This window comes from Bidens hawaiensis, unplaced genomic scaffold (genome assembly GCF_021521415.1).
Source record: "Bidens hawaiensis isolate Kalapana, Puna unplaced genomic scaffold, B.hawaiensis_p1.1 tig00039114_1, whole genome shotgun sequence".
NCBI lineage: Eukaryota > Viridiplantae > Streptophyta > Magnoliopsida > Asterales > Asteraceae > Bidens > Bidens hawaiensis.
The window spans coordinates 32,086-161,849 of NW_027496883.1; the positions used below are offsets into that span (position 1 = coordinate 32,086).

General features: G+C 39.6%; 3 protein-coding genes and 2 pseudogenes across 5 annotated transcripts; 2 read left to right on the forward strand and 3 right to left on the reverse strand.

Moving 5' to 3' along the window:
• Nucleotides 1-4,801: 4,801 nt before the first annotated feature.
• Nucleotides 4,802-11,513, reverse strand: LOC143590981 (biotin carboxylase 2, chloroplastic-like). Its single transcript, XM_077071317.1, has 16 exons — nucleotides 11,452-11,513; nucleotides 8,955-9,280; nucleotides 8,695-8,836; nucleotides 7,735-7,833; nucleotides 7,586-7,642; nucleotides 7,233-7,304; nucleotides 7,013-7,102; nucleotides 6,748-6,807; nucleotides 6,345-6,530; nucleotides 6,165-6,257; nucleotides 5,993-6,074; nucleotides 5,814-5,920; nucleotides 5,597-5,672; nucleotides 5,429-5,475; nucleotides 5,270-5,332; nucleotides 4,802-5,061 (listed from the first exon to the last, which is right to left on the reverse strand). Exons 1-16 carry the CDS (start codon nucleotides 11,500-11,502, stop codon nucleotides 5,005-5,007), a joined length of 1,608 nt encoding a protein of 535 aa, XP_076927432.1. The 5' UTR covers nucleotides 11,503-11,513; the 3' UTR covers nucleotides 4,802-5,004.
• Nucleotides 11,514-57,822: 46,309 nt separating this feature from the next.
• LOC143590982 (aspartate aminotransferase, mitochondrial-like) lies at nucleotides 57,823-72,707 on the forward strand. Its single transcript, XM_077071318.1, has 10 exons — nucleotides 57,823-58,010; nucleotides 68,779-68,864; nucleotides 70,108-70,314; nucleotides 70,423-70,528; nucleotides 70,621-70,725; nucleotides 70,798-70,970; nucleotides 71,058-71,217; nucleotides 71,874-71,969; nucleotides 72,057-72,151; nucleotides 72,237-72,707. Exons 1-10 carry the CDS (start codon nucleotides 57,831-57,833, stop codon nucleotides 72,307-72,309), a joined length of 1,281 nt encoding a protein of 426 aa, XP_076927433.1. The 5' UTR covers nucleotides 57,823-57,830; the 3' UTR covers nucleotides 72,310-72,707.
• A 381-nt stretch (nucleotides 72,708-73,088) lies between these two features.
• Nucleotides 73,089-77,361, reverse strand: LOC143590983 (putative sugar phosphate/phosphate translocator At1g06470; annotated as a pseudogene). The gene is made up of 12 exons (XR_013145588.1): nucleotides 77,221-77,361; nucleotides 76,514-77,135; nucleotides 75,725-75,893; nucleotides 75,448-75,533; nucleotides 75,319-75,368; nucleotides 75,139-75,206; nucleotides 74,845-74,945; nucleotides 74,402-74,414; nucleotides 74,114-74,298; nucleotides 73,950-74,036; nucleotides 73,318-73,412; nucleotides 73,089-73,205 (listed from the first exon to the last, which is right to left on the reverse strand). The product of XR_013145588.1 is annotated as a putative sugar phosphate/phosphate translocator At1g06470 (transcript).
• Nucleotides 77,362-92,758: 15,397 nt separating this feature from the next.
• Nucleotides 92,759-94,123, forward strand: LOC143590987 (transcription repressor OFP17-like). Its single transcript, XM_077071321.1, has 2 exons — nucleotides 92,759-93,214; nucleotides 93,869-94,123. The coding sequence occupies exons 1-2, from the start codon at nucleotides 92,911-92,913 to the stop codon at nucleotides 94,117-94,119; spliced, it is 555 nt and encodes a 184-aa protein (XP_076927436.1). The 5' UTR covers nucleotides 92,759-92,910; the 3' UTR covers nucleotides 94,120-94,123.
• A 701-nt stretch (nucleotides 94,124-94,824) lies between these two features.
• LOC143590988 (heat stress transcription factor A-4c-like) lies at nucleotides 94,825-96,900 on the reverse strand (annotated as a pseudogene). The gene is made up of 2 exons (XR_013145589.1): nucleotides 96,576-96,900; nucleotides 94,825-95,826 (listed from the first exon to the last, which is right to left on the reverse strand). The product of XR_013145589.1 is annotated as a heat stress transcription factor A-4c-like (transcript).
• Between the last annotated feature and the right edge of the window lie 32,864 nt (nucleotides 96,901-129,764).

Consider the following 129,764-nt stretch of genomic DNA (forward strand, 5'->3'; position numbering starts at 1 on the left):
ATCGTTATCGCATATTCGTAACTCAAAAATACAAACATTAAAGAATGCTTAGACACGATTACATGAACAACTTGCTGTTTCTTACTCATTATTTGCCTCCATGTTTGCTGTTTCTTTAACTAATTTTCTTCGCTACCCGATCCCGAGCTATTCCTTAGGTAATCGTCGTACGCGGCTTCTTCATCGGTCATTGGTTGAGTGTGTCCTTCATTGACCTCGTCTTCATACAAGCCCGCCTCATACTCCATTTCCCCCTCGAGTGAGCGTTGATGTTGTGCCCTATCTAAAGAGTCCAAGTAATCCTTGTAGCAAATCGACATCTCTATAGCTGGTGGAGTGAGTCGAGTCCTCCTAATCGATATAACCCTGCCAGAAACAGAAAAAGCAGACTCCGAAGCTACCGTGGAAGCTTGGACCGTTAGTAAATCTTTGGCCATGGCGGCGAGGATCGGAAACTCATCCTCCTTACCTCTCCACCAAGCCAGCAAATCAAGACTTCTTAATTCATCCGGAGTCATGTGTTTCACAAAGTTGGTACCACCATACCTTCCAAGTTCACTGCTTGGGGTGTTTACCTTTTGACGTTTATCGGCGTCTTCCCAAATCATGTAGTACATCCCCATTTCAAGGTCGGTTTGGGATTGGGATTGGGCAACAGCTCTTAACGAGTCATGAATTTGGGAAGACGACCCGTATTTTGTAAGGTAAACATCATACATGTTTGACAAGGTGGTGTTGAAAGCATTCTTTAAAGTTTGGCTATAATAGGGGTTTTGATCGTCGTTTAACTCTAGCTCATCACAAATTTTTTCTATTAAAGCTTCAACACCACCAACATTGATGCAAGGGTTTAACGCAGCAGCACATGTCAAAACAGCGGGTAGTTCTTGAAAATATTTTCTAAATTTTTCTTTCATTTTTACACCCATATCAAAATAAGGTGCACCCCTACAATGAAGTTCACTCAACTTTGTGCACATGACAGCAATTTTTGGTAAAGCAATGGGGCTTGTTGGATAGTAAACCCCGGATAAACTAGTTGTGCAAGATTTAAAAATTTGAAGGACCTCCGTAACGATCTCAATCAATAACCAGTTTCTAGGATCGTACGGTGCACATTTACCCCTACTTGACAAAATTTGATGAAACGCAATTAATGATTCTTTTTGTTGGATGGCTTTCTCAAACATATCACAAGTCGAGTTCCATCTTGTTGGACAATCTCAATTTGGCCCCAACCATTGACAATTAGCTTCTACACAAAATTTTTTGTATCTTGAAAATGTTTTATTGTTGCTAAAAACATCTCGTAACATTCTTTTAAAATTGTTTCTTTGCGTTTCGATCACGTTTAACCCATCTTGCACGGCCAAGTTGATAATATGTGCAATGCATCGGCTATGAAAAAACGCTCCATCACAAATAGGTTTATACTTTAATTTTAAATGGCCAACCGCGGCCGTATTATTGGACGCGTTATCAAACGAAATTGAAAAGATTTTATGTTCAATCTTGTATTGTCGAATGACTTTATCCAAGAGTTTAAAAATATTTCTACCCGTGTGCGGGTAATCAAACAATTGAAACGCAACGGTTCGTTTCATCATTTGCCACGACTCGGGGTCAATCCAATGAGCCGTCACACAAATGTATGAGTCGGGCGAACCATGAGGTACCGACCACACATCCGTTGTTAAGTTTACACCAGTTTGTAAGTTTGAAAAGTATGAAATTAGTTCGGATTTAGCGTTTTTCCATGCTTTAAGACAATCTCTTCTAAGGGTCGAACGACTTACGTGTTGGTAGCGTGGTTGAACATACTTTTGCATCATCTCCGTGAATTGAGGGTTGTCGAAGTGGTTGAAAGGAAGTGTTTGTTGAATCACAAAGTTTGAAAACTTTTGACGTACCGCTCCTTGATTCGTCATCTCCGGCTGCGAACTACTTCCCGATTCGTCCTTCAAGGCCTTGCAAAAGGGCCTTTGTACATGCGCTTTTAAAGTGGAGTTTGCATCTTTGCCATAAAACTTCAAACAATGTTTGCATCGAGCTTTTTGGCTACCGTTAGACATTTCGCATAGGTCGAAATGTTGCCAAACATCATGGTTTCGTTTCGTGGGGATGACCCGAACGACCGTTTCTCCCGTGTTCGAGGCACCCATGTTGACGGATGAAGCAGCACTTTGGGAGGCCATGATAATCGACTACGAAATAAGAGCGTATGGAGTGGTAATGTGGTATAATTGAGCGTGAGATAACAAAATAATCGCGTATGAAATAAACGTTTAGAGCGTTTGGAGTTGTATAATCGAGTGTGATCTAACCAATACCCAACCTAAACTATATATAGATGTTTGTGGGGGTAAAATGGTAAAAAAAAAAAAAACGGTCAAAAAAAAAACGGCCATATAGCCGTTATACAACGGTCAAAAACCGGTTTTTAACCGGTTATGGAGAAACCGGTTAACCGGTTTTTCCACAACGGTCAAAAACCGGTTTTTTTATAAACCGGTTAACCGGTTTTTCCATAACCGGTTATTAAAAAAAACCGGTTTTTTCATTAACCGGTTTTGGATCTAAAACTTGTAACCGAAATACGAACCGGCGGTTTGTAAACCGGTCAAACCGGTTTTTAAAAAACCGGTTTTCGTAAAAACCGGTTTTCCGGTTTAAACCGGCAAACCGGTTCCCCAACCGGTTTTTTTGACCATCTCTACTTCACAATATTATTTTAGGTGTTCTCTCTTTTCATAATGATAGTCTTTTGGTTTGTTCAAATTCCATTTGATATGACCACTTGCATATTTTTGCTTTTTGTTGGCTATGATACAAAAGTTTTCATGTTATCCAATGGTCACATTAACTCCTAATCCTGTGAAAGAAATGCACCAAGTAAAAATTTAACTTTACATGAAAACATTTCAAATTAACTTTCTATTAATATAACTCAAATTGGGCACCGAGGGCGGACCTATGTTAAGGGTATGGGGGCGGCTGCCCACCTTAAAATTTTTTTTAGTTTTATTTGTATGTGAAAATCCCGATCGCCCCTCCTTAAAATTAGTGTCAAGTTCCGATGTCACCCTTAATAAAATAATTTCTGGGTCCGCCACTGTTGGACACAACTAATAAATAACATATCAAAAGGCTTAAACATCTTCAAAGTTGGTGAACTTATATTGAAGTGTTTATAACATCCTAATTTGTTTCCTATAAAATAATTTATATTATTTTTTTTATATTTGTTACACTTACACACTAATCATTTAAAATAAAAAAGATAGACAAAACAGTATAGACCGGTCAATTCAAACCAAATGATTCTTACAACACACAAATATTACAAGTTTTGCCCTCATTTTTGGCCATTCTTCTCAAAACCCTAAAATCCAACTAATGAACCCTCAAAACCGAAAAAAGTCAACCGACTTGGTTTGTTTAAAATACACTACGATTGTCTATTTGGGGCGAACTATAGAAGGACCGTTAAAAACTAGAATTTTATTTGTTATATTTACATTCGACGTTCAAATGACACTATATAAAAATACAAGACTAGAACGAGTTCGGTTTGAAGTTGAAAGGCATAAGTGTACATATATTAAAAGATGGAGGATGGAAATGGGCAAGAGGTGATAGAATCACCAATCAGCTTCCAATTGAGTAGGCCCACGGACGTATCACGTGGTGCATGGTTTCTTTGTGGGCTGTGGGGATTGTGTATATAAATAAATAAATAAATATGACTCAAATGACAATATGACATGAATCACATGATAGTGTGTTATGAATATAAAAATAAGAGTGGTTTCTCAAATGCAATTTTTTAATTACAAATTACGAATGTTTTTATATGGTATATTGATTTTAAATAATTTCGAATATGTTTTATTGGCAAAATAGCAGTTTTAATTTTACACTTAGCTCGTGACACTATCAACTAACAATGTATATGTTTCTAACGGTCTGCAACTGATGGATGACTAACTATGTTAGTCTGTTTCTGATATCGCACGAAGTTAGTCATTCGTTACTCGTGAACCGTTAGAAACAAATATGCATTTAGTTGGGACTGTCACCAACCAAGTGTAAAGTTATTTGCCGATTAGGCATAGTTGAAATTATTTAAAACCAATATCAACACCGTATTTGAAATTTAGTTGTAGTTGATATTATAATATATAATATTAAGAAAAAACAAAAAGAAATTGTCTAGAAAGGTTTGTAGGGGAATGAATAATATGTTGGAACAAATCAGAGTGTGACACAAGTATATTCATCTTATGATGATCTGAAGTCTTCGGTTTCGCCATCGGGTTCCTCTGGTAGAGCTGCAACACCACCGCAGATAGGTCGATATTGAGGATCAGGTAAGAAAATCGGTTTGGTGAAACCGAACTGATTTTGTAAAATGGGTTTGATCCGGTAAGAATGGGAGCACCCCTTGTACATTCTGGTACTTTGAAACCGAGAAGAACTGGACAAAATTCAGATGGGTTGCTTGGTTTCATCTTCTTACGCTCCGAATACAACTATAGAAAGAAAATGATGACATATTTTAAACGCTACAAATGGAGCTACACTTGTTATGTCAGGCGAGTGCAACAGATGATCAAATGAGTTGACGAGAAGATATATTAAGTAGGGAATTCGACCAAATTAGTCGCAGGATTATCAAAGATGATCAGGCTCCTACTATATCATTATGCTATGGAACACATATAGAAATGACAAAACACTATAAAACACGAAACACGGACAAAACCAAATCTTGTGTATGTGTGTGGCCAGAATGCATAGCGAAAGACAATCATCTAAAGTTACAAAATACAGCTTACGAATTAATAATCAAGATTCAGCATATAATGAATACATCGTTCATGTAACTCTCAAAAGGATGTCACAGCCTGATAGATAGCTATCTCAAGACATTTCGGGAAGACTTGAGAAACAAAAAAAAAGGTACATTTTGTTGAATACAGGAAAAAGAAGGCCGAACACACTTTAAGCTACAGACTTTGCAATTTCTTTAGCATCGTCCGGTGTAATCGACTTATGTGGCTGCAAGAAAATAATCACCGAAAAATATATCAATTTAAATTGCGGCCAATTTTATATTGTATCCTTCTAAAGTTCATAAATTATATATGTCATGTGCTTATGCGGTTCTCAACATAATATTAGTTCTTAAATAAACGTGCCCATGTGTGTGTATATGATTTTACGAAATAGTAAAGGTGTCACATTTGTTGGTATTTTAGCTCCTTACCTCGGCTAATTCTTCCTCGTGCTTTGGAATGAAAGCAGTGTCAACTTTTCCATTTTTGAAATCCTGAAACGAAACAATAAATTAAAAAAGAAAATTTTAATGCAGAACAAAAGTGATAATATTAGAAAAAGAAACAAAAAAAAAAGGAAAGCTGCCTACTTCGATGTCGAGAATTAGCTTGTGGTACTCGATTGTCGTTGGAACACCTGAAAGAGTAAAATAACAAAATAATGAAAACAAATATTTTTTCATAAAACCAGAAAATGGATAGCATGGAGAATGAATCATGATTGAAATATAATATATGAAGTGAAGATGTTATTTTACCTGTGATGATAGTATCATCGAGGGCTCTTTTCATGCGTTCAATTGCCTTTTCTCGTGTTGGAGCCCATACAATAAGCTAAAAACCATGATCAATAAGCTACGGGTCTATTAGAAGTATTTTCTTGAAAAATTTAAACTATATTAGTATACTTCAATCTACAACCATTTATTTTTAGAAACACATAAACATTAACGAACTCGAGAGAATATTACAAACCTTTCCAAGTAGAGAATCATAGCTAGGTGGAACAACATAATCGGTATATACGTGGCTATCCATTCTCACAAACGGACCTCCAGATGGCAAGTAGGATGTTATTCTCCCTGAAATTCATAAACAAAAGTAATCAAGAGGTAATATATTAAATGGTTCAATACAAAAGCCATGAGACATACCTGGTCCAGGTCTGAAATTTTTGAAAGCATCTTCCGCGTTAATACGGCATTCAATCGAGTGTCCTCTGAGCACGATCTCATCCTGTGATACACAACACAATAAACTAAAATTAAAAACAATATTATTTTAAATTTTTAATACCGAAAAAATCTGAAGCAAACAATTATGTACCTGTGTGTAACGGAGTTTCTCACCCATAGCCACACGGATCTGCTCCTCTATCAAGTCAACCGATGATATCATCTCCGTCACAGGATGCTCAACCTTTATTATGAAAAAAGAAAAGAAATTGTCACAAGACTCGCTACACTTGTAATAATGAAATGAAATCTATAGTTAGTTTGAACCAACCTGGATTCTAGTGTTCATTTCCATGAAGTAAAAATCACCTCTTTCATCCAAAAGAAACTCTATAGTACCGACACCAATGTAGCCGATTGATGCTGCTGCAGCAACCGCGGCATCACCCATAGCTTTTCTCAGTTCTGGGGTTAATGCTGGTGAGGGTGCTTCTTCTAGAAGCTTCTGGTTCCTTCTCTGTGCAATCACGCAGATTTAACGTTCAAAGTTCATATAGGTCACTGTTTGTAACTTTCATTGACTATAATGGAAAGATAAAGAAATGAAATGAACATGACAGAATCAGCAAGGTAATATTTTAGTAGGAATGAAATGAGTTAAAATGTGACCTTTTAGTATATAAAGGTATAATTTATACCTACTATATGTATTATGATTATTAAAGCATATCTACCTGAATGCTGCAGTCACGCTCCCCAAAGTGAACAACATTTCCATATTTGTCTGCAAGAACCTGAACAAAAAGTACCATGCAGTTAGAAATAAACAGATTGGTAAATGAACACCAAAAATACCTTTCTTACATGATAATGGACTAATGGTAAATATAATATTAAAAGCTATGCTTGCCCCCACTGTATTTCTACTCTTGGCAATACATATGCTTTTGTTGTTATAGTTCATTAATAATTCAGCTTCTATGACAAAAAAAGAGTTACCTGGAACTCAATGTGCCTTGGATTTATAATGCATTTCTCCAAATACACACCATCATTTCCAAATGCAGCTGCAGCCTCACTTTGAGCTTGCTATAATAAAAAAATATATTAAATCTTTGAGAAACAAATATAGAGAAACCATTTTGAAGATGAATAGGATAATTGAAATAAAATTACAAGTAATATATATTAAAGTTGGTTGTGGGATATTATTTCATACCTGCAACAACTTTACAAACTCGCCACGTTCTTTTGCAAGGCGCATTCCACGACCTCCACCACCTGCTGTAGCCTTCAGAGCATAAAAAATATATTAGCGTAAGCTTTCAATTAAAATAAGTTGCATTCAGTCAGCGTTTTCCCTTTTCTTTGTGATTGATATTGAGGGTAGAATTGAAATTTTTGGAGGGAAAGGGGTCATGATATGATCCACTAGCTTATTATGTTACACCAGAATAGTAAATATGTATATAAAGAAGCGTATCCAGTAAAAAATATCTCAATGTGAAAAGGTTATTACGTTGCATCATAATGGTATAATGCATTCTATATGCAATTGTTTTAACAGCTTACCTTAATCATCACAGGGAAGCCAATCTCATCAGCAAGCCTGATGCCTTCTTCAGTGCTCTAATGAGACAGTGAAAATATGTCACTAAAAAGACTAATTTTTAAAATCAAAAGATTTAACATGAAAATGCCATGTAAATGAACTGAAATACCTTTAACAGACCATCACTTCCTGGTACAGTTGGAACACCAGCATTCTTCATGGTTTCTCTTGCAGTTGCTTTGTCCCCCATAACGCGAATGCTGTCAGGCTGCAACAAGAATGCATTAAGCAATCTAAATATATTGCAAGATTAGGATATTTGGCATATGTAAGTGTGACTATAAACATCTAGTTGATTAAAGACAATATACAAAAGACTAATAGGGATGAATTTAAATGGATAGGAAAGTTATCATATGGGATTATGTGCCCATTTTTTACTTGCTTAATTTGTCCATGTATTGAGTAGAAGAATGATCATTTATCATCGTTTATAAGTTTCAATGCCTGTAGGCCAGTAAACGAAACAAACGTACAGTGAATAGGAACAGTTTGGGGGGGGGGGGAGTTCGTTCATTTAATAAATGAACAAACATGAACAAAAAAATGTGTTCATTAAGTTAATCAAACGAACATGAACACATGTCTAGGTCATTCATTAATGTTCATGACCATTCGTTCATTTAAATTTGTTTATGTTTGATCGTATACGTTCATTTGTGTTTGTTAGTTTACGTTTGCTTAAGTTCATTCATTTACGTTCGTTAATATACTTATTCAAATTTTTGGCCCATTACCACTTAGTATAGTTTTAATAACCTTTTAAGCCCAACACATCGTTCTTCACATTACTTTTAACTAGTTATAGCTCATTTATGTTTGTTCATATACATTCGTGAACCATTCGTTTATATACGTTCGTGAACAGTTCATGATGTTAACGAGTGAACATAAATGAACACAAACATGTCCATTTTCTTAACTAACGAAGTCACGAACATGAACAAGAAAACCCAGTTCATGTTCAATCGTTTGTTCGGTTAAGTTAACTGAACGAACACGAACATGCTCTGTTCATGTTCGTTCGATTAGTTTAAAAGCCTGCCAACCAAAATACAAAATTACTTACATTTGGCCCAATGAAGTTGATTCCATGCTCTCTGCACATCTCAACAAAAACAGCATTCTCAGCAAGAAAACCATAACCAGGATGCAACATCGTACAACCACGACTGATAGCAGCAGAGAGCACATTGGGTATCAACAAGTACCTGATAATAAAAAAAGGGACACCTTATTATACCATGAATCCAACAAATAATTAGGCTATGAAATTAAATAAAATTCCAAAGTTACAGCAATTTATGTGATGAAGATAGATCAACTTACGATTGATTACTAGGAGCTTCCCCTATGCAAACTGATTCATCAGCCAGTTTCACATGAAGTGCATCCTTATCTATGGTAGAGTATACTGCAACACAGGGGATTCCTAGCTCATGAGCAGTTCGAATCACTCGCACTACAATTTCCCCTCTGTTTGCCACCAGAATCTTTTCTGCACGGCAAGTGACACCAAGTGCTCCCTCACGTTTCGCTGATCTATGAGCCTTATGGGAAGCCTGAAATCTTCCCTTAGGATAGCTCAACTTATTTCCCACCAAAAAGTTACATTGGGAACTCTTGAGTCCACTAGACCTCCTGATGAATAGACCCTATAATTTTAAGATTACATGTGAAAAGTTCTAGTCAAGGAAGCATATTCATGAAAAACTCAGCTTGTACAAGTACAAAGGCAACATTCAAAAATAAACATGATAAGACAGTTAAGCCGATAATAACATTTTGTACAAACACTTCAAACAAGATTTTGAAACAAGGTTTATTTACTGAATGTTAACTTAATTTGTTTTAAGTTGATTGTTCACCAACTCATAACTTTTAAAACTACAATTAGTTAAGAGGGGAGAGAAAAAGAGTCAAGTCTCTGCAATAATATATTCACAGCATAATCTCATGCATCTAATAATTACACTCTATTTATACTAGTCTTCTAAGGTCTTCTCAACTTTTTTTTCTTAATAAATGCATTTCAATTATCTCAGGCCATTCAGTTTTCAACATTCCATTTCAACTCACCTTCAAAATAGGATTCAATCATATGAATTATTGCAGAAGAATATAAACTGTTCATGAATGGAGCCAAGGTTTTCAGTTATCAAACATAGCTAACTAAGTAATTGCTGTTCAAAACGAGTTTATTTGTAAATTTCACACATAGAACAGTTAATTTTCCAATAAGACTTATCTGGAGACAACTGCATACAGTCAAAATGAGATTAAAATCTCAACCTACACTACTACACCTCTAACAAAAACTTCTCTACATCTATCAAGTTTCCTGAATGAGAGAACCACTCACAGATATCTAAAAAGAAAACATATTTCCTATAGCATCTAGAAATGAACAAATTACAGTCCACATATATAAATCATCAACCAACTAACAAAATAAACACTTGCATCAACCATCAACCTTATTGACTTACACAATCACACGCACAATTAAGAAACATCACACATTAAATCCACCAAAACACGAACAAAACTACAAATACAGTTCTAGACTTAACCTAATGTTCCAGTATACAAATTCATAACTACTGTACATCTTTCAAGTTTCCTGAATGAGAGAAACACTTGCATATGTCTAACCAATAAACATATTCCCTATATCATCTAGAAATGAACAAATTACACTCCAAAGAACAAATCATCAAACAACTAACACCAAACACTTGCATCAACCATCAGCCTTATTAATTTACACACACAGTTACGAAACAGCACACGTTTAATCCACCAAAACAAGATCTATTAGACAGAATACGAACATACTCGAATACGTATAGACTCCAGGACTTATAACTATGATACCTATATACACTCTCGTAACTCATATTTTAATATACAACACGATACACATCAAATTGAAACACAGTTCTAAACCTAACCTAATGCTCCAGTACACAAATCCACATCTACTGTAATTCAATTTTGCATACATATAGCTGACGAATTGATGCACAAGAAAAGAAAAAAAAACCTTAAACGAGCATACCGGAGGAGATGTGATTGATTAGCGTATAGGTATACGTAAACAAATTACAATCCAAATAAGAAATTATCAAACTACTAACACAAAACACACCATCAGCCTCATTGACTTTCACAATTACTAAACATCACAAATTAATCCACCTAAACATGATTAAAACGACAAAAACTGCTCTACACTCAACCAAATGTTCTATTGTTCCAATACACAAATCCACACCTACTGTAATCCAATTCCACATACATATATGATACACCTAACAAATTAACGTAAAATTACAAAAATAGCCTCGAACCATACCGGAGGAGATGTGAATCACTGATTTACACACTTACACGCACAATTACCGAACATCACAAATAAATCCACCAAAACACAAATAAAACTACATATACGAATATACGATTCAACACTTAACCTAATGTTCTATAGTTCCAGTACACAAATCCACACCTACTGTAATCCAATTCCACATACATACATATATGATATCATATACCTAACAAATGAATGTAAAATTACAAAAATAGCCTCGAACCATACCGGAAGAGATGTGGATCACTGATTTACACACTTACACGCACAATTAATGAACATCACAAATTAATCGAATAAAACTGCACATACTGTACTACACTTAACCTAATAATGTTCTATAATCTATAGTTCCAGTACATAAATTCACACCTACTGTAATCCAATTCCAATACATATAGTCATATACCTAACAAACTAATGTAAAATTACGAAAATAGCCTCGAATCATACCGGAGGAGAGGTGACAGGTTTACTGCAGAATGTGACGGCGGCGGAATCCATATCGTAATTGAAGAGGTATGCACCCGCCTTAACATCGAGCGGGGCGGGTCAACCCACAAGATATAGACAAGAGGCTTGAAATCAGGATGTCATGAAGACACAAAGCCAAAACCTATGCGCATGGCGCATATCACATATGCTCACGCGTATCACATATTCTCACGCATCATATATGCTCACGCATATCACATCTGCGCGTGGCGCATATCACATATGCTCACGCATCATATATGCTCACGCATATCACATCTGCGCGTGGCGTATCTGCGCGTGGCGCATATCACATATGCTCACGCATATTACATATGCTCACGCATATCACATCTGCGCATGAAACATCTGCGCGTGAGAATAAAGAGAAGACCTCGCGCATCCCCAGGATAGGCGCATATCACACAGGCACATAATCAACCACGTCCTTATCCAAATCAGGATAAGGACAACCATGATTGTGCTCATTAGACAACCTTCCAGAAGGTATCCTTTAAGGAATAAAGAATATGCCGATGTTGACAGCTGCCAATGAAGGGTGGACAACTCAGCAAAACCCATGTGCTACCACGTGATTGCACATGGGTCAGGTGAAATACCTTGGTCAGAGAATAATCAATGAAAAAGCACCAGGTGTCCTAAGGACACGTGGCGCGAAGCAATAGGAGGAGGCCAAAAAGGCCCTAATTGGGTCTGAGCCCAATCATTGGAAACCCTAACACTATAAATACCACACCACCTCCACAAGGAGAGGTAAGCAAGAAAATATATTCTAAGTCCTTACTCACTTTCAGATTCTTATCATCTTCTCCTACAATATCTTATTCTCACACCGGAGGGTTACCCCAAAGAGGACCCCTCTGTCCCTTTCTGAGGGGTAAGTTCACGGTGCTGCTCATTTTGTAGGTGGAAGAACTCATATTCCGGAAAACCATCGGTGATATAGCACACTCATACCCGAGGAAAGTTGATCGTCTACTAGTAAGTCGATCCACGTTTCTTCATTGGCGCCATCACCTGTTACAACGGCAACAAAACCACTATCTCATCAGTTCTCTCTGAAAATCTTCACCATGGTTTCCGGTGTTCGAAACAGCGATCAAGTTCTGGAGGATAATGAGCTTGAGGATGTTAATGAGGGACAGCAGTTTCTGAGGGCGCCGCGTGATACTGCGCGCACCACCAGTAACCATCCCTTCATCACAACACCTCATAGCCAGACTGAAACTCCTCCAGACGATCTCACGTTCCAAAACCTGACTGGTGCAAAACAAAAAGGACCAATGGGTCCGGAAGTTGAAACCAATGACCCTAAAGAATGGCTCATAAACGAACAACGGCGTTTAATGGACAAATACAATGAGCTGGTCAAACACAAAAAGTTAGCCGACTTAACACAAAGGCTCGCATTTGATAAACAAACCATTCAGGGAACAACAAAAAGGGCGCGCGCGCCGGAAGATGGTCACTCTGTTCACACCGAACATGCTGATTTTAGTGATGAGGAAGAAGTGCACAGCATGAGGAAGACGCGAGATACTCATGCAGGAGGGTCACAGCTCCGCGCGCACATGAACATAGCGCCTGGAACCAAAGCCGATCTGGATCTATACACACCTTACAACCCACAAGCGAGAGGGCAAGTGGACGTAACCACACCATATAGGCCAGCCATCTTGGTGAAGCATTCAAAATTCACTGAGCGCATCGCGAAGGCTCCCATTCAACACAAAACCAAGATGCCAAATGGTCTAGGCAAGTACGATGGTACAACAGATCCAGATGATTTCTTACAAGGTTTTTACAACACTGGAAACCTAGAAAGCTGGACGATGCCAACATGGTGTCACATGTTTGCTCGCTGCCTCACGGGCGCAGCGCGTGTCTGGTTCGAAAGCTTGCCAACTGGACAAATTGATGGGTTCGAAGAGCTATTGGAGAAGTTCCAGGCTCACTTTGTACAGCAGCGCAGACACACGCGCGACCCCGATGACATCATGCACTGCGTGCGCAGGAATGATGAAACCATTGAAGACTACATAACTCGTTTCAATCAGGAATCTCTTGCAATTGGATTTATCACTGAACAACTCTTGCGCGTGGCCTTTATACAAGGTGCGCGCAGTGATCAACTCCGCAGAGCTCTCGTGAGCAGAGATGGCATGCCAACCACTTGGGCTAAGCTTATGGAAGCATCGCGAGTCTTCACGCGAAATGAAAAACAAATTGCCCAAGACAGAGCAAGAGATAGAGGGCATCAAACAGAAGCACCACGCAACAATGAAGAGAGGGGCAAACAAAACTCCGTATGGTCCAGGTTGCAACAAACCAGTTATTCTCCCGCAGAAAAGCAAGCGCAACAAAGTTCACCCCAGCCCCAAAAAGACATTCGTAATCGCGGAGAAGGTGACAAGAGGGAAGGCGGCAGAGAGCCTAACAGACCTCTACCAAGAATATGGACTCCCCTCACCAAAACGCCTTCGCAAGTGTTAAGCACAGAGAATGTCCAGTTTAAAAGCCCCAAGCCATTACTCCATAAGGGACCACCAAACAGTGGCAAGTATTGTGAGTTTCACAAGTCCACAGGGCACAACATCGATGCATGCCACCATTTGAAGGATGCGATTGAAAGAGATGTGAAATCAGGCAAGTTGGCTCACCTGGTGAAAAACCCAAGACCAGAGAATGAACAACCAGACGGAGCCTCAGCCAGCAAAAAATTCAAAAGAATCTGTGTAGCTGAGGGAGGAAGGCAAGGGCAAAGTTCGAGGAAGAGAAGCGCGCAAGTCCAAGGGGATTGGCGCGAGCAACAAGTAATCTTCCCAAGAATCAGAGGAGGCCCGTCTATCAGCAGTCCTCTAGTCATCACTGCACATATCGCTCATTATGAGGTGTCAAAAGTCCTGGTGGACACCGGCAGTGAATCAGACATCATGTATGAGCAATGTTTCAGGAAGTTGGATCCAGCAGACCAAGCAAGGCTCGAAATTGTGAATGCACCAATCTCGGGTGTCTCAAACGAAATCATTCACCCCCTAGGTCAGATACAATTCGAACTAACTATGGGGGATGAGAAACACAAGCGAGCTGAAATTGTCAACTTCTTGGTCTTGCCCACCACTTCATGCCATAATATGATCTTGGGTAGAGGAACGATTGCCCAATTCAACGCCATACCGTCACCAGCGCACGGCGCGTTGGGGTTCCCAACACCAACAGGAGTAACATTTGTATACCGAGATCATTTGTGCGCAGTAACAAGTATACCGCGAGAAGGGAGAATGAAGCTTCCAATGGCAAACAACGCGCCAGAGGAATGGATTCTCAACCCAAAATTCCCAGAACAAACAATCACAATTGGAGCTACGATATCAGACGACACAAGGTTGAGAATGAAAAGATTGCTCACAACGTATATATCGGTCTTCGCGTGGCAATATTCTGATATGACTGGGGTTCCGCGAGACCTGACGCAGCATTCTCTCAACACATTCAAATCTGTAGAGCCAATTGCTCAAAAGAAAAGAGTCATGGGGGATGAGAAGGCAAAGGCCATGAATGAGCAAGTAGAAGATCTACTGCGCGCAAATATCATCCGCCCAATACGATACCAAACATGGGTAGCCATCCTGTGATGGTAAAGAAGAGCAATGGGTCATGGAGAATGTGCATTGATTTCAAGGACCTCAACAAAGCGTGTCCAAAAGATTGTTACCCCCTCCCAAACATTGACGCGAAGGTGGACTCTGTGGCGCCATTTAAGCTCAAATGTTTCCTGGATGCCTATAAGGGCTATCACCAAATTCAAATGGCACCACAAGATGAGGACAAGACTGCCTTCAGAACTGACAAGGGTGTTTTCTGTTACACAAAAATGCCCTTTGGTTTGAAGAATGCAGGAGCCACTTACCAAAGACTCATGGATGCGGTTTTCAACGAGCAAATTGGAAGAAACTTAGAAGTCTACGTGGATGATTTGGTGATTAAAAGCAGGGAGGAAAAACAAATGCTCAAAGACATCGAAGAAACCCTTTGACGCCTAAAGGAAGTAAACATGAAGCTCAACCCGAGCAAATGCACATTCGGCGTAGAAGAAGGGAAATTTCTCGGTGTAATGGTCACCAAGGATGGTTTCAAGGTGAACCCAGAGAAGGTGGAGGCTATCCTTGACATGCCCTCACCATCCACCATGAAGGAAGTTCAAAAGTTGAATGGTAGATTGGTATCAATTAACAGGTTCCTAGCGAACCATGCAAGCAAATCTACCCCATTCGTTAACACATTGAGAAATTGCTTAAAGAAAAGCCAATTCAAGTGGACGCCTGAGGCCGAGCAAGCTTTCAGTGAGATAAAAGAATGTCTGATAAATCTGCCTGCGCTCACAGCTCCACTACCTGGTGAAACTCTAACGTTGTACCTGTCAGCAGGAGAGCGCGCCATTGGCGCAGTGTTGTTGGTGGATCGCAAGGGAATCCAAACACCAATCTATTATGTAAGTCGGGTGCTGACAGATCCTGAGACGCGCTACACCATCATAGAAAAGTTAGTTTTATCACTAACACATGCGTCGCGCAAGCTTCATAGATATTTCAAAGGTCATCCCATTGAAGTCCTGACTGATTACAACATCCAGCAAGTCTTGCGACGTCCCGCGCTCTCAGGAAGGCTGACAAAATGGGCGCTGGAATTAGGGGAGCACACGATCACCTACAAACCTCGTCCAGCAATCAAGGGACAAGTCTTAGCTGATTTCATTGCAGAAATCCCTGAAGGAAAAGTCGAAGAGGCTCAGCGCGAAGTAGACCCTCCGCAAGCCAATAATGAAGAAAATGTTTGGAGATTATTCACCGATGGAGCTTCAAACAACGAAGGGTCCGGCGCAGGCCTCAAACTGGTGGATCCAGAAAGTCATGAGTATACTTACGCAATCAGGTTGGATTTCAAGAGCACCAACAATGAAGCTGAGTATGAAGCCCTGCTGGCTGGTCTGCGCATCGCGCACAAGTTCGGAGTTAAAAAGCTAGAGGCTCATGTCGATTCATACTTGGTAGCAGCACATGTCAATGGCCTTTATGATGCCAAGGAGAACACTATGCCTCTGTATTTAGAGCAGGCGAAGAAACTCACCGAGCAATTTGACTTCTTCAGAATCATACATATTCCGCGCAGTGAAAACAAGTCTGCCGACGCGCTGAGCAAGATGGCATCAACCAGCTTCGATCACTTTGGCAAAGATGTCAGGGTGGAAGTAATGAGCAACCCGTCGGTGGGAGCGAAGTCTGTCCTTGTAATTCATACAACACCTTCATCATGGATAACTCCATTAATGGAATTCTTGAAGGAGGGAAAGGTACCGGACGATCGCGCACAGGCGAGGAAGATAAGACACAAGTCGCAGAACTACGAACTGCTTGATGGTACGTTATATCGACGCTCTTATCTTGGACCGCTCATGAAATGCCTGGATGCTGAGGAAGCAAGCTATGTGATCAGAGAGATACACGAAGGAATCTGTGGAATACATGCTGGCCCGCGCATGGTGGTTGTCAAGGCAATGAACGCAGGTTACTATTGGCCAGGCATGTACTTGGACGCGTTAAAAGAGATCCAAAAATGCAAAGCGTGTCAGAGCTATGCGCCAAACACCATGCGGCCAAAGAACAACTTGATTCCGGTGACCTCCGCATGGCCTTTCCACAAATGGGCAATCGATATTGTGGGTCCCTTACCACAAGCGAAAGGGCGAGTAAAGTTTTTGGTAGTGGCAGTAGACTATTTCACAAAATGGGTTGAAGCCAAGCCACTAGCAAAAATCACAGCCGAGGCAATGAAGCAATTTATTTGGAGCCACATCATATGCCGTTTTGGCCTGCCAATGGAAATTGTGAGCGACAATGGCAAACAATTCACTGACAAGAAGATATCCAGTTGGCTCAAAGAATTGCGCATCAGCCAGGTCTTCAGTTCAGTATACCACCCTCAAGGGAATGGCCAAGTGGAGCGCGCGAACCAAAGCTTGCTGAATGGGCTGAAGAAAAGGTTGGAGGGAGAATCCCATGCATGGGTCGAGGAGCTACCTAATGTCCTGTGGGCGCACAGGACATTAAGCAAAACCAGCAATGGCGAATCCCCGTTCAGCCTAACCTATGGAACGGAGGCTATGATTCCAGCAGAGATTGGATGCCCATCCTATAGATTGCTCATGATGAGTAAAAAAGACAACGAGCAAGAAAGGAGGCTGGATCTCAACGTACTTGAAGGGCGCAGAGAGGCGGCTATCATCAGTGAAGCCAAATACAAGAAAAAACTAGAAAAATATTATAATCAGCGCGTGAAAGAATGCCACTTCAAGAAGAATGATTTTGTCCTTCGGAACAATGAAGCTAGTCGCGCAATACCCCCGGGAAAGATGTCTCCCAACTGGGAGGGACCTTATCAAGTCTCGGAAGAATTGGGAAAAGGCGCATACGCTTTAAAAGATTTGAATGGAAAGAAGATCCCGCGCACATGGAACGCAGCACAGCTTAGAAAATGTTTCATGTAAAAGTTGTCAAGTTTGTAATCAAGGCCCTTTAAGCCATTATGAATAATGATGCGCGCTATTTTCTCTTAATGTGTGTTCTATTACCTTTTGCATACATGTTTCACACTTCCCTTTATTAATTTTGAGCAATATGACAACATTGTATTGACATCAAACTAAAAATAAAACGAAGTAAAACATACATGCGCGAGCTTCAAGCTCAAACGCGTTAACGAGTTTTAACTCTAAAACGTCAGGGCCTTAGCCCAATAATATGAGCCTTAGCTCAGGGTCTTAGCCCAATAATACGAGCCTTAGCTCAAATTACTCACAACATCCATCCTACATGCTGCGCAGCTAAACCATAAAAATACCTAAGCACAGCTAAGGCAAAGCACATGCCAAAACATAGTTGTTAAGGTCTCAGGTCGAGGTCACGCATGGGATTGTAATGGATATCAGAGTAACACATACTGACACGTAAAGGCTAAAAAACATTCATAATTCCCTATAATAAATGCGCGATAACGTTGCGCAAAAGAGGAATAATGAAATGCCAAGGCACGTGTCAGCATATTCAGAATATTGCAAAATAACTTGAAATATGACAAGGATTAAGTAAAATAATTTCCTTACAACCTTGTTCAAGTTTCAATGTGCAAGCATATCTTATATTCAACAAGCAAACACATGCAATATAAAGAGATGAATTGGGAATGCGCAAGATGCGAATAAGGGAAAAACAAAATTTCATTCCAAAACATAGAAGTTTACAAATTTACAAAATGATGAGATAAAAACTACAAACAAAAAAAAATATGAAGGGCTTTTCAAGTCTCTATATCAACATCAGCCTCTTCATCGCCCTCATCATTACCTCCTCCCTCAGCATCTGGCGCAGCCCGCTCCTCGTCATCTCCAAACTTACCATAATCAAGCTGTTCGTCTTGAATGGAGTCGTCTTCTATCACGATAGTGTCAGGAGTAGGTCTTTTGGCCACGCCAGAGCCGCTAGCAGAGGCAGCATTGCCCGCGCCATCATCGCTGCCACCAGTCCCCTCGCATTCGTCAAGTAATTTCTTTAGCACGCCAAGATCGGGCTGGTCAGCAAGCGCGGCTATCTGCAAGTCACAAGGAAAAGTATGAGTACAAAAGATTAGGAAAATAAGCCAAGGTAAACTCATTAAGGTTAAAATACCTGCTCAAGGATGGGAATTGGAGTATTCAAGTACTTCTCCCCCACCTCGGCCATGTCAGCGCAGACAACGTCGAGCTGATAAGGGTAGTCGGATGGATTCTTCTTCAGCATGCCATATTCATAGCCATCCTTAAACCCTTCAGCTCGACCCACCAAGCGCGACGCAGCATTGCAATCCATCACAAGGGTCTGAAACTCGTCTGAGTATTTCATCGCATAAGCGCAACGAGTCACACCCTGTGAAACTAGCCATTGGCGATCCTGCGCGAGGGAAGAAACAGACGTCTCAAGAGCAGGAATCTGAGAGTTTAACAACTCAACAGTTTCCTTGGTTTGTTTTAGCTCTTCTCTGTCGGACGCTGCTGCCGCCAAGGCTTCATTCATTTCCGCTCGCGCAGCATCGAGCTCTTCTCTGTTAGACGCTGCTGCCGCCAAGGCTTCATCCTTTTCTGCTCGCGCAGCTTCGAGCTCTTTCTTCAGGCGCGCAACCTCACTTTCTAATAAAGATTTGTCAGTGTTAGCCTGCACAAGAGTTTGATCACGCGCCTCTGCCTCCAACTCCAAGTCACGCGCTCGACGCACGTACCTGGCCGCATCCGCTTCTGCCACCTGCAGCTTCTCCCGCGCAGCCTGCAGCTCATGCCCGCGCTTCACAAAGGCAGCGTTGGCACTTGCTCGGTTCTCGCTAAGTTCTGCTTGGAGTTTCTCAGCTCTCTCTCGAGCGTCAGAAAGATTCCAAGCAGAAATCTTAGCCTCTTGCTTGGCCTCCGCAAGGGCATCACGCACTTTTATATAATCATTGCGAAGCTCTTGGGAGGCAGCAAAGAACGCAGACCCAGCAAAAAGGTGGTCGTTGAGCAAGTCCACGCGAGCGCGGTCCTCCTGAAACCTCCTTTCAGCCGGAGGCACAGAGTGAGCCCAGAAGTCTTCACACACGCCCATGGATTGAAACGAGCTATCTTCAGTAATATTCCAGCTCGGGCGGTATATGTGATCGGCTTCCTGCAAACACAAAGCAACGCAAAAGCAACGTTTTAGTCATCTAAACACTAATCTGGAAGTCCGCACAGCGGAGCAAAACAAACTTATACCTGCGGAGAGCCGGCAGAAAAGTCAGCGCCAGCCCCACGAGAAGAAGGCTGCGCCACGAAATCTCGTGGCGCTACAGGGCTTGCGCGGCCGCCATCGGAATCTTCAAAATTGACCTCCTCATCATCCTCTGTAACAGGTCTTTTCTCCTGCGACTTGGAAAAATCAAAAACAGTCTCGCGAGGAGGGCTGCGCGCAGGAGGAGGTGAGGGAGGTCTTGACGCCGTTAGATCTGCGCGTAAAATAGTCTCCTGCTCCTTAGTAATCCCAATGAGAGGAGATTCAGTGCTTGTTGGAGCAGGAGCAGAACTAACGGCGCCGGCGCCAGCAGTGCCACCAGCAGCTTGTGTGCCAGCTATAATTCCTACGAAAAAACCAAGGAGAAATGATTCATGACTTGATTTAAAGGAAAAAATCAGAAAATCAAAGCGCAATAAATACCTTGGCGCACCGCCGTTCGCGAATTGAGCATCGCCATGAAGTCCATTTTCCCCCTTTTCGAGGGTAAAACAGGGGACTTCAAAGCAACCTTCGGCGCAGCCTCGGTACCTGGCCGCGCCTGAGGTTGAGCCACCAAAGTCGCCGGCTCTACAAACATTTGAGTGAGCAAAGCTTCATTAATAACTCTATCGGAATCACGCTCATAAAACCACAAAATATAAACAAAGTATACCTGTTGGAGAAGATGAAACAGCAGGCGCAGCGCCGCTTCCCTTGTCCGCCGCGCGAAGAGATGAGGTGGCAGCACCATACCTCGTGTGGACGGGAGGATTGCCCACACCTCGAGGCAAAGAAGACGAGGAAAACTTGGAGGTAAATCCCTTGGTTTTCTCAAGTCCCTTCGCTTGGGTAGGAGGATCCTGGGCAACAGGGGCATCATTTTTCTTCTGTTTTTTACTGGCCCCTGCGCCAGTTTTGCCCTTAGCTTTGCGCTTGAGTTGTGGCACCTCAGCTTCTTCCTTCACCTCTTCTTCCGCAAGCTCCAACTCATAATTCTCGAGCGCATCTACAATACGTGCAACAGAAATGTTAACCAAATTTGGTATTCTAAAGGCCTAAGCATAAGTACAAAGGCTTACCAGGCGCATCGCTGTCAAAACAAAATTCTAAATCGACAGGGATGAACATATCATCGAAGCGATCGGGGAAAGCAACTTCCCTAGCGCTCAGCGCGACAGAGCCGCCCTCCATATGCTCGTCATAGGCGGCATGGACGTATTCCTTGCTTACTGCATAAAACAAGACAAATGATATCAGCAAAGCGAATTATATTCGCGCAGAAATAATGCAATGAGCTAATAACTCACCTAAGCCATCAACTTGGACGACAGGCTCAGTCGCGCTGTCGGTCCACCTCTTGCTCATACCAACCCCCACCAGCGCCTCCTCGCAAATATTCTTGGCGGGGGATGGTTCAGCAGTTAACTTGTTAACCCATGTGCCCGTTGGGTTCTTAAGAACATTCTCATCCGCGGGCGCAGAAGTGATCGCGCGCATGGTCATGCGGATGGAAATCACACCAGCCTTAATATAAAAAATTTTTTCAGACCAGTCATGAAGGCTTTTGAAGGAAACAGTGCAGCACTTAACCTTCTGACTGCGCGGTATGAATGAGAACCAAGAATCTTGGATTTTTGGCTTGTAAAAATATTGAAAGCGCCGAGGGGTGGGCTCCTCGCGCTGAGCTTTGCACATGAACTCAAAATGAGTCATGCGCACTAGTCCACAAGGATGGACTTGGGATATGTGAATCCCATAAAACTGAAGGAGCGCACCCATGAACCTTGTATCGGAAGACGAAGGTTACAGTGAGTGAAAAAGTGAGAGTATAAAGAGATGTAGCCGGTGGGAGGATCTGCCGCCGTTTTCCCGGCCGCCGGGAGCAGACAGCCGTACTCAGGGAGAAAACCCTGAGAGGCGACGAGATTGTCGAAATCAGACTGTTTCAATTTACAGGGAATCTCATCCCATCTCTTCACTGTTTTGTTCTTCCCCACCTCCTCCGACGAGGCCTCGGCAGCCCGTTTACCCTTGCCGGTCTTCTTCAAAGTGGACATAACTAATGATTTTACACGGAGTTTGCTGGGGCAAATTGTGGTGTCTGGGTTATCAGAAATACAATTGTGAATCAAACAGCGGTTACTTTAAGCACGGAAATCTGGAAGCAAAAGACAAAGGTTCTTAATCGGAATGAAAATTGAAGGAGAAAGAGCTCTGAAATAACAATGAAGATGAAGAAAAAACCACTCAAAAGGCTTGCTTTTATAGGCCCAGGAGAGAGAAAGAAACAGATCAGAGTTACGCTCAAGCGCCCCCACTCGCAGGTGCAGGCCAACATGAGCGCGACACGTGTTCCTGACACTGTATGAAGAGACATGAAAGGTCACTGTAGCACCTCGAGCACACGAAAAGTCTGACACATAACGTCTCCATCTCTGACGCATGTCAGCACCAACCAACCACGTACATGGACGATTCATTTCAACCAAAAGGATAGAATTTCGCGCAACGCACATATGAGAAATAAAAAAGAAAAGACAAACCCTATTAAAAGAGCAAACTATTAAGTCTAATATCTATCTTACCTCGCTCGCGCGAGACAAGACACACATTAGACTGGGGGGGCTTGAAGAGGTATGCACCCGCCTTAACATCGAGCGGGGCGGGTCAACCCACAAGATATAGACAAGAGGCTTGAAATCAGGATGTCATGAAGACACAAAGCCAAAACCTATATGCATGGCGCATATCACATATGCTCACGCGTATCACATATGCTCACGCATCATATATGCTCACGCATATCACATCTGCGCGTGGCGCATATCACATATGCTCACGCATCATATATGCTCACGCATATCACATCTGCGCGTGGCGCATCTGCGCGTGGCGCATATCACATATGCTCACGTATATTACATATGCTTGCGTATATCACATCTGCGCATGAAACATCTGCGCGTGAGAATAAAGAGAAGACCTCGCGCATCCCCAGGATAGGCGCATATCACACAGGCACATAATCAACCACGTCCTTATCCAAATCAGGATAAGGACAACCATGATTGTGCTCATCAGACAACCTTCCAGAAGGTATCCTTTAAGGAATAAAGAATATGCCGATGTTGACAGCTGCCAATGAAGGGTGGACAACTCAGCAAAACCCATGTGCTACCACGTGATTGCACATGGGTCAGGTGAAATACCTTGGTCAGAGAATAATCAATGAAAAAGCACCAGGTGTCCTAAGAACACGTGGCACGAAGCAATAGGAGGAGGCCAAAAAGGCCCTAATTGGGTCTGAGCCCAATCATTGGAAACCCTAACACTATAAATACCACACCACCTCCACAAGGAGAGGTAAGCAAGAAAATATATTCTAAGTCCTTACTCACTTTCAGATTCTTATCATCTTCTCCTACAATATCTTATTCTCACACCGGAGGGTTACCCCAAAGAGGACCCCCCTGTCCCTTTCTGAGGGGTAAGTTCACGGTGCTGCTCATTTTGCAGGTGGAAGAACTCATATTCCGGAAAACCATCGGTGATATAGCACACTCATACCCGAGGAAAGTTGATCGTCTACTAGTAAGTCGATCCACGTTTCTTCAGTAATCAAAACCTGCGAAAATTAGACACGAAATCAACACCGTGAAGTAGCGATCGAGTTAAATGCATATATATAATAATATAATTATAAAGTAATAAGATCCGAACGGTTAGGGCGTAAATTAGGATCAAATTCAGGACGGAATGAAGAGTGTTACTTATTGGAAGGTGAACTTACTCGAGATTAATGGAGTTAGGCGGAGCAGTTGAGCTAGAGATAGAAAGAGAGAGTGAAGGTAATAAATTATACAAGTAGTAGTGGCGATGAAATCTATGGAGTTTGTAGATTGAATTCTCCGCCCAAATGAGGTGTTTATTATTATTATTATTATTATTATTGTTATTTTGTTTTGAATTAGCTTATTAAAGCTTAAGGTGGTACTTACGCATCAGTAAACGAAACGAACGTTCAGTGAATTATTCAACGGTAAGTTCGTTTTTGTTTAATTAATAAATTAATGAATATAAACAACAAATTTATGTTTCGTTCGTTCATTTATATTCATGAATGTTCGTTTATTTATGTCCATGTATGTCTGTTTATTTATGCCTGCTTACATATTAATAGAAAATAATTAAATATTATTCTTGAAGAAATGGATTTATATTTATTCAGTTAATTGTGTTCATTTATTTTTGATTGTGTTCATTTACACTGGATCCAAAAAAATTTTCTAGTGTGTTCACTGTTTTTAGATGCTCCAATTTTATAGAACTATACATAAAAAGTTTGGGGCCGATTCGATGGTTCTGGTCGGGTAAGCCTTATCACAAAATAAAAGTACGATATAATAATAAAAAAAATACATTGTCATTAGAAATTAAAAATACTTAAAAACAAGGCTCGTGTTTTTAGAATGACAATGAGTCGGGTTAGGGATGAGATTAGGTATTCCCAACCCATACCTATTATTGAAGTCTATCACATACCCCATGCAAAACTCATCTGGTAATTGTCATGTATACACGTGGGTTTCGGGTTTACCCATTATTAAAAATGTCGTTGGGTATGCCCGACCCAAAACCCATAGGGTATCTAACTATGTATCAAGTTTTGACAAATTATAACTAGTTTGTTTTTCACTAAACTAGTATATCAAGATCCTTGTTTGATGAACAAACTTCCTCTTCAGTATAATGCTTAAGCTTCAACATAGTACCTCATATACATTCAAATCCAAGTTTTATGTGAAACATATTATGATACAAAGATAAATAACATATTTTCTAAAAAAGAATAGATAGCTTTAGCGGCTTTAATACTTACCTAGGCATAGAGATGTGAAGTTAAGATGTACATGAAAACATAAAAATACATGAAACCTATTAAAGTTCCAATCTGCACAGCGGCACAAGTTGACGGAACGTTGTAGATATGTGTGGTAAAAAAGGGAAGAAATAAACAAACATAAATGAAAACGAGCATGTTTCCTTTTAAATAAACGAACGCAAACACAAAATGTGTGTTTAATTAAGTGTTCATATTTGTGTTTGTTTAAAGTTAAACGAACGAACACGAACATGCCCTTGTTCATGTTTGTTCGATTCGTTTACAGGCCTAGTAGTACTCTAATGGGTGAGCGAACCTTAACTATTAACCAAAGTAAATGATAACTAAACTGTTATTGAATCGAATTAACCAGTAATCGAGAGTAACTAACGGTTATGGTTAAGGTTATTTGATTTACCAAATAGATGGTTATGGTTATGGTTATGGTTATGGTTATGGTTACGGTTACGGTTAAGGACTACCCATAACCAAAACAAAAGAATAAAGGCATACTTATGTCGAAATGAATATATGTTTATATGTATGTGTGTGTCAGTGTCGCAACGAAAAATGCTAAGAATTTGTATAGATGTATATATTAAAATCATTCAATTCTCGTTGGGATGTCACCAATTTTATTTTATTTTTTTGTGTTCATTTAGCTCAAATTTTGTTTAAAATCCGTTTGGTTATTTAACTAAAAGTTACGGAAATCAAACCACAGCCGATTAATCGAAATCAAAGTTTGTTTATGATTATGATTAAGAGTAATAACCGAACCAAACTGTAATTTGCACACACGTTAGCCAATGCAATATTACCATTTGCCAACTGTTCGTGTTACTCAAATATTTGTTTGTAATTTGTAACCACTTATTTAAATCTCTCTCCTCATCGAGGTAATCTCAAATAATTACGCATCAACATTTTACAATATCTTATACCTTGAAACATAAATCAAGTGTTAGCAAATTAAAAGTTCTGGTCCGACATTGTCTTTGTGTTATTAAATTTATGATGATGATATTTTGAATTTGACATAATTCTAATATCAAATTACGTTTATGGTGTATTAACAAACATAATACTATTACATTTCCTCATTAATGTCATTAACAATTAACATTCTTGTTATATTTCGTATGAGATTTTTATTTCATCCGCCATACCTTTTTTATATTATATTATTATGTATGTGATTTTTATTCAACGGTTGTAGTATGACATATTAAAATACGATTTTTACATTTATAAATTAAAGAGTATTAAACTGTACAAGAAAATTATAAACTAAAACCAATATAATTAAAATTTGAAAATCAAGAGAAAAGGTGTCTCTCATATTATTTATTTAGACCAATTGGTATAGACGTATGGTTGATTGTGTGGAATGAACTTGTGGATTTTCACGACGTGAAATGCCATGCCCCAGTCGTGTGGAGTTTAGTCGTTGAATTATCCATTTTGTGTTGGTGAGCGTGGAGAAGGAAAAATCTGAAAAAAGCTATATTTTTATATTTTAATCTTTATTAATTAAGTTCCTTAACTGATTTTCCAATAGTAACTTGTACTTGTTAATTTAAAAAAAAAATTTGATTACACATTGTTTTTTTTAATCTATTTTAATGAACATTAAGATATGCATCTTACTAAAACGAAGTTGGTTTCAAATGCAATATTATTTGTTTCATAAACGCTTAAACGTTTATTGAAGTTACATTTTTTTTAACAATTCAATAATTTTATTGGTCATGTATACGGCTTTAAACAATTCCATAATCTTTTGGTCTCATATACAACTTTAAATGGCTCGAATTGTAGTGTTTTATCTTAATTTTTCAAAGTGCTAAAAAATAAAATTGTTGTTTTTTATTTATAAATAAAATTGACGTAGCAGCTTACACAATTGTAAAGAGTGAACTCACGCTCTTATATATATGGTTTCTTTATGTGAAAATAATGTGAAAACTGAGTAACGCCCCACTCCACCTCCGCCTTAAACATCATTACACCGTATAACGCCCCACTTCACCTCCACCTCCGCCTTAAACATCATTACACCGTATGTAGGAGGTGCCAATAGGGCAAGACTGTCATTATGTTGGTTGGCTTGAGGGCTTGGTTGTGGGCCCATGGTCGTTTCTTAATCAATCAAATTATTTTCACACTTTTTATTAAAAAAATATAGAATAAGTGTATTGTTAGTTAAAGCATTACATATTTTTACGAAAATAGTAGTGAAAGCCTTCATACCTATCGACAGTAACGTAACAATACATTTTTTTACTTTTTAATTAAACCGTTACACATATTCTAACTTCTAAGACTGAGGGGTGTGGGGGCTTCAACGGGGGCGCTAGAGCCAGTGGCGGACCCAGGATTTTTTGTCAATGGGGTCCCAATTTTTTCGGTTTACAAAATTTTTCGGGTCAGTCGTTATTCGGGTCGGGTCGATGCGAGGAACATAATAAAACACGGAACTATGGTGTCATTGGAAACGAGTAAGTAGAAAGAATCTAAATTACAAACTAGATGAAACATACACTTTTAATTCATACCCGAAAAACATGATCGTAATCTATATATATGGTCTTACATAATTGACCAAAACATGAAAAAATAACTCTAACACAAATAAATGATTAATTATAATATACATACACAAGGTAAATAATAAAAGAATATGCAAAATCCATGTTAACATTATATATGTTGCATGGTGATGATGACTATATGAGAGAAACTAACAAAAAGCACAAATACCCTAACTGAATAACTAAGACTAGGATATTAAAAAAACAACAAAAAAGGAGTATGATGGGGCTTGAACCTACAACCTCTCACAAGTAAAACAAGGAACTTTCCACTGTACCAGTTCAATCTTAATAGTATGGGTTCCAAGTATTAAATTTTATGGGGTCCTTACAAAATTTAATATACCGTCTCTAAGTAATTTTTAAAAAACATCGGTGTCCCGGGACCCCGATTGGACCTATGTGGGTCCGCCCCTGGCTAGAGCCCCTCCGCTCACGCCCCCAGGCGCTAACACCACTCCACCAGGGGCGCTAGAGGGCAAATAGAGGCAGGTGTGAGCTTGGTAGCGGGAGAAGAGAGAGAGGAAGTCACCTTGTTTTTAGCAAAAAGAGTCGTTGGCTCGTATTAAATTAAAAAAATATATTTTCTTAAACTTTTAATATATACCTTTATAAAATATACTCCATTTCACAATTATACACCTTTTCTTCTAAAATCCTCTCAAAATTAACAAAAAAAAATGTCGTGGTTCTCATCTGATTTCGACTCCTCCGAAGAGGATGATTTGCTTCTTCAAGTAGGGGGAGTTTTGACCGCAACCGTGGTGGATCTTTTGCAAAATCAAGCCCAGCAACCTCGAGTCCCAAGAGTTAGAGCACCACCTCGTGATCGTGATCGATCGGGTGCTAACGATACTTTGATTATGCATTATTTTAGCCCTCAACCGGTATACGAGGAGTTGGATTTTCGAACTCGTTTCCGAATGAGCAGACAATTGTTCATGCGTATAGCAAATGATTTAGAGGCACGGTATCCCTTTTTTCAACAAAGGGAGGATGCTAGGGGTCTCCCCGGTTTTACCTCTCTTAAAAAATGCACGACTGCTATCCGTCAATTAGCGTACGGAATTTCGTTGGACGCTTTGGATGAGTATTTACAGATGTCGAAAAGGGTTGCACGTGAATCCCTTCATTTTTTCTGCCAAGGTAAAAAACATTAATTTTAGTTTTTATTAAATATTTATTACATTTTTTAATATATATTATATGTTTATAGATTATTTTAATGCCTATAACTATAGATATATATATATACTTATATCGTATTTATATACGTAGGAGTCATATCGATTTACTCTCGGAGATATCTGCGTAAACCTACAATGTATGACATCCAACGCATATATGAGGTGCACGCAGAAAAACATGGTTTTCCTGGGATGCTAGGTAGCCTCGATTGTACGCATGTTGGATGGGCTATGTGTCCAACGGCCTGGCGAGGCCAGTTCCACCGTGGTGATCATGAAGGGCCGACACTTATACTTGAGGCGGCGGTGTCACAGGATCTTTGGTTTTGGCATGCTTTTTTTTGGTGTTGCTGGGTCAAATAACGACCTTAATGTTATCGATCAGTCACATTTGATCAACGACCTTATCGACGGGGTTGAACCACCTCAAGCTTTTGTTGCAAATGGAGAACTCTTCAAGTACGGGTACTATCTGGTCGATGGTATTTACAACGAATGGGCTTTGTTAGTGAAAGCTTTTACAGATCCAATCGCCGATAAACGGAAGTATTTTACGAAGAAGCAAGAGTCTGCTAGAAAAGATATTGAAAGAGCTTTTGGAGTTCTGAAAAAACAATATTATGTGCTAGCGAACCCGATACGTTATTGGACTCGGGAGAGGATAATGGACGTCGTCTACACGCGTCTGATCCTACACAACATGACGTTAGAAGACGAGGGCAAAGCTATCTGCCAAAACTACCAAGGTGACATTCCGCCACAACCGTCCACAATCAGTGATCAACAAAGACTTCATAACATAGCAAATATCAAGAGCCGTGAGACACACGGGAATCTTCGACATGAGTTGGTTGAATATTTGTGGGCGAGGCGACCCGATGATCTTGTATTAGATTAGTGTTATTATTAAGTATTATTGTTTGTTTAATTTTTAGTATGTTTTTTTTTGTAATTTGAATTTTAGATATTAATGTGTTTTTTTTATTAATGTGTGTTTTTTTTAATATTTTATGTGTTTTTTTAATAATATGTTATTTGAATATATTTATAAAAAAAATTTCGCTGGAGCCCCTCCACGCTAGGGGCCAGGGGCTCCACCAGGAGCTCCAACACCCCCTTATCCAGTTTTTCTCTCCACCAGGAGCCCCCACTAAAGCCCCCACACCCCTTAGTCTAAGTGACACTTCCACGATGTGAAACCAGATCCATGGTCTTTATTGGGTTAAAAAACTTGTTAAGCACCAAGAAGTGGATAATTAATGCCACCTTAATTGCTACATACATCATCTCTTTGCTTTAATTTACCATTATACCCATCCTCCATCTTTCTATTTTGCTATATATATACCACCACCCAAATAATAACCCTTCCTCCTCACCATTTGAAAGTTGCACAAACAAAAATGGTGACAAGCAAAACTCTAAAAACTTGTTTTCTTTTTTGGGTATTTACTGCCAATTTATCAGCCACTTCTTCAAGCTTACAAGTTGGTAAATAATTGGAACTTAAAAATTATGAATTTTGTAAAATTTGTGTTTTTATTATAGAATCATGGATGAGATTGCTAATGTGCTGGTACCGAATTTCAAGAAAATTAGGTACCAAGTATAATGGTACAGTATGGGTACCGGTACTCAGTACCAAATGTTCATCTCTATATGATATATATGGTATTAGTATCGAATAGATATTGGTACCGAATTACAAGAAAGAAAAATAGGTACCGAATACCGTACCAAATATGTCAGTGTAGTGGTACAATATGGCTACCGATATCAATACTCGGTACCAAATGCTCGTCCTTAATAGAATTTAATGTACCCATTTGTTGACTCTTGATTTGTGGGGTTTGTTTGCAGTTTCTTGCCAAAATTCACAAATTGATAATGCAAGTGATCCACCCATCACCATAGGTAAAAGTTTATAAATTTTAGTGATTAATTTTTTTTGTGAAAATTGATGCATCATTTTCTGGATTATGTTTTTTAACAGTTTGTTTGCAGATTGTCAACAAAATTCACCCCCAGATCATGCAAATGAACCACCAGCTGGTAAAAGTCTATAAATTTTGACTGATGAGTCATTGAGTTGCTGAATTTTAGTAGATGATTTTGACTATTAACTTTAAGTTTATAAAATATATTTTGACTTTTTGTTTATATAAAAATATCAACTGACTTTAATTTAATAAATTAAAAAATTCCAATCAACCAAAGGCTACATGTGGCAGTGTGTTGCACGACGATGCAAGTTAAATATTTTTTAAACTCGCTTTGACTTATGGTATACCATAATCCTATTAATTATCGATACCCGAATTTCAGCTTTGAAGCTGAATTTTAACTGTTAATAATTAGTTTGACGATCCAAAAGTTCGCACGCAAGACCCCTCCACGGAAGAAAACCAATAAGGGAAAACCTCCTGACTACTAGACCAGAGGCATGATGGTTAATAAAACTAAAATGCTAAGTTTTTATATTTTTATAGTTATATTACTTTTTAAGTTAAAGGTAACAATAAATTTAGTATATTTTTTTACTATTTTTTAAGTTTACCAAAGCTCTTTAAATTAAGTGTGTTTACTTAAACTTTCATCTTTTAACTTATTTAACAAATCAATTTAATAATAAAGGTTTATATTTATATTTGTTAATGTTAATTTATTTTATTTTGTTTAATTGCTATGTTATTACGATATCAAATGATGCATAAAATTGCATACTTCAGAATATTTATAATTCTTTGTAACTTCAAAATATTTAAAGTCCACCATCAATTAATGCAATTAATTCATCAGTTCATCCGCAGAATGAATCTTGTGATTTTATTTTTTAGGAATTTTGTATTGATTTATGATTTACAATGGTTTATGTGTAGGTTCATACCAAAATCCACCTCCAATTCAGACAAATCCACCGTCAAGCGGTGTCACGTCACCAATCCACCGACACTGGCATCACCACCACTATCATCATGCACAAAAACCACCTACTAATTGTGATTTACCACCCAGTAGCGCTATCACAACCCCACTGCGCCACCTCCAAGCAGTGGTGGAGGTGATGGTAGCAATGCTCCTAGTGGCGCTCCTTCTCCTTCAGTGGGTGACAACCCTTCACCGCCATGCAGTGGTTGTCCTTGTAGACACCCACCGATCTCGGGTCCTGTTGGACCCGTTATAGCACCCTCCCCAAATGAACAACACATCCTTCCTTGGCACCACCCTCTGGGTGTCATTACTACCCTCCACCTTCCACCACCGTCCCACCCTCAACCGCTCCCTCGACTAGCCCGTCGTTGCAAACCAAGCCCCACACCCAACAACCAAAAACCCCGGCTATCACCGACGATAATTCTCCACCGCCTCCATCTTTCCCAAATATACCTTTCATTCATGGTGGCACATGCAAGTAAGTAAATAACTAAATTTAAATATCTAATAACGTTCTCATGAGTCTGTCTTCATCTATATAATTTAACTGAGAAATTCATTTTCTATAAACCTTTGTTTATTTTTGAAAAACCCTTATACATTCGATTTTCCATATTACTTACAAACACTTATTTTATTAATTTTTTATCGGTTTTATACACTCACATGAAAAAATTCACATTCCATTATCTAAAATAAATTTATCTTAAATTATATAGAAAATTTTAACAAAAGCGTTTAATTTACCCTAGCATCTCATATTCTAAAATAGATGTGTTTTACATAAGTTAAGCTTCTTAACTATTTAAAAAGGTACATAATTAAATCTCTACAAATTGTTGAGAGTGTATGAAAAAGAGAAAAATAATAATATAAGCTTATGTGCGTATGACAAAGATAGAGATAGAGAATAAGATGCGAGGGGTTTTTTAAAATTAAACAAATTTTAAAGAAAAATATGTTTTTTATTAAATTTTACAGATAGAGGTAGAAAATGAGTTGTGAATGCTCTAATATATATATTGATGAATAGTGTGCCTTTAAATATAGAGGATCAGTATTGTTTTTATCAAATATTTCTTTATTATAAATTAAAGTCGTAGGTTGTTCTAGAGCATTCACATTCCATTTTCTAAAATCAATTTATCTCTAAGTTATTTATAAATTTTTAACAAAACACCTAGTTTAGCTTTACATCTCATTCTTTGAAATAGAGATATGTTTTTTTTCCTCTGGTTAGTTATTTGCTAATCGGGTGTGTATTTTACACTAAGTTTGCCTTTCGAGAACATAAATAAATATATAAACTCTACACATCTTGTTAATACAAGATACAACTTTATAATGTAATACAGTTTCTGGAAGAGACACCCAAACTTGGTGTCGAGTGTACTTAGGTGGTGGCATACCGCAATTGATCTAGCCATAGGACGACACAAACATACTCAAGGAATAAACATGAACTTTGAAGAAGCGCTTTCAAACACAAGAACCGATGGCATCGGTGCACTTTACCGTGAAGGAGCAACCGCTTTGCTAAACTCCATGGTGAACAGGAACTTTCCGTTCACAACGCGTCATGTTCGTGATAGTTTTTTGGCCGCACTTTCCTCGAACAAGGCGGCAACAGCTCAAGCGGAGATTTTCAAGCTAGCCAACGAAGGTCGCCTCAAGCCAAGAGTCTAGTTGATTGTAACTATCGCATTTTGCTTAATTATAATGAAGTTCATCGTCTTTTTTGTTTACATAAAATATCAAAAGTTTGTTTACATGTAAAAATTAAATGATCACTAACTAAGATAAAAAAAATAGGTAAAAAAAATATTTAATAAAATTACATAGAAAAAGAAAATGATCATGAGAAGGTGCCAAAACTTTGAATCTCTGAATTGTAATTTTCCTAAATTATAGTAAAACTAGTGTTTTTTCCGGCGCGTTGCTCCGAGCAGGTCGGTAAAACTTGGGCGGTCGTAAAACCCAAGCATTGTCGGTTTCAAGTATTGAGGTGTGACTTCGGTCGGTTTCGTTTGCTTGCTATATTGTACCGAAACTAAAACAAAAAAATTATAAAAACTAAGGTGGACCAATGGAGTCACGTCGATTGGTAAAACTCGAGCATTGGTATTATAAAAACTAAGGTGGACCAATGGAGTCACGTCGATTGGTAAAACTCGAGCATTGGTAAAACCCGACATTCGGTACGGTACTGGAAATAAAACAAAAAAATGTCTTGTACCAATAAGATGTCGCAAGGTGACCCAACGGGTACTTGCGATGCCAAGTCTCTTATTTATATTAATATATTTAAACAAAAAACACAAATACAATAATTTAAACAAAACCACTTAAAAGAAAAAAAAAAGGATATGAAATTTTGCCTCACGAGACTTGAACTTGCATTCAAAGTTTCTTCTAACTTCCCAAACACTAACAAAATTAGCAACAGCCAACTCATCAAGGTATCACAATTGTTTATACATCAAAATAATTTACATAAATACAGTAGATATAGTATTCAAAAAATTAATTTGTGACACCAAAGTTCTTAATTATACTATATAGATAATATGTCCATCATTTTTCATATCAATATATAAACATTGATGCTTTGTTACAAGTTTTGAAGTATGATTAAGGAACAAGTTCATGAAAATGTAAATTTATCTTATACCTTATTCATATACGAGGTTACACTTGATTGTTGTACCTTTATTCATATATGAAGTGTTAAGTAATTCAAGTGATTCATTAAGTGGTAAAGTAGTTAAAAACATGTCATGACTAGTGAAGAAACACTAAGTGAACCCACGGGCAGATTATAGATAATTTGGGGGTTAAGTAATGTTTCCCAAGAGGATGAGGTCCAGCAGAGAAGGTTGTTCTTCAGGGGACCTGCAAAACAGACACCGTAAGCTCGTCACTGAGAAGGGGGGGTTCCTCCTTGTGACCACCCTCCGGCGTGAGAATCAGACTAGATTGCTCTGAATATAAGTGTATATTAAGAGATTGCTAGATAAGATTGAGATATCAGATGATGTCCTTACCATTCCAAGGTGTTGGAGTATTTATAGCCGAAGGTAGGTTTCCCAGAAGGTACAGCCGGCTGAATAGTATTCATGTTCTACCAACAGTGGACTACGCACAGGCCATGCTGGTTGGTGGATAGGCTACGGCCAACAGTAAAGGTCGGCTGTATACTGTTCCTTTACTGCCGGCTACGCACTGTTCCACCAACTGTAGGCTGCGCACGTCCCATCGTAAGGGTTGGTGAGTAGGCAGCGGCTAATAGTGACAAACAGTACTAGAGGGTGCTCCTCCTCGTATTGTTGTCGGTGAGCTGTCACCCTGTGATTGGTTCATGGGCTGCTCTGGTCAAATTGTCTGTTCCGCCCATACCTTAGTAGGTATAGTACGAAAGACCTTCCAGAAGCATACGGACTGGCTCATTTAGGCGGGAGTATTCTCGCCTTGCTCATTCCTTCATGTGACTACTGAAGTGGCTAATGCCTTGTGCGTGTAGCCTTGCTGTTAGTGCGGGTAGCCTTCCCTGATGGCTTGTATCCGCAGCTGCGGGAACAGGCGGGGTACTTCACCATTGGGAGGCTTTCCCTGCGGGTACAGCTGGCGTACTGCGCGTAAGGTTCTTTGAGCATGGTGGGTCCTGCTGGAGCAGTTGGTCATTGCGCAGACGTCCCTGTTCAAGGTGAGTCTTGCGGGTCCAACTGGGCTCTGCTGGGACCTACCTCTTCAAGTCCCCCCAGTCCAATGTTCTTCTCATGAATTATTAATAAGTGAGGTGAGCTTTTGGACTTAGCAAGGGGTTTTTGAAAAGGGTTTAGTTTTTAGGTTTTCCGTGGTGATTCTTCCCGCGGTTTTCCTGATGTCACGCAGAAATTCCCGACTTTTCTGCTTGATCTTTGGGTGTGAAGCGGGTAGGTTTGTAACCTCCTCGTACGTCAGGAGCGTTGAGTCCCACTTGTGTGGATTCTCCGTGGGGTTTTGGTAGTTTTCAACATACTGATCAATTATGCTAAAACCACCAATCCCATCATGAAGTTTCGAACAATATAGTTCTCGACGTTCCCGTAATGCGGGGATGTTATTCCCGTTTCCGCCAGCATGGCCCAGAAGATCCTTCTTGGTTTGAATTCCCTGCAGAGTGCTAAGTATGTGAAGGGTTTTGCCTTGACACTGTACCCGCACTTGTCTTACGGTTACTTTACTTCCAAGGTATTCCTGGCGTCAATTCCTTGCAGGTGCTAAGTATGTGAAGGGTTTTGCCTTAACACTGTACCCGCACCCGTCTTATGGTTACTTGGTTGCCGAGGAATTCTTGGCTTCAATTCCTTGCAGGTGCTAAGTATGTGAAGGGTTTTGCCTTAACACTGTACCCGCACCTGTCTTACAGTTACTTGGTTGCCAAGGTAAGGGGTATTTTCCCGCTTACTTTTGAATCTTTTTGAATTTTGAATTTTGAAATTCGAAGGGTTGGTGGAAGGATAAGAACAGTCCAAACCTCTGAAACGTCGTGCGACGGTTTCTTCTGACTGTATCAGGACGTGCAGGAAGTTATGGTGACGTGACAGTACATGGTCATTCCAGACGCCTTTTCAGGCGCGTGGGCGCGATTTTTCGGGCGCGTGGCCGCGAAATTAATGGTATGCGTCCTGTCAACAGCTGTTGCCAGCTTGCTTTTTGCCACGTGTCATAGTTTCATTGCACCTTCGTTTTCTCTCTCTTCCGCATTAATTTCATCGCATTAATTGCGATTAGTATATAAAGGGGGAGAGGGTTCTTTGTAATCCACACTTTCACTCTTCTCTTCATCTTCTTTGCGATTTCCGGCGAATACTCACCTTTTCAGGCAAGCATTCTCCCGAAATCGTTTTCTTCTTCTTTTACAAGATGTCTCGTGATCTCGAATCTACAGCTGATGACAAGAGTACTGCTGGCGAGTGCCAGTGTGCTCTGCCTGGCGATCTGTATCGGTACGTCGTCAGGAAGTTCATGCTCAAGTCTCTCGAGCCTGAGTTTCCTGAACCCCATCAGACGGTGTACGATGCCCCCAGAGGCAAGATCGGGGTTTATGCTGCATTCTTTGTTTATGGGAATCTTAGGTTCCCATTGACGAAGTTTGTTTACCGTGTCCTTGAGAGGCACGGTGTTCATTTGACCGAGTTGCACCCCATGGCGATCGCCAAGATTCGCCACTTCGAGTGGGTGTGCCGGATTTTTGGCATTGAGCCCTATGTTGACCGCCTGATGACCTTCTACACTTGGAGGTGCATCCAGGGGTGGTACACGTTGATAACCCGGATAAAGGGTTTGAAGATTTGCGCAACCGAGCGCAGTCTTCGCGCGTGGAAGCGGGAGTTCTTCTACATCTCCGCTCGCGCCATCCCCCTTGCCATGAAATTCAAGAACGGGCAAGCCCTTCCTAGCCTTCACGCCTCCAACTACGAGGAGGCGGAATGGTTTTCGAAGATTTCCCGGGTCCAATCTCCGGTTTACCGGTTTGCGGAGTCCGGGATGGTGATGCTGGGGATGAGCCGGGTGTGGAAGGAGGCCGATGCGCGAGAGATTCCGATCGTCCTCGAATACGGTTCGAACTCTGTTCCTTACGGTATGCTTTGTTTCCTTTTGTTGATTTAGAATCTCTTCTAACTTTTTTCCTGTTTATTTCAGAGGGGAACGACTTGCAGTCGCTCTTGAACCCGCGGGAGGCTGACGGTCCCGCTCGGATGGGTACTCGCGCTCTAGACGAGAACGAGTTGCCCATCCTAGAACAAACGGCGGATCGGTTCGTGGAGGTCTATCCGCTAGGCCATGAGATCCTTAGCGCCCGTCGGCCAGGTAAGGCGCTATTCGACCCTCGACCCCTCAATGTTGAAACCTCTGCTGGAATTCCTCTAATCGTATGTTCTGATGAGGAATCCGCAGATGGTCCTCCGTTGGTGCGGAAGAAGAAGGCTGCCGGCGGGAAGGGGAAGGAGAAGGTGGCCTCCACTGCCGATCCAGCGCCTCGGTCTGACTCGGAGACCGAGAGCGAAGAGGTGGCGGGGAATCCTGGTGGTGATAAGATCACCATTCCGGAGGCTGTGACAACTGTCACCGAAGAGCCCAGGATGACGACGGTGACCGGCGTGAAGAGGCCGGCTCCATCGGGTTCGTCCCCGCCTCTCCGTACCTTTAGGCTCAAGAAAACCCGTAAGTACAAACTTCCTTTATCTTTAGCTTCATAGTTTAATGTCGTTTTAACACTTATCTTCTTTACGCAGGCGTGGATGTTGACGCATTCCAGGGTGGAGCGCAGAGGAGTACCTCTCCGCCAATGACGGTAGGCTTGGTCAGCCTACCTGAGGCGTCGACCCAGGCGCCTGCGCCTGCTTCCGCTGGTTCAGTTGCTCACTCCTTTGAGCCGACTGTTCCAGCTGTGATGACGTCACCGCCGGCTGTGAGTGCTATTTTTACAGCATCCTTCACCGAGCCGGCGGTTACTATTGCTGCGGATTCCGCGGCGGCGACCGCGGCGGCTGCTACCATGCCCCCGTCATCGGCAACGACGGCCGATCCATCAGGTACGCATGGGGCTTCTCGCCAATCTCTGCCACCTTCCCATCTGCCTGACCTCTTGGATGGATTTCCCTTGGGTTCAGGTGATGGGTTCGGCGGCTATCGACCTGTTATTGACCCTACAGGTGCGTAGGATTCTTTTGGCCTATTATATATATATATATATATCATCTTTTCCTAACTGCTTTATGTTTTTTGCAGTGTCGGATTCCAATGAAGTGTATGTTCCACGATGGAACATTCGCCGAGGAACAACCCTTCGCACCCCTGTGGAGTGCGTGGAGTGGGCTCGTCACGCTGCTCCTAGTGGTGCGTTGGGGGAAGCCATGGCTAGCTACCAGGAGGGTAGGCTAAGCAATGAGCTTCGGGTTCTCCTGGCTCGGATGCAGCCGCGCGTCGAGCTGCTTTGTCGTGAAAACGACAAGTTGAAAGCAGCTCGCGTTAAAGAAGTAGCTCAGGCGCGGGCTGTCCGGGAGGAGAACCAAAAACTTACCGCAGTGGCTGCGGAGAAGGAGAAGGCCTTCAAGGCCCTCGAGGTTGAAGTTCAGGCCCGGCTCGAGGCCCGTTCCAAGGCTGCCCAAGCTGTTAATGAACAGCTTCGGCTGGCTAAGAAAACTGCAAGGAACGCAACCGAGAGGGCCACCAAGGCTGAAGCTGTTGCTGAGCCTCTACGCGTGGAGAATGAGGAGCTTAAAGCCAAATTAGAGGCTCTCCAGCAGGCTCATGATGCCTTGGCGATGGAAGACGCCAAAAAGCTCCAAGAAATCCTGGACCAGAGGGGGGTGCTTGACCATGCTGAGCGTAAGCTGAAGGGCGTCGAAGAGGCTGCGGCTAAAGAAGTGTTGCTTGCCAACCTCAACAAGAGTGAAGCCGATCGCGCCCGTAACGAAGCTCAAGCTGCCCTCCAAGAAGCCCTGGTTGCCAAGGAATGGCTTCTTCGAGAAGCGTTGTGTCACACCCGGCCCTGAGCGGCGGAAACAGCCGGGCGTGCGCGAGTGGGGATTGATACTTAAGCACAGGCCATTGCAAAACATTCAAAGATTTTTATTGCGCATGAGAAGTTTAATACAAATACATTACATTGTTTAAGTATTACATAAAAACATCCAAGTACAAAAACTGAAGATTTTCTCGCCATATCCCCTTTCGCGGCGGGTAACCGTGCGCATCGAGGGGATAAAACCAAAATCTTCCAAAAAGCTTGTTTTAGATGTTCAACGTGGGGTGCTCTAAGTGTGACTCCATGCGCTACCTAGTTATCTCCTGAAAGACACGTAGAAACATTTGAATCAGTATAAACTGAGTGAGTTCACAAGTTTTAGTAACTTGATAAATCGTATTGCATCATAATCATTCTGAAACATAATTCTGTTAGCATCATTAAAACACATGCTTGGTAAAACATAGTTCTGTCAACATATTCTGGTAAAATCGTTCCGCGGGTTACGCGCGAACGTTTCTGGGAACTGTGCTCGTCTGTGCAAGTGGCGCTGCCACTACGAGCGAATATATGCTGCAATACCGTCCCGCGGGTTACGCGCGGACGTTGTGCCGGAAAACAAGGCGCTCGTCTGCGTAAGAGGAGCGACCTCTACGAACGGGCTCAAACCCATAGTACTGCCCCGTGCTAGGCACTCGTCTGTGTAAGAGGTGCGACCCCTACGAGTGGGCGGATCAAACCAGCAGTCCCTACCCTTAGAGTTCCAATGGTAAAGTGATCACTTACTCGAATCTGGTGCACTATCATCGAAAAACCATAGGTAACTGTTCGCATTGCTCATCATGAAACATAACTTAAACACGTAATCGTTTGCTTAGCTTGTAAGTATACCATGATAAAACATTATTTAAGTACGTGTCCCTCGCCCCGAAAACAGTTTAAAATAGTGAAAATAGTGCAAAGGGGGCTGTGAGACTCACCTGTGGTTCTTGTTAGGGATTAATCGAGATTCGGGTTTTCTTGGTGTTGGCCTCGGAATCGAAGGTCTAGAATACGATTAAATAACAAATATATATATTAAGATCAAGATATAAGGGTTGGAAAGTAGATCTCAAGGTTAATATCTCGGCTTACCTAGTAACAGGATCGGAGCTGGAAACAATGGATGCTTGGAAAAGATTAGTGCAAGTTTGTAGTTCTTTGAAGTGTGTTTTGGGTGATAATTTAGGCTACAAATTTATAGGCAAACTCAAGGGAACATAATCCCTTGCTTTAGGGAATTGTAATCTTTTGAAATGATGATAAAGTATGGAAATTATTATTATTTATTAAAAAGAGTAGAAAAGTAGATTAAAGATTCTGATTTGATATGGACAGGACATGCAGGGCTGTGGTTGGTGAGAGTGGGTGGCTGGCAGTTGACTTTTACAGTTTGCTTTTTCAGTGCTTTAGACAATGTACAGTAAAAAGTAGAAGTTTTCTGAAACACGCTACCGCCCTCATTTGGGCGGGGACAATTTCCTTAAATCTGATCATTTTGACTAAGTGTTCTGCGCGTATAACTTAGTGCGCATAGCTTCCTGCGTGTAGGACATTTCTTTGCTGCGGGTAGGTGCGTAACCTTCTCGCAGTTAAGGACATTTGAGTTTCATTTGTAGATTCTCCAGGTGGTTTTGGTATTTCAACATAGTGATCAGTCATGTTGAAGTCAATTCCATCCTGGAGCTTCAGACAAACTAGCTCTCAACGTTCCCGCCATGCGGGTAGGTTAGTTCCCTTCCGCACGCGCATAAACGATGTAGGATGCACCCGCCTTAGCATCATGCGGGATGGTCGACCCATAGACAACATAACGTTTAAGTTACATGAAAACATAAGGCCAAAACGTTCACGCATGGCGCATATAACATATGCTCACGCTGGTTCTTAACATGGTGCGCTCGCGCAGGGCGCACATAACACATGTACGCGCTGACTAACATGGCGCGCTCGCGCAGGGCAATCATAAATGCCCGCGCTGATTCTAACGTAATCTCGCGCCGGGCGCACATAATGTGCCCGCGCTGATTCTTAACATAGCGCGCTCGCGCAGGGCGCACATAACAAATGCACGCGCTGACTAACCTGGCGCGCATCATATTTACAATCACCTAATTATTAGGTTGATTACTTAGTTAAGGGGTTGGGAATTTACCGGGTGTCACATTCTCCCCTTGTTAAACGAATTTCGTCCCGAAATTTAAGAGACGTTGCTGGCAGAAGCCATACTCTGAAAGAGGTGTGGGTATTTTATGCGCATCTGATCTTCTCTTTCCCAAGTGAATTCAGGCCCACGCCTTGAGTTCCATTGAACTTTTACCAACTTGATTCTGCTTCTGCGCAACCTTTGTTCTTTCCAATCGGTTACTGCTATAGGCTCTTCTACGAAGTGCAGCTGTTTGTCGATGTGAATCTCTTCCATCGGCAAAATTAACGTTTCGTCAGATAAACATTTCTTGAGGTTGGATACATGAAACGTATCATGAACTCCACTGAGTTCGGCGGGTAGACGGAGTTTATAAGCAACTGGACCGATCCTCTCCAGGATCTCAAATGGTCCAATGTAGCGCGGATTTAGCTTTCCTCGCTTACCGAAACGGGGGACTCCCTTCCATGGAGAGACTTTCAAAAGTACTTTATCCCCTACCTGAAACTCCAACGGTTTCCTTCTCATATCAGCATAACTTTTCTGTCTGTCGCGTGCTGCCTTAAGGCGATCCCTTATCTGAAAAATCTTGTCTGTTGTTTCTTGGATCACTTCTGGACCAGTCATTTGCTTGTCGCCCACTTCAGCCCAACACAGTGGGGATCTACACTTGCGCCCATATAAAGCTTCGAACGGCGCAGCCTTAATGCTTGTGTGATAACTGTTATTGTAAGAAAATTCAACCAACGGGAGGTGGGTATCCCAACTACCTCCAAAATCGATCGCGCACGCGCGCAGCATATCTTCCAATGTCTGGATCGTTCGTTCGCTTTGTCCATCCGTTTGGGGGTGATAAGCCGTACTCATGTCCAGTCGAGTACCTAACCCCTCTTGTAATGATCTCCAAAACCTTGATGTAAACCGACTATCTCGATCAGAAATGATGGACACTGGGACTCCATGTTTTGAAACTACTTCTCGAATATACAATCGGGCTAACCTTTCCATTTTATCAGTTTCTTTAATCGGCAGGAAGTGCGCTGACTTAGTTAGCCGATCTACAATAACCCATATCGTGTCATAACCCCCAGGTGTCCTTGGTAGTTTGGTGATGAAGTCCATAGAGATTTGTTCCCACTTCCACATGGGAATTTCTGGCTGCTGAAGCAACCCCGATGGTTTCTGGTATTCAGCCTTTACTTTTGAACACGTCAGGCACTTACTGACATACATCGCGATGGCGCCTTTAAGATTGGGCCACCAATACAGCGTTTTAACATCTTGGTACATCTTGTCTGCGCCAGGATGTACGGAATATCGCGTCTTGTGAGCTTCGTTTAAAACTTGCTCGCGCAATCCTCCCTTGAGAGGGACCCATAAGCGGTTGGCAAAATATAGATTGCCGTTCTCTTTAAGTTCCAAATTCTTAACCATACCCCCAAGGCATTCGTTTTTAACAAACTCTGGTTTCAAGGCTTCTTGCTGAGCGTCTCGGATGCGGGTAGAGAGATCTGCGTGAATGGTCAACCTTAGAGCCTTGTCTCGTAGCGTTTTTATTCGCTCCTTTCTGCTTAGCGCGTCTGCTACCACATTCGCTTTCCCCGGATGATACTTGATCTCGCAATCATAATCATTCAACAATTCAACCCATCTTCGTTGCCTCATGTTTAATTCCTTCTGATCGAATATATGTTGGAGGCTCTTATGATCCGTAAAGATTACACATTTCGTACCGTAGAGGTAATGGCGCCAAATCTTTAGCGCGAAGACAACAGCTCCAAGTTCTAAATCATGCGTTGTGTAGTTCTTCTCGTTGGTCTTAAGTTGGCGCGAGGCATACGCTATAACTTTGTCTCGCTGCATAAGGACACATCCGAGTCCCTGGTGTGAAGCGTCGCAGTAAACGACGATGTCCTCTGTCCCCTCGGGCAGAGATAGAATTGGCGCACTACATAACTTCTGCTTCAACATTTGAAACGCTGCTTCCTGGTTTTCGCCCCAAACAAACATCCTGTCTTTCTGAGTTAGCGCGGTCAGAGGTAGAGCTATCTTGGAGAAGTTCTCAATGAAGCGTCGATAGTAGCCAGCTAGCCCAAGGAATTGCCTCACCTCAGTTGGGGTTTTTGGCGCTTCCCAGTTTTCGATGGCCTTGACTTTGGAAGGATCAACGTGAATTCCTTTCTCGTTTACAACGTGACCGAGGAAGTGAACTTCTCTAAGCCAAAATTCGCACTTGGAAAACTTCGCATACAACTTTTCTTTCCTTAACAATTCCAAAATCAATCTCAGGTGTTGCTCATGCTCGGCCTTGGTTCGAGAGTAAATCAAAATATCATCTATAAACACAATCACAAACTTGTCCAAATATGGTTTGCACACACGGTTCATCAGATCCATGAATATAGCCGGCGCATTAGTTAGCCCGAAAGGCATCACTAAGAACTCATAATGGCCATATCTGGTTCGGAAGGCTGTCTTTGGCGCGTCTTCCTCATGGACCCTAAGTTGGTGGTATCCTGACCGTAGATCTATCTTCGAATAATAACTGGATCCCTGCAACTGATCAAATAAGTCGTCAATCCTCGGTAAGGGGTACCGATTTTTGACTGTCAGCTTGTTCAGCTCCCTGTAGTCAATACACATCCGGAACGAACCATCCTTCTTCTTTACAAACAGTACTGGAGCTCCCCAAGGTGAAAAGCTTGGGCGTATGAAACCCTTATCCAATAGTTCCTGTAACTGATTGGATAGCTCTTGCATCTCAGATGGAGCTAAGCGGTAAGGCGCTCGAGCTACTGGCGCAGCTCCTGGGACCAAATCAATACGAAACTCGACTTGTCGCGGCGGCGGTAACCCGGGCAAATCTTCAGGAAAAACTTCGGGAAATTCGCGCACTACTGGTAAGTCTTCAATTCTTCGCTCGTCTCCTTTCTCTACTACATGCGCCAGGAAGGCGTAGCACCCTTTCCTTAGGCACTTACGCGCCTTTAGGCATGAAATCAGTTTCGTCGCAACTCCTCTTCTTTCCCCTTGAATCATCAAAGTTTCTCCGTTCAACAGTGGGATCCGAACCTGTTTCTCATGACAAACAATCTCCGCGAGATTCTCGACCAACCAATCCATACCTACCACAATATCGAAACTTCCCAAATCTATTGTCAACATGTTTATATTGAACTCATGACCTCCCATGACTAATACACATTGTTCAGTCCTTTCATTCGCGCATAACTGCCTACCATTGGCCAGTTCTATAGTATAAGGTTTGTCTAGCCTACTGGTCGCTAAGCCCAGGGAGTTTTTAAACTCATGGGACATAAAACTTAGGTCAGCGCCAGTATCAAATAAGACAGATGCATAATGACCGTTAAGCAAAAACGTACCAGTTACCACATTCGGCTCTTCCTTTGCCTCACCCGCGCCGATCACAAAAGCTCTCCCGCGAGCTTGGTTTCCTTTCTGTGGGCAATCCCGACTGAAGTGTCCAGGCTTCCCGCATGCGTAGCAGTTGTCATTGGCTCCAGCTTCTTTAGCACGGCAATTCACCGTCTTGTGTCCTGGTCTGCCACATTTGGCGCACGTGACGTTCGCGCATTCGCCTTCGTGGTGATACTTGCATTTGTTGCACCAGGGGTAAGGCCCGCTGTATCCTTTCCTTGATGGTTCCGCGGCTTGAATCGCGTAAACCCTTGTGCTTTCCTGCTTCTTGGGCGGTGGCTGCTTGAAGTCTGATCCTCGGTGGGAGTTCCATTTCCTCTTGGAGTCAGAGGTTCGCTGCTCGTTCCAGCGAGCAGTCAACATACCCGCACGAACCGTATCCCTTGTAAGGGTGATGGCTCGCGCAACCGCCTCGTCAAAGGTCGGAGGTGCGGCGGCGTTGAGCGGAACTCTAACGACAGGGGGCAACCCAAAGATATACCTCTCGATTTTCTTTTCTTCTGTGTTTGTCATATCTGGCACCAGCTGGCAAAGCTCGTTGAAACGATTGGTGTAGGCATCGATATCCGTTCCTACCATGGTGTGGTTCCAGAATTCTTGTTGCAAGCTCTGAATTTCTGCGCGAGAGCAGAACTTTCTCATCAACATTTCTTTCAATTCTTCCCAGGTCTTGTGAAGAGCAACTTCTCGCCCCAAAGTCTTTACTTGGAGCTTCCACCAAGACGAAGCTGCTTCTTGGAACATGCAGGTCGCGTAAAGGACCTTCTGGTTTTCACTACATCCGCTGATGGAGAGAACTGTCTCCATCTTGTCAATCCAATTGTAGAGCCCAATGGCTCCTTCGGTGCCTTTGAACGGCCAAGGCCTACAGGCCATAAATGTTTTATAGGAGCATCCTTTGTCCAAGGTTCCTGATTCGGGTTCTGGGGTCTCGTTCTCTTGGCGACCCTGACTAGATTCGGCCTTGCTGGCCTCATGCGTTGTAATCGCCTGCGCGATTATTTCTGCGAGCTCCTCGGGTGTCATGGTAATTCCCTTGGCTCTGGTTGGAGGCATTCTTTTCATAAAAAGAAAATATAACAAACTTAGCGCATGTACTCAGAGCACATAATGTTCTTATCTCTAGACACTGTGACCCGTGTTCCTAAGTGCGTGTGTGATTTTTCTTTTGAAAATATTTTATGAAAAATATTTCATGCGATTCCCCAAAGGTTATAGTCTAGGTTAAAAACTTCTTTTCCTAGTTCGCTATAACCAGTGCTCTGATACCAATCTGTCACACCCGGCCCTGAGCGGCGGAAACAGCCGGGCGTGCGCGAGTGGGGATTGATACTTAAGCACAGGCCATTGCAAAACATTCAAAGATTTTTATTGCGCATGAGAAGTTTAATACAAATACATTACATTGTTTAAGTATTACATAAAAACATCCAAGTACAAAAACTGAAGATTTTCTCGCCATATCCCCTTTCGCGGCGGGTAACCGTGCGCATCGAGGGGATAAAACCAAAATCTTCCAAAAAGCTTGTTTTAGATGTTCAACGTGGGGTGCTCTAAGTGTGACTCCATGCGCTACCTAGTTATCTCCTGAAAGACACGTAGAAACATTTGAATCAGTATAAACTGAGTGAGTTCACAAGTTTTAGTAACTTGATAAATCGTATTGCATCATAATCATTCTGAAACATAATTCTGTTAGCATCATTAAAACACATGCTTGGTAAAACATAGTTCTGTCAACATATTCTGGTAAAATCGTTCCGCGGGTTACGCGCGAACGTTTCTGGGAACTGTGCTCGTCTGTGCAAGTGGCGCTGCCACTACGAGCGAATATATGCTGCAATACCGTCCCGCGGGTTACGCGCGGACGTTGTGCCGGAAAACAAGGCGCTCGTCTGCGTAAGAGGAGCGACCTCTACGAACGGGCTCAAACCCATAGTACTGCCCCGTGCTAGGCACTCGTCTGTGTAAGAGGTGCGACCCCTACGAGTGGGCGGATCAAACCAGCAGTCCCTACCCTTAGAGTTCCAATGGTAAAGTGATCATTTACTCGAATCTGGTGCACTATCATCGAAAAACCATAGGTAACTGTTCGCATTGCTCATCATGAAACATAACTTAAACACGTAATCGTTTGCTTAGCTTGTAAGTATACCATGATAAAACATTATTTAAGTACGTGTCCCTCGCCCCGAAAACAGTTTAAAATAGTGAAAATAGTGCAAAGGGGGCTGTGAGACTCACCTGTGGTTCTTGTTAGGGATTAATCGAGATTCGGGTTTTCTTGGTGTTGGCCTCGGAATCGAAGGTCTAGAATACGATTAAATAACAAATATATATATTAAGATCAAGATATAAGGGTTGGAAAGTAGATCTCAAGGTTAATATCTCGGCTTACCTAGTAACAGGATCGGAGCTGGAAACAATGGATGCTTGGAAAAGATTAGTGCAAGTTTGTAGTTCTTTGAAGTGTGTTTTGGGTGATAATTTAGGCTACAAATTTATAGGCAAACTCAAGGGAACATAATCCCTTGCTTTAGGGAATTGTAATCTTTTGAAATGATGATAAAGTATGGAAATTATTATTATTTATTAAAAAGAGTAGAAAAGTAGATTAAAGATTCTGATTTGATATGGACAGGACATGCAGGGCTGTGGTTGGTGAGAGTGGGTGGCTGGCAGTTGACTTTTACAGTTTGCTTTTTCAGTGCTTTAGACAATGTACAGTAAAAAGTAGAAGTTTTCTGAAACACGCTACCGCCCTCTTTTGGGCGGGGACAATTTCCTTAAATCTGATCATTTTGACTAAGTGTTCTGCGCGTATAACTTAGTGCGCATAGCTTCCTGCGTGTAGGACATTTCTTTGCTGCGGGTAGGTGCGTAACCTTCTCGCAGTTAAGGACATTTGAGTTTCATTTGTAGATTCTCCAGGTGGTTTTGGTATTTCAACATAGTGATCAGTCATGTTGAAGTCAATTCCATCCTGGAGCTTCAGACAAACTAGCTCTCAACGTTCCCGCCATGCGGGTAGGTTAGTTCCCTTCCGCACGCGCATAAACGATGTAGGATGCACCCGCCTTAGCATCATGCGGGATGGTCGACCCATAGACAACATAACGTTTAAGTTACATGAAAACATAAGGCCAAAACGTTCACGCATGGCGCATATAACATATGCTCACGCTGGTTCTTAACATGGTGCGCTCGCGCAGGGCGCACATAACACATGTACGCGCTGACTAACATGGCGCGCTCGCGCAGGGCAATCATAAATGCCCGCGCTGATTCTAACGTAATCTCGCGCCGGGCGCACATAATGTGCCCGCGCTGATTCTTAACATAGCGCGCTCGCGCAGGGCGCACATAACAAATGCACGCGCTGACTAACCTGGCGCGCATCATATTTACAATCACCTAATTATTAGGTTGATTACTTAGTTAAGGGGTTGGGAATTTACCGGGTGTCACACGTTGTCTCAGGTAAGCTTTTCTTGTCTTTACGCTTTTCTTTGTAAATAGAAAAAGGTTTTGACACTTGTATATTTTCTTTTATAGGTTGTGCATCGGGTCTTTGCTGAGACCTCTTATGATGATGCTATGAGCGCAGCCCTCAACGCTTCTCACGAGGATGGGGAAAAGGTCGGCTTCCTGCTTGGTCTAGGGTTCGTTGAGAAAGGCATCCCGCCTTCCAACTTCCCTTTGTACAATGTTGATACTGAAGCTGTTTATGACCAAGCAGTGAACCAGTATGCCGCCTTCCCGCATCCTGTGGTGGAGAAGGTGAACGAAGTCGCTGCTGCTGATGATGGGCTAGCTATTCTTAAAGCCTTCCTTGAACCACCACGCTCTACTGATGGAGCGGGTCCAAGTGGAAGTGGTCCTGAAGCCTGATTCTGAAGATCCCTTTCCACCATTAGCGTAGATTTTTGCTTTTGTATAGCTATCTTTGTAATATTTGAATTTGATGAAATAAAGATTGTGTTTGTTCTTTGCCTTGTTTATTTTACGCATGTTTTGATCTAACTTAGTAATTTCTTTAGTACTTAGATAAGTTAACTTTTTAACGTGGTAAATTATAAGTTTGTTTCGCTTCCTCTTTCATGATTGTGCGGGTATGACCGTCACTTACACTTAGTAGGATGGCTTAACTTTACTTATATCTGACCTGCGTGGAAGTTTTCCTCATCTTTTCCTTTGAAATTTTCTAAGTGTTCAGAATAAGTTAACCTTTGAACGTGGTAGATGATAGGTTGAAGTTTTGCTTCCTTGTTCGTGATTGTGCGGGTAAGACCGTCACTTGCACTTACAAGGATGGCTAAACTTTACTTACATTTGACCTGCGTGTAGGTTTTCCTTATTTTTAGCGTTGTGTTTATGCGGGTTTTTCCGCCTTCCACACGTAACGACTTACTTCTTCCCCCATTTATGCGGTGAATACCGGCACCAGTGTGGGAAGTTCATAAGTATAAAGGTAAGGCTATCAACACATTGTGAAAGGAGAATCATTTCCATTAGAAGTGGCTCTAGGCCTTTTCTTTACAAGTTTGGAATTGATCTACATATAACATTTGCGTAATTGAGCTCCATTCCATGTTCTTGGGATGGGAGTGCCATCGAGCCTTTCGAGCCGGTATGCGCCCTTTCCCAGGACTTCTTTGATAATGTATGGCCCTTCCCAGACCGGGGCCAGCTTTCCTGGGCGTTCTTGGTTCGAAGCCTCGTTGTTACGCAGTATGTAGTCTCCTACATTGAAGTTGCAGAGTTTTACCCGCGTGTTGTAGTACTTTTGCATTTGTCGCTTGTAGTTCTCTTCACGCACTGCGGCTAAGTCTCTGCGTTCCTCGGTTAGCATAAGGTCCAACCGTCTTTCCGCATCATTGTCTTCTGGCTGAATCAAGACCCTTGGTGAGGGTAAACCAATTTCGACCGGGACCATGGCTTCAGTGCCATAAGTGAGACTGAACGGGGTTTCTCCCGTACTGGCCTTCTTCAGCGTTCTGTTTGCCCAAAGGACGTGCGGAAGCTCGTCCACCCAGCCGGATCTGTGTTCCAAGAGTCTTTTCTTTATGCCTTCGACGATGCTCTTATTTGCTCTTTCCACCTCACCATTACCTTGCGGGTGTGCCACTGAGGTAAAGGTGTGGGTGATTTGAAGTTCTTTCAGCCACTGCTGTAGCTTCTTGTCAGCAAAGTTGGTGCCGTTATCGCTCACCAAATTCTGTGGAAGTCCAAAACGACAAATAATAAATTCCCAAATAAATTTTTTGATATGTTTCGCGGTTGTTTGGGCTAAAGGTTTTGCTTCTATCCACTTGGTGAAGTAGTCGATGGCTACCACTAGGAACTGAACATTTCCTGCTGCTGTAGGAAATGGGCCTGTCACATCGATGGCCCACTTCTGAAATGGCCATGAAGAAGTGACTGGAACAAGTTCATTCTTCGGGCGGTGCGTGTTGGGTGCGTAAAGCTGGCAAGACCTGCATTTTCTGATATATGCCAGTGCCTCCGTATGCATCCCCGGCCAAAAGTATCCCGCGTTGTTTAGCTTAGCTACAACAGCGCGGGGACCTGCGTGTACTCCACAGATGCCTTCGTGTACTTCCCTTAGGAGGTAGTCAGCATCTTGGTTGTCCACGCATCTTAAGAGTGGGCCAAGAAAGTTACGTCTGTAAAGGATGTCATCGATGAGTTGATAATTCAGTGCTTTACAGCGTAGTTTTCTTGCATGTGTTTTGGATTCTGGTAGTGTACCTGCCGCAAGGTATTTTATTATTGGTGTCATCCACGTTTCCGTGCCGGTTTGGATGACACAAATTTCCTTGTGCGGGACCGAAGGTGTCTCGAGGAGTTCAATGCGGATATCCTTTCCTAAGTGGGTGAAGGCTAATGATGCAAGCTTGCTTAACGCATCCGCAGATTTGTTTTCACTTCGCTTGACGTGTATGACTTTGCAGTCATTGAAATCGCGCATAAGGGATTTTGCTTGTGCGAGGTACAGGGCCATTGTGTCGTTCACGGCCGTGTACGTCCCGTTGATTTGATTGGCTACTAACATGGAATCCACGTGGGCTTCCAAGTTTTTAACTCCCATCTTACGCGCAATTCTCAGCCCAGCCAAGAATGCCTCATACTCGGCTTCGTTATTCGTACTTGGAAAATCCAGTCGAATAGCGTAAGTGTATTCTTGGCCCGCTGGGTTGGTTAGTTTCAGCCCTGCGCCTGAACCCTCGTTATTGGCTGCCCCATCAGTGTAGAGTCGCTAGACATCATTGATGTCTTGTGCTGGAGAGGGTTGAGCCTCTTCCTGGCACTCTTTTTCCCGCGATGCAGGCACTTCTGCAATAAAGTCGGCCAGAACCTGGCCTTTTATGGCTGGTCTTGGCTTATACTTTATCGCGTATTCTCCCAACTCAATTGCCCATTTGGCTAGGCGTCCCGATAACTCGGGTTTGCCTAGAACGTTTGCAAGTTTGAAGTTGGAGAGAATGGTGATTGGGTGACCCTGGAAATATCGTCTTAGCCTGCGTGAAGCGTGTATAAGTGCTAAGACTAATTTTTCGAGGGTAGAGTACCGGGTTTCTACGTCTGTTAGGATACGGCTGACATAATAGATTGGCATCTGGATGCCTTTTCGCTCTACTAGCAGGACTGCCCCGGTTGCTCTATCTGTTGCGGAAAGGTATAGGATTAACTCCTCTCCCACTTCTGGTGCTGTGAGTGTTGGGAGTTCGATCAAGCGTGACCGAATCTCCTGAAAAGCTGCTTCCGCTTCTGGTGTCCAGCGGAAGTGCGTTTTCTTTAAACAGTTTCTCAACGTTGACACGAAGGGAAACGACTTATCCGCGTGGTTTGCCAAAAAGCGATTAAGTGCCACTAGTCGTCCATTCAGTGTCTGAGCCTGTTTGATGGTAGTAGGTGATTCCATTTTGATAATGGCTTCGACCTTTTCAGGGTTCGCTCTGAAGCCATCTTTAGTGACGATGACCCCCAAGAACTTCCCTTCTTCCATTCCAAAGGCACATTTGCTCGGGTTGAGCTTCATGTTTATCTTCCTGAGCGTGTTGAAAGTCTCTTCGATGTCTTTCAACATCGCTTCTGGGTCAGGGCTTTTGATAACCAAGTCATCCATGTAGACTTCCAAGTTCCTCCCAATTTGGGCATGAAACTGGTTGTCCATCAGGCGTTGGTATGTGGACCCGGCATTCTTAAGTCCGAATGGCATCATTTGGTAACAAAATGTGCCATCGGGCGTCCGAAAAGCGGTTTTGTCCTGATCATCAACGGCCATGTGTATTTGATGGTACCCCTTATACGCGTCCAGGAAGCATTTAAGGCGGAACGGTGCCAACGAGTCCACCTTAAGATCAATTTCGGGTAACGGATAACAATCTTTGGGGCATGCTTTGTTCAAGTCCTTGAAATCTATGCACATGCGCCATTGTTTGTTATTCTTCGGTACCATAACGGGATTTGCAACCCAAGTTTGATATCTACTAACGCGTACGATGCCTGCGTCAAGGAGTTCCTTGACTTGGGTTCTACACGCGTTAGTTTGTTCTGGCCCCATTACTCTGCGCTTTTGTACGATCGGCGTAACAGCCGGATCGCATTTGAGCTTATGCTCTGCCTTACTTCGGGGTACACCAGTCATGTCAGCTGGTGTCCACGCGAAGATGTCAGCGTTTTTTTGTAATAAGCGCTTGAGTAAGGTGCGTGTAGGATCAACAATTGTTGGGCCAATGGAGACGGCCTGGTCAGGGTACTTGCCGTTGAAGGCCCATCTTTCTGGTTCGGTGATGGTTGGTTTAGCCATCTTTGGTTTGGGTTTAGATGAGACAGATGCGATGCATACCTGGGGAATGCCGGTGATCATCGCTACACCCTCAGCTGTTGGCCATCCCATCATGCCGTGGACTGAGGATACCACGGCGTTGAATCTTGCCATCCCGTCTCTCCCGAAGAGAATGTCGTATGTGTGGTGTGGCTTCCTCATCACGACAAAGTCCACATCTTCTGTGCGGGAGTGTTTTCCATCCGTAAGAGTGACGGGGAAAGATAGGATGCCCAGGGGGTGTTTGTGCTGCCATCAAACCCTTCCATCGAGGCGCAGATCGTTTCCAGGCGTTCATTGTCTTCGTCATCTAGCTTGTCGAAGAACTGCCTGTACATCACCGTTGACGAGGCGCCGTTGTCAGCAAGAGTGCGAGAGGTGATGTAGTGCCCCAGCTGGCTTTTGATGACGATAGGGCCTTCTTTGCTGGGTCCTCCTGGCACTCGTGGGAAGCGCACCTCAGCTTCCTTCCACGCACATGGTTCTGGAGTTCGCCTTTTTCTTCCTCTGATGTTACCATGAACCATGTTGATGCTGATGTCCACGGGCTTTCGTCCGTTGCCTCGGTAACGGTTGTCGTTCCTTCCTCCCTTCTTGATTGATGCCACCAGGTGTGCCAGTCTTCCATCCTTGACGAATGCTTCAACAATATCCTTCAAGGATGTACACTCTTCTGTACCATGACCTTTTGTCCCGTGGAAGTCACAGGATTTGCTCTGATCCGCATTAGGTCACTGTCGGATCATTGGAGGTTTTGGCCATGGTAGCTTTTCAGTGGCAAATATCTCCGTGACGCTTTTGGTGAGTGGCGTCCACCGGTGCTTTTGGCTTGAAGGGTGTGTGTGATTTCTTCCGCCAACAAGAGGGTGAGAGCTGGATGAGGTGTCAAAGTTTACCCTTGACTGCCAGATACCTAGCTTCCTCTTTTTGTTCTGCCGGGCGATCCGAACATTGTTCTCTCTTGTCCTCTGCGTGTAGAGGTGTGTACTCTGGGGAAGATCCCTTCCCAGTTGCTTCTCCGTCTCGGCAAAGCGCTTGGCCGCCGTCATGATGGCATCCCATGTTGATGGCATGCCATCCTTACCCGTCAATGTGCGGATAAGCTCTGGGTATTCGGCGCCTTGGATGAAAGCGGCGCGAACCAGATCTTCACTTATGTTGCCGAGACTTAGCTTTTTGGAGTTGAAGCGGGTGATGAAGTCTAGTAAAGATTCATCCTCCTCTCTAACGCAGTTGAGGATCGTCCACTGTTCTTCAGTATATTTCCTCTGTTGGCTGAAGTGCTGGCTGAACTTGTTCTGAAAGTCCGCCCAGTCATATATGTGGTGGACCGGTAAACGATCGAACCATGCCCTGGCCGCTCCAACCAGAGTCATCTGGAACATATAACACCACATGGGTTCCGTCCAGTTACTGACGGTTGCCCCCGCAATGAATCTGTTCAAGTGGTCGTCTGGGTCGGATAGACCATCATAAGTGCCAATGTTGGACATTTGTTTGGCACTTTTCGGGGCGATTGCTTCCGCAATGTCCCTTGCGAACTTTGACTTTCCTGCATTTGTGGCAGTTGGTCTAAAGGTTTTGGAGAAGTCACGCGGGTTTCTCTCCGCATTCGTTGGTTTAAAAGCTTCCCCAAAATTCCTTTTCGGCTGAAAGTCCGTTTCCTTACGCTTCCCTTTCGCCTTATGGCGAGGGTTTGCCAAGTCTCTTATTTATATTAATATATTTAAACAAAAAACACAAATACAATAATTTAAACAAAACCACTTAAAAGAAAAAAAAAAGGATATGAAATTTTGCCTCACGAGACTTGAACTTGCATTCAAAGTTTCTTCTAACTTCCCAAACACTAACAAAATTAGCAACAGCCAACTCATCAAGGTATCACAATTGTTTATACATCAAAATAATTTACATAAATACAGTAGATATAGTATTCAAAAAATTAATTTGTGACACCAAAGTTCTTAATTATACTATATAGATAATATGTCCATCATTTTTCATATCAATATATAAACATTGATGCTTTGTTACAAGTTTTGAAGTATGATTAAGGAACAAGTTCATGAAAATGTAAATTTATCTTATACCTTATTCATATACGAGGTTACACTTGATTGTTGTACCTTTATTCATATATGAAGTGTTAAGTAATTCAAGTGATTCATTAAGTGGTAAAGTAGTTAAAAACATGTCATGACTAGTGAAGAAACACTAAGTGAACCCACGGGCAGATTATAGATAATCTGGGGGTTAAGTAATGTTTCCCACGAGGATGAAGTCCAGCAGAGAAGGTTGTTCTTCAGGGGACCTGCAAAACAGACACCGTAAGCTCGTCACTGAGAAGGGGGGGGTTCCTCCTTGTGACCACCCTCCGGCGTGAGAATCAGACTAGATTGCTCTGAATATAAGTGTATATTAAGAGATTGCCAGATAAGATTGAGATATCAGATGATGTCCTTACCATTCCAAGGTGTTGGAGTATTTATAGCCGAAGGTAGGTTTCCCAGAAGGTACAGCCGGCTGAATAGTATTCCTGTTCTACCAACAGTGGACTACGCACAGGCCATGCTGGTTGGTGGATATGCTACGACCAACAGTAAAGGTCGGCTGTATACTGTTCCTTTACTGCCGGCTACGCACTGTTCCACCAACTGTAGGCTGCGCACGTCCCATCGTAAGGGTTGGTGAGTAGGCAGCGGCTAATAGTGACAAACAGTACTAGGGGTGCTCCTCCTCGTATTGTTGTCGGTGAGCTGTCACCCTGTGATTGGTTCATGGGCTGCTCTGGTCAAATTGTCTGTTCCGCCCATACCTTAGTAGGTATAGTACGAAAGACCTTCCAGAAGCATACGGACTGGCTCATTTAGGCGGGAGTATTCCCGCCTTGCTCATTCCTTCATGTGACTACTGAAGTGGCTAATGCCTTGTGCGTGTAGCCTTGCTGTTAGTGCGGGTAGCCTTCCCTGATGGCTTGTATCCGCAGCTGCGGGAACAGGCGGGGTACTTCACCATTGGGAGGCTTTCCCTGCGGGTACAGCTGGCGTACTGCGCGTAAGGTTCTTTGAGCATGGTGGGTCCTGCTGGAGCAGTTGGTCATTGCGCAGACGTCCCTGTTCAAGGTGAGTCTTGCGGGTCCAACTGGGCTCTGCTGGGACCTACCTCTTCAACTAGTTTGTAATAAATGAATATTGTTGATGTTGGTAAAATGGTAAAATAGCTATATGGTTTTATTTACTTCATTGTATGTGATTGTGATGAATCGAAGCATGTATGAGAAGCACAATATCAAACGCACAAGTTAAAAATTGAAAAATGAGATTTTGTAAACATAGAGCATAAAATACGCCCGTCTTAAAATTGATGCTCTAAACAAAGTTTATATGCCCGTCTTATACACCATGCATCTGGGTTGATTTTTGACATTTTGAGTTTTGTTGATTTGTCTAATGATTCCTTATTGTATATACAAGGTAATACAACTTTAGACTAACCTGATTTGTGACATGCTCAGTTAAACCCATGGATAATAAATTTAGGGGTGTGCAAATTCTTATTTAACCGATCGGTAACTTATTTAACCGATTAAACTGAACTTTATCAAAAAAACTTGAAAGGTCATTAAAAAGTTACCTCTTAAGGGTTCATAACCTTTTAATGGTTAAGATGTAACCTTAAGTCTGAATGATTAAGAGGATACGGTTAAGAGGTATCCTCTTAATCATTCAGACTTAAAGCTACCTCTTAATCATTAAGAAGTTATGAACCATTAAGAGATAACCTCTTAATAACCATTAAAAGGCTACCAAACAACCCCTACCTTTTAATGGTTAAGAGTTAACTTTAAGAATTAACTGATTAGACCGAACAACATATAAAACCGGCAAACCATTTAAATTATGATAACCGATAACAATGAGTTGATTATGGTTAACAAGGTTCCATACCCACCAAAACCACACCAAACCGATTATATGCATTTTTTTACTATATTATATATATATATATATATATATATATATATATATATTTAATGTTATATATTATACAACTATTTACAAAATATTTAATAACAATTTATTTTACAGTCATAAAAATTCCAAGCCCAGTTTTGCAGCCCAAATAAATCTAATTATATTGTTTTGATCTATTTGTAGCTAGGCCCGCATTCACGGTCAACCCATTAACTATAAACTTCAAATCGATTAACCGAAATCATCATAACCGTTCAGTCATAACTATGGTCATCCATTAACCAACATCATAATTTTAGTTTTAACCCAAAACCAACTCATACATGTATCAATAATATATAATTAAACGAAGCATATAATCCAAACATATTATGTAAACAATAGAAACCTCAAACAAGATTAAGACAAAACTAAACTACCAATGAGTCAGTGATGAAGTGGTTAAGAAGAGACTTGGTGTTTCACGTGACCCAAGTTCGATTCATGCTTTCAACATTTAGTTTCAAAGACACCATGGTGATGATGAGAGACTAGGCGAGTAAATGACTTTCACTAGTTGGATCCTTGAACTGATCGAGTTTTATCTCACCACACTGTTATGCCTTCGGGCGAGTGTTCACAGACGTTAACCTTAAATGAAAGTTTTTTCGGATCGAAAGACGAGTATGTTCCGACCTAACAAAGTTACCCAGTAGTCAATTTGAATGTTAAAAAAAAAATAGTAAATACAAGACAAAAATAATAAAAGTAAACTTATTAAAAAAATAAAAGAAGTCGAAAGTGATCTGATTCTGACCCTGTATTTGCGCATTCCAATGTCGTCAGTCAGTAACATTAATATTAAGCTAATAAGCTATCTGTATTCCGTTGGGCCATTTCATCAACACCACATTAATTCCAGACACAACCACCAACCAATCTTCCCCACCGGAATTCAATTCCGGCGGTCCACACACAACACAAGTTGTATATTCAGTCTCCGATCGATGGCGATACGTGCAGCGATGCTGACCAGACGAGTCACGAGCTCCAACTCAGTCTCACTCGGCTCACGATTCATGTCTTCGTGGTGGCAACACGTTAATCCAGCACCTAAGGATCCGATTCTCGGTGTCACTGAAGCGTTTTTAGCGGATCCGAGTCCGGATAAAGTTAATGTTGGCGTTGTAAGTCTCTCTCTGTTTATTTATTTATTGAAATTGTAGGATTTGTGAAGAAAAACACTAACCGGACCCCGGGCAGATTACGGGTAACCTGGGGGTTAGATAGATGTTTCCCACGAGGGACTAGACTCAAAGAAGATGGTTCTTCTGATAACCTGCAAAACAGACACCGTGAGCATGTCACTGAGAAGGGGGGGTCCTCCTTGTGACCACCCTCCGGCGTGAGAATCAGACTAGATTGCTCTTTAAATATAAATGTATATTAAGAGATTGCTAGAGCAGATATCAGGTATAATATGATGATAATGTGATAAGATATGATAAGATGAGATGGTCATACCATTTGTGGTATTTATAGCCGAAGGTAGGTTTCCAAGGAGGTGTGGCCTGCTGAATAGTATTCCTGTTCTACCAACTGTGGCCTACGCACGTGCCCTGCTGGTAGTTGGTGGGTAGGCAGCGGCTGATAGTGACCAGGCCTGCTGTGTACTATTCCCTTTCCACCAACTGCCGGCTATGCACGTGGTATGGCAGTAGTTGGTGAGTAGGCAGCGGCTAATAGTGACATACAGTACAGGAGCATGCTGCTCGCCATACTGTTGTCAATAAGCTGTCGCATCTTTAGTCAGATCTTTTGCCCATACCTCGTCAGGTATAGTACAGAAGATCTTCCCGTATCGTACGGACTGGCTTATTTGGGCGGGAGTATTCCCCCTCCCGCCCTTGTGCGGGATTGTCCCCGGCTTTGCTCATTCCCTCAGGTGACATTGAGTGATTGAGAGCTAAGTGCCTTGTGCGTGTAGCCTTGCTGCGCGGGTGGCCTTCCCTGATGGCTTGTATCCGAAGCTGCGGGAACAGGCGGAGTCCTTCACCATTAGGAGGCATTTTTTGCGAGAACAGCTTGCGTACTGCGCGTAAAGACGTCACGTCTCTGAGCATGGTTGGTCCTGCGGATCCAGTTGGTTTCTGCGCAGACGTCCCTCTTCAAGGTGAGTCTTGCGGGTCCAACTGGGCTCTGCTGGGACCTACCTCTTCAAGTCCCCCCAGTCCAATGTTCTTCTCATGAGTGTTTAATAAAGTGAGGTGAACTTTTAGACTTAAGCAAAGGGTTTTGAAAAGGGTTTTTTAAGGTTTTCCATGGGGATTCTTCCCGCGGAAGTACTTGTCACTCGCAGAAATTCCCGAGTTTTCTGCTTGATCTTTGGGTATGGTGCGGGTAGGTCTGTAACCTCCTCGCAAGTCAGGAGCGTTGAGTCCCACTTGTGTGGATTCTCCATGAGGTTTTGGTAGTTTTGAACATAGTGATCAATTATGTTAAAACCACCAATTCCATCCTGGAGCTTCAAACAACATAGTTCTCGACGTTCCCGCTATGCGGGGATGTTATTTCCGTTTCCGCAAGCATTGCCCAGAAGATTTTTCTTGGTTTCAATTCCCAGCGCAGCGCTAGGTATGTGAGTGGTTTTGCCTTAACACTGTACCCGCGCTCGTCTTACGGTTACTTTACTTCCAAGGTATTCCTGGCGTCAATTCCCTGCGGGTGCTAGGTATGTGAAGGGTTTTGCCTTAACACTGTACCCGCATCCGTCTTATAGTTACTTGGTTGCCGAGGTATACTTGGCTTCAATTCCCTGCGGGTGCTAGGTATGTGAATGGTTTTGCCTTAACACTGTACCCGCATCCGTCTTACGGTTACTTTTTTGCTAAGGTTTTCTTGGCTTCAATTCCCTGCGGGTGCTAGGTATGTGAAGGGTTTTGCCTTAACACTGTACCCGCATCCGTCTTACGGTTACTTGTTTGCCAAGGTAAGGGGTATTTTCCCGCTTACTTTTGAATCTTTTTGAATTTTGAATTTTGAAATTCGAAGAATTGGTGGAAAGATAAGAACAGTCTAAACCTCTGAAACGTCGTGCGACGGTTTCTTCTGACTGTGTCAGGACGTGCAGGAAGTTATGGTGACGTGACAGTACCTGGTCATTCCAGACGCTTTTTCAGGCGCGTGGGTGCGATTTTTTGGGCGCGTGGCCGCGAAATTAATGGTACGCGTCCTGTCAACAGCTGTTGCCAGCTTGCTTTTTGCCACGCGTCATAGTTTCATTGCACCTTCGATTTCTCTCTCTTCCGCATTAAATGCATCGCATTAATTGCGATTAGTATATAAAGGGGGAGAGGGTTCTTTGTAATCCACACTTTCACTATTCTCTTCATCTTCTAAGCGATTTCCGGCGAATACTCACCTTTTCAGGCAAGCATTCTCCCGAAATCGTTTTCTTCTTTCTTTTGCAAGATGCCGTCTCGTGATCTCGAGTCCTCAGCCGATGAAAAGAGTACTGCTGGCGAGTGCCAGTGTGCTCTGCCTGGCGATCTGTACCAGTACGTCGTCAGGAAGTTCATGCTCGAGTCTCTCGAGCCTGAGTTTCCTGAATCCCATCAGACTGTGTACGATGCCCCCAGAGGCAAGATCGGGGTATATGCTGCATTCTTTGTTTATGGGAATCTTAGGTTCCCATTGACAAAGTTTGTTTACCGTGTGCTTGAGAGGCACGGTGTTCATTTGACCGAGTTGCACCCCATGGCGATTGCCAAGATTCGCCACTTCGAGTGGGTGTGCCGGATTCTGGGCATTGAGCCCTATGTTGACCGCCTGATGACCTTCTACACCTGGAGGTGCATCCAGGGGTGGTATACGTTGATAACCCGGATAAAGGGTTTGAAGATTTGCGCAACCGAGCGCAGTCTTCGCGCGTGGAAGCGGGAGTTCTTCTTCATATCCGCTCGCGCCATCCCCCTTGCCATGAAGTTTAAAAACGGGCAAGCTCTTCCCAGCCTTCACGCCTCCAACTACGAGGAGGCGGAATGGTTTTCGAGGATTTCCCGGGTCAAATCTCCGGTTTACCGGTTTGCGGAGTCCGGGATGGTGATGTTGGGGATGAGCCGGGTGTGGAAGGCGGCGGATGCGCAAAAAATCCCAATCGTCCTTGAATACGGTTCGAACTCTGTTCCTTACGGTATGCTTTGTTTCCTTTTTTTGATTTTGAATTTCTTCTAACTTCTTTCCTGTTTATTTCAGAGGGGAACGACTTGCAGTCGCTCCTGAACCCGCGGGAGGCTGACGATCCCGCTCGGATGGGTACTCGCGCTCTAGACGAGAACGAGTTGCCCATCCTAGAACAAACTGCGGATCGGTTCGTGGAGGTCTACCCGCTAGGCCACGAGATCCTGAGCGCCAGGCGGCCAGGTAAGGCGCTATTCAACCATCGACCCCTCAATGTTGAAACCTCTGCTGGAATTCCTCTAATCGTATGTTCTGATGAGGAATCCGCAGATGGTTCTCCGTTGGTGCGGAAGAAGAAGGCTGCCGGCGGGAAGGGAAAGGAGAAGGTGGCCTCCACTGCCGATCCGGCGCCTCGTTCTGATTCGGAGACCGAGAGCGAAGAGGTGGCGGGGAATCTCGGTGGTGATAAGACCACCGCTCCGGAGGCTGCGACTGTCACCTCCGGAGAGCCCAAGAAGACGACGGTAACCGGCGCAAAGAGGCCGGCTCCATCGGGTTCGTCCCCGCCTCTCCGTACCTTTAGGCTCAAGAAAACCCGTAAGTACAAACTTGTCTTTTAACTTCATAGCTTAATATCATTTTAACACTTATCTTCTTTACGCAGGCGTGGATGTTGACGCATTCCAGGGTGGAGCGCAGAGGAGTACCTCTCCGCCAATGACGGTAGGCTTGGTCAGCCTACCTGAGGCGTCGACACAGGCGCCTGCGCCTGCTTCCGCTGGTTCAGTTGCTCACTCCTTTGAGCCGACTGTTCCAGCTGAGATGACGTCATCGCCGGCTGTGAGTGCGATTTTTACAGCATCTTTCACCGAGCCGGCGGTTACTATTGCTGCGGATTCCGCGGCGGCGACCGCGGCGGCTGCTACCATACCCCCGTCATCGGCAATGACGGCCGATCCATCAGGTACGCATGGGGCTTCTCGCCAATCTCTGCCACCTTCCCATCTGCCTGACCTCTTGGATGGATTTCCCTTGGGTTCAGGTGATGGGTTCGGCGGCTATCGGCCTGTTATTGACCCTACAGGTGCGTAGGGTTCTTTTGGCCCTTTTCATATATATATTTTTTTATCATCTTTTCCTAACTGCTTTATGTTTTTTGCAGTGTCGGATTCCAATGAAGTGTATGTTCCACGATGGAACATTCGCCGAGGAACAACCCTTCGTACCCCTGTGGAGTGCGTGGAATGGGCTCGTCACGCTGCTCCCAGTGGTGCGTTGGGGGAAGCCATGGCTAGCTACCAGGAGGGTAGGCTAACCAATGAGCTTCGGGTTCTCCTGGCCCGGATGCAGCCGCGCGTCGAGCTGCTTTGTCGTGAAAACGACAAGTTAAAAGCAGCTCGCCTTAAAGAAGTGGCTCAGGCGCGGGCTGTCCGGGAGGAGAACCAAAGGCTTTCCGCAGTGGCTGCGGAAAAGGAGAAGGCCTTCAAGGCCCTCGAGGTTGAAGTTCAGGCTCGACTCGAGGCCCGTTCCAAGGCTGCCCAAGCTGTTAATGAACAGCTTCGGCTGGCTAAGGAAACTGCGAGGAACGTAACCGAGAGGGCCACCAAGGCTGAAGCTGTTGCTGAGCCTCTACGCGTGGAGAATGAAGAGCTTAAAGCCAAATTAGAGGCTCTCCAGCAGGCTCATGATGCCTTGGCGATGGAAGACGCCAAAAAGCTCCAGGAGATCTTGGACCAGAGGGGGGTGCTTGACCATACTGAGCGGAAGCTAAAGGGCGTCGAAAAGGCTGCGGCTAAAGAAGTGTTGCTTGCCAACCTCAACAAGAGTGAAGCCGATCGCGCCCGTAACGAAGCTCAAGCTGCCCTCCAAGAAGCTCTGGTTGCCAAGGAATGGCTTCTTCGAGAAGCGTTGTCTCAGGTATGTTTTCATGTCTTCACGCTTTTCTTTGTAGATAGAAAAGGTTCTGATACTTGTATTTTTTTCTTTGTAGGTTGTGCATCGAGTCTTCACCGAAACGTCTTATGACGATGTTATGAGCGCAGCCCTCAACGCTTCTCACGAGGATGGGGAAAAGGCCGGCTTCCTGCTTGGTCTAGGGTTCGTTGAGAAAGGCATCCGGCCTTCCAACTTCCCTTTATTCGATGTAGATACTGAAGCTGTATACGACCAAGCAGTAAATCAATATGCCGCTTTCCTGCATCCGGTGGTGGAGAAGGTAAACGAAGTTGCTGCTGCTGATGATGGGCTAGCTATCCTTAAAGCTTTCCTTGAACTGCCACGCTCTTCTGATGGTGCTGGTCCAAGTGGAAGTGGCCCTGAAGCCTGATCCTGAAGATCCCTTCCCACTGCTAGGATAGATTTAGCTTGTATAGATTTATTTTCTTTTAGGCGGGTAGTTACCCGGCCATTCTTGTAATGAGTCATTGTGAAATATAAATCTTTGTGCGGGTAAGACCGCTATTTTCTTTGGATTCCTTGCTTTATAAACGTTATATGACTTGCATACTTTAGTTTAAATTAGCAATTTTCCAAGTGTCTAGAATAAGTTAACCTTTGAACGTGGTAGATAATAGGTTGAAGTTTTGCTTCCTCTTTCGTGATTGTGCGGGTAGGACCGTCACTTGCACTTGGTAGGATGGCTAAACTTTACGTACATCTAACCAGCGTGTAGGTTTTCCTCATCCTTTTTTGAAATTTCTAAGTGTTTAGGATAAGTTAACCTTTGAACGTGGTAGATAATAGGTTGAAGTTTTGCTTCCTCTTTCGTGATTGTGCGAGTAGGACCGTCACTTGCACTTAGTAGGATGGCTAAACTTTACGTACATCTAACCTGCGTGTAGGTTTTCCTCATCCTTTTTTGAAATTTCTAAGTGTTTAGGATAAGTTAACCTTTGAACGTGGTAGATAATAGGTTGAAGTTTTGCTTCCTCTTTCGTGATTGTGCGGGTAGGACCGTCACTTGCACTTAGTAGGATGGCTAAACTTTACCTACATCTGACCTGCGTGTAGGTTTTCCTCATCCTTTTTTGAAATTTCTGTTTTGAATAACCGTTCGACGCGCGGTTGTTAATAGGTTAGTGTTCAGTTTCCTCTATCATGATTCATGCGGATAGACCGGCACTTTCATTTAGTGGGATGACTGAACTTTTCCCCTTCAACTGACCTGCGTGAAGGTTTGCCGTTTTTTGGGTTTATGCGGGTTTTACCGCCTTCCCCATGCAACGACTCACACTTATGTATGCGGTGAAAACCGGCATCAGTGTTGATAGTTAAAAGTATTAATGTAAAATTATCAGCGTCGATATTTTAAGGAGAATCATTTCCATTAGAAGTGGCTCTTGGGCTTTTCTTTACAAATTTGGAATTGATTTACATGCAAACTGTGTAATTGAGCTCCCTTCCATGTTGTTGGGATGGGAGTGCCATCGAGCCGATACGCACCTGGTTCGGGATCTCGTTCTTTACGCAGCATGTAGCCTCCACATTGAACCTGGAATTTTTACTCGTTTTCCCCAGCTGGGGTTCTACACGCATCAGCCTGCTCAGCGTTCATTGCGCCACGAGGTGCGAGCGTCCCATCTCTGACAAATGCTTCGACCATGTCCTTTACGTCTATGCATTCTTCGGTGTTGTGGCCTTTTGTCCTGTGAAAGTCACAGTATTTGCTCCGATCAGCATTGTGACGATGTCGGATTATTGGAGGCTTTGGCCATGGGAGCTCCTCAGTGGCAAATATCTCGGTGACGCTTTTGGTGAGCGGCGTCCATCTGGAGTTCTGGTTCGACCGTACGTTATCCCTTCCGCCTAACCGATGTTGCAAGCCGGATGAGGTGTCAAAGTTTACCCTTGACTGCCAAATGCCTAGCTTTCGCTTTTTGTTTAATCGGGCGGTAAGGACGTCTTCCCTTGTTTTCTGGGTGTAGAGGTTTGTGCTCTGTGGGAGATCTCTACCCAGTTGCTTCTCCGTTTCCGCAAAGCGTTTAGCTGCTGTCATGATGGCATCCCATGTGGATGGCATGCCATCTTTACCCGTTAAGGTGCGGATGAGCTCTGGGTCGTTCGCGCCCTGAATAAATGCAGCGCGAACAAGATCTTCGCTAATGTTACCCAGACTTAGCTTCTTCGAGTTGAAGCGAGTGATGAAGTCTAGCAAAGACTCATCTTCCCCTCGAATGCATTTGAGGATTGTCCATTGTTCCTCGGTATACTTTCTTTGCTGGCTGAAGTGTTGGCTAAACTTCTGTTGGAAGTCTGCCCAGTCGTAGATGTGGTTGACCGGTAGACGATCGAACCATGCTCTAGCAGCCCCCATAAGCGTCATTTGGAACATGTAACACCATGTAGGTTCCGTCCAACTACTGACGGTTGCCCCCGCTATGAATCTGTTCAAATGATCATCTGGGTCGGATATACCATCATATGTGCCTATGCTTGACATTTGTTTGGCACTTTTTGGGGCGATTGCTTCCGTAATGTCCCTTGCAAATTTGGACGTTCCCGCATTTGCAACGTTTGGTCTGAATGTTTTGGAGAAGTCACGTGGACTTCCACCTGTGTTTTTTGGTTTGAAGGCTTGTCCAAAATGCCTTCTCGGTTGGGAGTCCGTTTCCTTACGCTTCCCTTTTGCCCTATGGCGAGGGTTCGCGTCGGAGTCGGATTCCTCCGAGTCATCGTCCAAGTATTCTTCGAATTCGTCAGCCTGTTGGACGGAACGCAAGCGTTCGTCCAACTCAGCTTGGAATTCCTTCTGACGTGCCTCCGCCCATGCCTTAACTTCATCGAGTGTTTGGCGGGGGAGCCTTCGTTTCTCTAACTGGGTATCGGTGAATCCCAGTGAGCGATTATTTACTGCACTTGCCCCAGCTTGGGTAACTGGGGTAGTGTTTGTAAAATTTACTTCACTTGCCCCGGCTTGGGTAACCGGGGTAGTGTTTGTAAAGACTGTGTAGCCGGTATTCCCCCCAGTAGCTGGGGTTGTGGTTACCGGAGTTTCTTTAACCATCTTAGAAGTTTGAAAAAACTGGAGAAAAATGTTCTAGCTTTATGCACGGATGGCGCTAATGAAGAAACACTAACCGGACCCCGGGCAGATTACGGGTAACCTGGGGGTTAGATAGATGTTTCCCACGAGGGACTAGACCCAAAGAAGATGGTTCTTCTGATAACCTGCAAAACAGACACCGTGAGCTTGTCACTGAGAAAGGGGGGGGGGGGTTCCTCCTTGTGACCACCCTCCGGCGTGAAAATCAGACTAGATTGCTCTTTAAATATAAATGTATATTAAGAGATTGCTAGAGCAGATATCAGGTATAATATGATGATAATGTGATAAGATATGATAAGATGAGATGGTCATACCATTTGTGGTATTTATAGCCGAAGGTAGGTTTCCAAGGAGGTGTGGCCTGCTGAATAGTATTTCTGTTCTACCAACTGTGGCCTACGCACGTGCCCTGCTGGTAGTTGGTGGGTAGGCAGCGGCTGATAGTGACCAGGCCTGCTGTGTACTATTCCCTTTCCACCAACTGCCGGCTATGCACGTGGTATGGCAGTAGTTGGTGAGTAGGCAGCGGCTAATAGTGACATACAGTACAGGAGCATGCTGCTCGCCATACTGTTGTCAATAAGCTGTCGCATCTTTAGTCAGATCTTTTGCCCATACCTCGTCAGGTATAGTACAGAAGATCTTCCCGTATCGTACGGACTGGCTTATTTGGGCGGGAGTATTCCCCCTCCCGCCCTTGTGCGGGATTGTCCCCGGCTTTGCTCATTCCCTCAGGTGGCACTGAGTGATTGAGAGCTAAGTGCCTTGTGCGTGTAGCCTTGCTGCGCGGGTGGCCTTCCCTGATGGCTTGTATCCGAAGTTGCGGGAACATGCGGAGTCCTTCACCATTGGGAGGCATTTCCTGCGGGAACAGCTTGCGTACTGCGCGTAAAGACGTCACGTCTCTGAGCATGGTTGGTCCTGCGGATCCAGTTGGTTTCTGCGCAGACGTCCCTCTTCAAGGTGAGTCTTGCGGGTCCAACTGGGCTCTGCTGGGACCTACCTCTTCAATTTGTGAATTTGATTAAACCCTAGGTTTTATCATCATTCGATTTTAGATGCTAATTTTGGAATAACCGAAATTAACCGTACCTAAATGAACTGTTCATGTTTTCATGTAGTTTGGATTTTATAACTCCATTGCATGTATTTTGTGTTTTCGATTTTAGATGCTAATTTGTAGAGGTGAGCAGTAACCGGACCGAAAACGGACGAAACCGAACTGGATTTAAAATTAACTGAAAATCAGTTATCGGTTATTTATTTAACCATTGGTTAACTGATTAACTGTACTTAAACTAATTGTTCATGTTTTCATGTATTTTTGGCTTTTATATCTTCATTGCATGTATTTTATGTTTTCGATTTTAGATGCTAATTTGTAGGATTGAGCAATAACCGAACCGAAAACAGAATGAAAGCGAATCGGATTTAAATTATCTGAAAATTAGTTATGTTTATTTTAACTTAACCGAAATTAACTGTACCCAAACGAACTGTTTATATTTTCATGTATTTTTGGCTTATAAATCTCCATTGCATGTGTTTCATGCTTTCGATTTTAGATGCTGTTGTGTAGGAGTGAGCAATAACTGAACCGAAGACTAACAGAAATTGAACTGAATTAATATAAACTGATACTCGGTTATTAGTTATTTTTTAGCCTCGGTTAACCGAAATTAACCGTACCAAATTAAACTGTTCATGTTTTCATATAATTTTGGCCTTTATATCTCCATTGCATGTATTTTATGTTTTTGATTTCAGATGCTAATTTATATATGTGTGAACCCTCGGGTGGGCAAAAGCGAAATTGCACTAATTTTGACGTTATTTTACTAATATCGTGAAAATAACGTTAAAAGTGGCGGAAGGTTAATCAGGCATCATGTGGTGGCGTTGATAGCCGAAAGACAAGGGTACATGCACCAATCGGTCGGTGTCCCGATGGTTGAGTGTTATGTGTCTTATGTCCAAGGCTTGATGCAAAACTACTATCGAGCCGGGGGTCTCACCGGAAGCAGCCTCTCTATCCCTATGGGGTAGAGGTAAGACTGTCTACATCTTACCCTCCTCAGACCCTACCGTAGCTTTGCTATTGGTGGGATATACTGAGTACGATGATGATGATGATGATTTTAGATGCTAATTTGTGGCGGTGAGCAATAACGAACTAAAAATGGATGAAACCGAACTGGATTAAAAGTTAACTGAAAATCGGTTATCGGTTATCTTTTTAACACTCGGTTAACCGAAATTAACCATACCTAAACGAGCTGTTTATATTTTCATATAGTATTGGCTTTTATATATGATATATGAATATATCCATTGCATGTATTTCATGTTTTCAGTTTTAGACTCTAATTTGTAGGAGTGAGTAATAAGTAATAACTGAGCTGAAAACAAATGAAACCGAACCGGACCAAATACAGTTAATGTCCTCTGGTTTATCTCAAGTGAAGGATTGATGGTTTTGATTAAACCCTAGGTTTTTATATATTGATTTTAGATGCTAATTTGTTCTTAATTTTGTTTGATGACACTTTGCTATGACTCAAAACTTGTAATTCAGACAACTAGATGAACATGCAAGTAAATCAAACTGTTAGACTGATAAACATTTACATATTAATAATAAATGAAAACAAAAATCTGGACTCTTTTACTGTTCATGGCCTTTAACTTTCACGTATTGACTAATTAGGATTAACTTTCAATGAATTTGTCAGGGAGCTTATCGTGATGATAACGGGATGCCGGTTGTGCTTGATTGTGTTAGGGAAGCAGAGAGACGAATTGCAGGAAACCTGAACATGTGAGTGAATTGTTTTATTTGTCAATTTTTTTATTGATGAATTCATAATTGACATAAAAGGTACAGTAATTTATAACCATGCACTCATGCATTATGTTTTTTTATTTGTGTTCTTAGTTGCAGTTTGGGATGCCAAAAACTCTATAATTATTTAATTACTCAATTTTGGTTAGAGTTTATGCTATCATTGGGTTACGTGAGTATGATGGTTCTTAGTATCGCTGTTGTCAAAGGCGCAAGGCACTAAGGGTGAGCCTTGTGCCTAGGCGCGCGCGAGACGCTAAAAAAGCATGTCCCAAGATAAACTAGGCGAAAAATACCATTTTTGGGGGTTTTAAATATGTTTAGGCTAGATTGAGGCCGTTTTTTGTTTTAGATCAGTTTGCCTGGAATTTGCAAAATTTTGCTGGAATTTCAGGATTTGGCCACCATAGGCTGACCAAACACCGGCTGGAATCTTGTTCGAAGGTCGCCTGATCGCCTGGATGGCAGCTAGGTGCTTTCCCTATGCCTCGCCTTGCCCGAGGGCCTAGGCGCCTCTTGAAGGGCTTTTGACAACATAGCATAGTATATATATTCTCTTTTTTAAATCCCACTGAGTCACTGACCATTTTGATCCTCATGGCATTACTTTTTTCACCTTTTTATATGCTTTTTAAAAGATAACAAAGATATACATCATCTACAGTTTCTTAGGTCCCATGATTGGCATTTCCTTTTTTTATTCTTAGTGATAGTGAATTCTTAGTGGGGATCCACTGCAGAAACTATTAGTGCTACATCCATATTTCATTATCATATTATCATGGACAACTTCACATGAACAATGACTTACACCATGCATTATGTTCAGCTGGCATTCTCAACTTAAAAATGAATTTAATATGGAATTTTGATTGACGTTTTGTTGTAATGATAATTTTTGAAGTTTTTTTTTTCATGAAACTTTCAAGATGATGGGATTAATCAAGTGGAAAAGCTATATCAAATAAAACAGTGTATAAGATATTAAGATTAAGATGTGTATAAGATATTAATCAAGTGGAAAAGCTATATCAAATAAAACAGTGTATAAGATATTAAGATTAAGATGTGTATAAGATATTAAGATTAAGATCCAAGTTTTTGCATAGCCAACATTGAATTTTATGATTTGATTATATGATGAACAGTTAAAAGTTTTATAAGTTGTTGAGTTGTTCTTTGTTAGTTTGTTCTCCTTTTTAATCATATCTACCTTCAGGGAGTATCTTCCAATGGGAGGAAGCAATAAAATGGTTGATGAAACATTGAAGTTGGCATATGGTGAAGATTCCGACTTGATTAAAGATAAACGAATTGCAGCAATACAATCTCTTTCTGGCACTGGTGCATGCAGAATTTTTGCTGATTTCCAAAAACGGTTTTCCCCAGATTCTCAGATCTATATTCCAGTACCTACCTGGTCCAAGTAAGTAGATATTGGTTATATTTGGTTACAAGTTTGACTGTTGACTATCAGTTATTTCATTTTTAGTTTATTTTTGTTGGCTTATGTTGTAAAATTTTTAAATCTCAGCCACCATAACATTTGGAGAGATGCTAATGTACCACAAAGAACGTTCCATTATTATCATCCAGAAACAAAAGGCCTTGATTTTGCCTCACTAATGGATGATGTTAAGGTATTAATAATACATTAGCTGTTAGTGTATGAAATTTCTTAAGGAAATAATTTTCAATTTTTTCTTAAAAACATTTATTGGCTATCACTCAGAATGCACCAAACGGGTCGTTCTTTTTACTGCATGCTTGCGCTCACAATCCTACTGGAGTCGATCCTACAGTTGAACAATGGAAAGAAATATCTTACCAGTTTAAGGTTTATACATTTAATACTTTTTATCTTGTTTGTTTTCGTTATTAGTCTTTATTTTAGTGTTGATATTTACAGTTCAAAGGTCATTTTGCTTTCTTCGACATGGCCTATCAAGGGTTTGCAAGTGGTGATCCAGAAAGAGATGCAAAATCCATTAGGATTTTCCTTGAAGATGGTCACTTAATTGGATGCTCACAATCATATGCAAAAAATATGGGTCTTTATGGTCAAAGAGTTGGCTGCCTTAGGTAATTCTCTATTACTTATATGTATTACTTGATTATTGTTTCTTCTCTTGAACGTTTTACCAAGTATGTACAAACTTTTGTTTGTAGTTTGGTATGTGAAGATGAAAAACAAGCTGTGGCCGTGAAAAGCCAACTGCAGCAACTTGCAAGGCCTATGTACAGTAATCCACCTGTTCACGGTGCTCTTATTGTTTCAACCATTCTCGGTGATCCAGAATTGAAGCAACTGTGGCTCAAGGAAGTCAAGGTATCCATTTATCTTTTTAGTGTTTTTGTCTATTTGGAAGTCAAGGTTCTCAGTTAGAGGTGCATTTTTGACTTGCTTGCTTATGAATGGGTCAATTTGGCTATGCTTTGTCGCTAACGGGTTAAATCGAAAGAGTTGGCAAAAAAATGAAATGTATTGAGCTTGCTGAAAGTTCCCATTTTTGAACCACAAAACCTCTTTGTTTAAAACAAAAAGAGTTATGTTGAAATAATTTAATTTTTGTAATCATAATCGACAGCAATTGTTCATAAATTTGTACAAAAAGTATTTTGGGTAATCCAACCAATCTGATCCATTCCGACCCATGCTAAAACTGCCAGTTTTGACCGTCAACGAGCCCGCCTGTTTTTTCGCCTCTAATTATTGATGAGATTTATTATTATTATTATTATTATTATTTTTATTTTTGCAATAAAAAACAAAGAAAAGGCAGAATAATAAAATTTTTATTAAGGTCAAATATGTATTTTATATTTTTGCAATGGGTCATAATCCTTGGCTATCTTTTGTAATCCTTTGGCCATTATTAATCAACCAAAATACTTAAAAATTGATATTTGATGAAAGTCAAATAAGTATTAAGTACTTTCAATAATAAACTTGTGCATTAAACCCTCATTGTTTTGACTTTTCAGGGTATGGCTGACCGTATAATCGGAATGAGAACTTCTCTTAGGGAAAACATTGAAAAGCTGGGATCTCCCCTATCATGGGAACACATAACTAATCAAGTAAGTTTACCAATATACCCATCAGTAGTCAATAATTCTTGTGAGTTTAAATTAAAATCATGATCCAATGATTTGTAATGTTAACAGATCGGTATGTTCTGCTATAGCGGGATGACTCCTGAACAAGTTGATCGCTTGACAAAAGAATTTCATATTTACATGACCCGCAATGGCCGTATTAGGTAATAATAATTCCAAAAACACCAGAAAAAAATATTCCATTTTATTTATTGTAACCGAAACTTAATCAAGATATGTGTTATACAGTATGGCAGGAGTTACAAGTGGAAATGTTGAATACTTAGCAAAAGCCATCCATGAAGTTACAAAAGCTGCTTAAAGTCATATATTTCTTAAGGTTTTTGTTAAAACTAGTTTTCGGGTTGAGAATTAATTAAACAAAATAAAAAGGTTAAAGTACTTCGCCTGGTTATGAGTTTTGTTTATTTGTAGCGGATAGCGATTGTTGTATTGTTGTTGTGAAACAAGTTCTTGACAAGTTAATTTCTTGTTAAAGGGCATAAATTGGGCGATACTGGTAGCGGATGAAGCTGCTGCGTAGTTTGAATAAGACACATTCGTTTCAAATGCATGTTACTAGCAGTGGTTGCGTGGTACATGCCACTTTTAGTATCAGTCAAAGTGGTCTACGTTGACTCGTACACGCTTTTGTTCAATTATGATTTACAAAAGGATTGGTTAGATAACGAGTTAAAACATGTCACTTGAGTCAAAATCGATACTTGATGGGTTGATTAACGAGTAACGAGTTAAAACATGCCACTTTGGGTAACTATTTAAATCTGTTCTATTTAAAGTAAACAAAACCTAAATCAACATAATCATATCCATAAAACAGGTAAGGGCACATTTAAACACTTCTTGATTATCAAGAACTAAAGAATTCGACATATACAACAACAAAATCGAATGATGCAAAAATGTTTTTCCAGAGAAAAAAGCCCGAATGGTAATAAAAGGGCAGCGTATATTAGTGTACACTTAGTTAACAAAATGAAAATTTCGAGCTTTGTAGATAGTTACTCAACATTGATCATTCGGGCCAATCATCAAAATCTACCTTCGGCAAAAATCTTACTTTGTATGATTTCCCAGTGATCAAGGGCTAGTTTCGTCGTCATCCATTTCCTCCAAAATAACATATTTTGCAGGGACAGCGGTTTGAGATCCTGCCAGCTCACCCGACCTGGATTTTCCTTGTGTAACTTCTGATATCTGAATTATAATAAAATTCATAACAAATTAATAATAAAAAAAATACATAGTAATAATCAAGAAAGACATAATTAGTGAGGAGATATTTTAATAATATAACTTGATGACTTACTTGTACAAGTTGAATAAACTCACACCAAAAATGATGATGACAAGACCACCTCCTTTCAGCCAAGTGAATTCATCATGGAAGTAAAACACTGCCACCTGAATTAATAAACACCAACATTATTAACAAAACAACTTATTATCAAAGGATAAACCATAATTAATCATTTACACAATCTTTTATTTTTGAGTAAACCGCAGTTTTCATCCCTGTGGTTTGTCCAAATATGCAGTTTTAGTCCAATAGTTTCAAATTTGCGATTTTCGTCTATGTGGTTTCATTTCGCTTGAAATTAAACTCAAATTCATTAACCCCGTTAAGTCTGGTCGTTAATCCCATCAGCGTGTCCCTCACATGAGGGGCAGTTTTGTCCTTTTTCTCACCAAATACACTAATTCGCAAGCCCCTCACGTGAGGGGCAGGGGTGTATTTGGGGGAAAAAAAAGACACCTCATTTGAGGGACACGTTGATGGGTTTAATGACCAGACTTAACGGGGTTAATGAATTCGGGTTTAATTGCAAGTGAAATGAAGCCACATGGACGAAAATCACAAATTTGAAACTATTGGACTAAAACCGCATATTTGGACAAATTACAGGGACGAAAATTGCAGTTCACTCTTTATTTTTTTACCAAAATAGTGACGGCTTCCTTTACGATTCCTGCTATGGTAACTGTAACCGCACTTGTTACTGAAACAAGGATGTACTCTGTTAACACCTACAAGAAGTTAAAATAATAATATTATTAGCATCTTTATAAAAATTAATATATAAATTATGAATAAAAATTATTACCATAAAAAAGGCAAGAGTTCCTCCGAAAAGCATCAAGAAGCAACTCCTCATAATATGCCATGAACTATCAAAATAACTGCTAGTTCTAAATTCACCCCAAGGATCCATCATTAGAGATAACAAAGCGGTTAATAAGGCCATTACAGGTGTTACATAGCTAATTAAGGTCAAAGGATTTTTCAAACCTGTTTAAAACCAACATAAATATTAAATGATTATGTATCTTTTAGTTTAATATTATAAAATATAATTGAAATTGAACATAAAGGAATTGGACGAATTGCTTACCATAGACCTCTTTCTTTAGGTTGGATAGGAATCAATGTTGACCAATAGGTTGACCGGCCCGGAAAAGATGGAAACATGTTTTTAGTAATGTGAATATTTAAAGATCAAACGAGCCAATATAATAATAATAATAATAATAATAAAAATATTTTGTATAATTGTCTTCATAGGTAGCAATTTCAACCGATTACTTATCAATGGATCGATATGGGCTGTGTTTTTTTCCTTAACAGGTCATGAGACTGGCGGGTCAAACGGGTTGAAAAGATTTAGATTATTAATAATTAATAAGATCGATTTGTAACCATACTCAACACGAAAGGAAAACTAAAAATTAAAAAATAATAAAGGTGCTTGCGGGCCAAACCCAACCCAGCCCGGCCAGATTTGACCCGCCCATATTGCCACATGTAATAATCATCATAAACAGATATGATCAATACCTGAAGAAGAATCTGAGTCATGCTCCAACGAAAACCCGACATAACAGCAGCAAGCATAACAAAAATGAAACCCCATAAATCAAACTCGGTCTCTTTTGCAACTGTAATTATGAATATATAATAATAAAATACAAATGTTGGATTAAAAACCGTAACTAGCATATAACTAAATCATGGAAAACAATAATTACACAAGTTAAAACTAAAAATAGTAACTTATGATTATTGCTTATCGCGTTATCGGTTAAATGAAGTTAAATAAAATCATAATTACATACCTAAATAATATCTTACCTGTTAATAAAACCCCTGCAGATATTATCAACATAATGCCTAAAAGTTTAAAACTTGGAGACTCCAACCTATACAAAAAGCAAAGATTTTATATATTTATTATTATTATTATTATTTTAATGTAATTAACAAATTTGTTGATAAATGGTAACCTTCTCAAGATTTAGAAATAATATTTACCTGAATGCAAAAGCAAATATCAGGAGAAATATAGGAGCAGCAGATTTACACTACAGAACAAAAAAAAGAAAATTTTAGTCAAACGCGTTGACTATTTCAACATTAAGTCAAGTAAGAACGTTGACCAACCATGGTAGCAAATGTAACCGATATGAAAACGAGTGACGCATTGCTCAAATTAATATCCAGTGCGGTTCCAACAGCAGTTGGTACAACTGTCAAATTCAAAGTGGATCTGTAGGATTAGTAATTAGCAGAGTTAATTCAAATTTAATAATTTTAAGAAAAAAAACATGTTAAAATAAAATATGCCCGAGCTAGTTGATTCTCGGTGCATTAATATTACCATAAATATTACATTGACAATATAAGTTCTTAAAAGATTCAAAATTTTCGAACTTTTTACCTCTCATAGAGTAATCTTTCCATGACATAGGTACCGTCGGTTGGAATCTTTCGGACCAAAAGTATAAATCGCCTTTGAAAAAACAGCTTGCATTCCAAAATGAATTGTATTCATTAACAAAGGAGCAGGGAATCTTCCCAAATCATCTCCCAATAGTGTCTTATTATACCTAACCAATGACAAAACACATTACATGACTATAATTCAAGATAGGTGTACGCACGGTTTAGTTTGGGTCGTTTTTTTTTTGGACTTTTTGAAAACCGTTCAGTTTCGTTTTTTGGTTTTCGGTTTCGGTTTTTTCGGTTTTGCCATTCAAGCGTTAAAATTTTGGGCCAAAAAATGAAGAAAAAAATGTGCAAAATAAGGAATTTGGGTCTAAATTATTTTGTTAATCAATAACTAATTAATTATCATACATTTGGGCTAAAATATATTTGTTACATTTTTTTAAATTCTTATTAATTACTTGAAATATAAATATAAAAACAAAAATCTATATATTCGGTTTGGTTTTTTCGGTTTTTATTTCATGCAAAACCAAAACTTTACAAAAACATAAAACCAAACCGTCAGTTTTTGTTTCGGTTCGGTTTGGATTTTTTGGTTTTTATTTCATGCAAAACCAAAACTTCAGAAAAACATAAAACCAAACAGTCAGTTTTTGTTTTGGTTCGGTTCTTTCGGATCGGTTTTTTCGGATCGGTTTTTTCGGTTTCATGCACATCCCTGATTCAAGAAAACTTAACCTATAATTATATAACATATAACTATTCCAAGGAAACTTACAGTGTAAGGAATGTGCTGAATGTATACCAAACAAGTATAAAAAACTATGTTTTGAGTATATCCGCAGCAACAATCGGGTTCTTGGCGCTATCAACAAAATCTTTATTTGTGTATTTCAACTCTCCGTTAGAATCATTTTCAATATCGAACGTGACCCGTTCTCATTCGTGTTTATTCTTCTTGGGCTAGCAACAGAAACCATTTCACTACTGCTACCACCACTCATCTTTACACTTTACACCAATCAAATCAAAACCTAAATATTATTATTATTATTATTATTATTATTATTATTATTATTAATTATTATCATAGAACACAATTTCCACAAACACTCCAAATCCAAAATTCAAGTGTTATTCGATCAAATTCCGGTTTAAAACCAAATCTTTTCGTTAGATCTTAACCGAATTTAAACCGAGCTGACGAATCGGACGATTAAGTCTAATGCACACCACCTGTTCGATCAAATGCCTCAAACAAAAACCCAACAAGCAGCTCATAAATCAAACTGGGTATTTTGTTATCCGATCAATCTCAATAAACAAAGACGAAATCAAATCAAATCAGACCGAATCCAATATATTCAAGTCTTATGCACACCACCTGTTCGACCAAATGCCTGAATGAGAAATCCAACAAAAACAGCTTTTTAAAACATGATATTGCAATGAATTTAAGTTGAAATCCAACGAAATGAAACGTACCTGTGTATGGAACGAGGGAGAATACAGTGGGTATGAAAAATGTGACACCGACAGAATTGGTAACTGAGATCTTGGGAAAGAGTGTTGGATATTATTGGGTTTGGTGTCAACGTTGTTTCTGGTTGAGAAGTGTGTGTGTGTGTGTGTGTGTGTGTGTGTGTGTGTGTGTGTTGCATAAAGGGATATACTTTCAGTAAATTTTAAGTTAACAGATAGATACATGTTTGTTCCTTAATTCTTGTTTCAAACTTTTATATGGATGGATGATATTATTATTATTATTATTATTATTATTATTATTATTATTATTAATATTAATGTACCGTGACTTATTGTGTGTTAGGTTATTGTATTTTTCAATTTGAAGAGTCATGTTGCTCCATTCTAGCTAGAATATGTTATCTTAACCGAGCTCATGTTGGCTTTAGAGTTTGACTTAGGCGTTTCCCTATGAAACGATACTGTTGGCTGTCACTTGATAGTTGTGCTGCCACAAAAGTAGAACTCTTTGACGTAACACACAGTGTGATGAAAATCCGGGTTACTCGGAATTTAAACTAACAACCACGTAAAACGTAGTTCAAATACTTCATTTCTATAATTCAAAAAAAGTGATGTAAATGGGGTTATGGATGAAAAATAATTAATTCCATAAATACGAAGCTTGTTTTTATTTAATTTTTTTTGTAGAGTAGAAAGAAAGCCAAAAATAAGTGATTGTTATTAGAAGAAATCGTGAAAATAATATTCATACTTTTTAATATCTAAGTGTCTAGTTTGTTATTCTTTTTCTACGTGTAAATTCAGTCTTTTTAATCATCGATTCGTATGTCTTGCCTTGGATGGATTGCACATCTATAATTTCACGGATTTGTTTTTGGTTGCCATTATGAAGACTTTTTAGATGATTGCACATCCTTATACCATTTCTTACTATAAAATGTTAAACTATGGAGTTTTCATATGTTTCACACTTTCATAGTCAACAAAGTTTAAAATGTGTTGACGACATTTAAGACGAGATATTTTTTTAAAAGAAATCTTCATTGATTACGACCGATGAGATTTGCATAGTGTGTTACATTAAGTAGCCTTATGGTTTTCTAAAAGTACAAGGTTAACTTTTTATTTATCTGTTTTCGTGTATTTATTTAATATTTACGTTTCATGGATTCACTTTTGAATATCCATATTATCTTTATGTTTTGTTTTGTTTCTAAAAGTGTGGTGGAAAAGAACATATACACGAAAGACTAGAGAAATAAGAACATGACTCCCATTGGATAAAAGTTATTTTTATGATTTTCTTGCCATATTATGAGTTATGACTGATTTCTTGTTTATATGACATTAACGAACTGACTTATAATTAAATTATCAAATTACTGCTCTATAAATATAATCTTTTTTTACGGGCCACCAAAAAGGTTATAACGTTACTATTTTATGAAATTAAGTAAAAAGATGATAAGTAGTTTAATTTCTTTAATATATAGGAAACTGTTATTGAAGATATTAATGGTTATTTTATGATAAGTACGGTGCATAAATGGAATAAACCGGACACAATTTGCTATTTTGAGAAAATAATTTCCCTAAGAGTAAAATTAAAACCGTATTTTATACAATTTGCCATTTTGGGTTAAGTTCTAGGGTGGAGTCAAACGAGCCTAGCTGTTTAAGATGTTGGGTTTCTATGGAATTTTTAAACTTAGTTAACCATTTAACTAGTCATTTATTAAGGCGGAAGCGTGATAATCACAAACTTAAACATATGTATCCATATATATATATATATATATATATATATATATATATTACAAGTTTATATGATATGTTAATCTATGAATAACCCTTTATTCTTGTTTCAAGATTACCATTAATCTTAAGATTAGAAACCCGAGACAAAAGATCAAATAATACGGGAAAAAACTAAACTATCAAAGATTGAAAACTTACATTCTTAAACCTTTAAGAGATGTAGTTGATGGTTGAAGAAGATGATGATGTTGATGCTAGACTTTCAAAGGGAAGATCCTCAAACGGAAGATACCCAAAGCCTCCAACACACACCGAGCTATGTTAGGGAGCTTGAACAAGAGAAAAAACGAGACCCGAACCTCTTCTTTTCTTGTCTTCGGCCAAAACCAAAAGCAAGAGAGAAAAGGTATTGTATATATCTCTTCTTACTTGAAAGTATGTTGATGCTCTTTAAAATGAGATCATATCTCAATCAAATCCTTGGTTAGGTCTTGGTCAAGTAAGTCTTACTCAACCTACATCAACTCTTTACCAACTTTGACCAAGTGTATGGAGTGTATGTGACTCATGTTTTAAATGATATATATATATTTTATACCTTATAAAATATATAAACACCCCTTCTTTTATAAACCATTTTATAAAAGAACACATGTTTAAATAATCATTCCAATAATAATTATTTGAATAAATAAATTAACCAATTAATTTATTTAACACTTTCAAGTAATTATTCAGAAACCCGATTTCTGAATGTGTCGTGTTCTGTATTTGTTTTATAGATCATATCTCAACAAATACATAATTGGTGTGTGTCTAACTCGTTATTGGGTATGACCCGACTTGGATCAAACACGACTAGCCACATTAACCTAATTATGTGTCTCAGGCATACGGTATTCCAACAATCTCCCACTTGCACGAGACTCATAGGAAGTTAATGCTAATGGTGAATATCGCCTAACAACAGGTCATTATCTCTAGTGTGTTTGACTAAGTGCCATTCAATAACATCATCCCCTTCAAGTCCATACTTGATATGATATAGGTAAGTCTTATCACTACATCCCTTTGTTACTAGATGTCCTGTCAAATCGAAGAGACACAGAGTGATCATTCTCTCAATGATTTAACTTAACAGGCCTTAGACATCTAAACTCTCAACACATAAGAGGAACAAATCCCATCTTGACTGCATACATCCTCGTTGACATCTCGTATGATATCTGAGCTCTTTCTTTTACGTCATCGTGTTACCGAAATAACAAAGAAGAGAGTCAAGTTATCAGACTTGATGAAAAACCAGATCCAATATGCATCTCAGGTCAAAGGACACAATGATACTCGCCTTTACTCAAGGATTACTTATGATTAGTTACACTAACTCCATGCAGTGATCCTTGAGAGCGGGTCAGTCCAATATTTGTATCCCACAAATATCTATGAACTTTGGTGGCAAACCTATGCCCTATATTCATCACATGAATATCAACCAATACGGGTTCATAATAGTCTTACCTTCATACTTGTTCCCACAAGTATGATCGACTACGGACGTTTAGAACAACATAAGTCATTCATGGATTAAACATGCAAATATAGAACATAACTCATTGAATAATTAAAACATAATTAATTTTCATGAGATACCCATTACATTCGTTCTTATATAAACACTAAACACAGATTAAATCCACTCACTAGAATACCGAAGTCCTAATGCACAAACATGACCCTCATGCTTTGGCCTATCTAGGAGCTTCGTGAGTGGGTCCGCAATATTTTGATCGGTATGAACTTTATGAATACATATCTTTCCCTTTTCAACTTCATCCCTTATGTAGTTGAATCTGCGCTCAATGTGCCTCGTTTTCTGATGAGCACGAGGCTCCTTGATCTGTGCAATAGTACCCTCATTGTCACAGAATATCTCTAGGGGCTCCTGAATGGTAGAGATAATCCCTAGATCCATGATGAACTTTTTCATCCATGCAGCCTCTTGGGCTGCCATTGAAGCGGCGATGTACTCAGATTCTGTAGTGGATAACGCGACAACATCCTGCTTCGAACTCTTCCAAGAGACAGCGCCTCCATTCAAAATGAAGACATATCCCGACTGTGACCGAGAATCATCTCGGTCAGTTTGGAAACTCGCATCCACGTAACCCTTTACGACGAGTTCCTCCTCACTAGACCCATATATTAAAAACATATCCTTAGTCCTTCTAAGGTATTTTAATATATTCTTGACAGCCATCCAATGACTGTCACCTGGGTTGTGCTGGTATCTACTCGTTATGCTTAAAGCATACGAGACGTCCGGTCTGGTGCACATCATTGCATACATAATAGATCCTATTGCCGAAGCATAAGGAACATGCTTCATCCTATCCTGCTCTTCCTTAGAGCTAGGACTTTGGGATGAGCTTAACACGGTTCCTCTAGGAATAGGTACCAAACCTTTCTTAGAGTTTTCCATCCTGAACCTTTTCAGGATTTTATCAATGTACGCACTTTGATTGAGTCCGATCAATTTCCTTTGTCTATCCCTATAGACCTTTATTCCCAAGATATATGTCGCTTCTCCAAGATCCTTAATTGAGAAACGACTACTTAACCACGCTTTAACGTTTTCCATACTTGGTATATCATTTCCAAATAAAAGTATATCATCGACATACAAAATAAGGAACATGACTATACTCCCACTAGCCCATTTATACACACACGCCTCATCACCGTTTTGGACGAAACCAAACGCTTTGATTTCTTCATTAAAACGATGATTCCACATCCGTGATGCTTGTTTCAACCCGTAGATTGATTTCCTTAACTTACATACTTTATCAGGATTAGATGGATCGACAAAACCTTCAGGCTGAACCATATGGACATCTTCCTCAAGATATCCATTAAGAAAAGCGGTCTTGACATCCATTTGCCATATCTCATAATCAAAATGAGCTGCAATGGCAAATAATATCCTGATCGACTTAAGCATCGCGACCGGCGAGAAGGTTTCATCATAATCAATCCCTTGAGTTTGCGTGAAACCTTTTGCTACAAGTCGTGCTTTGTAAGTATCTAAATTTCCATGCATATCGGTCTTCTTCTTGAAGACCCACTTACATCCAACCATTTTGGAGTTAAGTGGACGATTAACCAATTCCCAAACTTGGTTATCGTGCATGGATTGCATCTCGGCGCTCATGGCTTCAAGCCACTTATCACAATCAGGTTGTGACATAGCATCTTTGTAGGAGATCGGTTCATTCGAATCGACCAAGTAGCAATCATCCACGAGAAATCCATATTTCTTGGGAGGTCGACTAATCCTACTAGATCTGCGAGCAACGTGTGTATGATCAACCATTTGATCACCTTCAACATCCTCGTGTTGAAAACTAGTATCGACCAACTGTGTATCATCCAGTGATTCTTGAACCTCTTCAAGTTCCACTCTTTTTTCACTAGGTCCTTCCATAAGGAACCTAGTTTCTAAGAAGTATCCTTTGCGTGAAATAAACACTTTTTGTTCACTAGGATCATAGAATATATATCCTATATCATCCTTTGGGTATCCTATGAAGATACACCTGATGGATCGAGCCTCAAGCTTATTTGGGGTGTCACGTTTAACATAAACTATGCATCCCCATACCCTTAAATATGAAAAGGATGGAACCTTTCCATGCCACACTTCATAGGGTATTCGATCCACCTTTTTGGTCGGGGCCATATTCAAAATACGAGCCGCTGTAAGTAGCGCATATCCCCAAAATGATGGCGGTAGTGAGCTTCGTGCCATCATTGATCGAACCATGTCCAACAGTGTTCTATTCCTCCTCTCGGATACTCCGTTATGTTGAGGAGTTCCAGGAGGAGTGAACTGTGAAATAATTCCACAATCTCTAAGATGACATTGAAAAGCATCACTTAGGTATTCGCCTCCTCTATCGGAGCGGAGTACCTTGATTGTTCGGTCGAGCTGATTTTGTACTTCATTTTGAAATTCCTTGAACATTTCAAAGGCTTCATATTTGTGTTTCATTAGATACACATACCCATATCGACTAAAATCGTCGGTAAAGGTAATGAAGTACCTTTCACTATTCCTACTAGTGGGCTTGAGAGGTCCGCATACATCCGTATGTATGATACCTAACAAGTCCTTAGCCCTCTCATTTGTACCTTTAAAAGGTTCTTTGGTCATCTTGCCTTGAATACAAGATTCACACTCATCAAACGAACCTAACTCATTTGTTTTCAAAAGACCATTCTTTTGGAGAGTATTTACACGATTCTTGTTTATGTGTCCAAGACGACAATGCCAAATGTAGGAATCACTCAAATCCTTTTTGAGTCTTTTAGTGGAAGTTTGGTATAATGAGCTATTTGAGGTATTGTCATGAACCAATTCATAAATACCGTTGTTTGGTACAGCTTTAAAATAAAAGATACCATTAGATGATACATGCATTTCTGATTTTACAAATTTAAAGTCAAAGTTACATTGTCTAAGAAGGTGCACGGAAATAATGTTCCTAGTCAAACTAGGAGCATACAAAACATTTCTCAAAACAACTTCCAAACCACTTGGAATCGATAAAGTGAAGTCTCCTCTAGCGACCACGTGCACCCTTGCACCGTTGCCCATGAAAAGACTCACTTCGCCCTTCTTTAAGTCTTCATTCCTTTTGAACCCCTGCAACCAATTGCAAATATGAGTTCCACATCCGGTATCCAATACCCATGTGTTAGAAGAAATAAGATTTAGCTCAATATTAATCATAAAGACATTACCCGAGGCATGCCCCGCATTCCTCTTGTCTCTTAGCTCTTTTAGGTAGACCGGGCAATTGCGTTTCCAATGTCCGGTCTCCCCACAACCAAAACAAGGATCATCCTTATGACCCCTCGGTTCCACAACCTTTTGTTTCTTTGCCATAACCGGTGCCTTGCCCTTACCCTTAAGATGCACAGGAGGACCCTTTCTTTTTGCTACCTTAGCCTTAGGATTGGGCTGAGATCGATTCTTGGATCCACCTTCATTGATCGCAAACACGGGTAAAACCCTTTTACCCATGCTCGCCTCGGCTGTTTTAAGCATTGAGTGAAGTTCTCCAATGTTTTTGTCCCACCCATTCATGTTATAATTTAACACGAAAGTGTCGAACCTTTTCGACAAAGAGTTAAGGATCAAATCCGTTGCTAACTCTTTTGAGATGGGACAATTGAGCTTGGCGAGGCGATCAATGTAACTTTTCATCTTAAGTACATAAGTTGAAACTGGTTGATTATCATCCATTCTACATGCATGCAAGGCTCGAACCGTTTCGAACCTTTCAACCCTCGATTGCTTAAGGAACATTTCCTTAAGTTGAGTAATCATGTCGTACGCATTATGGTTTTCGAAATCCTTTTGGATTTCGGGAACCATAGTCGCCAACATGAGGCATGACACTTGAATGGAATCTTCCGTGTGTTTGACCCAATTCATGTATTCGACCTCACTTCCCTCTTCCGGTTCGTTGGGGATAGGTGTTTCCAAAACATGATATAATTTTTCTTGTTTTAGAACAATCCTTAAATTTCGGAACCAATCCGAAAAGTTATTGTGGTTAAGACGGTCTTTAGCGAGAATAGATCGGAGAGATACGTTTTGGACGTTAGGGATTATGTTGTCGTCGACGTGTGCGGCCATCTGCAGAATTTTAATTAAGTTCATTTTAGTGTTTTACATATTTTAATTATTAATACCCTTTTATATATATACCAAACATAATTAATAATTAAAATCTAGAATCCAACGATAAACACGACTCCGGTTAGGTGACCTTTTTCCCATTGTCGGTTTATCAAGGTAGTTATTCATAACAATTGCAAACCCTTTTGCAACTTCTAGAGTTTATGGGACCGGTTCGAAATCATATTTCGTGTCGGCATGTTTATCCCATCAACACCTATTAGACCCCATGCTTGGGTGACCCTCTTCACATGGTTCTAATTTAAGTCGTCCTACTTGTATCAACTTGTAATATCAACATACAAACGGTTAGGTGACCTTTTTCCCATTTATATGCCAGTATTACCTCAACATATTAATTTACTCTACGCGGTTAGGTGACCTTTTTCCCACTAAGAGCTTACTAATATGTTAAGCGTTATACAAAAGGATGGTGTTTAACTTGTTATCCTTAATTTTAAAAGGGATTTTTAGTTTTAATAATTCTAGTTGTAAAACTTTAAATCATGTTCTAACATGCATTTAGTAACATGATAATTTTGAAACCATTTTCAAAAAATTCTAATTTATAATAAAACCATTTTATTATGGGCGTGAGACGGCTAGTTAATAAATCCATTTTATTAAACTACGTGTCACGTGATTACCGATAATTATTAGAACCCGTTTTATGCTTTGTTAATTAATTCTATGTGACGAAGTTGATATCCTAATATCTAACAACCACATAATCAAACAATCAATTAACAAGCATACACAATTATACTAGACACGAGCCACTAAGTTAGACCACACTTGTTAGCCGAAACAAGTGTGTGTCTTAGGTCCGATCCTAAGGGACACATGACACATGGATGTTGTAGCTCCCACTCGATCCCGCATCCAAAAACGTCGAGCATCTTCTTCAACCCCTTTTGTGATCCAATGGGCTTGTAATTTGGACCTTAGCTTCCAATTTTGCAACCTTCTTTAATTTTACAAAACAAATGTCCTAATACATTTTTCTACAAAATAAAGATATTGCAAGTAATCTATTTATTACATACCCATATGAATAAATAATTACAAAATTGCCCCTAATTAATTATTACAAACCGAAACTTTGAATAATTAATTACAATCACAACAAACATCCATTTGGTCTACGGCTCGGTCTAGTTTTAACAAACATAACCCGTTATGTCTTAGGAACCCGTTCCAAAACCCCTTGACCTTATCGGGCCTAGTCCAACCCAATAATTTGATTATGGGCTTCGGCCCACATGTGCAAAACACATGGGCTTCGGCCCAATAGGAAGTCTCATGGGCTTCGGCCCATTTAACCAAAAATGGGCTTCGGCCCATATAGCTTTCTCCCCTTTTTTTTTCGGTTAGCCCAATAACCAAAACAAGTGGGCTTCGGCCCAATATCACCCGAATTGGGCTTCGGCCCATTTACTCGGTTTTATATATATATATATATTTTTTTTTGAACAAAGCCAAAAAAAATATAACAAGATTAAATACAAAAAAATCATGCATGTTAATTTTTTGTATAAAATCTTTCAAGGGGAAAATATAAAACCGAAAACCCGAAGCTTAGTTTCCCGTATCCCGGCTCTTGATGCCATTTGTTGGGTTTCTATGGAATTTTTAAACTTAGTTAACCATTTAACTAGTCATTAATTAAGGCGGAAGCGTGATAATCACAAACTTAAACATATGTATCCATATATATATATATATATATATATATATATATATATATATATATATATATATTACAAGTTTATATGATATGTTAATCTATGAATAACCCTTTATTCTTGTTTCAAGATTACCATTAATCTTAAGATTAGAAACTCGAGACAAAAGATCAAATAATACGGGAAAAAACTAAACTATCAAAGATTGAAAACTTACATTCTTAAACCTTTAAGAGATGTAGTTGATGGTTGAAGAAGATGATGATGTTGATGCTAGACTTTCAAAGGGAAGATCCTCAAACGGAAGATACCCCGAGCCTCCAACACACACCGAGCTATGTTAGGGAGCTTGAACAAGAGAAAAAACGAGACCCGAACCTCTTCTTTTCTTGTCTTCGGCCAAAACCAAAAGCAAGAGAGAAAAGGTATTGTATATATCTCTTCTTACTTGAAAGTATGTTGATGCTCTTTAAAATGAGATCATATCTCAATCAAATCCTTGGTTAGGTCTTGGTCAAGTAAGTCTTACTCAACCTACATCAACTCTTTACCAACTTTGACCAAGTGTATGGAGTGTATGTGACTCATGTTTTAAATGATATATATATATTTTATACCTTATAAAATATATAAACACCCCTTCTGTTATAAACCATTTTATAAAAGAACACATGTTTAAATAATCATTCCAATAATAATTATTTGAATAAATAAATTAACCAATTAATTTATTTAACACTTTCAAGTAATTATTCAGAAACCCGATTTCTGAATGTGTCGTGTTCTGTATTTGTTTTATAGATCATATCTCAACAAATACATAATTGGTGTGTGTCTAACTCGTTATTGGGTATGACCCGACTTGGATCAAACACGACTAGCCACATTAACCTAATTATGTGTCTCGGGCATACGGTATTCCAACATAAGATCGACTTGTAAAAAGCTCGATTGACCCGAACTTAATCAAGTCTAAGCCTAAAGTAAGTTCGCTTAATAAATGAGCCCGAGCTTCACTAATTAGTATATATAATATTATTAAAAAAATAAATACAAATAACTAAATAATATATGTTATTTTATACATAAACATATATATAAAATTAAAAAATATAAAAAGTAATTAATAAATAGTAAACGAGCTGAGCTCGAGCTTGAAAATCTACTTACGAGCCTAGTTAAGCTCGGGCTCAGCTTGACTCGACTCCTTTTCACCCATAGGATTAACATGTTAATAGCTGCCACCAACTACCAACAAGGGAGTTTTATATACACATGGCATATGAAAAATAGGCTTTTTAAAAGCTAAACATATAACTTATTGTTATTGCATTTTATAAACATATATACAAAGATAGCTAAAATAATAAAGAATTGAAACTTAATAATTTATACATGCTACGTGTTTGATAATCCTTAACCAATATGACATCTTTTTTATTGTGACATGCTTTTATTTTTTTAATGATGTAGTTCCTTGAACTTGCTTTGTATGTTCTGTTTGGCATAAAATTTATGTATTGCCTTTCATGGCATGACCTAAAAGGCTGACAAAAAAAATTGCCAAATTATGACAAAAGACAAATTGAGATAAGTTATGAGGTGGGTGCATATTATATAGGATATATATCTTATTATATTTATGGAGCTAGGTATAATAAATCTATTGGGAAACATGCCACCCATAACAATTAATGTTTGGAATGAACAAGTAGCTAACTAGAGCAATATGTGGTTGTAATTTGGGCATGCCAAGATTTTTATTTGAAACTCACCTATAAAAAATCCAGACTAGGTACCGATTAATCCTCGATTAATCGTTAGTCTCCACTTCACCTGAATGACTGCTAATTAATCAATCATTGGTCAAATCCGACCAAAATTGACGGTTTCTGGTGAGATTCCAATCAAAATTGACGGTTTCTAGCGAGACTCCGACCAAAATAAGTGGTTTCTGACGAAATTCCGACCAAAATTACGGTTTCCAGGGAGATTCCAGCAAAAACCAGCGATTTCCAGTGAGATTCTAGCTAATTTACGGTCAAAATATGTTTGTGTATGTATAAAACTGAAAAATTACATATAAAAGCGTGTGCGTGTATATATAAAACTGAAAAATATACATTAAAATCCAATCCGATTAATCTCAATTAATCGCTACTTCACTAGTCCCCACCTTATCGCCCGACTACCGACTAACGATTTTTACAACACTGGTTACAAATCTAAATATTTAAAATGGATACAAGACAAGCTCATAATTTTAATTTAATCTTGTTTAACAACTTGATACCGCATTACCGCTAGCCTAATATACTTTTAATATCTTTATCTATACTAATTAATAAATAAAAGTTCCCTAATGCCACGTGCATGTTGTTTTTACTCCATCCATCCTCTCAATTCCCGCCTCCCACACAAGTCATTTACAAACTGGGTTCTTGTCATATATTAACCTGCACCACAACATTGGCGATAAACCCTAAATCATTATTCCCCCTTTCCTAATGATTAAGGTCCCTTAAAGATCAATACCCAAAATCGATATTTCTTCTCCTCTATTCTTTAATCTTTATCACCCCTTCTTATCATCATCATCCATGTCTCATCGATATGCTGACCGAATCTTCTATTCCGATCAGAAACCAATTTCTTATACCTTGCTCTGGTGATTCTGCTACTTAGGTATATAATTTCTTCTTAATTGTTTCTTTCTATGTGTTTTACATACTATTAGATGTCTATAGTTTCATTATTTCACTTGGATCATACTTGATTTTGGTTTTAATATTTCAATTTGTCTGGTGATTTACGTTGTTTCAATCCAGCTGTTAGGGATTTTGTTTTTTGTTTGGATTAGGGCTTTAATAATTGCTGGTTTGTTACGGGCTAGGTTTTCATTATTTTGCCCTCTTTTTTAGCGATTGATGTGTTGTAATTTAGGTTTATTTGATTAATTAGGAAATGCATATTTTCTGCTATGACAAAATTACATCTCATATAGGTCATTTCATTAACGCATGTTGAAATTTATAGATATTCTACTTTGGTAATATTGTGGATGAGTTTTATATTAAGGTTAGGATGGGTGATGTTGTTGAAACTGAGAGTTTGTGTCAATGGATTTATGGATATGAGATATGTTTTTAATCTCTGCATCTGTTTAATAGATTATGGGATTTTGACCACGCACAATTTTTGTTCAATTCTATTGGTTGATTGGGATTTGATTATGTTATTCATTATTAGGTTAAGCGATAAGATTTGAAGTTTTTTCTGTGAAAATTACATTATCTTTAGATACCTGCATATTAATAACTCAGGTGTTAAAAGGTCAAGTTTTCTTTCCAATATTGCCTTGTGCTTTTAGTATCCATTTTTTATTTATTTTTCATAGATCTAATTTACCATCATTATTTGTTCTATATATTTGTAAGTTGGCAAAGTTTTTAATGTATGTAGAAAGTTCATCTGTGAAGGAAGTTCAAAAGATGGTGTTTGATCCCCAGTAAGACATCTGAAATCTTTTTTTATTTTGTTTGATGCTTAGTTTTTATAGGTTATGCTTTTAGTGATCTGTCATGCTTCTAAAAACATTTTGTTTAATAGTCAATTAGAAATGAGCACTTTAGCTTTACAGTTTAATTAGTGCATATCCAAGCATGCTTCTGGTTAAGCATGGAATCCTAAATCAGATCCCCACAACTTGAATCTGCTGAGCATGACACTGTAAGCTTCTTACGCTTATATGTTTTTGTATTAGGTCATTGATATATCTCGGTTTTTGATTCTTTTTTTTTTAATTTAAAAATAGTAGAGTTTTGATTATTACTTTATTATTTCTTAATAATAATAATTAACATTTACCAAAAATCTTATCATAAATATAAGAAACAATCACACAAAGGTTACATCTTTGCTTGGCCATGTATAATTAGAATTACTGTAACATGTGTAGTTTATATTTTACCATAATATATGTAGTTGATTAATTACCATTTTTAAACAAATATCAATTTTTTTAATTTTAAACTATTTATTTGGGATTGATTTGCTCTCTTCATCATTTATTTAACCATTTTGAGCACCCCATCACAATTAAACTTCTTTATATTATCTCTAACTATAATCTCTATTTTCGTATACTATCTCCAATGTCAGGTGGAGGTGGATCCGATCACAAGACAAGGTTATCAGTTTGTTTTGGATGACATAAAAAGCTTGGTTATATTACAAAATGGATGTGCATTATCTGTTTAATTAGGAGAGAACTAACAAGTAGTTTAAACCATAGTCACATAAATCGCTACAACACCCACGAATTTCGTATTGGTACGTGATGTACCCAATCGGAATTCGTTATCGATCCAGTCATCACATAAATCGCGATCCCAATTTCTGGGACGTTCGATCCAGTTAAACCCTGATTCGTGATTTTGAATCTCAAGGTCGTCACTAATTAAACCCTGGTTCGTACCGAAATGAACCTACCCCTCTCCGTACCGAATTCGTCTAGCCTAGCGAACCGCGTACCCGTACCCGTACCGGAGTGTACCGCGATTTATGTGACTATGGTTTAAACACTGCCTCGAAGATGAGCTTTAGATAGATGTTGCGGAGCATGCTGAACATTCATCTGCTGAAGTTTAAGAATTACATTCAATTTAATAGCAATGTTACCAATACAACTCCTGATGTTAAACTTGTAAGCTAGCTAATGGGTTTGCTACTTTTTTGTCATATTGGTAAAGAGAGATTGTTGGTTTTGTAATTTCTACTATTGTTATTATCTTATTTTTCTATCAAACATTAATTTAATATGTATTTTGCTGTTATATTAATCCATCAAGATTAGTTGATTTTGTGTATCCTTCAATTCCGCAACACACAGCATATCAAAAATTAAATATTCTATCAGTTAACCAATAGTTAATGCTTCGGTTTGGTTTTTTTTTTGTGGTTTTTTCATTAATTCAGTTTCGGTTCGGTAAATTCGCTTACCGAGTGACACAGAAAGTATTTTTTTTCAACCCATGTTGGACACGCGATTCTTTGACTTTATAAAATTATTTTTTTTTTCAATCCGTGTTGTACACGGGTACCTAACCTAGTTCCTTGATATATAGAACATCAACTAACATAAGCTATGCTTTGAGCCTTTAACTAACCGAAGCTAACCTAGAAATACTTGCAATGAAAGCCAATTCATGAATTGACATACTCGTATATAACTTAACGAGGAAATCAAATGAACTAGAAAACGACATAACTTGAAATGGATATAACTTGAGCTATATAGACAACTTGACTAATTTTTTGTCCGGACTCGTTCATCTCTCAAATTTTGACATTCGACTCTCTAATTTTCGTGATTTCTTTTATTTCGTTTCAGGTATTAAAATTCATGACATGTCGGTTTTATCAATTCACGTGTTTGATTAGATGGCTACTTTTAATTGCGTTTGGTAAAATTTTATTTCATAAGAGTTGACACTTCCGTGCAAACTTTAGACTAAAAGGGGCTAAGTGCCCGGACACACAAGATCTCGAGAGATCTCAGGTATCCGAGCCTTTAGTCTCTTTTAGTCTAAAGTTTGTATGGAAGTGTGCAAATGAGGTTACCTACGGCTTTTTTAATGCATGTTGGCACCTTTTTTTTCGGTGATCTTTTACCGAAGGATGCCCCTCAATAACCTCTAGTGGTGTACAAGAAATCGAAAAAAGAGATCCGGAACTGAAAAAAACCGAATCGAAACAAAAACCGACGATTTGGTTTTATGTTTTTGTAAAACTAAATAAACGGTTCGGTTTGGTTTTGCATGTAATAAAAACCGAAAAAACCAAAAAAAAAAAAGAACCGAATTCCTGCAATTTTTTATTTTTTATTTTAAGTAATTTATAAGAATTTAAAATTTAATAAATATGTACCTCAAATATTTTTGGTGAAATGTATAGTAGTCTATTAGTTAACAATTAACAAAATTATTTATATCTATACTCATTATTTTTAGCAAACTTTTTTTCGGACTAAAATTGTTAAGCTCAAATGGCAAAAACTCGAAAAAAAACCAAAAAACGAACTGAAACCAAAATGAAAACTGAAAAACCGAAACCGTAAAAATCAAAGCCGAACAGTTTCAAAAATTCCAAAAGCCGAAGTTTTGGTTTTCAATTTAGTTTTAGCTCAAAACCGCACCACACACCTAATTAAACTCCTAATTAAACTCTTTCGCCTACGGTTATAATCAAAACTTAAGTTATACTTGTTTAATAAAATTAATTTATCACAACAAACATTTTTTAGAATATTGTTCATGAATACCACTTTCTTTTGTTGAACAAAGATGTGACACCCACTCATCAATCCACCAACTTCTACTTAACAATATTATCCAACACAACTCATGACTGCAACACCAACTTCCATTTAACCAACCAACCTTCCATTCATCATTCTTTCGTACATTCCAATTGCTTCACACACAAGCCACCTAAAACATGGTCACCAAACCTTCGGTTAGTACGTTCACGCGCAATAAACTCTTTATCGGTCCATGCAAAAGCTTCATTCGTCTCTTCAAGTTCAAGAAACCAATCTTTATAAGAAGTCTTCGGTCTCACAAAACTAAACCCAAAAACACACGACGTTGGAGTTGTTTAACGTCGTTTTTTAGGTTGTTTAGGACGAAGAAAGATATGGATCGGATTATGGAGCTTAAGAGCTTTTCGGATGCGGGCTATGTGCATAAAGCACCATGCCCATCACCTCCTACACCGGCATATATCAAGATGGCTAGAACTGGTATGGAAAACATGCACTACAACAAATTAATATTTATACTATATATTTATATTTATATATATCAGCATATATCTCGTTGCCATAAACTGGTCTATAGTGATGACACGTGGCCGTTAAAGGTTCGTCAGAACTTTTATTTAAAATAAAAATAAATGCGGAATGGTTTTTGTTTGCACCCCGTGCCCTCACACATACACAAAAATAAATACAATATAGGAAAAATAAATATGTACGGAGGTGTCATACATTTAAGCTTAGATGGGAAATCTCTGAATAATTTTTATCAAAATTACGACATTTTAAGTATTTCAAATCTACTCTTTTTTAATGTTAATTTCCTCGCTGATATTTTATCGATCACAGTGTATCATGAACTTGACATGTTGTGCTCGACATTGCACAAGCAAGAAGCGTGAATAAGAAAAACATTGTTATCGAAGTTAAAGAAATTTCGACATGAAGAGTAACCTTAGGAAAAATAGTTTCTATGCATTTTACTTATAAACTACGTAGTAGTTTTGATTTATATTAACCAAAACGATTTATTAGGTTTCACATTCGAATCCAATTCAATCTTAGGAGCGTGTTATTTCTATTATCACTCATTGATTTATGATTTGGACTAAACCATGATGATTTATAATACTTTTGCAGCGATAGTGGTGGAAGAAAATGAGGGTGAAGAAGACGCTTGCCAGAAGTTTGAGAATTATTTACTGAAGATGATAGCAGAAGAAGGAAAAATGAAGGACTTGGTGGATGTGGAAGAGCTTCTTTACTGCTGGAAGAACCTCAAGAGTCCCGTGTTTATGAACTTGGTGTGTAGGTTTTATGGAGAGCTTTGTAAGGATTTATTTTCTAGCAATGTCGATAATGACGACGACGATATTCCTAGCCTAATGTAGATTTCGAATTTTTTTTTCGTGAACTCGGATAAAAGTGTATCGATGTCACATTTTGAGAATTCTTTGAATAGGGATTTGGATTCGGATGCGCTTATATGTTATAGTTACTTGAAGCCATAAAAACATGTGTAATATTAAGTTTTATTAATCTCAACTATCATCTTTTGGTCGCAACGGTCCCGACTAATGAAATTGTTCCCAATGGTTCGCGACTAACATAAGCCTAATGCCTTTAGTTGCAGGTTGCCGCAAAAACGTTTTTGGACGGAAAACTCACATTTTTTCAGGAAAATTCGGCATTTTCGTCCCAAACATATTTGTAACCTTGAATTAGACCTTTAAGAACTTTTTTATGGTAAAATCTCCAATTATTGAGGTCGCCGAAACCCTGTAACCACCGTCGGAATCGGTTGGTGGTGCTCAAGTGGTGATGGTTGGTTGGTGGTGGCGGTGTTCAAGTGGTGTTTTCCGAGAAAAAAATGTAAGTTTTCTGGTCAAAAATGTTTTTCCGGCGACCGACAACGTTAGGATTCTGTTAGTCGCGGACCGTTGGGAACAAATACATTGAAAAATGGGGCCATCTGCAACCAATTCGTTAGTTAAGACCGACAGCGACCAAAATTACTTTGAAGAAAAACAAAAAATAAGTTTTCTATACACTCACATGAGGTGATATGTTGCTACAAACAAAAACTAAATCAAAACCTTAAAACATCTTGCAAAACACAACACAATGCTTAAAACAAGTAACTAATATTAAACAACATTTCAACAGCAGTTAGCTACACACACTAACACGAGTTTAAATGAGAAACCCCACGAAACTTACAATCTACAATCATCGAACGTCAAGCTTACCCGAAGGACTACTAAGATTCCCCATTTTTTCCGTAATCTTATCTACATTATTCGCACTCCACAAAGATCTAAGTACATCTCGTCGTTCAGACTGAACTTCCTGCGTGTCACCACCGCCGGGCGACTCAGTCAAAAACTGTTCCCAGAAAACATCGTTCGCTCCTGTCTGCAATGGCGCCACCACCGCTCTACCACCACCGCCACCACCGCTACCGCCAACCGGCTCAACGTTCACATCAATCCCGGAAGATTTAGACTTCACCCGAGAATCTTGAATAATGTCAGCATCATCCGGTTTCGGATCATATTTTTCTAGACAGCTTTCGCTAACAAAATCGACCCAAAACGTCAACGATGCATCCAGTTTGTCTATAAGCACATGAATGTCCAAATTCTCATTTTCTTCTGTATTGGCTTCATTATGTAAGTATGTAGATATTAATAATCTTCTCTTTCTGCTGTTTGTTTCCAAATGCTGCACGCGTGACGATGACGTTCTTGGATTTTCGAGTAACTGAGCAAGAAACGACATCATTTTCTTCTGTTTTAACTGTACGGTCTTTAACCTTTCGAGTAAAAATGTGAACTTGAGTTCGTTTTCTTGGTTTTCTTGCTTGTGGACTGTAACTGAAACCGAAGAGAACTCGTTTCTTGTTTTAGTTTCTTGATTTCGTCTTCATACTCTTTTTTTTCTGAAGCGGATAATGGGACAACAGAAGGCGCTTGTGTCGGTGTTGAGTGGCTGTGGATCGGTTTCCGCCTGTGAATGTTTTTCAAAAGGTGTCGTTGACCTTTTAGAAATTCTTCGTTTGCAAATTCCCACTGGTCGGGATCGATCTTTCTAAAGCCCTGTATAAATCATATAATAAAAATGCTTTTATAAAAAATACAAAACATTTTTTGTTACATCATGAAATAAAAAGCATTTAAAAATAATTGTTGCACTATCTATGCTCCCAAAACAATAAAATCTAAAATCTAAATCTTTAAGTAAACAGGTCGAACGCCACCTTTGAGCTAAAAAAATCTGACCTGTTTGAAATAATACGCAACCAAAATTGACCCATTCATAAGTAAACGGGCCAAACGTCACCTCTACTTGCAGTTTAGCAAAATGAGCATATAGATATAAAAAAATGTGAATAAGAAATCATTAGTAGAATTGACAAATATACCCTTGGGAAAGTTAATTACAAATCCATCAACTACAAAAGTTCACTATAATTAGTAAACTAAATGTCTCATGCAGACGCGGTCATGCACTAAAACTAGATTACTTACGCTAGGTAATATTAATCAATTAAAGGCGTGTTTGGATGTGTGTTTAAACTTTAGACTGATTATTTAACCGTCAACCACAAGAATCAGTCTAGAGTGTTTGGCAAGAACAAAATATGTTTTTGATATTCATATTATTTAGGGTAAAAAAACAGATTTTGCATGTAACCACCAATTTAGGAATAGCTGCAACAAAACCGGCTTACTAAAGGGTCATTTTACATGTAAATTCTTAAAATATCAGAAACTGCCAAATGTTATTTCAAACATTGTAAGCAAGTTCAAAACACCATAAGTAAAAATAGAAAGAAGATGCTTACATATGTATTGAGCTGTCGAACGAAACTAGAAAAGTTGTTGTGCTTGAAGTATTTCGGAAGCAATTCACTTGCAAACTCGGGCGGATTCCAAACAACAAAACTACTCCCGGTGTGACTCCAAGAAACAATATGATCTGTCAAAGGGTCATCCACCATTTCGTATGTTTTATTCAAAAATGGTGGTGATGAATTTGAACCCCCTTGTGAACCATCCATCATAACATAAAATTATCTTCCATTAACCGCTTTCACACTTTAAAATTCAAATCGACACACACTAATATCATCCGGACCAACTACTCCTGTTTGATTTCAAATCAATAACTACCACAGCCACTGGTGTAGAATGTAGATTTGTGAGAGTCTGTTTTCCAAGAAAGATCAATAATAGGAACCGAAAACAATCCACAAAAACAAATTATCATAATAATGAATTTTTTTCAGAGTTGGCGGTTCAACGTTGAGAGTTAACGTACAAATAGTTACAAACAATGCGAAGTGATGGAAAAAAGGGCGCGGTGGCAGATTTGTAATTACCCTGTATAGAGTACTTTTGCTACCACAAAATATAAGTACTAATAATTACGATACACTTTACAAGTAGAGTAATTATTATTTCTCTACGTCATTTTGTCGTAGAATAGTTATTATTATGCTACGACAAAATATAAGTAGAGTAGTAATAATTACAAGTAATAACGAAAATGGCACAGCGTCCATTATGTCTTGAATTTGTATTCTTCGCAAGGAAACTTTCATTTGTATTAGATTCAACTTCTCGATGAGTCAATTCAATTTCCATACAAATTAAACTCATTTTATCATAAATAACAACACCTTTGCAGAGTTAAGGATTCAATTTTAATGAAAGTAATCACGACTTATCATAAATTTTAAAAGTTTTGCAGAGTAAACGATTCAATTTCCATGAAATTAAACACAAATTTAAAAATTAAAAGATTTTTGCAGAGGTAAGAATTCAATTTTAATCAAACTAAACACAAATTATCATAAATTCAAGATTTTGGCAGAGTTAGCGTTTCAATTTCCATGAAACTAAACACATATTATTACAAATCACAAGATTTTTGCAGAGTTAATGACTCAGTTTCCATGAAACTAAACACAAATGATCATAAATTTAAGATTTTTGCAGAGTTAACGTTTCAATTTCCATGAAACTAAACACATATTATTACAAATCACAAGATTTTTGCAGAGTTAATGACTCAGTTTCCATGAAACTAAACACAAATGATCATAAATTTAAGATTTTTGCAGAGTTAACGTTTCAATCTCCATGAACACATATTATTACAAATCACAAGATTTTTGCAGAGTTAATGACTCAGTTTCCATGAAACTAAACACAAATGATCATAAATTTAAGATTTTTGCAGAGTTAACGTTTCAATTTCCATGAAGTTAAACACATATTATTACATATTACAAGAATTTTGCAGAGTTAACAATACAATTTCCATGAAACTAAACACTAATGATCATAAATTATAAAATCGTTCAGGTGTTAGGATCAAATACAAACGGCAAACATACACATAACTAGAGTAATTATTACTAATACTCTAGTTCAAAACTGTAGAGTGATAAGAATTTCTCTAGTTATTTGTACGTTTAATACGTTAATTTCATTTGTACCGGATCCCACCTGAGCTAACAATTCAAGTTCCATGAATTAAACACAAATTAACACAAATCACAAGATTATTCAACATCACACAAATTAGGGCATAGAATTCAATTTCACTCTACGTTTTTGAACTAGAGTATTAGATCAAAGAAAGTCTATTTAATTTCCATGAAATTAACACAAATTAACATAAATTACAAAACACACAAATTAACATAAATTACAAAACTTTTGCAGAAATAACGATTCAATTTCGATCAAACTAAACACAAATGATCATAAATTACAAGACTTTTGCAGAAATAACAATTCAATTTCGATCAAACTAAACACAAATGATCATAAATGACAAGACTTTTGCAGAGCTAACGAAATTCAATTTCGATCAAACTAAACACAAATTATCATAAAGTACAAAACTTTTGCAGAGCTAACGATTTAATTTCCATGAAATGAAAACACAAATGATCAAAAATTACAAGATTTTTGCAAAGTTAACAATTCAACTTCCATGAAACTAAACACAAATGATCATAAATTACAAGATTGTTCATGTGTTAGGATCAAATACAAACAGCAAACTTACAAATAATTATTTGTACATTTAGCAGGTTAATTTCATTTGTACCGAATCCCACCGGAGTTACCGATACAACTTCCATAAATATAAACATAAATTTTTAAACAATTCAACAACACACAAATTAGGGCACAGAAATTACAGCTCCCAAACACTTTAATTTCAATAAAAATATGTAACAACAGAGGATTAGATCAAAGAAGGTATATTTAATTTTCATCAAATTAAACACAAATTATATTCAATTTTCATGAAATTAAACACAACCCATCTTCAATTTCATTCAACCAAACACAAATACCTAAAGAATTTCAATAAAATGTAACAACAGAGGATTAGATCAATAGCAGAATTAACAACTTCGTATGAAAGTATTCACCTTTGACCAGCAGAATTGTGAAAGGCGTTGACTTTGAAGAAGTTATATATTTAAGAGCAGATTTGATTTGAGAAAAGTGAGGCGTGTGTTTGATTAAGGGAAAGAAGAATTAGTTGACGATGAGTTATTATTATTATTATTATTAAAAGCAGCCGGTGGACTGACTGACTTTATGAAGCCGCCACCGCCGCCATGTGGATCCTATCATTCACTGCCATGGATTATTATGCATTCAACTTTTTTTTTTATTTTTTTAACTGCCAACTAAGTAAAGCTAGATACTCCGTACGCGATCTTTATTGGCTAAAGATAGCCCGAGCCGGCTACTAGTCCGGACGGACAGAGCCCTTAGCAGTCCACCCTATTGAGGGATTCACCGGATAAAACCCGACCCCACGCCCGTCAAACAGCACGACAGCGAGGAGCGGTAAACGGGTGAGATCAGGACTCGAACCCTGACAAGTCAGGGTCATCACTCATCTCTTCCATATAAGTTGGTAATAGTGATGTTTGAACCCCCTACCTCTCACTAGTAAAGTGAGTGCTCTACCATTGAGCCACATCCAACTTCATTCATTCATGGATCATGCAAACTTAAACTTTACATTTTATTTTTTATCGGTGACTTTCGCAGTTAAGATATATCACACTTCTCGGTCCAACAGGAGGAGGAGCCCTGCCATCCAACTCGGGCCAGACTTTGTTGACATAATCAGGATCCACGCTGGCATTCGAGTTTGGCTTGGCCATTCCCGGTAAAACCCAGTAGGCTCACCCCGCCCGAAAGCACGGCATGTTTTTTGCTCTGAAAAATCCGGTCAGAATCAAGACTCGAACCCGAGACATCCGGGTCATCCATCATGGTTTTGCCCATTAGGGCAAACCCCGCTGGTTAAACTTAAACTTACTTTACTTTATGTGAAAGTAAGTTACTTTAATTTAATTAATAATTTTAACTAATCCTGTGTAAATTACATTGTTTTTCGGGGATAACCAGCTAACTCTGGGTTTGTGTGACACCCAAACCATAGCTCATCCGTTGATTCTTCAACATCATCAGTCAGTCGGTTTGAACATCCATTTAGTTTCACCCAACAATGTTTTAAAAACCGGCATGAACCAGTAATACATGTTTACGATAACGCGGCCGGTATTTTTAAGCGGTTTGCTAAAACATTGTACCGCCGGTTTTTCTAAAATACCAGGTTAAACCGGTTTTAAAACCAAGAGATTTTTTTATACCTTTTCGCGGCCCAAATTTTTTAAAAATGGCTTTTAACGTAGCGGATAAAATAAAAACGAGTAAATAATGATTCATTAATAAACTAATTTTGTATCCTGCAAATCCAAGATTGGTTTCTTTACATCTTTTGTAATTGATTAATTTCATATACAAAGTACAAACTTCTGTTCATGTATGATGTTTATTAATGTACTTTAGGGTTATTTTTTGAGTTGAAGTTGTACCTATATGGAATTACAGGGTAACTATTTAACCGGTTGTATCATTTTTAAATTAAATCAGGTAAAAGTAAAATACAAATTTTCAAAACATTGTTCATCCAAGCTTCATCCTGGTAATGGATGGATCGCTCAGCACCAAAAATTCTTGTTATAAATTAACTCCAATCCTCAATCCTCTTTTCGAGATTCACTGTTATTAAATCAATTAAATGCACTTCTAACACATGTTCCACTTTTGGGATACATGTTTTCTAGTAAAGTTGATTTCACTTGTTGTCATTTATTTATAGAGGTGGGAAAAAACCGGTTAACTGAACCGACCTGAAAATCAAACCAAAATGAACCAGTTTAAAACCAATTATGTGAAATCAGTTTGAGCTGATTGAAACTGCAGGTTTGGAACCAGTTTATAATTCTCTCTGTCGAAATCAATTTCAAACTGGTTAACCGAACCAAAACCGATCATAAACATGTTTGACTTTTGTTGGCCAAACCGATTAAGGGTATGAAACCGGTTTGTGCACCTCTATTTGTTTATACTTAATCAGCACGTGACTAATTATACGTATGTAAACTACATAAATTAGTTTTAAGGACTAATAGAAGACGTAATGCATTGTTAGAGTGAACTTGAACTGAAATTAGTTATACATTTTGTTACTTTAAATTTGTTTTCGGAATAAATGTGTTCCTAGTAGGGTATATATAAATTTTAAAAATAATAATGTAAAAATTATATAAACAAATACGTTTTTAATTATACAGTTCTTGAGTTTCTCTACTTATGATTAGCTATATGATATTAATAGATAGAATAACTAGTGTAATTAGGGAGATGATGCTCATTAAACAGAAAACCTTGTTGAAGTGTAACTAACTAACTATGCACTTTAACAATTAATAAGAGGATTAGACCAGGGTGCCAGGGTGGTCGACGGCCATAGGTGTAAGGCCTCGTTCCCGGTGCCCTACATTAGACGTTGGATTTACCTATAACACGGTTCTGCAAATCAGAGTTTATTAAAACTTTCGCGGAAACGTTAACTTTAAGCATTCGATACAAACATTTGATCTTTACTTTAAAACATGCATATACAACATCATATTTAAATCATTATTTCTCTTCCAGCTTCAGATGCCAGCCATTCAATCCATGTCATGTGTCATCCTCATGCTAGCTTCTCAGTCTACTTACCTGCGTGCATACTAAAAGTCAGCTACGCTGAGTGAGTTTTAGTTAATCAAGCAACTTACCATACAACCATTACATGCAATTATATATGTATCTAAAGACACATAATCCGCTGTCTATTCTGCTCACCTTACCGCTTGACCACTTATATATCACCTACGCCTTAGCCACTTGTTTACGGGAGCAAATAGAGGCTTGCCCTTCCACGCACTCACGTTATGCCACTTGTTGACGAAGGCACGTAGAGGCTTGTCCTCCCACGTACTCTCGTCATGCCACTTTAATAACGGAGGCACGCATAGGCTTACCCTACCACGTACTATCGTCATGCCACTAACACCCTTAGTAGACCCCTTACCACTTCTACCACACTTTATTCTACTTGTCTACAACACACTTCCTATTAGCTCATCATTTACATAATAAACAAGTTACATCATAGCATTCAGACACACTAATAACCATTTAACAATCATGCGCCTTGGCGATACGTGCAATATCCGAAGATCGTTCACGCACCGTCAAGAATTCATAAGTAACTTGTATATCCTTTATAGCATACACTTACCACTTAAGGTAAGTGTATTCACACTTCACATCGAGCATGCACACAGTCCCGAAAACATAACAAGGAAATGGGGCTAGAAACTCACCTGATTGCAGTTACGTTCACTGTTAGTGGTTGTCCTTCTCTTTAGTTGTGCGCGACTAACTGTATAACAATTGTACGTATCAATTAACTATCACTACCCATATCGCGTTTCTAGTCTACTTATAACCCTCAACGAACGTGGGCCCGGGGGCAGCGCCCCTGGCAGCGGGGTTCTAGGGGCGGCAGCCCCTAGCAGGGTTCAAGGGGCAGAGCCCCTGGCTGGGGCCGAGCTATAACAAAATTTTATTTCCATTAACTGTCTTAACACATTTTCTATTAGGATTTTAATTTATTATTTAATTCACCATCTCATTTTCTATAACAAATTAAGCCTAATTCGTTATCAGATTACAGTCTAGTTCGTTATCTGCTTCGCTGTCCTTATTCGTTAGCTTAATTCGTTATCTGGTTCGTTATCCTAGTTCGTCATCTTGTCATCATCTGGTTCGTTATTCTGATTCGTTATCTAATCCTGACTTGATTCGTTATCTAAACATAACGAATTGGGTGAGCTGATTCGTTATCTGGACATAACAAATGGGTGAACTAATTCGTTATCTCGCTATAACGAATGGGTGAACTGATTCGTTATCTTGCCAGAACGAATTGGCTAATTAATTCGTTACTTTACCTTAACGAATCACATCAGTCTTATCCAGAATTTGACTCTGAGGTCAAAGTCAAAATCGATATGAACACAGAACAGTCATCTCATACCAGATCTGCAATAAACCTTCGTTTCTTAACGAAACAACACGATTTAGGTACCAATGAACTCATAATGCCAGCGCCTACAAACCCCAAGGGTCCAATCATCCAAATATCCATGTTTGTTTGGTGCAATTTAAGCATCTATATTACGGGTTCCTTTGGGTTAACAATTAACCTATCAATTGCTAATCAATTTCAGTAAGTTTTGCTTCCTTGGATTCGTTTTTACCAAACTAAAATAGATCTATGATTTCTAGTCTAAATCCGAACTTAAACAAGTTCTCGATATAAACGTACCTTAAGCGAGTAGGTTTACGAACACGGTCTAGTCTTGTTGTTGTTTTGGTTCATCACGACGATCTAGCACCAACGGGTTCGGGTTTCCACCTTCGGATCTTGGCTTGGGTTTTTGGATAATGTTTGTGTGTGTTTTTCAAGGTGTAGGCTATGGTGTAGAGATAAAATGGAAAGGATTAGGGTTTAAGGGATATTTATACTCGCTTAAGCCCATGGACCTAAGGCCTATCTTTCCTTTTTGGTTCATCTTTGATTCTATTAACTAAGCCCGCTACCCCTTAATCATTATTATTATATTACCATTACTAATCCACTAACTCAGTTAATTCATCCGACGTAAATATTATATTAACTAGTTCGAGGCCCGTGTATTACACGGGTGAAATACATCGAGCATATTGTATTAATGAACTAGTTAAATATTATATTAACTAGTTAAATATTATATTAATGAACTAGTTAAATATTATATTAACTAGTTCGAGGCCCGTGTATAATATTAACTAGTTAAATATTATATTAACTAGTTCGAGGCCCGTGTATTACTCAGTTAATTCATCCGACGTAAATATTGTATTAATGAAAATTTTAAACTTTAACCATTAAGTGAAATACTGTCAAGAAAAATGATCATATATTGTTAATACAATTACAATTTACATTAAAATTACACAAATATATTTAAATGTGTAAAAAAGTATAAATCAAGTCATAAATATATATGTTTCTGAAGCATTTTGGTCTGAGTTATGGAAGAAATACTGAAAACTAAATATTGATCTTCTTATTGCTAAAACCCTTTATACTACACAAAAAGAAGTCATATAAATAAATGACAGATAGTTCATATAGTAAATCGTTATACATGTGAATTATAATTATAATATTCAATTTCAATGATTTAATGCTAAGCACCAAGATATATATATATGTATATATATATATATATATATATATAGGGAAAGGATCAAGAGAGAACTAAGGAACTCCTAAGTCTAAGGTTATATTTGTAAATTGTCTCCCAATAATCCAATATTAAACAAACTCTGTCTGCTATTATGTTCGGCCGTCTCGCTGGATTCCCCTGTGCAACAATCTCAACACTAACCTCCATTTATGAGAAGTTAGCACCTGCAAATCGTAAATCTTGACCAATCGATGACTTTGAACCATAATAATCGGTTATTTCAATCATTTAACATGTCAATTTCAGGTATTTATAATACGATTGTTATATTCTTTACTCATTCATGCTTTTTAATTGGTTTACATTTGTTTGAATGCTAAATCGATATGGTGTTGCTTCTTTTGAAAGTACTGCAAGCAAAATTGACATTGTAATTTTAGAATTAGGTGTTTCTAGGTTCAGAAACAATTACTACCGGATGAAGAAACCTAATTTGTATGATTGGAGTGCCCAGTTGAGTTCATTTGGTGATATTGGTTCAATTTCTAGCAATTCTAATAGTATTCTATTGCCATCTGGTGATTTTGATCAACAAGGTAACATTTTATTATATGCTACATACATGTAATAAATGTCAAGTATTACATATGTGTAATATAACGTATGCAGTTAACATATTATTGCTCACGCGTACTACATGTGTGCTTTCGTGTCCTGTTACAACTACTTTATTTGTGATGTTGGTAATTCTTTCTATTAAGTTTCTAAACGAATGCCTAAGCAAGTTTAACATATGTTACACGTACGCAATATATTTACGAGTGCCTCACCAGTTACTAATTTATTACATATAAGCAACAACTGAACATTATCATCTTTTAAAATCTGCGTATACATGGTATACACTAGGGGTGTGCAAAGTGTATAACCCGACCTGACCCGGCTGAAGACCGACCCGACCCGAGGACCGATCCAACTGAAATTATAAGACCGAAGCATGAACCGATGGGAATGATTGGGTATCGGTCTTTAAACAATCGGTATGTCGGTCTTTGCACATATGACTGAAACCAACAAAGAAACCTTCAATAATTTGAATCATTCTTATATGAATCAAGGCAAGGATCCTTGGAGAGGATTCAATTGCAAGTATCAATCCATTACCAAGGTCTTCAGCAGGTACAGTTACCTTCATGCAAGATTATAATTTTTTATTTTTTTTTAATTTGAAGTATATGTTGAATATTCTCCCAGATTCTTCTTTTATAATTGATTATAACAATGTGATTTCTCAGTTTGGATGCTTAATTGATCAATATAGGCTTAATTTATTATTTGTTTCACTACACCCTCCAACTGTTTGATGAAATGTCTTAATGAACATTGGTTATTAGGTTTTAGTCGGTATTCAATGGACCTGACCCGAAACCGATTGGGCATGATATTAAAGACCGAATTTATAAGTTGGTAAATAAGGCCGGTCCGGGTTCGGGTTTTTTCGGGTCGGGCCTAAATGTGCACCCCCAGTATGCACAAACATTTGCATCAGCATTACATTACCCATTTTCCATATATATTACACATATGCAATATAACTGAACAATTGATTTCTTAATTAGTTTAGTTATTCTTGTTAGACTATTATTGGTTATTTTTGGAGCCTTTAATTATTTAATAGTTTTTGTTAAGTTTGTTTATGAATTAATGTTTTCAGAAGATAAATGACCAAATGAGATTGGCCATAAGGGGAGCATATTTTGCGAAAGCATACACAGTTCAGTATGGAACATGCACCTTTCCTTACAATTTCGCTTGCTGACGGTATCTTGCAAAGACAAAGGTTTGTACAGAATCGAAGTAACGTTGAATAAGAATGCTTTTAACTAATATATTTTTTTCATCTTTTCTAAGCATAACATTGTTGTGTTAATTGTATAATGCATAAAGTGTCATTAATGTTAGATCTATAGTAGGAGTGCAAAAGGAAGGACAAATTCAAGTGTGTTTCAAATGTTTTATGGAAATGGTGATGCATGTGATAATTGTAGTTTTTTATGCAATTCTATCTTTGTAATATGGTGTAAAAATACTTAACTAATTCCTATGTTTGTTTCATTCTCCAATTATTGGCGTAAAAATTCATATGTTTCATTCTGCAATTCTGTTTACGTGAAAGTTAGAACCTTATTTACTTGGTTATGACACAATATTCTCAATAACCACTAATACAAACATGAAATTCGTCCAATCAAATATTAATTTTTTAAAGCAAAGTCATCTAATCCAATGCAAGGAAAGCAGATAGAACCAACACTATAGTTTATCTATATAATTACTATAGTGCTTCCATAATGAACGCTGCATACCTATTTAATTGTATAAATCATGATACGTACTACAACATTCACCATTAATATGCATAAAATATTGCATATATGCATTCATACAATAATTAATACCAACACATTAAAGTATTATAATATTCATATGCGTATTGTATTGACACTAACAATTCCAAGTACTAAGCTTCTAACAACATCTCGTTTCTTTAACATCGTATTCCAAAGCATGTACTTTTTTCACGCCTTTAGTTTTTTGAACTCCAGATTTTTTCTAGCATCACATTTTATTTTGTTTGCCACCTTCTTTTCTTTATGCTCCATCACCTAGTTAAAATTAAACCAACAAGTTAATTTATATATGCAATACATTAGTACTATGCATGTAAAAAAAGGAAAGAAATAAATACATTGCAACAAAAAAGATCAAAATCTGGGTATTTGTTGTCCAGAAGTGTGTTTCATACCAATAGACCACTTTTAAATATTTTTCATTGCTCGAGTTTTGTTATATATATATACATAGTTGATTAATATTTGAAAATAATTGGCCCCGAAAATGTGGGCCCTGTGCGGTGTCCCACCTTGCACACCCTCGGGCCGGCCCTACATATATGTAGTATACCAAAACAAAATAACTAATGCCTTAACGTTATCACCATAATTTTTAAATACACTACATATGTGAAACATTAATAAATACATGTGGTTTCATTAATATTACTAGGCTCAAACGTATTACATATACGCAATATAAATAAACATATACAATTACATTAACATTACTACTCTCAACACTACATATACGCAGTATAACTAAAACATTCAGGAAAATGTCATTTATGTACTATAAAAATGAAACGCATCAGAACTGCATATATGCAATGCAGCAGCTCTGATATACATACAGTACATCAACACCGCATATATGTAATCGTGATCATATATACATGTAATGTGGTCATAACTTATATAGAGCATACCATTTAAGGTTGTTTCATGTTCTTCCTCATCTTCCCGTCGAACTCGTATTCCTTGTCTGTTCATGTTATCTCTTTCACTTTATGTGGCCATTTTGACCTCTTTCTATTCTTTATGACCTGACATACATGTAATGTCATCTATACTGTTAGTGCACAGAAATTTGACACTGTGGATATGTTATCCTGGCATATGTTTTGGATCAGTTATCCTTAGCGTGTGTTCCAGATCCCGTCAGGATCAATGATCCACAGTACTTAATTTATTAACGGTTGTTCTTATGTGTAGTCTTATATTTAGCAGGTATAACGGTTAGAAGACTCAGTCTATCCACTAACTTGCTGTCAAGAAGATATTGACGTGTCTGGATCAATTATCCTTCTGAAGAGTTCCAGAGCTATGTCAGGATAATGGATCCTCGGTATTTGGTGCTATTAACAGTTGTTTCTTATATGAAAGCTGATATTTATCAAGTGTAACGGCTCAAAGACCTGGTCTACCCCCTATTTCGCAGCTTGAGTGATGGAGAACGTGGTCAAAGTGGCAGTTACGATTACATTCAAGATAAAGGCGGATTTTTAGGAAAATTAGCTAATAGTCTTTATTATTAATAACTCCATGGAGTTATTATCTTATATATAATTGAGATATGATCGATTAGGTAGACACATGTACTTACACACATACTAGAGCAGAAGCAAACATTCTCTCTACACACTAGCTTTCTTTGTAATCTCGATCATATACTCCACAACATTTGTAACCACCTTTTATTATCAATATAGTCGACGGTGATAGTTTTCACCGTCCGAGGGTTTTTTGTGCCGGAGACCACGATAATCATATACTCATCGACCAAATGTTACCTTGTTAATCATTGACTAAAGTAATTCGACCAAAGATTATCTTATTAATCCTTGACCGAAGTTATTTTACCAAAGATTACCTTGATTAGTTTTGACCGAAGTAAGACTATCTCGGTTAAGGGCTTTTTCCCTCGTGATCAAACCTTTGTGTTCATCAATATTACGCTTATACACTTGTTATTATCGAGTTAGCACCTTACCTCACATAACAGATTTGGATACTTGATCCTTAACAGATTTTTATCCAAAACAATTTGGCGCCCACCGTGGGGCAATTTGGCACCCAGGTGAAAGCATATATGGAACAACAGAACAAGACCAACCAAAGGATCCTGCGTGAGATCGAAGACATCTGAAAATCCAAGAGGCCAGCAGAGGATCTCACCCCCATGATGCCTAGGATGCTGGATTTCACCAGTCCAGGATCCCTAGCTCAACTTCCGCAAGGATCATCCATCCTTCAACAAGGATCCATGGGTCCTCAGACTCAAGGATCCTCAGCCTTTCAGCAAGGATCATCCATCCTTCAACAAGGATCCATGGGTCATCAGATCCAAGGATACTCGGATTTCCAATAAGGAGCATCTAGTTTCAGCCATGTGTCGATGGTTCAACCAATGCAGAGTTCCTCGATGTTCCAAAGGGGATCAGGGATGCTTCCGCCAGGATCCTCCGGGATCCCTTATCAAGGATCCTTCTTTCAGGATCAAGGATCCTTTGGATCCCATCATCAATGGTCTTCCGAAGTCCATGATGGGGACATAATCCCCATGCAGACCATAGCATCTGGAGGACCCACTCCGATTGCTGACTCCTCTTATCCCAGATACTCATCTGGAATACCAAACTCCACCCAGCAGAGAGGTAACTGGTACGATCCTATATCCTTAGATACTAACCATGTTCCCATGCAGGATTCAGGTATCAACCAGGCCATTGCCAAGGAGTTACAGAAGCTAAAGGATATGATATCTAGTGTCCCGGGAGTGATACGTCCAATTCCTGAGATACCGGTGGGGAGTCACAAGTTATCCAGATTCGCTCCACCAATCTGTGATGCAGAAATCCCGAAGCGGTTCCAAAATCCCAACATGAAGATTTATGACGGGAGCACTGATCCTGAGGAACACGTTGCCCAATATAGGGAAAGGATGGAAATTAATCCTGTTCCTGAAAGACTCATGGAGGCTTGCCTTTGCAAAGGATTTGGAGCCACACTAACGGGAGCTGCACTGAAATGGCTACTAAGTCTCCCCCCTTTCTCGGTTACATCTTTCTCTCATTTAGTTAATTTGTTTAACACTCAATTTTCCTATAGTCGGAAATTTGAGAGGTTAACCAGTGATTTATATTGTGTTATCCAACCTAGTGATGAATCCCTTAGGGATTCGTTACCAGGTTCGGTAAGGAAGCTATGGAAATCCCAAACCTTGATATGACTACTGCTGTTGAAGCATTCAAGATGGGAATTCAAAAGAGCTCCCCTTTTTATGATGATTTAGTGATGACTCCGTGCAGGACATTAGATGAAGTCAGAAACAGGGCATTAAGATACATCCGCTTAGAAAAAGATAAAAAGATCCAGGATCGTCATGGGGGACAAACGAAACAAGAAACTCCAGAAAAGAATAAAGGATCCTGGAATAGGAACAACAATTCGAAGCCGTACGCCAAGTTCAACAATCAGAACGTACGAGCAGTTGAAGAAGGAGATGACGATGAAGACTATCCGTACATCTCCTACTATTGTTTCTCTATAGATACTCATGGCTTGATTTGTGCCATGAAGGATCTGGGAGAAAAAGCAAGGTGGCCCCGAAAGAATGAGAAGGTTGTCGGCTTCAAGGACAAGTCTAAGTGGTGCGCCTTTCACGAAGATTTTGGCCACGCGACAGACGAGTGCATCGGCTTAAGGAAAGAAATTGGATACCTCCTGAGCAAGGGTCACTCTAAAGAACTCTTGGGAAGGAAGAAATCCAAGATCCAGGATCCTGAAGATCTTCCACAGAAAGCAACACCACTGCCGCCGGATGCCCATGTGATCAACTTTGTCTCCAGAGACTACGAATTGTTTAGAGATTCTTATGCCATAGAAGAAAGTCCCGTAGAAGAATTAGAGTTGGATAATGAGAGAAGACCACTCATCCCCACTACTCGAGTGACTGATCAGAGAATCATTTTCAATTCAAGGATCCAGGATCCTCAACAGGACAAGTTGGATGTGCGGGCAGTCATTTTCATCTCTGGAGGTTCAGACATATGCGGGCAGGACAAACTTAGGATTTTTAGGAAAATTAGTTAATAGTCTTTATTATTAATAACTCCATGGAGTTATTATCTTATATATATAATTGATATATGATCGATTAGATAGACACATGTACTTACACACACACTAGAGCAGAAGCAAACATTCTCTCTACACACTAGCTTTCTTTGTAATCTCGATCATATACTCCACAACATTTGTAACCACCTTTTATTATCAATATAGTCGACGGTGATAGTTTTCACCGTCCGAGGGTTTTTTGTGCCGGAGACCAGGATAATCATATACTCATCGACCAAAGGTTACCTTGTTGATCATTGACTAAAGTAATTCGACCAAAGATTATCTTATTAATCCTTGACCGAAGTTATTTTACCAAAGATTACCTTGATATGTTTTGACCGAAGTAAGACTATCTCGGTTAAGGGCTTTTTCCCTCTTGATCAAACCTTTGTGTTCATTAATATTTTGCTTATACACTTGTTATTATCGAGTTAGCACCTTACCTCACATAACAGATTTGGATACTTGATCCTTAACAGATTTTTGTCCAAAACATATACGAATGCATGTAATCGCAACAATATATGCACAACTTTCAATAACTTCTCTAAACTGGACTGTCAAAATTGTTATGTTAATTAGCGTTTCCTGAATCTACCAAGTTTCATTTATTTTGTTTCCTTTTTGGCCCCTTGTTTTCGTGTCTATGTCGTATATGTAATGTCGTTAAAATAAACATATAATTATGTTTGTATACATATGCAATAAAAAACTGCATATGTGCATTATTAAAATGGGATACTATTACCATACGCAAGTACAAATTACTAGTTCAAAGAAAACAATAACAAGACAGTGTTTTGGACAAAAATCAGCTATGGATCAAGTATCCAAATCTGTTATGTGAGGTAAGGTGCTAATTCGATAATAACAAATGTATAAGCGTGATATCGTTGAACACAATAGTTTGATCACGAGGGAAAAAGCCCTTAATCACGATAGTCTTACTTCGGTCAAAACTTAAAGAGGCAATCGTTGGTAAAATAGCTCCGGTCGAAGATTAATAGGATAATCTTTGGTCGAAGTACTTTAGTCAATGATCAACAAGGTAACCTTTGGTCGATGAGTATATGGTTATCGTGGTCTCTAGCACAAAAAACCCCTGGACGTTGAAAACTATCACCGTCGAGTTTAATAATGAACAAAAGGTGATTACAAATATTTGTGGAGTATATGATCGAGATTACAATGAAAGCTAGTGTATAGAGAGAATAATTTCTTCAGCTCTAGTGTGTGTGTAAGTACATGTGTTTATTCCTATCGATTATACTCAAATATATAAGGAAAAAGTAATTAACAAACTTAACGACTTCATCCTATAAATCCGCTAGTCTTCCATTCTTCACCAACGTGCTCTTTGACCACGTGCTGATAGCCACTCACCAGCGAATAAAGCGGTAGACCAGGTCTAGATACCGTTGTTGTTATTTAAACGTCAATCTTCTAGAGAGTTCGTCCATAATCAGCTATGTCGAATTAGGATCCTAGATCCATGTTCCAGCTACAGGATGTCCCATGAGGATAATTGATGCGAGTTCGTCTTGAAGTCGATATACCTGTCTAACACATCACCATACTAAACGCAATTATTAGTAAACAAACAATACCGAGGATCGTCGATCCTTTATATCCTGATATATATTTCAAGGATAAACTATCCATAAGACAGTCAAGGATAAAGGATCCTCAGTATAAAAATCGTGGCTGATCAGAGTCTTTTTCAATTCAAGGATCCAGGATCCTCAACAAAACAAGCCAGATGTGCCAGCAGTTAATTTCATCTCGGGAGGTTCAGACATATGTGGAACTTCTTTCTCTGCAGCAAAAAGATTCGCCAAGGAAATCAAGATGGATAACGGAGATCATCCAATAGTGTCAACCACATTAACAACAGACAAGAGAATCTTCTTCGATGAGGAAGACAAGCTGAACATTCAGGATCCTCATCATGACGGTTTGATTATTACTTTATTTATCTCTAACCATTATGTACGCAGGATCCTGGTGGACGAGGCCAGCTCAGTCAACATTATCCAGCATGACGTCCTCAAAAATATGAACATCCCGGATTCAGAAATCATCTCTAGAACATCGGTGCTAGTCGGTTTCAGTGGCGAAACCAAGAATACATTGGGGGACATCAACCGCCCAATTTATATCGAAGGTTAAATTCATACCAAAAATTTTGTGTTATAGATAACCTTTCCTGATGCAATGTTATTTTAGGTAGGCCTTGGCTCCATGGAATGAAGGCCGTAGCTTCAACTTATCACCAATGCATCAAGATACCTACTCCTTGGGGAGTTGTGAAGATAGTGGGTGACCAAGCAGAGGCTAGGAACTATTATTCGTCATCGATGAAACCAGCAGCCAAGCAAACTATAGCATAGCAACTACAGCAACATCCTAGGAACGTGCTGGAAGCTTGGGAGAAAGACCTCAAAGAAGTATCATTGGACCCCTAAGATCCAGATATAAAAGTGTTCCTAGGATCCAGTATCCCCAGCAAAATCGAGGAGGATATAATATCCTTCTTAGGGCAAAGAAGATCTACTTTTGCCTTCAAGCACTCCGACATGACAGGTATTTCAAAAGAGGTAATCACTCATAAGCTTGGCCTTGATTTATCTGTAAAACCCGTCCATCATAAGCAAAGGAAATTCTCTCCTGAAAGGAACAAGATCATACAAAAAGAAGTTGAAAAACTTCTTAAGGCCGGTATGATCAGAGAGGTTCAATATCCTCGATAGCTAGCTAATGTGGTCGTTGTTTCAAAAAAGAATGGAAAGTGGAGGGTGTGTGTCGATTTCATGGATTTAAACAAGGCATGCCCCAAGGATCCTTTCCCATTACCACATATATATGCCATGGTGGATGCAACGACTGGACATGAAATGCTCACCTTTATGGATGCTTCCTCTGGATTCTAACAAATTCAGATGGAACCATCTGATCAAGAGGATACAACGTTCATGACTCCAACCAGCATATATTGTTATACTGCTATGCCGTTCGGACTAAGAAATGCAGGAGCGACGTACTAAAGACTAGTCAACATGATGTTCAAGGACCAATTGGGAAATACTATGGAGGTATACATAGATGATATGGTGGTGAAGTTGAAGAAGGCAGAGGATCACCTTAGAGACCTTGAGGAAGCATTCAATATCCATGACCATTATAACATGAAACTAAATCCGTCCAAATGCCACTTCGGTGTTAAGGCCGGAAAGTTTCTGGGATATATGGTCACAAAAAGAGGAATTGAAGCAAGCTCGGAGCAGATCGAAGCCATTGTCAATCTCAAGTCTCCTGCGAATGCCAAAGACGTCCAGAGACTCACCGGAAGAATAACAGCCTTGAATAGGTTCATCTCAAGATCCTCCGAGAAGTCCAAAGACTTCTATGATATCCTTAGAAAGAACAAGAAGTTTGAGTGGACTAAAAACATGAATCTGCTCTTACAGCCTTGAAGGATTACTTATCCTCGGCTCCAGCTCTGATGAAGCCTGTGGATGGAGAATCCTTGTATCTATATCTTGCTGTATCAGGAAGTGCAGTGAGTGCAGTCTTGGTAAAAGATCATGAAGGTGAACAACATCCTGTATACTATGTAAGTAATAGTCTTTTAGATGCGGAGTCCAGGTATTCTCATTTAGAAAAGCTAATTCTTGCACTTATTATGGCTTCTACTAAACTGAGACATTATTTTGAAACTCACCCTATTATTTTGAGAACTAACTATCCTGTAAAGAATGTTCTTAGAAAACCAGAGTTATCAGGTAGAATGGCTAAGTGGGCTGTAAAGTTAAGTGCATATGATATCCAATACGAGCCAAGAACAGCAATCAAGTCTCAAGCACTAGCGGACTTTGTGGCTGATTTCACTAGTGATCTACAAAAAGAAGCTGACTTGGAAGTCCAACAACTGGAAAAGACCAAGGATCCTTGGATACTCTTCACAGATGGAGCATCCAACGTGAGAGGAACAGGATTAGGGATCCTACTGAAATTGCCACAGGGGGACATATTACCCCAGTCCATAGCTTGTGAGTTCTAGGCAACAAACAATGAAGCAGAGTACGAGACTTTAATAGCAGGTTTGCAATTAGCCAAAAGCATGAGGATCAGGTATCTTCAAGTTTATGTAGATTCTTTATTGATAACTAACCACTTTAACGGCTCGTATGCTGTTAAAGGTGAGAAAATAATGAAATATTTAGATGTTGTGAAGGATCATGGGTCCATCCTATCAAGAACTATATTTAGACTGGAGAAATTCCAGCCACAGAAAATCCCAAGTCCTTCAAGCTCAAGGTATCCCAATATATTTTATTAGATAATATGGTATATAGAAAATCTCTTGCAGGTCCATATCTGAGATGCATCGAGGATCCTGAGATCCAAGAAGTACTTAAGGATTTTCACGAAGGAGATTGCGGCAATCACACAGGTGGAGGAGCGTTATTTTCTTGGATACTCAGAACTGGATACTTCTGGCCAACAATGAAGAAGGATGCAGTGGAGTATTCAAAGAAGTGTGATGCTTGCCAAAGACACGCGAACATCCTTCATCAACAAGCGGAGCCTTTATATCCTATATCCTCCTCATGGCCTTTCATGAAATGGGGTATGGATATTGTAGGCAAACTGCCAAAAGCACCAGGTGGAAAAGTCTTTATCCTCCTTAGTGGCTGACAATTTCGTTGTCTCCGGCTATATGGAGGATCCTACGAATTATGGTAGACATACCATACCTCCGGTTTATAACACGTTATCTCACGTTTGGGCTAAATCCCGGTTCGAGCGAGACCCCAGTTAACATCCGTATCTTTGGGCCAGTCCCCAATTTGGGCTTGTCCCCAGTTTCTTGGGCTTGCCCCCAGTTTATTTTATGGGCTTGTCCCCAGTTTTTTGGGCTTGTCCCCAGTTACACGGGCTTGTCCCCAGATTACACGAGCTTGTCCCCAGTTGCACAGGCTTGTCCCCAGAATATTTGTTGGGCTTATCCCCAGTTTAACGGGTTTGATCCCAGTTAATAATATGAATTATTTGCAGCGAATTTTTAAGTTCTTACTGAAGATCAAGAAACTAAGGATCCCGGATCCTAAAGCCACTCTTGTAAGGAACATTAAGAGTTCAATACTTCTGGTAACTTAGGTCTATCTAGACCTTCTGGTATGATATATATTGATTAACTTAAGTTTGATATTTATTGCAATAACTTTGGATATTTCAGTTAGAAAGGCTATTCTTTTAAAAGTTATTTGATTACTAAAGTCTTTAGCTATTTTCGGGATACTTTATCCTTAAATTTGTCCTTTGGGAAAATTTTTCTTGTATAAATTTTATTAATTAATAAAAATGTCTTATCCTAAGATTTATGATTTAAGGATATTCTTTTCTAAATATTTTTTTTATAAGGATATTTTATTCTAAACGATTTTTAAAGATCTTTTATCCTAAAAATCTTTTACTCAAGATTATTTAATTATTAACAATGCTAAACTTATATGCAACAAGTTTTTGAAAATAAATAACAAGTAAATAGTCAAAAGATTTATATATTAATTAAAATAAGCCACAAGGACTTATCCAAAATTCTTAACCCAGATTTCACCATACGAAAAGATGTACCATCCATCCGGGTTAAGTAAGAGTTACTAACAGTTCAAAAGTGCAGGAAAATTAAAAACAGGGGCAACAAAGGCTTCATCCCCACAAACAGAGGATCCTTCCACCTTTGTCACCCCCGCACATTGTCTTAAGGATCATAGATCCTTTATCCTAAATACTATTGTTTATTACAGACCATAGAATTTGTTCATAAAAGCATCATAAGGACAAAATAAAACAGGCTCGGGCCTTATCTTTTGTATCCTTTATTGCCCATCGGTGCCTCATTTCTACCTTCAGTTTCATCCAGAACCTTCACCCCGCTAGTTCTTGCTTCGCCCACATCAACCATCACAACCTCGGTTTCCTCCTCGCCTCCACCTAAGTCGATCAAGGCTTGCTTCCATTATTTGATTTCCCATGAAGACTTATCAAAGGATGGATCATTAGCTTCGGTAACTAATTTGATTCTAGCCTCTAAGATCGACTTAGCTGCCCATACTTTTGCCTCTTCGGCTACCCGGTTGATTTCATCCTGCATCTGGACGGCCAGGGCAACAACATGCGCCTCTATTTCTCTTTTCTCTTTGGTCATATTAGCGAGGGCCTTCTCCTTAGTAGCAGTTGTTGATCTCAACATGGCGAGGGTCTTATCATGTTCTGCAACAGTATTCTCATAATGATGTCGGGCAGAATCAATGGCCTATGAATGAAAGTAGGATAAGCCAAGGAAAATGTTTGAAATAATGGAAACTGGTGAAGATAAAGGATCCTTACAGAAGAAAGCATGTCCAGGATCTGCTTTTCGGCATCAAAGGGGTTCTCTGTGTCTGAGCTTTTCTTTCTCTTGGACCCAGACTTTGTTCGGGTTGAGATTGGACAAGGCTCGGATTAGGAGTCGAGTTCGAAGTCTTTTTCTTGTTAAGCATGCAGTCGATATCTTTGAGGGAGAACTTGGAAGCAGACTTTCCTGATTTTGGGGCACCTGTAAATAGCAGATAGCAGATAAGTTTTTAACTTTTAACACTTTTTACTGAGAATTATTATTCTTAATGACATGATTGATTCTGGCTTTGGTCTTTGAAAGGCTTCAACAGACTTTGCCTGAAAAGTCCTGATTGCAGGATCTAATGACAAAAACCTCCTTACTCTGTCTTCAACTCCAGTCAGCAGATCGAAGTTTTCAACTACACAAGTAATAGAAGTTGTTAGCGAAAGAATAAAGTATCCTATTCATATTACCTAAGGATCCTGGATCCTACCCTTTGGTATTCACTTTTTGGGAAGATTAGTTCCACCCGGAATAGAGTCTCGTCTTACGAAGAAAAATTGATTTTTCTAGAGGGTACTCTTAAGGGTGACTTTGAAAATGGGGTTCTCTTGGTTAGGTTTCGATTTAGAGACGAAACATTTGGAACCATGGGTAACAAGGTTGTACAGATATGCTAATTCCGCTAAGCCAAACTCGACTCCCTCCTCCACGGTTATCCTTTCTATGGTATGAAGGACTCTCCACAACATTGGCATGGCCTGAATATAAAAAATTCCCGCCAAGTTGAAGAACCTTTGAGTAAAATTGGGGAAATGATACTTATAACCTATGAGAAATGGTTGGGCCGGAAAGCAAACCCAGGTTTTCGAGATGCTGTCGCTATGAGCTGTGGAATCGAAGGGTCGGAAAACTGTGTTGATTGGAAAACATGATCGAATTTCATCAATTTCCGAGTCAGTGAATTTACAAACTTCGGAAGAAGGTGATTGAAGGATATTTTGTGAATAAAGTTCATCATGAAGGAAAAAAGAGGAGGAAGAAGATGTAGAGACAGTTGACATATCGAATGAAGACGAAGAAAATAAGATAGAAGGGTACCTGAGAGACGCTTAGATGTGTGATTATAAAAGGATTATAATTATCACATATATAGGCGGCACGTAATTATGGTTTGTGGATATCAACCGCCTGACACACGTCTAATCATCTTCTATTTTGCAGGGTTTGAATTTCAAAATGACAGTTGTGTTCCACTGTCACCCGCCATTTTGGGGGCAATTGTTAGGCCACGATTTTTATACTGAGGATCCTTTATTCTTGGCTGTTTTATGGATAGTTTATTCTTGAAATATAAGTCAGGATATAAATGATCGACGATCCTCGGTATTATTTGTTTACTAATGATTGCGTTTAGGATGGTGATGTGTTAGACATGTATAGCAACTTTAAAATTTACTTGTACGAGTTATCCTCACTGGACATCCTATAGTTGGAACGTGGATCCAGGATCCTAATTCAACATAGATGATTATGGACGAACTCTCTAGAAGATTGATGTTTAAATATCAACAACTGCTGTGTGACTCATTCTTCCGCTTATTTTGCTAATGGGTGGCTATTGGCACGTGGTTAAAGGTCGTGGAGCGGCTAGGTGGAAGACTTCCGGATAAATAGGAAAGATCGTTATTGTTATTATCTTATTTAAATGAGATATGATCGAGTAGGAAAAAAACACATGTACTTACACACATTAGAGCAGAACTAAACACTCTCTCTACACTAGCTTTCTTTGTAATCTCGATCATATACTCCATAAACACTTGTAATCACTTAGTGTTCATTAATAAACTCGACAGTGATAGTTTTCACCGTCCGGGGGTTTTTTGTGCCGGAGAACACGATAACCATATACTCATCGACCAAAGGTTACCTTGTTGATCATTGACTAAAGTGCTTCGACCAAAGATTATCCTATTAATCCTTGACCGGAGTTATTTTACCAACGATTACCTCGATAAGTTTTGACCGAAGTAAGACTATCGTGATTAAGGGCTTTTTCTCTCGTGATCAAACCATTGTGTTCACCGATATCACGCTTATACACTTGTTACTATCAAGTTAGCACCTTACCTCACATAACAGATTTGGATACTTGATCCTTAGCTGATTTTTGTCCAAAACAAATTCTATAATATGAACACAAAATCTGCAATTCAACCGTTTAAAACTACAAACACGTGCAAAATAAGACGATGGAAATATAACTAACGAAAAGAGAAACATAATCTCCCTAGTTTCATTTTCTATTTCCTTTTTTTAGTTATTTAACATTATCATCATAATTTCATATACATTTCACATATGCAATACAAATACCACATGTATGCACTATAACTAAAAATAAACAAATTATGCACTATAACTAAACATATATAGTAAAACGTACATGTATACATCAACATTATAAGGTTCAAACATATTGCACATAAGTAATTCAACTAAACATATACACTTATATTAACATTACTACTATCAACGCTACATATACGCACCATAACATCAATATGCTTTAAAATACATCGTTTATGTCTTGCATAAATCTAACGCATCAGTATTGCGTATATGTAATGCATCAAGATTGTTATTACCAAAACGTGTTCAATTAGACATTTTATCAAACAGTTGGAGGGCATACCAAATCAAACGATAATTATGCCTTTAATGATTAGTTGCACACCAAAATTGAAGAACCATATATGCAGTATAACTAAAACAATTTCATTTACACATATGTTTCATAACTAAACACATACAATTACATTGATATTACTACGTTCAATACTACATATGTGCATTACAACTAGAAATATGCAGTGAAATACATCATTTATTTACTATATATATGTAATATTCGACTGATAATCACAATAGATGAACTGATATCATCATACGCACTATTATTGACCTTCTTATGTAATGGTTACGTTATACTGTTCTCCAATTAAAGAGAAAAAAAATAACAAAAACAGGGACTATCGGATTGATTCTCGTGTAATAAGCCCAATCGAATCATAGAATGTGTGAAATTAACTATTACAATCACTTACCTGATGGAGTTCTTGGTCTACGTGCTTGATTTCGCAATTTATTTGCTTAATTGTGCAACCAAATCAACGAAATGCAGATGAAACCCTAAATTGAAAGAAAGAGACGAGGGTGAGGGTGAGGGGGTAAGAATTGAGAGGAAACAGGTGATAATAGTGAGACGATTTTACCCCTCTTCTTTAGAAACCTCTTTCTTTATTTTTTGTTTCCACTTCTTTTATTTTCATCCATTGATCAAGTAAAATCAATGGTTTTAATGAAATTCTCTAGTTCTCTCTATATCACACCCCTATATATATTGTTTTGGACAAAAATCTGCTAAGGATCAAGTATCCAAATCTGTTATGTGAGGTAAGGTGCTAACTTGATAATGACAAGTGTATAAGCGCAATATTGGTGAACACAAAGGTTTGATCACGAGGGAAAAAATCCCTTGACCAAGATAGTCTTACTTCGGTCAAAACTTATCGAGGTAATCTTTGAAGAAATGACGTCGGTCAAGGATTAATAGGCTAATCTTTGGTCGAATCACTTCAATCAAGGATCAACAAGGTAACCTTTGGTCGATGAGTATATGATTATCGTGGTCTCCGGCACAAAAAACCCCCGGACGGTGAAAACTATCACCGTCGATTATATTGATAAACAAAAGGTGGTTACAAGTGTGGTGGAGTATATGATCGAGATTACAAAGATAGCTAGTGTGTAGAGAGAACGCTTGTTTATGCTCTAGTGTGTGTGATCGTACATGTGTTTACCTACTCGATCATAGCTCGTTTAAATAAAAAATATCACTAACAATATCTCCTATCTATCCGGAAGTCCTCCACTTAGCCGCTCCACGACCTTTGACCACGTGCCAATAGCCATCTAGTAGCGAGATAAGCGGGAGAATGAGTCTTATAGCCGTTGTTGATATTTGCACGTTCATCTTCACATGAGTTCGTCCATTAATAGCTACATTGAAGCAGGATCCTGGATCCATGTTCCAGCTAAAGAATGTTCTGTGAGGATAATCGATGCAAGTACGTCTTAAAGTTGTTATACATGTCTAACACATCACCATACTAAACACAATCATTAGTAAACAAGTAATACTGAGGATCGTCGATCCTTTATATCCTGATATATATTTCAAGGATAAACTATCCATAAGACAGTCAAGGATAATTGGATCCTCAGTATAAAATTCATGGCCTAACAATTGTCCCCAAAATGGCGGGTGACAGTGGAACGCAGCTGTCATTTTGAAATTCAAAATTGCTGCGAAACTGATAGATGGGACGGTTTTGACAGAGTATTTACCATTTAACCCCTGAGGTTAATTATAACCGTCTATATATGACACCTTATATCTTTGATTATATACACGCTTTCTTCCATCGCATCAGGTATCCTTTCTACCTTTCTCTTTTATTTTCTTACATTATGTCTGCTGCTTCGTCTTCTTCTCCGGCTCTTTCTAACCCTTCCAAACAGATTTCCGATGACTGCGAGTTGTCGGAAATGGAACCTCAGTGTCTCATTGCCAATCAGTCGACCGATATTTGCAAGTTTACGGATCCCGAGGTCGATAGTTTTCACTCGTTATTTCCTCCGAGAACCCTATTCTGACCCTATGAATCCAGTGTTAGGTGTGATGTATACTCCAAGGTTTGGATTTGTTTTCCGGCGACTCCCTTTTTGATCGGTTACAAGTACCCTTTTCCATATTTTACTCAAAGTTTTTTCAATTCCACCGGTATCTCTTACATACAGGCCATACCGATGATTTGGAGGGTTCTCAGCACTATCAAGAGAATCATCGAAGAAGAAAAAATCGATTTCGGCCTTCCTGAGTTGTCATATTTGTATAGCCTCACTACCCACGGTCCTGCTCGTTTCATCTTCAAATCCAAGCCCTGACAGCCCCATCCGATCTCAAAAGCCACGCTAAATGATTCCGTGTGGAGGAATCAGTTTTTCTTCGTAAAACGCGACTCAATACCAGGGGGAACTTATCTTTCTTCAACGTGGGTCACGAAGGGTAGGATCCTGGATCCTTAAGGAATAGCAGGATCCTTTATTCTTCAGTTTTAATCCTTATTCTTTTTTGTTGTCTGCAGTTGAGAACTTCGCTTCATTGAGTAAGCTACCTGGAACAGAAGAAAAAGCAAAACGGTTCCTAGCACTGGATACCGAAGTTAGGACCTTTCAAGCTCGGTTTTTTGAAGGTTTTTGTGATATCTCCTCAAGTTCAAACATGTCAAGTAAGTTAATAATTTTAAAGTAAATAAAATAAAATAGAATACTTATATGTCGATTTCTCTTCTACAGGCACCAAGAAATCTGGAAAGTCCGCTCTCAAGTTCTCCCTAGACGATATCGACTGTATGGTTACTTCTCCTGCTGTCAAGAAGGAGGCTTCAAAGGCAGGCACTAGCTCCGAGCCCAAGACTGCCACGACCAGGGCCAAGTCCACAGCTTCCAAGAGGAAAAGATCCTCTGATCCCGAGACTCATTGTGACATTGTCTGCTTTGTAAGTATACTGTATTTTCTCCTTTAGTATTTTAGGATCCAGTATTGTCCCAATCTTGATATGTGATAGGCAGTGATCGCTATGAGGGATCACTATGAAAAGACTATCCTTCAGATGAGCGAGAAAATGTCAGGGTTAGGGAAAGTTGTGGTTGCTAAAAACAAGGCTATGATCCAGCTCTCCAAGGAGAAGAAACAATTGGAGGATCAGCTACCCTTAGCCGAAGCCCACCGTCAAGATGCAGTGGAGCAAGCGACTGATGAAGCCAAGGTATGGGCCGCCAAGTCGATATTCCAGGCGCGGATCAAGATGGCGACGGAGGTCGGTGATCCCGCTTTTGACAAGTCGGCCTGGGATGTGGAGAAATGGAAGGCTGCTCTTGACGACCTTGGTGGTGAGGATGATGAGGAGATGGTTGAGAACACCGAGGCTGGGACTAGTGGCGTTAAGGAGGCGGTTGAAGCTGGCAAAGGGGAAGGTGATGCTGCGGTTGAAGATGCAGCTTAAGTGGGCAATGAAGGATATTAAAGACAAGGCCCGAGCCCACTTTTTTGTTTAGTGTTGATGTTTTTATGAACAATTTCTATGGTATGTAATAAACAATAGTATTTATGATAAAGGATCCATGATCCTTAAGACAATTGGCGGGGGTGACAAAGGTGGAGGGATCTTCTGTTTGTGGGGATGAAGCCTTTGTTGCCCCTGTTTTAATTTTCCTGCACTTATGAACTATTAGTAACTTTCACTTAACCCGGATGGATGGTCCATCTTTCATATGGTGAAGTCCGGGTTAAGAGTTTTGGATAAGTTCTTGTGGCTTATTTTAATTAATATATAAATCTTTCGACTATTTACTTGTTATTATTTTCAAAACTTTGTTAGATATAACTTTAACATTGTTAATAGTTTGACAAATAATCTTGAGTAAAAGATTTTTAGGATAAAAGATCCTTAAGAAAATAACTCAGGATAATATATCCTTAAATAATAAATATTAAGACAAAATATCTTAGTTAGTTGATAAAATTTATATAAGAAAATTCCCTCAAAGGGCAAATTTTAGGATAAAGTATCCTGAAAATAGCTAAAGATTTTAGTAATCAAATAACTTTAAGCGAATATCCTTTCAAACTGAAATACCCAAATTTAATGCAACAAATATCAAACATAAGTTAATTAGCAAAGATCATAACAGAAGGTCTAAATAGACCTAAGTTACTAGAAGTATCGAACTCTTAATGATCCTTAAAGGAATAGCTTTAGGATCCGGGATCCTTAGCTTCTCGATTCTTCAGAAAGAACTTAGGAATTCCGCTGCAAATAATTCATATTATTAGCTGGGATCAAACCCATTAAACTAGGGATAAGCCCAACAAATATTCTGGGGACAAGCCCGTGCAACTGGGGACAAGCCCGTGTAATCTGGGGACAAGCCCGTGCAACTGGGGACAAGCCCAACAAACTGGGGACTAGCCCAATAAAATAAACTGGGGACAAGCCCAATAAACTGGGGACAAGCCCAAACTGGGGACTGGCCCAAAGATACGGATGTTAACTGGGGACTCGCCCGAACCGGGATTTAGCCCAAACGTTAGATAACGTGAAAACTTTATAAACCGGAGGTATGGTACGTCTACCATAATTCGTAGGATCCTCCATATAGCCGAAGACAACAAAATTGTCAGCCACTAAGCGTGTACCGGTCCCGCTACCCCAAACTATATGTTGGATAGCGTTCGCAACTGGCGATCGTGAGAAAGGTGAAAACCTTTAAACCGTAGGGGATATGACCATCGGGGATCATATCCAAACGTGGGCTAGGCCAAGGGAAACGAGATAATACCTCAAATGTAAAGGAGAGGTGGCCAACCTCTTGAGCATCAAATGATTCATTATAATCTTGCATGGTTACTCAAAACTTGGAAAAAATAAAATGTTAAGAATATATTATCCTTAAATTAACAACAATTCAATTAGAATAACTGATCAGAAAGATGTTACCGATTTAAGGATCCTAGATCCTCTTTCTGGATAATATATCCTCTCAGGATAGTGGATCCTGATCAGAAAAAATATTTCTTGAGGTGGATGGCATTCCATGATCTTGGTAATCTGTTGCCTTCCATTGTGAGCAAATGATATGTCCCCTTTCCTGCTTTCGACTCAATTTGATAAGGTCCTTCCCATTTTGGCGCTAGCTTCCCATTGGCCGGATTTGTTGTGTTTTGGAAGGCTTTCCTCAATACTAGGTCTCCTTCCTGAAATCTTCGGATCCTGATATTTTTGTTATATGCCCCAGCTACCCTTTGTTGATAAGCTGCCATTCTGATTTTGCTAGGTCTCTGAGTTCTTCTATAGTATCCAAGTCTTCAAGAAGGACTTCTTCATTGGCTTCAGGATCACGGATGCTCGTCCTTGCTGTAGGAACCACCATTTCTGTGGGAATTACTGCTTCTGATCCAAACACCAAAGAGAAGGGTGTCTGGCCTGTTGCATTTTTAGGTGTAGTTCTATCTACCCAAAGAACATAAGGAATTTCTTCAGCCCATTTTCCCTTCTTGGATCCTAGCTTCTTCTTTAGATTGTTGATGATGATCTTGTTGCTAGACTCTGCTTGACCATTGGCTTGAGGATGAACCGGAGTGGAAGTAATCATTTTGATGCCCCAACTGTCACAAAAGTTAGTGGTTCTCTTCCCGATAAACTGGGAACCATTGTCACAAATAATTTCAGCAGGAATACCAAATCTAGTTATAATATTTCGTTTAATAAAAGATATTACTTCCCTTTCTCGGACTTGTACAAATGCTTCTACCTCAATAAATTTGGAGAAGTAGTCAGTCATAGCAAGCATAAAGACCTTTCCACCTGGTGCTTTTGGTAGCTTGCCTACAATATCCATACCCCATTTCATGAAAGGCCATGAGGAGGATATAGGATATAGAGGCTCCGCTGGCTGGTGAAGAATGTTCGCGTGTCTTTGACAAGCATCACATTTCCTTGAATACTCCACTGCATCCTTCTTCATTGTTGGCCAGAAGTATCAAGTTCTAAGTATTCTGGAAAATAATGCTCTTCCACCTGTATGATTGCCGCAATCTCCTTCATGAAAATCCTTGAGTACTTCTTGGATCTCAGGATCCTCAATGCATCTCAAATATGGACCTGCAAGAGATTTTCTATATACCATATCATTTAACAAAATATATTGGGATACCTTGAGTTTGAAGGATTTGGGATTTTCCGTGGCTGGAATTTCTCCATTCTGAATATAGTTCTTGATAGGATGGATCCATGATCCTCGGTTATTTGAGGATAAAGTATCCCAGAGCACGATTTCTTTATCATTCGTTATCTCTCCAACTTCTTGTTCTCCTATTGCTGGCGAGAGAATGTGGATTATTGGGATTTTCAAATCCTCAGGAATCTTCAGAGATGAGGCTAAGTTTGCTAGGGCGTCTGCCCCAGCATTTTCTTCTCTCGGTACCTGTGTAATACTAAATATTTCGAAGGATTTCGATAATTCCTTCACAACATCTAAATATTTCATTAGTTTCTCACCTTTAACAGCATACGAGCCATTAAAGTGATTAGCTATCAATAAAGAATCTACATAAACTTGAAGATAGCTGATCCTCATACTTTTGGCTAATTGCAAACCTGCGATTAAAGCCTCGTACTCTGCTTCGTTGTTTGTTTCTTGAAATTCACAAGCTATGGACTGGGGTAATATGTCCCCCTGTGGCAATTTCAGTAGGATCCCTAATCATGTTCCTCTCACGTTGGATGCTCCATCTGTGAAGAGTATCCAAGGGTCCTTGGTCTTTTCCAGTTGTTGTACTTCCAAGTCAGCTTCTTTTTGTAGATCACTAGTGAAATCAGCCACAAAGTCCGCTATTCTACCGGTGAGTCTCTAGACATCTTTGGCATTTATAGGAGATTTGAGATTGATAATGGCTTCGATCTGCTCCGGGCTTGCTTCAATTCCTCTCTTTGTGACCATATATCCTAGAAACTTTCCAGCCTTAACACCAAAGTGGCATTTGGATGGATTCAGTTTCATATTATAATGGTCAAGAATATTGAATGCTTCCTCAAGGTCCCTGAGGTGATCCTCTGCTTTCTTCGAATTTACCGCCATATCATCTATGTATACCTCCATAGTCTTGCCCAACTGGTCCTTGAACATCATGTTGACTAGTCTTTGGTACGTCTTAGTCCAAACGGCATAGCAGTATAACAATATATGCCGGTTGGAGTCATGAATGTTGTATCCTCTTGATCAGATGGTTCCATCTGAATTTGTTGGAATCCAGAGGAAGCATCTATAAAGGTGAGCATTTAATGTCCAGCCGTTGCGTCCACCATGACATCTATATGTGGTAATGGGAAAGGATCCTTGGGGCATGCCTTCTTTAAATCCGTGAAATCGACACACACCCTCCACTTTCCATTCTTTTTTGAAACAACGACCACATTAGCTAGCCATCGAGGATATTGAACCTCTCTGATCATACCGGCCTTAAGAAGTTTTTCAACTTCTTCTTGTATGATCTTGTTCCTCTTAGGAGCGAATTTTCTTCGCTTCTGATAGACGGGTTTAACAGTTAAATCCAGGCCGAGTTTATGGGTGATTACCTCTTTTGAAATACCTGTCATGTCCGAGTGCTTGAAGGCAAAGGTAGATCTTCTTCGCCCTAAGAAGGATATCATATCCTTCTCAATCTTACTGGGGATACTGGATCCTAGGAACACCTTTAATTCCGGATCCTCGGGGTCCAAGGATACTTCTTTGAGGTCTTTCTCCCGAGCTTCCAGCACGTCCCTAGGATGTTGCTGTAGTTGCTATGCTTGCTTGGCTGTTGGCTTCATTGATGAAGAGTAATAGTCCTAGCCTCCGCTTGGTCACCTACTATCTTCACAACTCCCCAATGAGTAGGTAGCTTGATGCATTGGTGATAAGTTGAAGCAACAGTCTTCATTCCATGGAGCCAAGGCCTACCTAAAATAACATTGCAACAGAAAAGGTTATCTATAACACAAAATTTTTGGTATGAATTTAACCCTTCGATATAAATTGGGAGGTTGATGTCCCCCAATGTCTTCTTGGTTTCACCACTGAAACCGACTAGCACCGATGTTCTAGGAATGATTATTGAATCTGGGATGTTCATCTTCTTGAGGACATCATGTTGGATAATGTTGACCGAGCTGCCGCCGTCCACTAGGATCCTGCGTACATAATGGTTAGAGATAAATAAAATAATAATCAAACCGTCATGATGAGGATCCTGAATGTTCAGCTTGTATTCCTCATCGAAGAAGATTATCTTGTCTGTTGTTAATGTGGTTGACACTATTGGATGATCCCCGTTATCCGTCTTGATCTCCTTGGCGAATCTTTTTGCTGTAGAGAAAGAAGTTCCACATATGTCTGAACCTCCAGAGATGAAATTGACTGCTCGCACATCCAGCATGTCCTGGTGAGGATCCTGGATCCTTGAATTGAAAAAGATTCTCTGATCAGTCACTCGAGTAGTGGGGATGAGTGGTCTTCTTTCAATATCCAACTCGAATTCTTCTACGGGACTTTCTTCTATGGCACAAGAATCTCTAAACAATTCGTAGTCTCTTGAGACAAAGTTAATCACATGAGCATCCGGCGGCGGAGGTGTTGCTTTCTGTGGGAGGTCTTCAGGATCCTGGATCTTGGATTTCTTCCTTCCCAAGAGTTCTTTAAAGTGACCCTTGCTCAGGAGGTATTCAATTTCTTTCCTTAAGCCGATGCACTCATCTGTCGCGTGGCTAAAATCTTCGTGAAAGGCGCACCACTTAGACTTGTCCTTGAAGCCGACAACCTTCTCATTCTTTCCGGGCCACCTTGCTTTTTCTCCTAGATCCTTCATGTCACAAATCAAGCCATGAGTATCTACAGAGAAACAATAGTCGGAGATGCAAGGATAGTCTTCATCGTCATCTCCTTCTTCAATTTCCCGTACGTTCTGATTGTTGAACTTGGCGTATGGATTCGAATTGTTGTTCCTATTCCAGGATCCTTTATTCTATTCGGGAGTTTCTTGTTTCTTTTGTCCCCCGAGACGATCCTGGATCTTTTTATCTTCTTCTAAGCGGATGTATCTTAATGCCCTGTCCCTGACTTCATCTAATGTCCTGCACAGAGTCATCACTAAATCATCATAAAAAGGGGAGCTCTTTTGAATTCCCATATTGAATGCTTCAACAGCAGTAGTCATATCAAGGGTTGGGATTTCTAGAGCTTCCTTGCCGAACCTGGTAACGAAATCCCTAAGGGATTCATCACTAGGTTGGATAACACGATATAAATCACTGGTTAATCTCTCAAATTTCCGACTACAGGAAAATTGAGTATTAAACAAATTAACTAAATAAGAGAAAGATGTAACCGAGAAAGGGGGGAGACTTAGTAGCCATTTTAGTGCAGCTCCCGTTAGTGTGGCTCCAAATCCTTTGCAAAGGCAAGCCTCCTTGAGTCTTTCAGGAACAGGATCAATTTCCATCATTTCCCTATATTGGGTAACATGTTCCTCAGGATCGGTGCTCCCATCATACGTCTTCATGTTGGGAGTTTGGAACCGCTTCGGGATTTCAGCATCACATATGGGCGGAGCGAATCTGGATAATTTGTGACTTCCCTCCGGTATCTCAGGAATTGGATGTATCACTCCCGGGACACTGGATATCATATCCTTTAGCATCTGTAACTCCTTGGCCATGGCCTGGTTGATACCTGAATCCTGCATGGGAACATGGTTAGTATCTAAAGATATAGGATCGTACCAGTTAC

Excerpts from the sequence above, each read along its gene's own strand:
- LOC143590987 (XM_077071321.1), top strand. The coding sequence starts at position 92,911 with ATGGTCACCAAACCTTCGGTTAGTACGTTCACGCGCAATAAACTCTTT. Across the intron at positions 93,215-93,868 it reads TATCAAGATGGCTAGAACTG|CGATAGTGGTGGAAGAAAAT; the intron begins GTATGGAAAACA and ends ATACTTTTGCAG.
- LOC143590981 (XM_077071317.1), bottom strand. The coding sequence starts at position 11,502 with ATGGATTCCGCCGCCGTCACATTCTGCAGTAAACCTGTCACCTCTCCT. Across the intron at positions 7,103-7,232 it reads AGTTTGTAAAGTTGTTGCAG|CAAGCTCAAAGTGAGGCTGC; the intron begins GTATGAAATAAT and ends TTTTTATTATAG. Across the intron at positions 6,075-6,164 it reads AGAAACTCCGTTACACACAG|GATGAGATCGTGCTCAGAGG; the intron begins GTACATAATTGT and ends TGTGTATCACAG.
- LOC143590982 (XM_077071318.1), top strand. The coding sequence starts at position 57,831 with ATGGCGATACGTGCAGCGATGCTGACCAGACGAGTCACGAGCTCCAAC. Across the intron at positions 70,529-70,620 it reads CACTAATGGATGATGTTAAG|AATGCACCAAACGGGTCGTT; the intron begins GTATTAATAATA and ends GCTATCACTCAG. Across the intron at positions 72,152-72,236 it reads ACCCGCAATGGCCGTATTAG|TATGGCAGGAGTTACAAGTG; the intron begins GTAATAATAATT and ends TGTGTTATACAG.